General features: G+C 41.3%; 3 protein-coding genes and 1 long non-coding RNA gene across 12 annotated transcripts; 1 reads left to right on the forward strand and 3 right to left on the reverse strand.

Moving 5' to 3' along the window:
* Positions 1–37,477: 37,477 nt before the first annotated feature.
* Positions 37,478–68,637, reverse strand: UCHL5 (ubiquitin C-terminal hydrolase L5). 5 transcript variants are annotated; one of them, XM_037907366.2, is made up of 12 exons: positions 68,500–68,630; positions 64,845–64,908; positions 63,209–63,314; positions 50,083–50,208; positions 49,926–49,987; positions 49,708–49,838; positions 47,029–47,092; positions 46,344–46,446; positions 45,793–45,906; positions 41,674–41,772; positions 39,564–39,590; positions 37,478–38,167 (listed from the first exon to the last, which is right to left on the reverse strand). In XM_037907366.2, the coding sequence occupies exons 1-11, from the start codon at positions 68,579–68,581 to the stop codon at positions 39,579–39,581; spliced, it is 963 nt and encodes a 320-aa protein (XP_037763294.1). In that variant the 5' UTR covers positions 68,582–68,630; the 3' UTR covers positions 37,478–38,167; positions 39,564–39,578. The 5 variants fall into 5 exon arrangements, with proteins under 5 accessions (XP_037763294.1, XP_037763295.1, XP_007063046.2 ...); XM_037907367.2 differs by lacking the exons at positions 39,564–39,590; positions 64,845–64,908 and adding an exon at positions 56,778–56,861 and having other exon boundaries at positions 68,500–68,637; XM_007062984.4 differs by lacking the exon at positions 39,564–39,590.
* A 471-nt stretch (positions 68,638–69,108) lies between these two features.
* RO60 (Ro60, Y RNA binding protein) lies at positions 69,109–103,808 on the forward strand. 3 transcript variants are annotated; one of them, XM_027825424.3, is made up of 9 exons: positions 69,109–69,246; positions 78,774–79,374; positions 80,269–80,489; positions 80,799–80,945; positions 84,966–85,103; positions 87,747–87,863; positions 88,934–89,047; positions 90,987–91,133; positions 92,576–103,808. In XM_027825424.3, exons 2-9 carry the CDS (start codon positions 78,795–78,797, stop codon positions 92,726–92,728), a joined length of 1,617 nt encoding a protein of 538 aa, XP_027681225.2. In that variant the 5' UTR covers positions 69,109–69,246; positions 78,774–78,794; the 3' UTR covers positions 92,729–103,808. The 3 variants fall into 3 exon arrangements, with proteins under 3 accessions (XP_027681225.2, XP_007063047.2, XP_043377511.1); XM_007062985.4 differs by lacking the exon at positions 69,109–69,246 and adding an exon at positions 69,359–69,500; XM_043521576.1 differs by lacking the exons at positions 69,109–69,246; positions 92,576–103,808 and adding an exon at positions 69,359–69,500 and having other exon boundaries at positions 88,934–89,040; positions 90,987–91,031.
* Positions 100,127–106,042, reverse strand: LOC119566952. Its single transcript, XR_005226549.2, has 2 exons — positions 104,210–106,042; positions 100,127–100,263 (listed from the first exon to the last, which is right to left on the reverse strand). It is a non-coding gene; the product is annotated as an uncharacterized LOC119566952 (long non-coding RNA).
* Positions 106,043–110,299: 4,257 nt separating this feature from the next.
* Positions 110,300–115,283, reverse strand: GLRX2 (glutaredoxin 2). 3 transcript variants are annotated; one of them, XM_007062986.4, is made up of 4 exons: positions 115,248–115,283; positions 113,823–113,886; positions 111,935–112,111; positions 110,300–111,236 (listed from the first exon to the last, which is right to left on the reverse strand). In XM_007062986.4, exons 2-4 carry the CDS (start codon positions 113,883–113,885, stop codon positions 111,090–111,092), a joined length of 387 nt encoding a protein of 128 aa, XP_007063048.2. In that variant the 5' UTR covers position 113,886; positions 115,248–115,283; the 3' UTR covers positions 110,300–111,089. The 3 variants fall into 3 exon arrangements, with proteins under 3 accessions (XP_007063048.2, XP_037763349.1, XP_037763350.1); XM_037907421.2 differs by lacking the exon at positions 115,248–115,283 and adding an exon at positions 114,909–115,036; XM_037907422.2 differs by lacking the exon at positions 115,248–115,283 and adding an exon at positions 114,327–114,463.
* Between the last annotated feature and the right edge of the window lie 6,613 nt (positions 115,284–121,896).

The raw sequence follows: 121,896 nt of genomic DNA on the forward strand, positions 1-121,896 counted from the left end.
ATGGTGGTTGAAGCATGAAGGGACATATGAATCTTTAGTGTGTCTGGCACATAAATATCTTGTGATGCCAGCTAAAACAGTGCTATGCAAACTCCTGTTCTCACTTTCAGGTGACATTGTAAACAAGAAGCGGGCAACATTATCTCCTGCAAATTGTAACCAAACTTGTTTGTCTGAACGATTGGCTGAAGTAGGACTGAGTGGACTTGTAGGTTCTAAAGTTTTACATTGTTTTATTTCTGAATGGATTTTTTTTTGTACATAAGTCTACATTTGTAAGTTCAACTTTCATGATAAAGAGATTGCACTACAGTACTTAGATTAGATTAATTGATATATTTCTTTTGTTTTTTACTGTGAAAATATTTGTAATAAAAAATAAATATAAAGTGAGCACTGTACACTTTGTATTCTGTGTTGTAATTGAAATCAATATATTTGAAAATGTAGAAAACATCCAAAAATATTTAAATAAATGGTATTCTATTATTATTTAAGAGCATGATTAATCACACCCCAACCCTCTACTCCATCCTGGAGCCCCCTCCTGCACCCCAACCCCCTACCCCAGGCTCAACCCAGAGCCCCCTCCCACACTTCAAACCCCTTGTCCCCACCCCCTCAGCCCAGACCCCTTGCCCCAGCCCAGTGAAAGTGAGCAAGGGTGGGGGAGAGAGAGCGATGGATGGAGTGAATAGTGCGGGGCCTCTGAGAAGGCGCGGGGCAGGGTGGGGCCTCAGGGAAGGGGCAGGGCAAGGGTGTTTGTGTCTGTGCGATTAGACAGTTGGCAACCCTACTTTTAGGGCCTGATCCAACTCTTATCAAAAAGTCAATTCCCATCAACTTCAATGGGAGTTGAATTGGGGTCTTATTTGCCACCTCCATTAGTGATGTCAGCTCTAGCCAGAGTGTTAAATTTGTTAGTTAAATTGTAAGCTAGCCAGGAGAGGGCTATATCCTTCCCTTCCCATGTAATGTGTTGAGACCCATGACAGCTGGACTCTAGCAAAACTTGACTGCACTTCTAAGAGAGGGGAAACAGCATGTCTAAATGTAGAGGGAAAATGATCAGAGGAGAAAGGGTGTTTGATGAGAAACAGGAAAAGAATGAAACAGATAGCAAAGGAGGTCAGGAGGCATGAGAGGAGCGGGTTGGTCTGATAAGATGTGGATACCTTGGAATTGGACACAGAGCTAAAGGAAAACAAAATGAAGAAGTGAGGGGGAGTAGGACAGCTTCTGTCAGATGCCAACAATTTTACTTTGTAAAATTTAGCATGATCTTGGCCAGATAGAGAGAGAAGAGAGGATAGAAATGGATGAGGAAGGGGGTTTAAACAGAGTGGAAGGCAGCAAAAACTGTTTAGGATTAGAGGCTAGAGAGTGGCTAAGAGAAGTGACAGAGCAGAGCTGAAGGAGAGGACAAGCTAGTATACGCTTGGTAACTCCATGCTTATATACCACAGTGATGAGCACAATAAGAACCTAAATAGAATACAATGCCCAACAGCAGATTTGGCCCTGTTATTGAGACTTGATGATCTGAACACCAGAACTGAATGCAGCTCACCATCCGACAGGCATTGGTTCTGCAGGGTGATGGGAATAAGCAGCAGTAAAATCTTGTGTGACTACAGCAAGCAGCCATTACTCTTGGTCTAGATGCCCACACTGGGGAATAAGAACCCCTTTATACTCCTGCATTGGCTACCTGGACCTTGGGCTCAGCATGCAGGAGTGCACTCTGAATCAAGTGGGCTGGGACTTGGGAGTGGATCCCGAGTCCCAGCCCACTTGATTCCCCCCTCATCCAACCCCCAGCCAGACACGCTGTTCAGCCAGTGCAGATGCACCAGTACAGAGAACATCTATTTTCTGCCAGTATAGGCCAGCTGCAAATTATTCCCACTCATCAGCGCAAGGAGGAAAAAGTACAATGCTCCCCATGGAAAGTAGATCTGTTGCTTAAAAAAGGTGCCGTTAATTTGACAGTGATTGTTAATTTCATTTTTAATTCTGTTGGGGACATAACATTTACTACAGCAGCAACACCTGTGCATATCAGTGTAATTAATAATGTTGCTTGTGTAAGCAGAAACAATTTTAGTTTTATGAGCTCTTTTGCAGTTAGTGAGGTCTCCCCTGCCTCCCACACATAGCAGATGCTCTAATATTTAAAGATACAAGTGCCTGCTGAATACCAGGTTTCCTCTCCCCTTTCAAACAAGAGAAGTGTTGTTAAATTTCGTATGCCTGTGCCTGCATTCAGATTGCCGATATGGGGAACATGATCAATAAAACAGAGTTGCTAAAATATACACTGAAACATGACATAAGGTGCATCAGTACTTGTCCTGCTACAGCTTACATGCAATTCGGAAGGACATTTGGACTTCTGTTGTCATTAAAGTACTGTTTTAATAACTATGATACATGATATGCCTGAAATTGCAAGCCAGCCCTGGATTCAAGTACAGAATGTCCAATCACTAGCTCATGCAAGGCAAAAAAAAGTGTCACAATTTCTTTTCTCTCTTCCAAGATTACATGCCAAATTGTACTCGGAAAGTTGTCATCTGGCCTCTGTTCCTGTGAGATAAAAGTTTATTGCATCATTCAGCTTCATCTCACATTAGTCCAATCTTAAAGAGCCACTGTTCGTTTAGGTCAGCCTGGTAAAAGATTTCTCAGTGGTTTCCTTTCCTGGCTACTGAGGAAGTATTCCACTAGGATATAGTAAAAGGCTTTAATATCAATTAGGTTTCACAACACATCAGATGGTAGATATGTCAGCTGCTTCTGTTACCTATATTTGATTCTAAAATTAGCTTAGTTGTTTATTGCTACAAGTGAGATGATTGGAGTGAAGCTACACATACATTGGAGTACATTGGAGTTGTGCAAGAACATATACGGAAAAGATTAACTAGATTGTCCTTTCCAGGCACAAGAAACGGAGATGCAGCTGACATCTCATGGCATCTTCTGGAGTGGTGGAAACCCCTGCTCTACAACAGTGTACCTGGGACCTTGTGGAACCCCTGAAGCAGTGAACTGGCTCTTTGGCACAATGGAGTGGAGCCAGGAAGAGTGGAGTCAGGAACAAGCTGCTCTTATCAGCATTGTCCTTTGTAGGCCTACTTGAATCCATGTTGTTATTGCTTAAAACATGACTAATTCCCACCTGGTTCCCTGTATAGCCGCAGCTAACCAGCCAAAGGACAGCCTCAGTCAACAAAAACTGTACTTGGTGGGAGTTATGCATCCAGGTAGGACATCACAGCCATCTAAAAGGTTAGGGTAGCTGCACATGCTGAATGGCTTCTGCCTCCCTGGATCCAGTGGTGCCCATCCTCTGTGTCCAGGGCCATCCTTAGGCATACGCAGAATATGCAGCTGCATAGGGCACCATGAAATTCGGGGCACCAAATTGCCCCAAATTTCATGGTGCCCTATGCAGCTGAGTGCTTCATATGCAGCAGCGCCAGTGGCCAGCCCCATCCCGCAGCTGGCCCCCCGTGTGCGTTTCTAGGGAGGTGCGGGGGCCGGGACAACTCCCTCCGCCTCTGTCCCACCTCCACTTTCCACCCCTTCTCATAAGCCCCCTCCCCCTGAATGGACGCGGCCCAGGGGATTGGCGGGCGGGGGGGAGACGGGGCCTGGCAATGGCAGCAGGGGTCAGGCCTACCCCCGCACTCACTGGCTGTGGCAGGAAGCAGAGCAACCCAGCCCCAGCCCACTCCAGTCCGCTGGCTCCCCACTGTATCACTCCACTTCCCGCCACCGGTGCATGGTGGGGCCGGACCCCTTCCCCCTAGTCCCCTCTCCTGAGCGACAAGGCTGGGGCGAGGAGAGCAGAACAGCTGGGACCGGGTCATTCCGCTTTCTGCTGCCGGCACCAGGCCCCACCCCCCGCTAATCTCCCGGGCTGCTCTGGGCCTGTGGGGCCCCCCAAGCGGCCCCCCACAGCGGCCCCTGCCTCCGTGGCCCCACAGGCCTTGAGCGCAGCCCAGACCCTCCGTGCGGGGAGTGGCAGGGGTGGGCCATGGAGTGCGTTGGGCACCATAATTGGTAGAGACAGCCCTGCCTGCATCTCTGAAAGTTGGAAGTCTTGTCCCATTTACTCTGTAGCTCCCTAAAATCCCTACTACTAATAGTGAAAGGCCAAATTGCTTAAATTCTGCAAAGTGAACTTTAGAGAGAGTGACAAAGTTAAGGGCCCTTCCCCTCTAAAGGCCCCCAATATCATGCTGTGCCTGTGGACACATTTCTGCAGGCTCTTAGAGAGGAACAGAAATGTGCTATGGAGTCCCTGCACCCCCTGTCCTATTTCTCCTGGGTTTTGTTCCCTCCCCATCCCACACAAAGGGAGGAGAGGATTGTTAATTATTTGGTTTTTAGAGAGATGCATTTCCCCCTTTGCACTAACTTGTTTTCTCCCCCAGGCCAGCTCATACTACAAAATGCATTTGCTCCAGATCCTAGCACAGTGAGTCACACGCAAGGCATTGCACACGACATTTCCTTTTGCAAATGAAGTGATAAAATCATATCCTGGTGCGGAAGGCTTTGAAAGAGCAACAAACAATGGACTATATACACAAGTCAGATATAGCTCGTTTTGTAACAGGAAGTTTCTTGCTAAGAAGGCAATGATAGAACAATGTGACTGCTTCCCGTTCTGTTCGAAAGAGTGCATAAACAAGCCAGTTTGTTGTAGTGTATAGGAATTGGGTAGTATCTCTTTAAATAATTGCCCTCACTCTGTTCCAGAAGCCATTAGAAGAACCATGCCAGAGTAACCACAGGTACATGTAGCTAGGTCTTGCATTTTACAGGTAGGGTGACCAGATAGCAACTGTGAAAAAATGTAACAGGGGGTAGGGGATAACAGGCGCCTATATAAGAAAAAGTCCCGAAAAACAGGACTGTCCCTTTAAAAATGGGACATCTGGTCACCCTAGTTATAGGTATTTAGTCAACATGGTCACTTGGACCCCACTTTGCCCATGTGGTTTCTTCAAATTATGCATGTTGTGTAAAGAGCAAAAACACAGCTGTTGTATGAACTGAGGAACTGAAACCAGTTGCTTGGCAGTTTGTTCTATATGCCTGGCCTTGAGAATCCTTTCAAAGTAGGAGAACATGGCAATGCCTCTACCTAGAAGAGAGGTGGACAAACTACGGCCCGTGGGCCACATCTGACCCCCGGGACCCTCCTGCCAGGCTCCTGAGCTCCTGCCCCGGGAGGCTAGCCCTGGCCCCTCCCCTGCTGTTCCCCCTTCCCCGCAGCCTCAGCTCACTGCGCTGCCGGCACAATGCTCTGGGCAGCGGCCTGACCCGGTGCTCTGTGCTGCGCGGTGGCGTGGCGGACTCCAGCCGGCCGACACGGCTGTCTGTCCTGGTGCTCTGGGCGGTGCGACTGTAGCGCCGCCAGCCAATGGTGCTCCAGGCAGCACGTTAAGGGGGCAGGAAGTAGGGGGGGGGTTGGACAGAGGGCAGAGGAGTTTGGGGTGGTGGTCAGGGGGCAGGGGTGTGGATAGGGGTCGGGGTGGTCAGAGGAACGGGGGGTTAAATGGGGGCAGGGGTTCTGGGGGGTCAGTCAGGAAAGAGAGGGGAGTTGGATGGGGTAGTGGGGGGCAGTCAGGGGTGGGGGGTCCAGGGGCGGTCAGGGAGAGGGGGTGGTTGAATGGGGCAGGGGTCCCGGGGGGGCCGTCAGGGGACAAGAAGGGGGGGATTGGATGGGGCAGGAGTCCTGGGGAGGGCAGTCAGGGGGCGAGAAGTGGGCGGGGGGCGGATAGGGGGTGGGGCAACGCCTGGCTGTTTGGGGAGGCACAGCCGCCCCTAACCAGCCCTCCATACAATTTCAGAAACCAGTGTGGCCCTCAGGCCAAAAAGTTTGCCCACGGTTGACCTAGAATATGTCCTGGGCTTTCAGACAAGCAATGGAATGAGAGGAGTGGGGGTGATGTCTGTTTGACTCTCCTCAGGAGGTGGGAATGTTTGTGTAAATCACACGGGACAGTGATTGGGGCAGAAGGTAGATAAGACTGTCAAAAGTGCATGAAAAATACAATTTATGACATGGCCTATCATGACTGTGTGTGCACATAGATAGGAACGAGATGCAAGAACTGCTTCTCCTAGTCACCAGTTTGAACCAGTTCATCCAGTGAAGTAGTGATGAGATAAAACTGATAAGTTTACTGGTACATTTTGTACGCTATTATTTTCTGCTCATGAACTTGCTCACTGCAGAAAATCCTGACAATGACATAAAAAAGGGTCAGATCCTCAGGAGGAGTAAAATGATGTCGCGTCATTATGGCAATGGTGCTAAGACAGCTTACAGCAGTTGAGGGCTCTGTATTAGCCCTTGTGCAATTTTTTCCCTTCTCTTCCATGAACTCAAAAGTGACATTACTAAGATTCCAAGGATTCCTTCTGAATGTATCTATTTAGATTAAAAATAAAAACTCAAAACTTATCCAAACATGGGTTAGTGGTACTTTCAATTGAAATATTGAACATGGGTTCATTATTAAGACAAAATTAGTCCACCACAGTGTTTCCCTCCTGAAATGAAATAAATCTGAAAGTCAGAAGGGCCCACAATAAGCACAGTGTAAAGAGAACTGAAAACTCATAAATACCATTAAAATGTTGACATGTGTGATAGATCTCTCTATTTTCAGTACAAGTCAACTAAACAATGAATTTTCTGTATATGCAGAAAGTTATTCTGTGTAACTATTCATTTCAAAAAAGTAAATGTCATGGGATAGAATTTCCCAAAATAGAACAGAAGCTTTTAAGTACAATAGCTTGTTGTTTTTAAAAGCAGAGTTGAATAAATTAGCATGGATTTTTCTCTTTTAAAACTAACTTAGTAATTGCCACTCATTTTCTGACTTGTATCTCACTATAGAACTGGCGAAGAAGCCAATTTTAATATTAAAAGGGTCTTAAGCATCAATTAGGATAGACAGGTTTGTGTGTGTGCAACCTTGCACAAACTCAAGTCGAAGATGTATCTCCCAAGCAGTGGTGAAATTTTACAAATCAATTCCCACTAGTTCAAACACCAGTTTAGAACCCACCGAAGATTTAGGAGGCTCTACATCAGGTGTGAGAAGCTAGGCACAATTCCAATAACCCCATGGGCTAGGAGGCAGCAGGCCATGCCAGATATTGGGTTCTGAGATTACATAAAATAAATACATCTTCAATATCTCTGGTGTGTGGGGGAAAGGGTTCCTCGCTATTTCCAGTTGAGCTAATATCAGTTAAAGAAACAGAGGGCGCTTCAAATTTATTCTGAATTTGCATGCCTAGTGCATGGTGAGTGTTGCCATCTTGGATGCCGCGACTGAAAAAATCCTGATCTGGATGTTTACTGGGGAGATGGGTACCTAGAGATCTTAGCGTGGCAGCAATATCCACTCAGGCTTTTGCAAAGGAAAAATAAAATAAAAAAAAAAAAGATGCCCGGGAACTCAGGACAGATCAAACAGCAGAATTTGCAATTTGGGATTTTGAGCTATATTGCTACTGAAGACCTTTTAAGTATATGCAGGGTTTTTTTAATTTACATCATTTACAGTATATCTTGGTTGCTGGCATCATTTTAGACAAACTTCTTTCTAGGCTACATCTATGTAAGTATGGCAACATAATTACTAAAGAACATAAAATGTTAAATGACTACTCACATGCCAAATATATAATCCATTAAACACAGAATATACACTGTACAATTGTGGAATGCTTCTAGAAGTGACGAGTTGCATACAGTCTTGAGGCAAATGGTAGATTTTGATAGCTATTTCAGTCCTTCCTGTCAACAATTCAGTCCCTTTTAAAACTACAAAGTTAACTGACCTTTAATAATTAGTTACAACCTAGGACTTACTGAAAGAGAGGGAAGATGCAAATAAAATAGATAATTCAGAATGTAAAAGAATTGACTTGAGCACACACTTACGTGGGTAGGCCACTACAAAAATGAAGTGCATTCAAGATTTCACTCTAATTGATTCAATTTCAGTTTTTAGAAACTTGTGATTAATTTGCTATCCACTGAAATTTGCGGAAGGTGCTTCTTTCAGTGTGTTTAAGGTCTATCTACACGACAAATACGACTTTGCTGGGGACTCATTTACAATGGCTTTGCTCCCAATGTGTTATAAAAAGGTTTTTTGCCTGCATAGATAGAACCCTGAAAAAAAAAATCACGACTGTAGCATGGCCCCTTTAACACGATTATAATCACAGTTTGGTCATATCTACTTGATATCCCCCACCACACTGGGTGTAGTCAGGTCTGCCGACAGTAATTCCGGGCCCAGGGCAGAATAATCAATGGGCCCACGCACAAGCCGCACCCACGCGGACGTGGTCCACCTGACATTTGGACGGTGCTGCGCCTGCGTTGGCTAGTGCCTAGCGAGCTGCCGGCTGCGCTGCTGGACACGCTTTTCTGGCACGGCTAGGGCTTCCACATACCTGACAGGTAGGGTTGCCAACAGTCTAATCATGCAAACCCAAAGACCCTTGCCCCATCCCTTCCCTGAGACCATGTCCCGTCCCACCCCTCCTCTGAGGCCCCGCTCCCTGCTCACTCCATCCTCCCCCACCCTCACTCACTTTCACCAGGCTGGGGCAGGGGGTTGGGGTGCAGGGTGCAGGCTCTGGGAGGCAGTTTGGGTGCAGAAGGGGGTGCAGGCTCTGGGAAGCAGTTTGGGTGCAGGGTGCGGGCACTAGGCTGGGCAGGATGTTGGGATGCAGGAAGGGGTCAGGGGGTTGGCGCTTACCTCGGGCTGCTCCCAAAAGCAACCAGCACACCCTTCTGGCAGCAGCTCCTAGGTGGAGGCCCAGGGTGTCTCCGGATGTGCCACTGCCCACAGGCACCGCCCCCGCAGCTCCCATTGGCCGCAGTTCCCAGCACCACGCAGAGACCCCCTCCCCAAGGGCCACAGGGATGTGCAGTGTGCCGGTCACTTCCAGAAGCGGCCAATGGTATGCAGGAAGCGTGCCTTAGCTCTGCTGTGCTGCCAGCGGCGGCAGCCAGGGGCTCCCAGGCCCTTTTAAATAGCCTGGGCCCCTGGGCAATTGCCCCCCACCACCACTGGCAGGCTTGGGTGTAGTGTAGAGAAGTTCCAAAGCATTACAGGGGTGCTTTATATATGTATCTATAAATAGTTAATAGATAAAGTGCCAATAGATGGCAATCAAGAACATAGCTTAGTTCCTGGATTTTGTAGGACCAAACCAATGCATTGTACAATGCAAACGGCTTCCACTGGCTGCTGTTAACACAAAGGATAAGCTCAGCCAGTAGTATAGTGGATTGAAAATAACCTTTTGAATGCGTGGCATCCCAACTTTTTAATACGTGGCAGTGGTTCATGGATTCTAGGGTGGCATTTTCACAAAAGCACCTAAAATTATTTAGGAGCACAAAAGTCTCATTGTCTGCTAATGGCACGAAGGGCAGCCTAGAGTTATGTTAAATGGTTTACAGATGAAGTTTCAAAAGTGTCCAAGTGTCTTAGAAAATCCCACCAACAAGCTATTTATCATAAAACTAGGCTTCCCCCACTGTTGTTTCATGCCTAATTGAGCTAGCTGCACGGGCAGCGAGTATCGTAGGCAGGGGGAGGCTGTGCCTCCCCAAACAGCCTGGCATGGCTCCCCCCCCAGCCCCCCTCCTGCAGTTCCTGGCACTCTGCCTTGGCCAGGCTGGCTGGGGCTGGAGGTGGCTGGCCTGCCTGTCTCCCACAGAAACTCAGGGCAGCTGGTGCTGAGGCCTCACTAGCTGCCCGGTGCGTGGACCGTGCTACCCGCCCAGTGCTCCAGGGCTGGGGACGCTGCAGCCATGCCGCCTGGCCACTCGGCGCTCTGGGGCTGGCTGCCTGGCAAACCAGGGCTGGGGGCAGCCACCCAGCGTACCAGGACTGGGGGTGCTGCAGCCATGCCACCCAGCACACCAGGGCTGGGAGCACTGTGGCCGCATCTCCCAGCCACCCGGTGCACTGGGGCTGGGGGCACTCCGGCCATGTTGGCCCGGCCCGCCCGGTGCACTGGGGGCCCTGGCGGGGGTGCTCTGGGCTCCTGCAGGGGAGTGGGGCAGAAAGGGAGGGTCGGAGGGGGTAGCCTTCCCCAACGGCTGAGTCACCGGCCCCCCATGGCTAGCTGGAGCAATTATTCTAAATGCACTGCTTTTCTAGTTAGTGGTGAAAGCATATTTACAGGCCAGTGCAAAAAATGTGCCAAGTGTGCAGCTTCAGAAGGGCCCTTATTATGAGCTCTGGGTTCCAGGAATTTAGGACTGGCTGGTCTGAAGACACAATCTCTGGAAGTGAGTGGAGGTAGAGGAATGAGCCTGGTCTCCCCCATTTGGCTAGCTCAGAGGAGAGTCCCATTCCCATTACAAGCTCCCCTCTCCAGATGCCTGCCAGTATATCACTGATGCTTGGAAAGCCAACAAATACATGACCAGCTGCTTCATCTATAAATATCACTACATTTTCCATTTTTCTCCATGTTTCTCTTATTGTGAATCATTGAAACATACACATCACATAACTACACTTTGAAAAGAAAATCAGACAAGCAGACAAAACAAGGGAGGGAAGGTAAGATTAGGTAAAAATGAAGAACGGGAACATTACATTCAGGACTTTTTTATTTTAAGAGCTCAGCATGTGGTTTAGGAAAAAGAAGTGGTAATGTTAAGCACTGAACTCCTTACCAGGTTTGTAAATATGTAAAAGCACAGTGATTAACAATGGAGAAAGAACACTATGGACTAAGGCCCAGTCTAAACTAAAACACTGCATTTTTAATTCAAAACTCCCCTAGAAACCTTCTAAATTTGGGTTTATGTACCCAATTTGGGTTTACATAATACCAGACTTTATTATTACTCCTTAGCTGCAATTACTCATCAGGGACTCATAACTGCAGAGAAGCTAGAAGTGCAGCAACTAATTGCTCATGGGTACCCCTTGCCCAAATATTTGATTTATATCTATAGCCCCCATTCCTACACACACTTGCACACACGAGTAACTTTACTCACCGGAGGATTCACATTGATTTCAGTAGGATTCCTCATGTGGGGAACTCAGGGTATGGCTACACTGCAACTGGGAGCATGCCTCCCAGCCCAGGTAGAAAGGCACCAGCTAGCTCGAGTAGAGCTAGCATGCTAAAAATAGCAGTGTGGACACTGTGGCACAGTCTGAACAGCTGAGTTTGGACTCAGGTGTCAGGCAGGCTTGTAGTCAGGTGGCTAGCCCATGCCACAACACCCATATCGCTATTCTTAGCACACAAGCTCAAGCAGAGCTAGCACATGCCTGTCTACCCGAGCTGGGAGACAATGCTCCAAGCTGCAGTGTAGATGTACCTTCAGTGATTTCAAAGGGAATCCCCATGTGAGTAAAGCCACATTCATAAGCGTTTGCAGGATCAGGCACCTACCAAGCAGTGGGAAAGAAAACAATTTTAACATCACTACAAGAACTAGTTCTGAGAGTGCTGCAACAACACTGACCAAAATCGTGATGTGACACCATTAACGGGCATTTCCATTAACAAGAAAAGGATAAGCAGCAACAGGCAAAATACCAAAAGTATCTATCTGGTATTCACTTCAGCTCCCACAATAGCTGTTTGAGATTCAAGTCTCTCAACTAGCCCTTTGGAACATAGTAAACCCATAACTGTTCAATGTCCCTGTTCTTTAAAATCTGTGAGCCCACATCTGCCCCGTTTGACATTTGTGGAATTGCTGGTGGATCTGGCCTGCTGTCCTATTCTCCTACCATTTATATTTGTTTGGCTCAGACTTCACAGATTAGACTTTGCCCCCATTTGAAAGTGCAAGAATATGGAGGGTTTTGAATTGGTAAAACACGGTCTTTATGTCAGAATAAGAACAAGGACTTTGGTTTGGTCGTGGTGAAAGAGTAGTTTTATATCACTGTTTTCACTGTGTGGTTTGAGAAAAATATTTGCCAAGTCTGGAAAACTGTAAACTTGGACTATCTAAAATAGACACTGAAGCATATCATGATCCCCGCTCCCTTTTGCAATAGCATAGTCATTAACATTTTACAGCACTTCTGACTTATAAAGCTTAGCTCCTACTTTATTTGCTGTATATTATATCTGTGTACACAATAGACCATATGGTGAGTAAAAAGTTATTACATTAGTCCTGGTTATGAAACTGCATGTTTACACTGAAACATAATTTGCCATGACTTTGCATACTCTTCTGTACCTTCAGGCACATGCTGTAGATGTGAATGGACAGGTAGAAGAGGAAATTAAATACCCAGATGTTTAGTGGACAACAGAAGTTAATATTCTGGCTCAATCCAAAAGTTTTTGATATCAGACACAAAACGTTTTGTTCGTGTTTCATTGAGCAAATGAATTGCATTCGTTTTTTATTTTGTCCTGACACATTCATATTCTAGAGGATCAGAACCATATTATCATTCATATCTTTGTTGAAAACCATATGTCTCCATAAAAAATATGTATAATTGAGTCATTAATGTTAATTGAAATTGCACCTGAGCCTTAAGGGCCAGAAGTGATTGTTCCCATTTACTGTTGGGGTCGCCAATTCTGGCTGGATGAATTTCTGGGGGGTTTCATCACGACATAATCTTTAATTAAAGATTAATCTTTAATTCCCGAGACTCCAGGACAATCCTTGAGGATTGGCAACCATATTTACTGCCCACACCACTGAGAAACAGGATTCATTGCTTTATTTGCTCTCCTGATACCCTGTTGTAGCAGAAGAATGAGTAGTCATTCAATGGTTTCAATGGTTGATCATTAGTAGGGGTGAGAGTACCCTACAAGTTTGGATTCACAACTAAGCTTCCTCAAAGATCCAGAAAAACGCATTTCTGATTTTCAATTTTCAAGTACTGTACTGAGAATAAGGTATTTAAATTGTACACAGTTAGAATATTGAAAATCTTAATTGCTATAATTGAAATATTCTTACCAGAGACCTGGACTTATTGTTAGGACACAGGCCTGAGAGTCAGAATAAGTAGGTTCTATTCTTGATTGTGACACAGACTTCCAGTGTGACCTTGAGCAAGTCACATAACCTGCCTTTGCCTCAGCTTCTCCATTTGCAAGGTGGGGATAATACTCCACTTTGTGCCTTCCTTTTCCTCACCTTCTTTTTCTGTTTTGTCTATTTCGTTTGTAAGCTCTTCAACTCACGACTGTCTCTCACTGTGTCTATATACAAAATCTAACAAAATGGGGCTGATATGAACTGGGGCCTCTAAGAACTAATAACAATAAATCAACACCCCTAATTCATGAAGCTCTTTGGGTGTTGGGTGATCATATCCAACTTTACCAGCTGGCCCAGCAAAGGTAGGAGGCTTGCCATTTACTAAGAACTAAAGGCCTCAAGTAATAGAGGGTTGCACTGGAGATTCTGGGTTTGATCCCCATTGACAAACACAATTTCTATCTATCTATCTATCTTCAGCTATAGCTCACTATAGAAGGTGTTATAGGAGTGGAACATATTATTAATACTGTACATGTCTCCTTTTTTCTTCCCCCTTCCTTTTATCTGCCCTCTTTGCAACTATACCAGAATACCTGCATCAGATTATCAAACAAAACAAACCCCTGTAGCCAGCTCAGATCTTCCTTAGACTATGAGCTCCTCAAGGCAGGAACTGCCCCTTCTTGAACATCTGAAAACACCTAGTACAGTGTGGATTCTGCCATCAGACAAGATACCAAACCAACAGCTTCCAGTGATTCATTAAGGAAAGAACAGAATGAAATTGATGGAGCTACCATTCACACACCTAGACCCCACTCTTGGAAACACATAAAGGCTTAACTTTTCTCCCATGACCAGTCCCATTAAGTCTTAAGAAGAGTTTAAAGATAAGCATGTATGTGAATGTGTGTGAGAGTACTAACTCTCATAATTCTCACAATATTTGGTGTTTTTCTTAAATTATGTACTGGAGTCGCATGATTATGTGAAAATTTCAGCTTTTGTTAAAAAAATTCTAGCCCTCATGTTTACTAAGAGCAGCTTGAACACATGAATTGCATGCAACCTAAAGGCTCAAAAATCAGAAGGCAAGCAAAAAAACTCCATTATATTATTTAGCTTACAAATCTCATTATTTTTAAGGGTCTGACTCGGGATTTTTGAATATGAGTGGTTAGCAATACTGCATCAAATGGGGGAGGCATTGCTTTTCTCTTTTTATACAAGTTACATGCTTATGCACACAAAAAGATTCTCTACTATTATACTGCTGTGTATAAGAAAGATGACCATTTGTGTCACTTGCTACCACTGTTATACAATTGCACAAATCTTGTACTGCTAGAAACCTGCTATAAGGACTTTGCAATCATTTGTATGTATAAAATCTATTAACCATACATACAAATGTATACGAGAATCTATCTCACCAGAATTCACAAAATAGAGTCCAGGCAGCCAGATAATCTGAAAATGTTTCTTCAATAAACAGTGTCAGTTTGCTAACTCTGTTACGTGTCTGATTATATTCAGCCTCATTTGGGGAGGAACAATATGGTGAACTTTTTTATAGCTAGTATAATACAGTTATTGTATGAGTCCTGGTTGGACTAGACCAGAACAATCAATTTTTATCACCAAAAAAAATAGCAGTAAACTAGAATAGCCATTTTTTCTTTACTTGCCAATTTTCTCATTAAGTCCTGTCCACTGTGCAAGAGCTGCAGAGCAGAGTTGTCTAGGTGATTACACTGTCCAGTTTAGAGTACTGCTTGTTTTGGCAATCTGAGTGCTCTTTGCTGGCCTTAAGCTGACTGTTGAAACAGTTTTTTTTCACAGTTTTCCATAAACTATTAATGTAGTTGCACTTTCATAGACATCTGGAAAACAAGCATTGCTTAACCCTCCAAGACACATGACACCATCCATCTTCTGCTGTTCATGAAGACAGCACAAGAGTACCTGGCTCTGTTTTGGGTGGTTAGAGATATTACCATTTTTGGTGTCTTGAGCCTATGTAAATTTGTAAGCCTAGTTTGTCAGAAGCTGTTAAATAACCCAAACAGTAACATGAATAGCTTTCTGTGGTTTCCAACTATTAACAGAAGGCAGAGAAATAGCTTACAGTGATTCATGAAACACAGTAATAATGTCCTGGAAGTCTCTCCTCCCACTTCAAGGACAGACATAACAGTTCCAGCCACTCAGCATTTCTGATCTTGCAGCATCTTTTCTGGAAGAAATGCTTTTAAGTGTCAAAGAGTGACGTCGAAGAGGCTGCACTGCTGAGCATCTTTTGGAAGGGAAAACAGTTGCTGCTCCTTAGACTTAGCCCAGGCTTTCCCCCTGACTGCTTCTTTGGTCTCCTTCTCCCACACTCTATTGCAGGCCTTCTCCCATGCCTCTCCTGCGTCGGATAAACTCCAAGTTAACTGTTGCCAAATATCCTCCCTCAGTTTCCTTCTTCAGAAAGATTTCTCAGAGTCCGTCCACTCCACAAAGCTTAACAACTAGCCAGTTTGCTCTGTGTAATAGTGTACTCATACATACTATTAGGTTATGGTGCAGTATGATGAAGTGGGAATTTTTCATAATATTTTGGATGAATATTGTGTGCCTCAGTTTCCTCTATGTACTGCATGATTAACTGGGTGGTGGGAAAAGGTTGTTTATTCTTTGTAGAGATCCAGTTGTGATCGTCGCTTGGCTGTCTGGAGTCTGGACCCCATGCCCATGCAGAATCTCAGAAGGCAATGACAACTCTGATTGCATGGACATCTGGTACCTATGGACATCATGGTAACATGACCGGGGACTGCTGGCCCCTTCTGCAGGAAGCCAGCCAGTTTTGACCACTGGAGAACAAAGAACGAAGGTGGATAGCCAGGTGCTGAGAGATTAGCTGAGAAAGAAGAACAAAGGACTGGAAAGGGGCAGAGGGGATTGTATAGTGTGGGCTGCTGGATGCAGGACACACTTCTGCAGCGGGACTCTTCTGGGCTGGGGAAAGAAAGAGAGTTTGGGGCTCAGGACTGACCCCCAGATGGACTATGCTGTAACTCTCTATGTCAACCAAGGACTTTTACCCTGTGTTTTGAACATCTAATAAACCCTTCTGTTTCTTACAACCCGGTCTGAGAGTCACTCCAGATTAAGGAAGCTAAGGGTGCATTGCTCCCTTGGGTGTGCAAGTCTTCCCCACGTGCCCAATTTGAGTGGACTCACTGAGGGGAGCACTTGGAGTGAAGAAGGAGTGCTGAAGGTTCAGAGGGTCTGTCCCAGGAGGTGGTGAAGCCAAGGGGCTTACCCAGTGAAAGAGAGTAACCCCAAGGAGAGGGGGTAACACACTGAAGGGGTCCTCTTAGGGACTGTTCCAGAGCTGTGCGAGAGAGCACCGGACCCGTGGATCCGTGATATGCTGCACAAACCACTTAAACATATGACCAGTCCCTTTGGCTTCAGCAGGATAATTCACATGCTTCAAGTTAAGCATGTGCTTAAGAGATTTCCTTGATTGAGTCCTGAGACTGTGAACTCTTGAATAGGGGAGAGATTCTGGGCCAGGACCTCAGCTGATGTAAGTCAGCATAACTTCATTTACTTTCATGGAGCTACACCAATTTACATCAGCTGAGGATCTGGATCTCTGCTGTTAATTGTTATGCACTCTTATGGCTCTATATATTCAAAAGAAAGACACCTACACTGATTCCAAACTTCTTCAGCATTTCTCCAAAGTCATACCAGAATTTGCTACTTAAGCACCATGTAGCTACTTAAAGTTAGTGATCTGTAGCTTTACACACACAATATAAATCTAAACCTCCAAGGATTGAGTATAGCAAGGATTTAATTAAATTAGTCATTTTAGAGGATTCCCTTAAAATATATACAGATATCCACACATACAATAACTGTTGAAAGAAATTAGATGCACATGGAACATTAGGCTTGTTTTATACAGGCAGAAAACTTACAGTTCGGGTTGAAGAAATACACTCCCCTCTCACTTTTCATTCCCTGGGACCAGTCCTGCACACTGCCATTCAAACATAAAAGCGTTAACGGAAAAAGGTAGTTTTTGCATTAAAACTATATTAATTCAATTTCCAGCATTTCTAATTAAATACTTTTCTTCTAATTTCCCTTGTTTGTTTATTTTGGTATTTCCTATTGCTTTAAATGCAGTCTTCATGACTGATCAGATTTATTGATATTCTCTAGTATTTTAGTTGATGTATTTCATGCTCATTATGAAACAGAAATTCATAACAACGCTGGAGATGGTTTTCAGGAGGGTTTAATATCTCTACTTGATTAAGGGAATAACTATTCCCTTACTGTTCCCTCTACTATTCACTGTATAGAACCTGTTATTTTCATTTGAACTCTGTGTGCTATTTGTGATGAGAGAAAACACTTCATATCTAATTAGTAGTTTGCAATGAGTCGAGATGTGAATCAAGTTCAATGATAAATTAATCACAATTTATAGCACAGCAACATCCATTGCCGCTTTCTCAACATAATCTTGCTGTTTTATGGAAATCACTAATGCTTCCATTATCCTTCTAACTCTCTTAGGTCATAAGCATCCTAAGACATTTAGTCCTTTTATTATCCAACATCTTAAACTTAATGGAAGCGTAAAAAACATCGAGAGAATTAACACTATTGAAAACAAACTATAAATCTCAGAATCATATGACAGTACCCTCCAGAAAAGGAGCTCTGTTACATAAGACTGTTTAAAGAATGAAATTTTAAGTGTCAAAATAAAAGGCCCTGTCTAATAAATACTGTTGGAATAAAACTGATGTTCTAAGATGTTCTGTGGTTCAGAACAAATGCATCAAATTCTACTAAGTGGTGTATTTTGAGGAATTATTGAAACAAAATGTCATACAAAGCAAGAGTATGGTTCCAGTTCTGCCCAAGATGCATATACAGGAGTCCCATTTTCCACAGGAGAGATGACTGAATCCCGGGGAAAGCAGCATTTGCAAATATCCTTTTAAATAAAAGAACTACAGATTCATGGTGCAGCTACTTTATTCACTTTCTGCAAAAACGTGTCCAATTTTTGTTTGAAAAAAAAATTGCAAAAAGTTAAAGTAGCACAAAACTTCAGGCAAATGTAAATTCAGAAACAAAAAGACTCTGCAGTTATCTAGAAATCTCTGTGGATTTATCTGGAAGGTCATCCTGCCAAGGGGAAAAAAGAAAAAAAAACCCTATACTGTGATTAGCTTGCTATCCACAGCACAAATACCAAATACTCAGTGACCATATCTTGTTTACTGAGGAAAGTAGGTACCTTTTTCCTCAGTCCCAATTCTGCCTGTTCACCCAATCTTCTGCCCCTCCTAGAAATCATCCATCACTTTCTCCCTGTCCCCTACTCAAGTCTTTCTGACTTCCCTTACTTCCCCCACCATCATACCTATATTGTCTTCGCCACCTCATCACAAGTCAGCTGTCTCTTTCACCAGAGCCAAGAAATGTCACATCTTGGTAACATTAATGCATTTTGTCTTTATCACACTTGCCCACATATAAAGTACAATATGGGGCAAGGAAAGAGAGAGAGACTGCCAAAAACACATGTGCTTCCATATAGTATCTGGCCTGAGGTAGAATACTCTAGGCTGTAAGCCAGAAAACCATGAGACCTAAGATCACTTCTTTCACACACTGCTGTTAACATACCAGCAGTTCACAGTTTTCATTACTGAGCAAGGTCTTGTACTCGTACCTGGAAACAGAACCCAAGTGTCTATTGTCAGAGACCCCAGTCTCATCCACTCAACTATACTACTTCTAAAGCGCAGAGCCGGCTCCAGGCACCAGCGTTCCAAGCAGGCGCTTGGGGCAGCAGTTAGAAAGGGGTGGAAGTTCCTTCGGCCGCGGTGGCAATTCGGCCGCAGCTTCTCCCCTTTGCCGGCCTTGGCGGCAGCTTCTTCCTTTCGGCAGTTTTTTCACTGCTTGCGGCAGCAAAAACTGTAGAGCCGGCCCTGCTCAAGTGCTTGGCTATGTTGTCTGTTATAACTAGACTAAACTCCGCTCTCAGACCCAGGAATCTTGATACCCAGCTTGCCACTGCTGTATCACAAAAAGTTCACTAGTAACCCACTAGAAGTGTCAAGTCCCACTTAAGTGGCTGGACCATACCAGTTACCTATTAGCTTTAGTGGAGGTGAGCTATACTGTGGATTTGAAGGGCCTGGGTTCAAACTATGCTGCCAACCCACTCAAGGCAAAATAAAATAGGATAATGTCATTAAAGTCTGAATCATAATGCATATACACAGAGGGACTGAATTAAAGCTGCTCAAGTAACCTTAATTCTAACTTTTGAGTGCTTGACTTTGCAAGCAAAAGCTTTCTTTTAAGACGAATGCAGGCTATATCTAGGGATTTTTATTTAAGATTTATTGGGCAACTGGATGCTTCAGGGCATTCCTATACAACCTTACTTCTGTAAGTCACTAGATGGAATCCCACTGAGCTCAGTAGGGATTCAAAGCTGCTCCTAGTTAATGGATGTGTGGCAGTCCTGCTATGACATTGGTTTGGAGAGGGAATCAGTTCCATTTTTTACATCAAAAACCTACCACCACACTTCAGACTACTTGACGAGCTCAGAGGAGAAACCCGAAAAAGCCTGGATAATAGATAGTGAACGACGCCTGGTACCACGAAAGCAGAGTTTCCCAGCCTTTTCAAGCCACCCATTGTTCAAAGTAAAGAAAAAAATGTTCATGGTCCTCCTACATTTATTATAAAACTGTAAAAAAAAATGTTATCAGTGATAAGCCAACATAATTTGTGTGTTTTTAGAGATTGTCGGAGAACACATGGGGTGGAGAGACAGCAAGGGTTTCTTTGCTTTGGATTGTAATAAAATTTTCAGTGCCCAGTGGGTGAGAAACACTGCCCTAGAGAAAACCCACTACCCCACTGAAATAGCTGGCAAGGCCATGTGTGGGAAGCTTACCCTGCTGCAGCTCTGGGCATATACAAATGACTCCATTTACCACAGCTGTCAAGCCAGCACCTTCCACCAACAATAACTCTACGCAGTTATTTTAAAATAAAGTTCATGGTTTTATACAAGTTACCTCATTAAGTAGGTTGCATGAAATGTCACAGAACTTGGCACAGAGCTTGGCAGGTGTAGTCTTCCCTAGTCACCTTTTAGGGGAACAAGCAGGGATTCTTCTTTCCCTGGCCTGTGGAAAGAAGGAGCCAGGAGCAGCAGGGATGGTTTCTGCCGGATTCCTCTGATGGGCCATTGGTGTCTGGCTCACTCCCATAGACTGAGATTAAGGCACTTCTACTGCTTCTCCTCTACGCTGCCCAGACAGAACAACCTATGCAGTCAGTCCAGCAGGTAAAACCACAAACCTGAGATGATGAAACTCTTCTTTCTGACTCCTTCAATCTATCTATTTGTTCTTCACCACTGGGTTAACATCTGTGAGGTATGAGAACAGCTGTAGGAGGATAGAAGAGAGGTGGGAAAGTCAGAGAAAAGGGGAAGTGCATGCCTCCTACTCCAGATGGCTACATTGCTTACTCCTGGTTGCAGTACTTTTTTTTGAATGTGAGTTAAGTTTAAGAGGATGTCAGAGTGTTCCTTGCTAAGCACTGGCCCATAACACCACCGCTTTCCTTACTACAATGTCAGTTAGAGGTGAACTATCCAGGACCCCTGTCTCTCCAGTACCAGAGCCTTGCTACCACTAAAAAAAATGTATAATGACACATTTGGATTGTCTAGTTAGAACTTTTTGATGTCACCCATGTACTGATTCTTAGTAGTGTACATCTGATAGCTTATTGCCTTTGAGAACATCTTATATTAAATGGGTGGGTGGGTGGAGTTAATAGGGAAGATGAAATTTAATAGAGGCAGGAGGAAAAGAAAGAGGCTGAAGGAGAAGTTACATGTTTAAACTTTTCCAAAGGACAAGCTGCTTTCTCAGAAAAAAATTGGGGATCTCCAGTCACTTTTAATCACTTTCCAATGTTAAAAACTAAAACAAGAATTGTTCAGTATTGCAAATTTAGTTTTTACAGTAGAAAGTGAGTTTAAGATTACTGTTGAATCCCAGACTTTTGCTGAAAGGATATTTAGGCTTCTGGGGGATTAGAGAAGTAGCCAAAATAATCCAGGGGAGCCATTAAAAAAAAAAGGTGTTTGGGGAAAGGTGGGGAGTTAGAAAACAAAGTCATATTTTTCTTATCCTTCAGTAACCCTTCTGGTAGGTGTCGTTGGCAGCAAAAAGGACCAGGTTCTGTTTTCTAGGGATTCCTTCTGATGACTTAAACAATGCCATCTCAAGCCTTCCCCCAGAAACCCGGGAAACTATATTTATCACCCTAAGTGCCCTTGATAGGCAATACTTGCCCATGCACGAACACGAACACAGAGAGAGCTTTACTGGGGGAGAGGGAAAAGGGGAGTAGGATAATAGACATTGTTAATCTATTAATTTCTGACTTTCCCAAGTTTATTCTGTTGTACCCCTTTTCCCTCTCACCCAGTAAAGCTCTCTTTTGCTTTTGATAGCATTCACAGGACCAGCCTATGGCGCATTCTGCAGGCATATGGAATCCCTCTCCATACAATCAACACAATCAACAGCTGGTGTAGTTTCTGGTCCTTTAATTTCCCAACAGGCTCTATAGCATTTTATTGGTCCCCAACACAAAAAAATTAACTGTATTTTAGCGAAAACGCCCAAAACTGTTGGAGAACTGAAATGCAGATAAGAACTAGCCCATTCACTCACTTCCCCTTGCTCACCAACAGATGCGAGTAAAGAGCTCCTTCCCCTATGGAGCCTCTGCCCCCCTCTGGAGTTCTCAGGCCAGTCTGGACTGCTCTTCTCCCCGTTCACCAACACATGTCAATAATAAGCTCCTTACTCTATAGGTAGGCTTGAAAGGATAATATAATAATAAACATTGGTAAATGTCGATTTTGCCATACACACACAAACCAATGAACAAATATTTCCATCAATAATAATCTAAATGTACAGATAGGTAAAGTAAATAAAAATTCTGCTTGAGAACTTGAGTTTGATTTAAGGCTAAAATGTTGACATGATGTTGACAGTTTGTGTTTTAACTGTTATAAAGCGTTAACTTTTTGAATCTCCAAGTCTGCGGTTATTAAATAATTCTGACCTGCCCCCTCATCTTCTGAGCCCCCCATAATTTCCTGCAACTGTGAAAATTTAAATAGATAAACATTGGGAAAAAATGCTTAAAACCCATAATTTTGTGCAACTGAAAGTTTAAATTGATTAAAATGCTTAAAGATAATCATTGATATTATCCATCAAAATTACACAAAATAAACCACCCTAAAAATCAAATTCTGCCTAGCCTATCTATAGGACTTCAGGGCACAGGGCTTGCACTTCTATTGGACACTGTTTTTTCTGGTGGAAAGGTATGTTCCATAAGCCATAACAGTGATTTATTTTATTAAAATGGAATTTAAAATTAGTGAGACACATTCTAACAGAAACATGTCAAGCCAGCATGTGCATTGGTAGACTACAAGGGCACTTTGAATACCACTATACTAACACCACACACACCTATATGCTTCTTACTATCTTTATTCACCTTTTGGCATCAATAGCAGCAATCGATAGTGTATAGTGAGATAGTTTAATAAACCCTATAGAGAATATTAAATCTGTTCTATTTTATAGCTGGTTTGGTCTTGTTTTCATTCATTTAGCTAGTTAAACATTACCCATTAAGGTAAAATCCTTATAGAGGGTAGGGGAATCTGACTGGTTGGGGAAACAATATCCTTTGGTCCTCACTGGGTATCTAGTGTGAGAAACAAGCCAAATGTATGTGTGTATGTAGAAAGTGTCATTATTCCCTTCAAATAAAAAGCACTCCCTGCAGTTAAAAGCACAGGTAATTATTTGTATTCAGGTAATGGTTTGCAGGTGTTTCATATCCACTCGTTTAAACATTAGCAGAAATTAAGAAAATATTTGCTTAAGATGACTTTATTTTTCATTTACTGAACTGTAAATATCTGGTGCTGATAAAGTTTCAGAAGGTGCTCTGTTACTGTCTGAGATGTCACCCAAGCAGTTAGTAATGTGTGTTAAAAATCAATCAGAACATTAACATTGCCTTCAACTAGTGTAATTAAAGGCCCCCAAAACTACAAATTGGGGAAAACACTTGCTTATCATGGCAAGATAACTGTATTTTCATCAGTAGACATGGAAAATACCTTCAGTAGAATAAGCTCCACTGGATGTTATTAATAAAGGGAAGAGTCTCTCCATGGTTGAATTGCTTTTTGCAGTAGTTTTGGATATTGCACATAACAGAGAACACCACTTCAGTGTCAGAGTCTATTGAAAGGACACAAGCCAGTCATTGTAATTCTGCATATATGCCTTTCACAGTGTTATCACTACTTTTGTAAATAATCTATTTCTTGACATCAAAAGATAAAATAAATGCCAGACAGCATATTCAGATCTCCTTACATTGCTCCATTCCCGCTGAAGTGGATTAAAGATCACATTATCTACCAGCAACTGCAATTTAAAAGCCCCTGCAAATGTATATAAAAGTAGTATACACTAATAGAAGAACTTCACCATTTTCTTTACAGCTGATTTTATTAATATTTGGCAATTATGTGATACATTATAAGAAGCCCCAGCCAAGATAGGGCTCTCATTGTGCTAAGCACCACACAAACACATAGTAAGAGCCATACCTTACTCCAAAGAGCTTACAACCTAAACAGAGAAGGTAAAGAAAGTTTTATCACCCCTATGTTACAGATGGGGAACTGAGGCACAAAGAGATTAACTAACCTGCCCAAGATCACACAGGAAGAGCCAGGAAATGAACCCAAGTCTCCTAAGTTCACTTCCTCAGCATGGTTTTAATATTACCCTTCTTTGCTCCACCACTATAAAAATTGTATTGTTCATTGGTTGTTTTTATTTACCCTTAATAAAACTATTTTTTTTTGGTTAAGTAACATGAATTATTCCAGTTTCTTATGGAGCCTGTATCAATGGCTTCTGTAAAAGGTTGCATCTAGTGCAACAAGGCACCTTTAATGCCTTTGAACTCAAATATAGAGAGCAGCTGCAGATATTTACAAAAAGCTCACAAGGTATTTCAACTCACTGTAAATTTGACACCACTTCTGGGATTCTTTTTCACATTGACATTGTTAAGACTGCATGGGAACAAGGCAATTTTAACAATAATAATCATAGCTGTTAATCTAGGGTCCAATAACTAACAAAGGCATTTGCACTGTACTCAATGAGTAACTAGGTTCTTAGTGTTGTTGACGGCTAGCTATTTACACAGAGTCTCACTGATTGCAAAGGGACGACTCCTGTGCAAAGTTCTGTAGTCTGAAGCAATACATGCATATGTATTATTTTTTTCAGAGTAGCAGCCGTGTTTTTTAATTCTTCTGGAACAGAAGACTCTTGATTCATACATGAATATTGATTGCAATGGGAGCTAAAGTTGCTTAGCCCTTCAAGATCCATCCCAGAGCATAAAACATTTTAGTGTCCATTTTAGTGTCCAGATTGACAAAGGCTGTTGGAGGCATTGGAAAGTATTGTCCATTCTCCATAAGCATCTGTTACTGTAATGTTTCCCTGACAATTAGAAGTTGTTTATCTTTACATTAAATTGTTTTTCCATTGCATAAACCGAGAAATTACAAACACCTAAGTTTTACAAACTGGAACAGTATAATATTATTGGGAATCACCAGATGGCACTAAAACAAAACTGGTAAAACTCTCTGTAGAAGTGAATGTAGAGGTCATTAGATCTTGGAAGAAATGTTATATTTTCAGTTGCAGGGCAGAGCTTTTAAGAAGCCGAGTACATCACTTGTAAAGTTTGTTCACCACCTGAGTCTCTCTGACAAGTATTTAAGTGCAGAGCTGTGCCTCTAGCATATACCCAAACAAAAAAAGTTTGGGGTGTCAAAAAACATTACAAAACATCAAGGATGGAAGATCAAACCCCGTGAGGGTTTGAGGTAAATATGTCCTATGTTTTTTCCCTGCACTCACTCTATGGTGATATTGCTTTTTTATATTTAATGATATTGTAATGAAATGCCTAAAGATCATGCCTTTTAAATATATATGTATTATCTCCATAACTAGGAGTAATGGTGTGATAAGTGACGGAGGGTTGGGTAGCTCCCTTTTATGGGCACCCAGCCAACCAGTTAGCTATAAAATCCCTGTTAGTAGCTGTTCTCTACTTGTTTTACCCGTAAAGGGTTAAAAAAAAGCCCATAGGCAAAAGGAAAGGAGTGGACACCTGACCAAAAGAGCCAATGGGAAGGCTAGAACTTTTTAAAATTGGGAAAAAACTCCCCTTTTGTCTCTCTGTTGTTGTTCTCCAGAGAGAGGGGACAGAGCAGAGACAGGGATGGAGCTATGCTGTAAAAAGCTGTGGAATCAGCCTTGACAAATGGGGAGAAATTAAACAAAGGAATATTATATTATATTATTATTATTATTATTAACAACACGGTGGTACTTAAAGTTTTTAACCTAACAGAAAAATGCTTAAAAGAGCTTGCAGTCTAAGAGCCTGACCCTGCAAATAGATCCACATGCACTGCTCTTTACTCCCATGCATAATCTCATGGACTTCAGTAGAACTCTTCAGAAGAATTAAGGGTTCCCAAATGCAGATATGTTTGCAGGATTAGGCCCTGAAGGTGTTTGTTTTATTCCCCCCAAAAAAGGACAAATAACCAAACAAGACGTGGAATTTATCTAGCTCCCTTTTCAATCCCATTATAGTATTGGGCCTCACAACACCATCTAGCAAGGAGTTCCAGAGGTTGACAGTGCGTTGCGTGAAAAAATACTTTCTTGTGTTTGTTTTAAACCCGATACCTATTAATTTCATTTGGTGGCCCCTTGTTCTTGTATTATGAGAAGGAGTAAATAACACTTCCTTATTTACTTTCTCTATACCACTCATGATTTTATAGACCTCTATCCTATCCCCCTTAGTCGCCTCTTTTCCAAACTGAAAAGTCCCGGTCTTATTAATCTCTCCTCATATGGAAGCCATTCTATACCCCTAATAATTTTTGTTGCCCTTTTCTGAACCTTTTCCAATATATCTTTTTTGAGATAAGGCGACCACATCTGCATGCAGTATTCAAGGTGTAGGCGTACCATGGATTTATATAGAAGCCATATGATATTTTCTGTCTTATCTATTCCTTTCTTGAGGATTCCCAACATTCTGTTCGTTTTTTTGACTGCCACTGCAGATTGAGTGGATGATTTCAGAAAACTAACCACAATGACTCCAAGATCTCTTTCTTGAGTGGTAACAGCTAATTTAGACCTCATCATTGTATACGTATAGTTAGAATTATGTTTTCCATTTACATTCATTATAAAGGTCAATGCACTTCTTAGCAGTAAGGAAGTAAACAAACACTTGGGGAAGAAAAGATACCATCATTTTATAATATGGTATTAATAGATTTGTTCTGGGATAGCCTTCATGCTGACCTCAAGCCTCCTGTGAAATATTGTAAGGTTTCTGGGGATGCATCATGCACCCATCTAGTCTCACTGAAGTTTTAGGGTAATTATTTTCACATTTAGTTAAGTTCATGTATTTCTGTAAATAACATTTTAAATTATGTCTAAATTACTCAGACTAATTTGAGCATAAGCTTTCATGAGCTACAGCTCACTTCTCACGAAAGCTTATACTCAAATAAATTGGTTAGTCTCTAAGGTTCCACAAGTACTCCTGTTCTTTTTGCGGATACAGACTAACACGGCTGCTACTCTGAAATCAGACTAATTTGACGTAATATACAAAAATCTTCTCTTTTAAGTGTGGTGACAGTCACTAACACATTAACTGGCATAACTCACTTGAACATTACAATGAAAGAGAGAAACAGGATTAAGAATGACCCAAACCTGAGCCAAATGTCAGGAAACCTTGACATTAACAGAGACAAGGAAGCATTCTGTGTTATTATTACACTTGACACGGGCAGCAAGAGCACAATGCAGTGTGATCAAGGAGAGCTTACTACAACCACCTCTCCGCAAGTAGCTGAATTTTTGAACATACGCCTGCTCTCTTTGATGGAGACAGGAAAAACCAAGAGCAGGCAGAATTCTTCACAGAAACTAAACATATGAGGCTTATATTAAGTATAGACAACATACATCAGGTTGTGGAAGCCCTTCTACAACAATTTTTCATTTGTTTACGCCAGCAGAAACCACAACCAGAATAGTAATGCCATCACCTCCCTAGATACAGAAGGAAGGAAAAACACACCTTTAAATTAAAGAAGGAAAAATCTAATTTGCCACATTTGCTTTATCAGCTTATAATACAGCTTTTAAAGTTTCAATTTTTTCCCTCAACACAAAAACCACAGGTCATCAAATGAAATTAATAGGCAGAGGTTTAATACAAAAAAGAAGGGTTTTTGTGTTTTTTAAACACACAATGCACAATTAACCTGTGGAATTCATTGCCATGGGATGCTGCGAAGGACATACTAGGTACAGAAAAGAACTAGATAAGTTCATGAAGGATAGGTCCATTATTGACTATTAGGCAAGATAGTCCGGGATGTAACTCCATGCTTCAGGTGACCCTAAACCTCTGACTAGCAGGAGGGAAAGACTGGGGTGGATCTCTCCAAATTGTCCTGTTGTGTACACTCTCCCAGGAGCTCTGGTTCTGGACACTATCAGAGACAGGATACGTGGCTAGATGAACCATTGGTCTGACGCAGTATGGCTGTTGTGTTCTTGCTCTCTGGAAAAGTGATTCACTTCCACGGCCATTTGGCTTAAAGCAGGCAGCTTATTTGTACTGCAATTAAAACTAAGGTCCACACTGAGGAAAAGTACTTTATTGATTGGCCCCAATAACCTTTGAAAAAAGTCAGAACAGGCTTTTATTCAGGAGCAAAGGTGTATATAGCACTACATAAAAGGGCAATGGGCTTAAGCTTAAAAAAATGCTCAACTTCTTCATTAATTGGTTTTCCCCATACAAAAGTTAGGTTAGTGTTGACACAGTTCCTGGTTATTTGATCATGGAGTGATACAGTAAGGCTGCGACTGAGTCTGTTACAAGCTTGATCTTGACACCCTCTCTCCCTTCTGCAAATCTACAAGAGAGAGTTGGATTGGGATAGACTTTTGGTAGAGTAGGAAAAATTAAAAGTGATTTGGACACAAAGGTGCTGGTTTACAACACCCACTAATGTTTTTCCAGTTTCAAGAGTAACTTTTGCCACTCCTTAGTCAATCCCTCCCCCACCAATCCTCAATAAAGCCTTCCCAACCCCCTTCCCCTCAATCCAAAAAAAGAGAAGGGGGGCATAAAAAAGGTTTACTAGACTCTCCCAGCTGAGATCTTGTGTGTAGTGCCAAAATATAGCTATAAAAGTGAAATATCATGAAGTTTTGTATGGATGGTCTGGTACAGTATGAGTCCTAGGTTGCCATTTAAAAAAAAAAAAAACAACAACAACAAAAAAACAAACAAACCCTATTTCCATTTTTTTTAAAGACTTTGGCCCCTGCAGAAATAGAGCTCCAAACACAACCTGATCCCAGAGAGGCTTGTCACTGTGAAAAGAATTTTCTTCCCCATCCCAAGCAATGGACATGCTAATGAGTCAGTGAAGCCAGGAGGACTCTCGACATCTCATTTGTTCTCACTGGTTGCTTACTTGATCTGTACATTGAACACACATTAAATTGGCTCCCATGTCCCAGAGAGACACCAGCTCTCATCCTCCCGCATTTCAGTTGGGTTTCCTCACTGCTAGGAGAGAAAAAAATGCTATTATACTTCAACAGAACATTCACTTTTAAGTGGAATGAAATGGTATAAATCTTCAGTATCATGTATAAGGGAAGCAGGCAGCAGCAGAATCTTCCCGTCATCAGATGGAGCGAAGCAATTAGTGAAATCCATACACAGATTTCCCTTCTCCCCCACCACCATGGGTTAAGGTAGCAGAAATACCACATCAACAGCTACAGGGAGTACAGTGTTAACCGCTGCCCCTGCTAATAAGAATACCTTTGGATCCAAAAAAGGGATGGAAATAAAGGAACCACCAAGATGGAAAAAAATATCATGGAACCCATGGACTCGTGTGCATTGTTGACATTGCTTGTACAGGGAGTTGTGAGGCACGGAGACCAGTAGCATTGCAGTAGCAGTTAAGGCATGATTTCCTATATTTCCTTAAAGAATCTCCCTGAATAAAGGGCAGACCCGGCCCTGCAAAGCATATACAATCAGAGGAACTTACAGCCCAAGGAGGTATGCCTGCAGGCAGGTTATTTTTTTTAACAGTTTTAAATGTTGCCTTTCTTTTCTAAGTCAAGTGTCTTTTCTCTGAATTGATTTTACTGTATTTCTTAAATAGGACTTCTGGGTGGGGACAAAAAGTGAACCGAACATAATATTAGCATGTATTACCCCTTTGAATCGTATTTAATACTTTCATTATATAACTGCCTTTTTAAAGACAGTAGGACATTTTATTCATTGTAAGAGGAGGTTACTCACCCTGTGCAGTAACTTACGTTCTTCGAGATGAGCGTCCCTGTGGGTGCTCAACTTCAGGTCAAGGTGCGTCCCAGCACCTTCAATCGGAGATTTCTACAGCAGTACCCCTAAGGGCTGCGCACACGCTGTGCCTGCCTCTCGAGCTGTCAGTGTTTGACTAGCGCGTGCACAGCCCGGGCTCCTTCCGAAGTAGAGGGGAGGAGGGCGGGTAGTGGAGCACCTACGGGGGCACTCATCTCGAAGAACATCAGTTACTGCACAGGGTGAGTAACCTCCTCCTTTTCTTCGAGAGATGTCCCTGTGGGTGCTCCACTTCAGGTGGCTGAAAAGCAGTATCCCTTAGGATGGCTGGGACTTCGGATGAGGCAAGAAGGCGGTCATAAAAATAAAGGGAAGAGTAAACACCTTTCTGTATACAGTGCTATAAAATCCCTCCTGGCCAGAGGCAAAACCCTTTCACCTGTAAAGGGTTAAGAAGCTAAGATGACCTCGCTATCATCTGACCAAAATGACCAATGAGGAGACAAGATACTTTCAAATCAGGAGCAGGGGGAAAACAAAGGGTCTGTTTGTCTGTGTGATGCTTTTGCCGGGAACAGATCAGGAATGCAGTCTCAGAACTTCTGTCAGTAAGTAATCTAGCTAGAAATGCGTTAGATTTCCTTTTGTTTAGTAGCTGGTAAAATAAGCTGTGCTGAATGGAATGTATATTCCTGTTTTTATGTCTTTTTGTAACTTAAGGTTTTGCCTAGAGGGATTCTCTATGTTTTGAATCTGATTACCCTGTAAGGTATTTACCATCCTGATTTTTATAGAGGCGATTCTTTTACCTTTCCTTTAATTAAAATTCTTCTTTTAAGAACCTGATTGCTTTTTCATTGTTCTTAAGATCCAAGGGTTTGGGTCTGTGTTCACCTGTACAAATTGGTGAGGATTTTTAATCAAGCCTTCCCCAGGAAAGGGGGTGCAGGGTTTGGGGGAATATTTTGGGGGAAGAAGTCTCCAAGTGAGCTCTTTCCCTGTTCTTTGTTTAACACGCTTGGTGGTGGCAGCATAGGGTTCAAGGACAAGGCAAGGTACCTTGGGGAAGTTTTTAACCTAAAGCTGGTACGAATAAGCTTAGGGGGTCTTTCATGCAGGTCCCCACATCTGTACCCTAGAGTTCAGAGTGGGGAAGGAACCTTGACAAAAGCTGTTGACAAGACAGCTCTACCCAATCTGGTGTCAGATGCTGCAGTGTGGATGAAAGCGTAGTGACTGGCGAAGGTAAGGTTCGATACTCAGATAGATGCCTTGCATATGTCAGGCCGTGGAACATTACGGAGAAAGGCTGTGGAGGTGGAGACAGCTCTGGTAGAGTGTGTTCTAATTGATGTAGGAGGCTGTATTTGCCTGAGTGGGTAACCAAGGCATATGCAGTCAGCAATCCGTTTGGAAAGTTTGTGTGTAGAGATAGCATTTCCTTGTGAGCACTGAGTAGTAAACACAAAGAGTCTGGGGGTTTTCCTAAACAGTTTTGTTTTATCAAGGTAAAAGGATAATGCTCTGCAAACATCAAGAGTGTGCACTGTTGATTCAAAGGCATTAGTGTGAGGTTTGGGAAAAATGTTGGGAGGTGTATAGGTTCACTGAGGTGAAAGGAAGAGTAACTTAGGGAAGAACCTTGGAGGCGTGCGGAGCGTGACCTTATTGCGGAAGAACGTGGTATACGGAGGGTCCGCCATAAGCACCCCCATTTCTCCTACTCATCTGGCAGTCATGATTGCTATGAGGAAGGCAGTCTTCATGGATAGGTGGAGAAGGGAGCAGGTAGCCATCAGTTCAAAAGGGTGTATTCATCAGGGCTTTGAGGACTAGGTGTAAATCCCAAGGTGTAGCAGGCGGTTTCACGTCTGGGTAGAACATCTGGATACCCTTCAGGAACCTTTTGGTGACTGGATGGGCAAAGACCGTTACGTTGTCAATCTTATGGTGGAAGGCGGCGACTGCCGTGAGGTGGACCTTGAGTGAGCTCGTAGAGAGGCCGATGTTTTAAGGTGTAACAGGTAATCCACTATCAGTGGGAGTGAAGCAGAAACTGGAGAGGTCTGCTTGTCAGCGCACCAAGATGTGAACCGTTTCCATTTATGCAGGCAGGTAGTGCGCGTGTTGTGTGTTCTGCTGCATAGCAAGACAGTACGTACTTGGTCCGAACATGTTAACTCCGCATTAGAGAACGATTGATCAGCCAGGTCCTCAGGTGAAGACGGCGTATGCTGGGGTGAAATAGTTGTCCCCTGCATTATGATAGGAGGTTGCTGATTGGGGGAAGGGGAATGGGTGGCTTGACTGACGTGCAGAATGAAGGGGCACCATGGTTGTCTGGGCCACACTGGGGCTATGAGAATGATGTTGGCTCTGTCTGTTCGTATCTTCTGAATTACTCTGTGCAATAGAGGCATTGGTGAGAACGCATGAGCGTTTTGGTCCAAGGGAGCACAAAGGCATCTCCCCGTGAGTGTTTCTTCAGGCCTGCTCTGGAGCAGAATGTCAGGCATTTCTTGTTTGTTGCTGTGGCAAACAGATCCAGTTGGGGATAGTCCCAGGTCTGGAAAATGTTGGAAAGAATGGTGTTGTTGAGTTCCCACTCATGCTGTATGGGAAACAATCAGCTGAGCTCGTCTGCGATGGTATTCTGAGAACCTAGCAGGTATGAGGTGGAGATATGGATATTGTGTTGAAGGCATCAGTCCCAAAGTTTTACCGCCTCTGTGCAAAGGTTTCAGAGTAACAGCCGTGTTAGTCTGTATTCGCAAAAAGGAGTACTTGTGGCACCTTAGAGACTAACCAATTTATTTGAGCAATTTATTTAAGACTAACCAATTTATTTAAGTGATCACTTTAGATAAGCTATTACCAGCAGGAGAGTGGGGTGGGTGGAGGTATTTTTTCATGCTTGTGTGTATAAAAAAATCTTCTACACTTTCCACAGTATGCATCCGATGAAGTGAGCTGTAGCTCATGAAAGCTTATGCTCAAATAAATTGGATAGTCTCTAAGGTGCCACAAGTACTCCTTTTCTTTCTGTGCAAAGGGAGTGTGACCGGGCTCCCCTCTCCCCGTCTGTTGACGTAAAACAAGTACGCGATGTTGTCGGTCATGATTCGAATTCGGCTGTTTTGGATGATGGGAAGGAAATGGAGGCAGGCATTGCGTATGGCCCGGAGCTCTAGCAAATTTATGCGAAGCTTGGTTTCTGAAGTGGCCTAGAGAACCTGAGTGGTGAGGTGGCCGATGTGTGCTCCCCATCCTGTGAGGGATGCATCTGTGGTGATGGTAATTGAAGGGGGATCTTGTCGGAAGGGAATCCCGGTGCAGAGGTTGATGGGAGAGGTGCACCAGAGAAGTGAGTCCTTGACTTTCTGGAGCACAGTTAGTAACCTGTTTACCCTGTGCTTGTTTGGTTCGTATACTGTGGCTAGCCAACCCTGAAGGCATCGCATGTACAGGTGAGCGCGTGTGACCACAAACGTGCAAGCAGCCATATGTCTTAAGAGCTGTAGGGAGACTCGGACTGTAGTCTGTGCTGGCACGTATCTGGGTAATAAGGATGCCCATTGTGTGGAATCTGTCGTGGAATTGAGGTGGGTGCCAATGAAGTTGATTTGTCGGGTAGGTTGTAAGGTAGATTTGTTTTTGTTTATTTGCAGGCCCAAGGTGCGGAAGCAGTGAAGGGTTGCAAGAGTTGCGTGGTTCTCTTCTGAGTAGAAGACTTGAAGAGACAATCATTCAGGAAAGGAAATATGAGGATTCCTTTTTTCCTGAGATGTGCTATTATACCTGCTCGCAGATTGAGAAGATACATGGTGCAACGGAGGGGATAAATGGGAGGACTCTGTATTGGTAGTGTTGAGCTCCCACAGCAAACCTGAGGAAACGTCGATGGGCAGGGTGGATAGAGACATGGAAATATGCATCTTGGAGGTCGAGAGTTGAAAAACAATCTCTTTGCTCCAGCATCCGAATCATTGGGAGAGTAAACATCCGGAATTTCTGTTCCTTGATGAACTTGTTCAAACGAAGAAGACTGGGGATAGGGCGCCAACCGCCGTTTTTCTTTTCTGTCATGAAGTAGTGGGAGTAAAACCCTTTCCCTCTGTGTTGAGGGGGTACCTCCTCTATTGCTCTGAGATGTATGAGATGTTGTACCTCCTGACAGAGCAATTGTTTGTGAGAGGGGTCCCTGAAGAGGGATGGGGCTGGAGGGTGGGTGGGAGGTCAGGAGAGGAAGGGGATGGCATAACCCAATCTGATAATTTCCAGGACCCATCTGTCCGTGGTGATGGTTTTCCAGTTGGCCAGAAACGGACGCAAACGGTGTCCAAAAAAAACGGTTGGTTGGAGTTGGCACTGGAGAGGGTGCGAGGTTTTCTATACCCTCAACCAAGACTTCAAATTTGTTTATTTGGGTTAGGAGGATGGGTCGCCGTTGTTTGCAGAGGGCGACGTTGTTGGTTCCTGGGCCTGTGGTGGTGATGGTGTTGCGTATCATAGTGTCTGAAAGGTGGATGCTGCACAAAGGTATGGTAACGCAGCCGTTGGTATGGCTGATATCTACATTGTCTCTTCTTTGAAGCAGGTGTTCAGATGCCTAAGGATCGGAGTGTGGCTTGGGAATCCTTCATGGAGTGAAGGACCTCATTGGTTGTAGAGGTGAAGAGCTTGTCTCCATCGAAAGGGAGATCTTCGACCGTATTCTGTATCTCCTTTGGAAAGGAGGAAGAAGTAAGTCATGAGGCCCGCCGCGTGACGACGGCTGTGGATCTGGCCGCTACGTCTGCAGCATCAAGGGCGGCTTGAAGAGCTGTGCGGGAGATCAATTGGCCCTCGGACACCACTGCTTTAAATTGTTGTCGTTTATCCTCCGACACATCATCAATAAATTGCATTACATTAGCATAATTTTTGTGGTCATATTTTGCTAAGAGCGCCGCATAGTTCACTACTCTAAATTGCAAAGTGGAAGAAGAATACACTTTGCGGCCAAAGGAGTCCAGTCTGTTGTTATCTTTGTCTGAAGGAGAGGAGCGGAAGTGTTGGTATTTGTTTTTCTGATTGGCCATGTCGATCATTAGCAAATTAGGTGAGGAGTTCGTAAATAGAAACTCAGAACCCTTAGGTGGGACAAAATATTTGTGGTCCAATCTCTTGCTAGTGGGTGTTATCGTAGCTGGGGTCTGCCAAATAGTTTTTAAGCAGGTTCCATAATGGCCCTATTAATTGGTGGGGCTATTTTGGAGGAGGTCGTAGCTTGCAGGAGATCAGTAAGCTCGTGGTGTGTTTCAGGTACCTCCTCCAGGGTAATCTTGAGCTCTTCTGCTACTCTCTGAAACAACTCTTGAAAGTGAGCAAGCTCATCAGTAGCGGGAGGTGGTGGGGGAAAATGGCATCTTGTGGTGTTATCACTATAGAAGAGCTGTGTGGGGCAGTGTCCGCTGTAGGGGTGGCGACCATTTGAGGTCTTATCTGGGTTTCAGTGTAAGCAGGCAGTGGGGAGGGTCTGACAGCTTTCCTCTGGGCAGTCTGCAGAAGACCTGAGTGTGGTGTGATGTAGGTCCATGGCCATTGCCCTGGTGGGGCACAGGTGGTCCCATCCAGGGACTGCCATACTAGTGTGGATAGCCTTGAGGATATGGATATCGTGCTGTAATGCGTCTCCCAGTTGTAGGTAACTGAATCTGGGGAAAGTATTGAGAGGAAAACATCTGGTCATCATATTCCTCTTCCTCCCACACTTCATTGGAGGGGCTTGAAGTGGTAGGGGAGTACTGAAGATAGGGTGCTAAAGGGTGCTCAGTGATAGACTGGTGCCAAGAAGAGGAGAGTCAGGAGCATGGGACACCCTTAATTGCTCTGGCTGTAAAAACTGAGGTAGAGCTGACTGACCAGGAGTCGACCCCGGTGTAGCTGGTGGAGACAGAGTCTGCTGGGGCATTTGCTGGTGCACTGAAGGGTGTCCCGGGGTCACAAGCTGGCTCCGTGGAGTAGGAGCCCCTGAGGTAGGCACTGCAAGGGAGGCTGGAGACCTCAGGAGGCTCAGTGCTGAGAGCGGCGGTTACAAAAGCAGCGCCGTAAGATCAAAGGACGGTGCCGCAGCTGCCGCTTGTACTGTCAGCACTGTTGCAGCTCTCGGCACTGTAATGACAGAGGTGGCCAAAGGAGAGCTGAAAGAGGCGGGCAACTGAAAGCCCTGAGCCTCGGCACTGTGTAGTGGGGGCAGCCAACTCATGGTCGGTCTGAGGTGCCTGCTGCTTGGAAGGTGCTGAGCCGCGGAGCCAGAGTTAGCGGAGACAGGAAAGCCGGTTTTAACTTTTTCCCCAGGAATGGCTCCTGAGGGGAGAGGAAGCTGGCCGCTTTTTTTGCTTTTGTTTTGCCTCTGGAGGGTGTCACAGGGGTTTGCTGGCCAGGGCAGACGCAGGTCTGAGGGAGTTTTCCAGGAGCAGCATTTTAAGTCTGAGCTCTCTGTCCTTGCGGGTCCGCGCTTTCAATTTGTTGCCGTGGATGCATTTTGGGGGTACATGAGACTCCCCCAAACAGCGTATGCACTGTGAATGCCTGTCCGAGATGGGGATGGCATCCTTACAGGAGGTGCATCTCTTGAATTCCAGGGAGCCAGGCATGTCCGAAACCGTGGAGGTGTTTTTTTTTTCCCCCCTCGCAAAGAAATAAATGTAACAGTTAATGTAACTTATGTAAGTAGTAACTCTAATGACTGAAACTATCTAACTAAACTGAGAAACAAACTAATTAGCTAATGTCAAACAGCACTGCTAAACTCAGTCTCTAGCCGGGGATGGTAGAGAAGAAACTGAGGAGCCCAGGCTGTGCATGCGCTGTTCAAACACTGACAGCTCGAGAGGGGTACTGCCGTAGAAATCTCTGATCGAAGGTGATGGGACGCAACCTTGACCTGAAGAGGAGCACACACAGGGACATCTCTCGAAGAAGAATCAATGTGCTTTGAACACAGTTTTCCTCCAAAAAATGAGGAAGGTTTCAAAATAAGCACAATCTATTAATAAAGAAAAGAATTTCATGAAACACACACACACTTTAGATTGAAGGGGAAAAGAAATGGGGGTGGGGGGGGAAGAAATTCTCCCTAGCTTAGTGGCAGAATCATGTCTGACTTATTCAAAACCAGACTGAGCAAAATCAGTTCAGATTATACTATCAGGAACCATCCTGTATAGGTAATCAAATAGAGTAGAAGACCTGTAAATATGTTGTGCAATATCAAACCACTTTAACAATGCATCGCCATATGTTAGAATACAAACACCTTCCTCTCTCACTTTGAGATTTAAAACAGTGTTATCATTTCACTAGCAGAGCTAGTGAAATCAATAAGAGTAATTGCAATGCTAGTTTTCCCATGGTCTGGACTGAGGTCATGGCTGAAATTTTGTTTTTAAAACTCTGGTATTTTAAGTTTTCCCATGCATTTAGTTCTCTTATATGGTTAAGTCACCTCCCAAATCTCTCTCTCCTACTGGTCAAGAAACACCCCCACAAACCTTCCGAAGTGTACGTTTAAAGGTTTACAACTAAAACTGTGGAATAAAACACATCTCCAGAAATATTATCTCCTGAAATCAAATGGTGAACTTCCTTGTTGCAAGTTTGATGTATATGGTCAAGACGCCAAGATTTCAAGTACTATCCTACCCAAAACAGTCACATTACCAAATGATAGGGCTACAAAATACCACCTGAAGAAAGTTTGCCAAAATAAAAATGGGATTATTTATTATCTTTTCTACTAAAGCAATGCAGATCTTTTGAGATTACACATTGGTCTTTGCAAGTGGTTTACAGCTAAATTCATACTTTTCAACTCTGTAAAAAATTAGTCAAAGTTCATAAAAACAAAGACATGGGGGAAGTTGGTGAAGAGTCAGAGACTATAACAACTGTTAATGGTGATGAACAGAGAAAGCCCAACTGTTATTTTAAAATTCTGACATTCTCTGCACCATTAGAAATCCAAGTCCATTAACATGGGATAAGGTGTAAATATTTTCATTAGGAAGAGATTAAAATATATGGGTACATTATTTGCACATTTTCAGATCTATAACAATGGCGGTTCTACTTCCCAATGAGCTATGAGGAATTGATCAGATACAACCGTTAAATAATGGAAATTTGATCAAGAGACTCTAAACATTACTTAGTAGGTACTACATGCACATGATGCAAGGGGAGGAGATTTATAGACCCGTACATACGATACAAGACAAACTGTTACAATTGCCAAACGTGCGCTGGACAAATTTAAAGTTTATGGAAAAGTCTTGTAGGCTTGTTTCATGAAAACAAGGTCAGAAGCACATTATTGTATATATTTTTCATCCAAAATTGTCTTCACTTGGCCTCCTGAGCTTTCTTGGCATTCTGTTTTTCTTTTGCCTAAAAGGTAAAAATAGAGAGCATGTTATACTACGATGAGAATACTGCCTACTTTTGTCTGCAACTCAAAATATACATGACTGTCCATTACCTCCTGGAATGGACAGTAAAATATCAATTGTGGTCTAACAAAAGCCACTTTTAAACATAATTTGGATGCTTGTCGAATGCCGCACATGCAGCTACTAAACCTTAGTATTATCTCTGGGTATACACTTATATAATGCAAAACAGGTTAAAGACCTCTTGAGTCCTTGTGGAAAAATCTGAAAAATCAACACTACTTAAGAACAGTTTAGTCTTAAGTTTCTAAGGAGAGATATCCAACAATAAGAATTTTATTACTCTGGAGATCATCTGCTCATGCTGTTTATTCTTAACCCGTCAGTTGACGAGCTCCGAAGCAACAAACATATTTTTACCGATATTTTGCTTCATCATCAAGAAGCACAGAAGGAAGAAAAACACAGAAACTAAGGGTGAGGTTATTTACAAATAAAATTTCTTGCTCGGTTTTCCACGTGTTAAATGTCTACGTTCCACACAAATGGACGTAACCGTTTTGCAACAAACTTGCAGCCTGGTACATCATTTTCATAACACCATGTTATAAAATACTACTAATATGCAAATTTTGTTTTTAGCAATAGAAAATGTTGTGTTGAATAGTTATGTGAGAAGATCAGACAGGCAATCATTTCCCTTCGGATGCAAAAAAATCTGTCGTTAGAAAATGAAGAGGGATTTCTATTTTATCTTGTTATTCATCATATCATTTGCTGTGGTAGCTGCACACTAAACTAAGATCAGCAACAGAATTCTGAGGGGTGACTTTCCTCTTGATGTGTATATATGGAGCTCTAAATCAAGCTAAAACCTTCTTTAGACACAGATCACACTAATATGCCAAAAAGATACAATCAAGAAATTCTCACTTATCTCAATCATTCAAGTTTGAAGTAGTCTTCACATTAAATCTTACAAGCACCCGGTAACATTTAACTTGATGTCACATTACTTGACCTCTTCCCTTTATATACAGATTTTAAAGACTAAAATGATATTGAGAAAGACTATTCACACCTGTCCATATAGTAACTGTGGTTCTTTGTATAAAGGTGTGCATGCACCTAGTTCTGACTGCTGCTTGCTACTGAACTGGTTTGGCTCTAACTAAAGGACCTGAAGTAAAATTCTGTGTGTCCTGTTATGAATCCTCTAAGTCACCAAGTCTCCCCGGAAGTTCAGTAGTGAGACAAAAACTCATAATATGTAATTTAATACAAAAACCATACAATACTGTTGGTAACACAAGTCTATTAAATATATAGTTTAATTCAAACCAAGAAAATTCAAAGCTGGCTTAATTTCTCTGGGTCACATTTAAACTACTAACCGTAAGGAAGTTCCTTCACGTTTGCACCTGTACAGAGAGAGAAGTGAGGGCAACTACTTAAAGAGCCTTAAAAGTTTTTCTGTCTACATTTCACATGGTAAAAACATTAGACAAAACACTAGGAAGTGGCAGAGACCAAAATGCCTTCACCTCAAAACAGCTGTCCTAACATCAACTGGTAAAACAGTGATCTGCCCAAGCAACTGGGCTTCTAAACTCCATCCCCCCCCGGGTCCCTCCCCAGCCACAAAATGTTCAGTTAAATGGAGATGCTTGTTAAGCTAAATAAATAGCGATTTATTTAATGTAAGGATCTAACATCAGGGATACATGTTATATTTACTGCACATGAGACAGATATGCAAGCCAGTAACATGATAAAAACCCCAATTAAGTCAGCTGTTTGAATAACCTAGCAGTTTAGTGATCTTACAGGGAGACAACTGAAACATTACAGACTTTATTTAAAGCTTAAATCAAAGCATGTTTAACAGTAAATCAAAACTATCAGTGGAAGAAGCATAGAAAGGAAACAGCAAAAGTTAGGAAATCAATAAAGTCAGGAAACAAAAGAAGCAGACGTGTACAACATGATGGCCCTATGCAGCAATACAGCCACACATGGGTTGCCATCTAGTGTTCACAGATAGATAAAATCAGTTTTACACAGTACAGTAACTCTTCTGTTCCTGAAAAATGTGACTTTAAGTGAAACAATGTTAAGCAAATCCAATTTCCCCATAAGAATTAATAGTAAATAGTGGGGGGGTTAGGTTCCAGGGAAATTTTTTTTTGCCAGACAAAAGGCATTATACACATTTTAAACAAGCAATTTAATATAGGTATTAAACAGGCTGGCAGCTCCCTTATCAGCTCCCCTACAACCTCCCCCCAGCGCCTCCCACCCGCCGGCAGACCCCACAGACCAGCGCTTTTCTCCTGCTCCCTCCACCTCCTGCCCGCGGCAGTCTTGCGGCATTCAGGAGGCTGGGGGGAGCAGCAAGGCCGTGGCACGCAGCTTCCCCACTCCCTCCCCTGCCTCCGGAAATCAGCTGGTTTGCGGTGTTCAGGAGGCATGCCATGTCCTGCGTGCCATGTCCTCGCTCCTCTCCCCTCCCTCCTGACCACCACAAACCAGGTGATTGCTGCGGGCAGGAGGCGGGGAGAGCAGGGGGATGTGCGGGGTCTGCCAGCGAGCGGGAGATGCTGGGGGTGGGGGGTTGCCAAGCATGGACAAAGCAGGCGGCCAAATGACATTACACTGGAGCACTGCACAACTTTAAATGAGCATGTACTGTAATGGAGCAGGGATGTAACATCGAAACAACGTTAAGCGAGCAGACGTTAATGGGGAGTTTACTGTATAGACTGGGTCCTATAATCTGATAAGACAAAAGATGCACAGGCCTTGTGTGTGGATAAGTTTTAGATTTCCCTGCTCCCCTTGGGGAGATAAGTTTTAGGGTTTCTCTACACCAGAGTATATTGTATGTCTCTCAGAGGTGTGAATAAGCCACCCACTAAGCAACGCAAGTTACACCGACCTAAGTGCCAGTGTGGACAGCACTAGGCCATTGCTGCTGATACAGCTACTGCCCTCGGGGAGATGGTTTTATTATGCCAGTGGGAGAGCTTTCTTCCATCAGCTGTGTCTTCACCAGATGCGCTACAGTGGCGCACCTGCACGCATTTCTAGTGTAGACTAGCCCTTAGTAAGATTTCCTCATGCAACTTCAGCCAGCAGTCTGTGATTCTTTTTGCCCTCTACTTCACTAATATAGTCGTTATTGAAAGGTCCCCTGCTTTTACAGCATTAGGGGACTTTGGGTTATCAGGGAAGATACTCTCTGGAGCTTTTGCTCAGCAGAGTGTGCACCCCCAACTTGGTAAGCACGCTGCATCTTAAAAACACAGGGCTGGAGGTGGGGGAGAATCCCCATATATACTTTCCATTTAGCTGCACACAGCAAGATTAACTAAATAAACCTCTTCCACTTAAGAATTCCAGTTTTAGAAGTGCAGCTACATTTCTGTTCACGTAGAAAACATACAAAATACATGAATTAATATATCTTGCTTCTTTAAAAAAAGTCCTACAAGAAATGCTCACCTTCTCTACCAGTGGTATTAACTGTTGGTGTTCTGCTAAAGTTTTTAACAATTCCATGATGAAAGGCAGGTAGTTATGTTTTCTTCTAATATTTTCAATCTGAAAATTAATTGCAGACATTAATGGAACTGCTATGTGTCAGAGAAAAGGGATCCCTCCCCCCCATTATAAGAGTTCCCTTAAGGTTCCATTCTCTTTTTGAGCCAGTTACCGAGTTCAGATAGCGAGGTGCAGAGCACTTCGGACGAGTCAATGCATTACACAAAGCATGTATGGCATAAATATAAACCCTCCTTAAGACTCATCTGCCATGCCACCTACCAAAAAAACCACACTCAACCTGACAATGATTAGACAGCTAGCATATTGTAGCTCCTCCTTATCATGCTGACAAATACTGTTTAACTGTGCTCCCCATCTCTCATTTTATACTTCAACTATAAGCTCTTTAGAGCAGGAAATGTCTTTTTGTTATGTATTTGTACACTCCCAAGCGCAATAGGGCTCTGCTCCAGGACTGGTTCACTTAGACAAAATTGCAATACAAAAAGTAATTAATAGTATTTATCAGTTTTTGACATCACAGAGGAAAGATGCTTTACAGACATAAATCCTCCTAATACATCTCATAGTGCTATGTAATATAGCAAAGGCCTATATCTGCAGAACAAAAACAGAATTTAAGTTCTTAAAGGTGGCAAAGGTTTCAATAAAAAATATTCTCTCTTCAGGGAGCTAGTAAAATAAGTTTCTCCAAAAGAAATTAGTGTATCCCGTATACTGTAAATTTTACACTTTTTACTAAAGTGTTAGGAGTCTCTCCCTTGAGGGTGACCTGCATATTTAAAATAATTTATTTTCTATCCTACCCTGCAAGGAGCAGAGAGATATTCATAGATATTAAAGATGGGAAAAATCCTATATGGTTACCTAACTAACTCATTCTCTTTTTTCTCTAAACATACCACAGAATATATTCTGTAGGTATAAAAAACAAACAATGGAGCTAGCTGGCCATCACTTTGGAGAAACTAAAGCAAATAATTTTGAAGTTGCCTATTGGTTGTTTCTTTTATATCCCCTGAAATCATTGGTGACCAGCTCCAAATGTTGATCAAAAAAGGTAGATCTACACTGCAACTTTTTCAAAAAGCATGTGGCTGGCCTGTGCCAGCTGACTCAGGTTCAAGGAACTGTTTTAGTTGCTGGTGCAGATTTTCAGGCCTGGGCCTAGGCTCTGGTGCCCTCTCACCTTACAAAATACTAGAGACCAGACTGCAGCCCAATCCCAAATGTCTGCATCACCAACTAAAACTGTCTGATCTTAAATCTGCTGTGGGTGTCTAACTGCACTGCAGACATATCTCAAATCTTCCCCATTTTTCATTTCTATGAATACAGTTAACTGCATTCAGATTAATTCCTTATTTAAGATAATGAGTCAGAACCTCAGTTAAACATGCCAATTTCTTCTGCACTTCATTCCATTTATCAAAAACTAGGAGCTGGATTTCAAAAAGCGAAGAATAAAAATATGCTCTGCTACTTTCTAAACAGTGTACAATCTCACATCTGTACCGAATGTAAAGACCAAAAAAACGAAAGCTGCTTCAATGCCATATTCAGGGATCACAGATATGTTCTGTTACAGAACAGCAAACAGCTAAGTACTTTCATTTTTCTGTCGTTCATTGCCAGTCCAGTACACACATCTGATCAGTTGGGTATCAAATGTTCATTAATTTAAAAGCATACCCTTATAACAAAGAAAGGTGGAAAAGTTCATTAGAAATATCAATCTTATAAAAGGAGTTCAGAGGGATGACCAAAAATAAAATAAAATTAAATTAAAAAAATCACTATAGCAAAAAGAACAAATTCTGAGAAGTAAAAGAATGCCAGAACAGAGCAGAATTATTGGTGACCATAGTTATAAGTTCTTGAGACACATGCAACTGTCTCTTTCCAAGAGTTCTACACTTCACTATTTACAAGAGCTTTTTGATGAACTTATATATATACACATACTTGAACGGGAGGAGATGGCAGAATAGGGGAGGCTTTAGAGAATATGCATAAGAAAATGTGATTGTTATTATGAATGAGGGAGGCAACCTCACTGAATGAGGGAGGCAACCTAGTGACAGAGGATGTGGAAAAAGCTAATGTACTCAATGCTTTTTTTGCCTCTGTCTTCACAAACAAGGTCAGCTCCCAGACTGCTGCGCTGGGCAACACAGCATGGGGAGTAGGTGGCCAGCCCTCTGTGGAGAAAGAAGTGGTTAGGGACTATTTAGAAAAGCTGGACGTGCACAAGTCCATGGGGCCGGATGCGTTGCATCCAAGAGTGCTAAAGGAGTTGGCGGCTGTGATTGCAGAGCCATTGGCCATTATCTTTGAAAACTCATGGCGATCGGGAGAAGTCCCGGACGACTGGAAAAAGGCTAATGTAGTGCCCATCTTTAAAAAAGGGAAGAAAGAGGATCCTGGGAACTACAGGCCAGTCAGCCTCACCTCAGTCCCTGGAAAAATCATGGAGCAGGTCCTCAAGGAATCAATCCTGAAGCACTTACATGAGAGGAAAGTGATCAGGAACAGTCAGCATGGATTCACCAAGGGCAAGTCATGCCTGACTAATCTAATTGCCTTCTATGACGAGATAACTGGCTCTGTGGATGAAGCGAAAGCAGTGGACGTGTTGTTCCTTGACTTTAGCAAAGCTTTTGACACGGTCTCCCAAAGTATTCTTGTCAGCAAGTTAAAGAAGTATGAGCTGGATGAATGCACTATAAGGTGGGTAGAAAGTTGGCTAGATTGTCGGGCTCAACGGGTAGAGATCAATGGCTCCATGTCTAGATGGCAGCCGGTATCAAGTGGAGTGCCCCAAGGGTCGGTCCTGGGGCCAGTTTTGTTCAGTATCTTCATAAATGATCTGGAGGATGGTGTGGATTGCACTCTCAGCAAATTTGCGGATGATACTAAACTAGGAGGAGTGGTAGATACGGTGGCAGGTAGGAATAGGATACAGAGGGACCTAGACAAATTGGAGGATTGGGCCAAAAGAAATCTGATTAGGTTCAACAAGGATAAGTGCAGGGTCCTGCACTTAGGACGGAAGAATCCAATGCACCGCTACAGACTAGGGACCGAATGGCTAGGCAGCAGTTCTGCAGAAAAGGACCTAGGGGTGACAGTGGACGAGAAGCTGGATATGAGTCAACAGTGTGCCCTTGTTGCCAAGAAGGCCATTGGCATTTTGGGATGTATAACTAGGGGCATAGCCAGCAGATCGAGGGACGTGATCGTTCCACTCTATTCGACATTGGTGAGGCCTCATCTGGAGTACTGTGTCCAGTTTTGGGCCCCACACTATAAGAAGTATGTGGAAAAATTGGAGAGAGTCCAGCGAAGGGCAACAAAAATGATTAGGGGTCTGGAACACATGACTTATGAGGAGAGGCTGAGGGAACTGGGATTGTTTAGTCTGCAGAAGAGAAGAATGAGGGGGGATTTGATAGCTGCTTTCAACTACCTGAGACGTGGTTCCAAAGAGGATGGTTCTAGACTATTCTCAGTGGTAGAAGACGACAGGACAAGGAGTAATGGTCTCAAGTTGCAGTGGGGGAGGTTTAGGTTGGATATTAGGAAAAACTTTTTCACTAGGAGGGTGGTGAAACACTGGAATGCGTTACCTAGGGAGGTGGTGGAATCTCCTTCCTTAGAAGTTTTTAAGGTCAGGCTTGACAAAGCCCTGGCTGGGATGATTTAATTGGGGATTGATCCTGCTTTGAGCAGGGGGTTGGACTAGATGACCTCCTGAGGTCCCTTCCAACCCTGATATTCTATGATTCTATGATCCAAATAAAAAGAGTAGATAAAAATATCAGTTTCCCAGGTATCTAGAAAGAAAGATGGTGAGTGAACAAACCAATAACTGAGGAGTAAGTTGACGCATGTGAATAATGTAGTGCAGTGCCTTGCTAATACCCTTTTAATTCCTCCAGCCCTGATGTGAAGAAGCATGAGATTGGCCTCATTTCCAGGCCTCACATCAAGCTGGCTCTTCATTACGATCTTCCTGACAGTTTTACTATGAAAAGAAAAAAGAAAAACATGTACCTTGTATCTTTTTAGTTTTTGGTTCTCTTCTTCAATTAACATCTGATATTTTGCAACTTCTGACTGAAGAGAACTTAACATATTACCACTCTGGTCTGTATCCATTGGCTCTTCCTTAAAGAAAGTAAAATGAATGCCACAAAGTTAGAATTTTATAAAAAGTCTGGTCTGTACAGTGTTTATACTGCTATCACCTAAATTAAGATTCAAAGTTTTTTAAGAACTATAGTAGAAATATGCTACACCTATTTGCTAGAATTAGGTGTAGCATATTTCTATCTTAGTATATTAATACTATCTGCGCATCTTCCATTTAAAAATCAACAACATGAAGTCCATAGCAGACTTCATAGTCTCTGGCACGTCTCCCTTTGTGGAGTAAAAACACTGCCAGCATTTTTCTTTTCTCCCCCCTCCTTCCCCTTTATGGGGCAGGAATGGAATGGTTAGTTGCAAAATAAATACTAACTAAAAGTTATTTTTTATAACCCTTCTAAGCAAAAAGTGACAGTGGCATGGAACAATTGCATTATTTAAATATCATATCCTACCTCTGAAAGTTGCTGCTGTAGTTCTGCTATCTTTTGCTCATATATCATTTTTCTGTCAGACACAATGGCCATAAGATTAAATCTTATCTCCCCTTCACTGTATCTAAAAGAAGAGAACATAGTTTTCAAAATTACCATCATTTGCACAGCATCTCCAAATAAACAAACAAAAATCCTCTATGGTTTCCTTAATTGTAAGTAAATATATATATTTATATTTCACATTAAAGTTGTGGATATTGTTCCACTCTTATTGTGTAACAAAATCACATCATAGATGACTGCACTGAACTACAAACACTAAATATGGCAATTAGTCCAATAGTACCTTTTAAAGCACCTGCGCCAGAGTTTATTTCCCCACCTGAGCTTAAATGTTAATCTTTCTGCTTATATAATTTGACAATTAGTTAACTGCTTTTCAAAATATAAAACTTTAGTAACTGTCCTCCACAACTGAGATCACAAAACAAGTTGTGTTTCTAGCCCAGGTTGTTTTGGAGTTGTGATTTGGGGAGGAGGGTTAAGTAGTTAGAAAAAACTGATGGCTATAGTTTATTTTTAGAAAGCTAACAAGAAAAAAGAATACTACTTTTAACCAAAGAAAGTTAGGAATTGGTTCTTTTGCAGTAAAAAGGTATACATGTATGTTCTTCACAAAAAAAAAAAAGCACCTGACATTTACTTTTGTATTCGTTTCTCTATGACAGGCCTGACAGCACTGATCCAATCATCTTGATTACAGGCACCTAGACAGGATACATAAAAAAGGTTTTAAAAAAAAAAAAAAAAGCCAGCTTTTCTGCAAATTCAAGCTCTGGATACTCATTTGCAAAGGCTACTTAGTGGATCTCTTCTCTGGAGAATGACAATACTAAATTGTTCAAAATGGTCTTTTTGAAATACAAAGTTAATCACTGGTTCTTGTTAACACCTTTCAGTACTCTATTGAATAATATTTAGACAATATTTAGAAAAGCAACGAAGCTGGAGTAGATTTTAAAAGGGGAGGGGGTTCCTAACCTTTACTCTATTATTGGCAGGGGAAAAAGAAGACAAGTCTTTTGGTGAGAGTGTAAAGGTAGAAATTTGGTTTTCCAAATTGGGTGGGTGGGTGAGGGAGGGAGCAAGTATATGAAAATCCTGATTTTTTTTCCTCATCCAGTAATTTCTGCCGGAAATTTAGACTTTGGAAACCTTTAAATCGTTAGCATCACCTATTCTTCCATTTTGTTCTCCAAATTTTGGAGGGTTCCTCCCCATGTTTTAAAACAATACTTAGCACTTGCAAGGCATTTGAAGATGTAACAGTAAGGGCTTCTCTAAATGAACATTTAATGTGCATTAACAGTTCCTTGTAGCACTTTGATCTACAGTAACTCCTCGCTTAACGTTGTAGTTATGTTCCTGAAAAATGTGACTTCAAGCTAAACGATGTTAAGCAAATCTAATTTCCCCATAAGAATTAATGTAAAGGGGGAGGGGGTTATAGCGCGTGTGCGGACTCACACACACACAGTAAGTTTTAAACGAACAATTTAATACTGGTACACAGCGATGATGATTGTGAAGCTTGGTTGAGGTGGCGAAGTCAGAGGGTGGGATACTTCCCAGGGAATGCCTGACTGCTAAATGATGAACTACCAATCAGCTGAACCCTCAAGGGTTAAACCTTTGTTGTTAATGTGGCCTCACACTCTACAAGGCAGCACGAATGGAGGGAGGGGAGATAGCATGGCAGAGAGAGAGAGAGAGAGAGAGAGAGAGAGAGAGAGAGAGAGAGAGAGAGAGACGCGCATTGCCCATTTAAGTACGCTGACCCCACTCTAAGTAGACTGCCTTTTTAAGTAGATCACCAAGTTGAGACAGAAGCTGCTGCCAGGAAGCTCCCTTCGTCTTAAGCCCTGTAGTGTCCCGTCCCCCCCACTGCTCTATGGAAATGGGGTAAGCGGGGTGCAGGAGCGGGGGGAGGGGGAAACCCTGAAATTAGCTCCCCTCTTCCCCCGCCCCCATCCCCCGCACAGCAAGCAGGAGGCTCCAAGGAGCAGCTCCAAGGCAGATGGCAGGAGCAGCACATGGCAGTGGGAGGAGGGACAGCTGAACTGCTGGCAATTGATAGCCTGCTGGGTGGTTGCCGCACAGGGAACGGGGAGCTGATAAGGGGGCTGCTGGTCCACCCTGGTTCCAAGCCCCCACCAGCTAGCTCCAACGGGCTGCTCTTCCTGCAAGCAGTGGACAAAGCAAGGAGCATCGCACAACTTTAAATGAGCACGTTCTCTACTTGATCAGCAACCTAACAACGAAATGACGTTAACCGGGACAACTTTGTGAGGAGTTCCTGTACTCTCCTTTCAAAGAGGACTAGAACAAAGAGACCTACAATTCCCCCTGTAGTTTTATCTGTATTCTTCACTTCCAGTCCTTAACTGTTACACAGCATGCTTTTAAATTCTGTATTTTGCTATAGTAGTGAGTTGAACAGTTACTATATGCATATTCCCCATCCTGCAAATGGATTTCATGCCAACAGACCCCTATGTCCACAGAAAGCCTATATACTTCAATGATATGACATGCAGGTCTGACTACATCAGGGCCATTGTCTCGTAGGAAGTTTTTTTGTTTTGTTTTCTTTTTTTTAAAAGGGATCAGAATCTTTCAAAATGAAAGATGCACTATACTGAAACTAAATATTTGACATTTGTCTTAATATTTGAGAAACTGACAGAAATCCACCTTTCGATTATGTGTTTACTTTACTAGTTTTTACTTTACCATAATAAATACTACAAGGGATAAATAAAGCATCAATTTAATGCCAAGTAGTGACATTTCTACTCTCATAACATTAGGATTACAAAGATGATTAACATGTTCCCTGGAATATGAAAAAGGAGGTGGAAGGCAACATGAAGAAAGATATGGTAACAAGAATTGTACCAGGTGAAACTGAGTTAATTTAATACCAAATAATAAGACTTTGCAAATCTTAAAAATTAGAAGAGACATCTAATAGATGATTACATTTTAAGTGGAATGAAAAGATTAGATTTAACTTCTTGACCTAGCATTAACAGGCTCTACTTCTCTGTCCAGTTGATTTTGCCTTAGAACTAAAATATTAAGGGAATGAATAAAAAAAAGGGAAAAAAAGGGGGGGACGGACTAATCCAGTTGATCACCCTTTTCAATACACCGTCTAAATAAGTCTCTCAATGAAAGATCAAAAGTATTAACAAGAACCAGCTGTTATCTCAAAAGAACAATTTGTTTTGGTCACATATGGCCACCAAAAACTGTTAAAAATGCAACAAGGTACAATGTTTAAATTCGTCACTTAAATGTTTAAGTGAACTAAACTTACCTAAATCAATTGGTCCTTCCCTTAGTCCATCTAGTTCATATAGCCTTCCATTAACAGGAACATAGCTTACGAAGTGAAATGCATCTTCTTCTTTTGCTGATGACTTTGCATCAAACTCAAACATTTGCTGTCTAAAAGATAAATAGATACAATGCTGAATGGAAAGAGAAAAGGTTACTGGATTTTGTATGATTCGTAACATGCACAACTTTTGTTACCTGGCAAAACTGTTGTGAACCTGCCGAATCACTTCAGAGTTGCTTAGTGCCAAACCTTTCATCTAAAAATATATATAAAAAATAAAATAAGATAAATAGAACATAAGCCAATTGTTCAAATCAGTGTACATCAAGTACAAAAGTTAGTTGCACTTACCGCAGCATCAAAACTTTGTGAAAATTCTTTAAATTCTGCTAGTGTCTCTCCTAGATGGATATCTTGATGGATACAGTTTAACAGCACACTTACTATGGCTTGAGTAGCACAAGCATTGTTTATTACCTAGAAAGAGGTATGGAAAGTGAGGACCAGTTCGTTACAGATGATCACATAAAAAGAATTAAAGTTGGGCCAATTCTTCCTTTATAAACCCTTATTTTCCATAGATTACATGGCTCTGATTTAGGTTACAAAAATGCAGTCCGGAAGCAGTACCTATTTTTTGGTAAACATTTACTCCACCTAGGTAGTAAATCTAGCCTGGACAGCCATAAAAGCTCTGCTGTACAAGACAAACCAAGTGATGCTGGTTGTATGGGTGCAATTGGCAAAACAGACAAAAAGTGCAATTATTCTAAGTAAATATATTAGAAACACCCTGTAATTTGCCCTCTCACTTCCTCTAAAAGAAGAGTTAAAAACAGAGTAAAGAACGCAACAACCTGACAAAGAAAGACGTAGTGATGTCATCAATTGCTAAAGCACAGCAAAGAATCTTTTGCTTACTTTTAAGACGCATGTGTTACTTTTAGTGTATAACCTAATTCTACTAGTGATTCAGGGCTTCATCCTTACTCAGGCAGACTAGCACCTTGCTTGATTTCAATGGTACCATAGGCAGAGTAAGGTATTACTCAACACAAAAAAACTGTCTGAACCTGACTGTACATATCTCTAGAAAAGCTGTTTCTATTTCCCCCTTAAAAATATAATGATACCATTCAATGAACACTACAATTAGACTAACAGGGAAAAAGATTTAAAAATTTATATTTTGGCAAAGAAGGTATCGCATACGACCTAGAGTTAAGATGGTCCTGTTAAAAAAAAATAAACTTAGCAAATACATTAAGAGTTATTCTCAAATTCAGATCTGTTCCGTATTTAAAAAGTTTTATAAATTTCACTCAAAAGTTTTTGCTGTTCACCTCATTTTATAGAACACGTATCTTCCTTCAATCCAAGTTTATTTTTAAAAGCTGAGACTACTCCACAAACTAGTACAACAAAAAATTTCAAGCCAGTTAATAATAAGAGAGTATCAGCCTTAATTCACCTTGCTGAATAATTTTTTTGGTAAAATATTCTACCTTTTGAAAAAGTAAATCAAAACCTTAATGTTAGTCAGAGCTTTTGTACATTAAGAGAGATACATAGCCTAAAACGTGTTTTAAGTCTGTCAAGTGATTAAAAAAAATTAATCGCGATTAATCGCGCTGTTAAACAATAGAATACCATTTATTTAAATATTTTTGGATGTTTTCTACATTTTCAAATATATTGATTTCAATTACAACACTGAATACAAAGTGTATAGTTCTCACTTTATATTACAAATATTTGCACTGTAAAAAACAAAAGAAATAGTATTTTTCAATTCTAATACAAGTACTGTAGTGCAACATCTTTATCATGAAAACTGAACTTACAAATATAGAATTATGTACAAAAAAATAACTACATACAAAAATAAAACAAATGTAAAACTTTAGAGCCTACAAGTCCACTCAGTCCTACTTCTTGTTTGCCAGTCGCTCAGACAAACAAGTTTGGTTACAATCTGCAGGAGATAATGTTGCTCGCTTCTTGTTTACAATGTCACCTGAAAGGGAGAACAGGAGTTTGCATGGCAATGTTGTAGTCGGTATCGCAAGATATTTACATGCCAGATGCACTAAAGATGCATATATGTTCCTTCATGCTTCAACCAACATTCCAGAGGTCATGTGTCCATGCTGATGACAGTTTCTGCTCAATAATGATCCAAAGCAGAGCGGACCGAAGACACATGTTCGTTTTCATTATCTGAGTCAGATGCCACCAGAAGGAAGTTGATTTCTGTTTTTGGTGGTTGGGGTTCTATAGTTTCCGCATCAGAGCGTAGCTCTTTTAAGACTTCTGAAAGCATGCTCCACACCTCATCCGTCTCAGATTTTGGACAGCACTTCAGATTCTTAAACCTTGGGTCGAGTGCTGTAGCTATTTTTGGAAATCTCACACTGTATTTTCTTTGCGTTTTGTCAAATGAACATGTGCTGGGTCATCATCCGAGACTGCTATAACATGAAATATATGGCAGAATGCAGGTAAAACAGAACAGGAGACCTACAGTTCTCCCCCAAGGACTTCAGTCACAAATTTAATTCATGCATTTTTTTTTTATTTTTAAAAGAGCACCATCAGCATGGAAGCATGTCCTCTGGAATGGTGGCTGCAGCACGAAGGGGCATATGGCATGTAAATACCTGGCAACACTGGCAAGGAAAGTGCCATGCGAACACCTGTTCTCACTTTCAGGTGACATTGTAAATAAGAAGTAGGCAGCATCTCCCGTAAATGTAAACAAACTTGTTTGTCTTAGCGATTCGCTGAACAAGAAGTAGGACTGAGTGGACCAGTAGGCTCTAAAGTTTTACATTGTTTTGTTTTGGAGTGCAGTTATGTAATAAAAAAATAAAAATCTACATTTATAAGTTACACTTTCACGATAAAGAGACTGCCCTATGAGGTGAACTGAAAAATACTATTTCTTTTGTTTATCATTTTTACAGTGAAAATATTTGTAATAAAAAATATAAAGTGAGCACTGTACACTTTGTATTCTGTGTTGCAATCAAAATCAATATGGTAGAAAAACACCCCAAAATATTAAATTTCAATTGATATTCTATTGTTTAACAGTGCAATTAATCGTAATTTTTTTAAAAAAAATTTGAGTTAATCGCATGAGTTAACTGCAAATTATTCGACAGACCTAAATTTTTTTTTTTTTTTTTAAAAGGGAAGTGAAATATAGGGTCTATATATGTTGAAGGATGGAGAGTGAATACTACCTTTCAAAAGTGGTCATAAAAGATATGAGGCCATATTCTGCCCTTAGTTACCTTTATGTGACTCCACTGAAGTCAATGGAGTTGACAAGGGTGTAATTAAAGGGCAGATTTTGGACAAGAAATTACTTTGTATTGGTTTGGGTCTATGTGCAGCATGAAGGATGATTATTAGCCATTTCACTCAGCAAATTTGAAGGCTTGGGGGCGGGGAGGGGAGGGCAGAGAGAGAGGACGGGGGAGAAGACTTTCCAGTCTGTGTGAGTAACATCCAGCATAAAGGTTTACATACATTTTAAAAGAAGACAGTGTAAGAGCTTAATTATATATCAAGCATTTGAAATATATTTCAGGGCTGTAAACATGAAACCACTTCCAACAAAAAAAAGTGAACAGAGAACATCCGTATTCTAGTCAAAGCAGGTCAGAACACACTGACACCTTTTCTTTGGCAAGATCAGGGAAAACAAAACAAAATCCACAAGATACCACGGTGCTAGAAAGTGCTCTATTTGTACTTTATGTACTGAACAGTATATTGCTCCATGATATGAATTTACATTCAATTGTCCAAAACTAAGTGTGTCACTAGAAAACTGGACTGCATCTATACTATTGAATTAGAATACATATTTAGCCTTTTTCCCCTTCAAGCGCATGCATAGCTTTGCATGTAGGAAATACATGTTATACATATAGGAAATACATGTAGGAAATACAGTTAACCTAGATCTGCTATTTAATGGAAAATATGGAATTATGCTCTTGGAGATTGTACGGCTCTTCTACCAAACGTGCAGTGTTACAACATGCCTCAAAATGTATATAGGAGGAGGGGGAAGACAAAAGTTATTTTGAGTAATTCACAAGTTACACATTAAATACAGCCATCTTGGTATGAAGGACAAAGCCAAGATGGACAGTTATTTCTTAGCTTATTGAATTCACAGATTTGACCCTCTACCCTCTCCTCATTTTCCTTGCCCCCCTCACCTCTTAGAAAGAACCTCAAACATCACCCCTTTTTTCAGAAGACTCAGCTGTTCTAATGTTGTACACCATGCCAGATAAAATTAATTGACTGGTAATGCCCAAAAGCCACCTGTTAAGATTGGAGTCCCAATGTTCTAAGCACTGAACAAATAATCAGTAAGACAGACTTTGCTTCATAGAAAGTAGTCATTTTTGAAATAAGATGCAATAAGTGGGTGTAAGACAATGGGAAGCAATAGTAGAATTAGGACACAATGGCAGTAACACATGTTTACACAGAGCATCTACATGCACAATTATACAGTCAAGCCAAGGGATAGAGCACATGGGAACACCATCATGTCCTCAACTAAGGAAGTGAGAAAGGGGAGTAGAAGCATCAAGACATACTGAAGATTGGCAGAAAGTGAAAAACAGCACACAGCTGTGAAAGATAAGGATGGACAAGATTTTAAAAACTGCATGATATGTGTAGAAGGTACTCAGTGCTGAGGATGATGAGATTGGAAATAGAAGCTCTGACAAATGACCAGGAAGGGTACTTCTAGATGCTGGTGAGAGCAGTTGCAGTAGAGTGCAAAGGCCACAAGCCAGAATGAAGGGGAGAAGTTGAGGTAAGAGTTGAAGATGGAATATATATGAACTTTAGGTGACAGAGAGAAGGGAGATGGGATTAGCTGGAGAGACAGATGAAGTCTAGAGTAGGACCTTAGAATGAGGGGAGACCACAGCAGATTTATTATAAGATGAAAAACTGAAGGGAAGACCAAGAGATTAAGGAGAAAAACAAAAGTGGGGGGATAGGGAATCATAAAACAGGAGATGATGGGGTAATGGGGGCAACTGAAAAGTGGGTGATAAACTTCAGTGACTATGGAGAGAAGTAGGGAAAAGGGAACATCTCTTTCTAAAAAGTTGGCAAGATAGTGGGAGAACAATGAGAGAGTTTTACGACAGAGCCAAATAGTGGCATATAGATGGGATTGCAGGCCTAGGATAATTGAGAGTAGAGAAGTAGCTCTTCTTAATAGAGGAACTGCAAGAGAAAAAGAAGTTTGTAGTGAAGTAACGTGCTGAGCAAGTGGAGGATGTGGATGTTAGGAGTGAGCTATGAGTGGTGGGATGGGCTTTGCAGCAAGAATGAGGGGCAAAGGAGTCCATCACTGAGTTGATAAATCAGAGGAGGGGACATAAGGCATAAACATAAGTTACAGAAGGACAGGAAGACATGAAAAGGGTGAAAAGGAGCAGTGAAGACAAGATTCAGCAAATGGCTGTTTTGGTAACTAGGAAAACTGATCCAAGACTGAAAGTCAAACAAGGAAGGGAAGACATGGAGGTGGCAGGCTAAGGGGTTGGATGGGAAATCAACATGGTAACTGAAGATGAAGATGGGCACTTCAGATAACAGCCAGACATACAAGAGCAAAAACAGAAAGGAAGATTAGGTTACTTAACCCCACTCCCACCTTGTCTTTTCTACTGGTTCTACTGGTGTCTCCCCAAGTATTTGCCCTTCTACTTAAGCATCTGTGTTGATGCCATACTGCAGCAGTATGGCATAAGGCTATCTTAAATAAGCTAGTACAAAGCTTTTGGCTTTACTGGTTTAAACCCAACATCATAAGTCCACTCAGAAACCAATATGCAGTTAATGCATATCCCAGAGCACACGTCACATGCTCCCGGTGATATTCACATTAATAAGTGGGCATCAGCCTTGTGCATCAGCTTGAGTTTCTGGGTTGATTTCACGTGTAGCACCACATATATTACAATGCAATATGCCAATCCACTTTCTTGTGGACAGGGGAGAAGTACCTTGGTCTTGTAGGTCAGCTAATCTCTTTTTCAAAGAGTTCTGGAGAACCAAAGAGGATAAGGGCTGAGGATCTTGCATTATAATATATGGGTTTGTATCACTGTGAATCTTGTAGATTCATCTTCTAAACTTCTGCATGCCACAAAATAGATGATTTTACTAGATCTGCAGCCAAATGCAACCATGTTACTATAGGGTAGATTTGGGTTCTAAGACTTGTTATTTTCAACAGATGCACAATTTTACCTTTCAGAACCAAGGTAAGTTCTCTATATTAGTTATGCTCCATTATAGACAATCCCTCCATGACTGTATTATATGTGCCATGAGCTGCAAATGTTCAAATAATTAATTCATTTGTCTATTAACTTGGTTAATGCTCAAATTGGGCCAATCTCAATGCTCAAATTTAGCATTACTAAACCTGCAAAGATAAAGGGCTTGATCCTCAACCAATTTAAGTCAATGGGAGCGTTACATGAACAAAACAGATCTCCCCAGATTACTGGGATGCAGTTATGCCTAAAATCCATTCTTTGGATGTGACCCTTCCTCCTCCCCTAGGTACAACGTGCTTAGTTCCTAGTTAGTGTTCTATCATGCTGCTGAAAAACTGTGAATGAATACTCAGTAAAAATGCATGTGTCATCCTGATACTTGGCTAGTAAAATATTGGAGAGACCCCCCCCCCCCCCCAAAAAAAAAAAAAAATTAGCATAAATGTATCAACCCACAGTGGCAACTTGTGCAAATGTTCTTGGAGAGATGGGTCTACTTCTGCCAAGACCTTTGTGCTAAGCCATGAGCAATTGTTCCTTGACAAACAAACAGTGGTTTGCAACGACATTAATGATTATTGAATACCTTAGTGGCAGCATTAACACATGTAACCACTGTGTGTGGAAAATAAAATTAAGGGTCTGGTTTAACAACACACAGACGTTAAGACATTCAGAGTTAAGGCTGAAATCGTATCCTTAACTCACCTCATTGTGCCTAGGTATCCTAGCTCAAATGGCATGTAAGATCATCCAGAGTTCTGAGCCCCCAAATAGAGGACCATATCATACCTAGGCATAACAGGGAGGCCAAATTTAACATGAGTACATATAAAACTGACCAAGATAATAAAAAGTTAATAAGCATGCATATTAAACATACTATCAATCAATTTATTTTTCAAAATACTCAAGCTCTAACCTGAAATACACAGTAGCTGTTAGATTTCAGTTACTAACTCACAACTACGGTACATATTCATGTGCTGCAAAAGTGCTCAGATGCAGCCAAATCTTGTTTTTAGATTGTTCCATTGTCATGCAAGGTATTGAAATTTTATAATAAAACACTGTTTCAGAGTTATGATCTTTTCATGTGAAGTTTACATTCAGAAATCTTTTTTTGAAAGTTTCAAGACGTAGAAACTTAGGTACAAATTGAATTGTAGCACTGAGAATACCTTAATTTAGTTCCCATATTATAGCACTATCATACAAGGACATACACTTAGTCTTATCAATATAAAGATTAAAAAAAACTTCTCAACACAGAAGTTAAGAACACAGAGCACAAGGTCTCTATCTAGACTGTAATTTTTTTAGAGAAAGAACATATGGAAGGAGGATGGCTAAAAATCTGGGTTTTGAGAACGAAAGAGTTGGGATCCTCAAGATGTTTGGAACTCTCACTGTATTATTATTTTTTTTATTTTTATTTTTTATTTTTTTTAAAGAGACTATGCAAACTGACAGGCCACCAATCCCTAATGTTTACTACTCCATTGGCTTACTGCAGTTTTACACAATTGCCAGGAAAGTTTGCTTGCCCAGACAGAAGATCTGCTCACCCTCCCCATACACTATGGTAGATTACATACAAAAAAAAAGGTATTTTATTCATCTGTTCTTTTTAAAAAAAAAAAAAAAGGCGGCAATGGAAATACTTTATAAAATAGCAATCTGTTCTGAAGATGACCTGCAAAGGAAAAGAAAAAACAAAACTAGGCTTATGCCCCTTTTTGTTTCTTTATTATGTATAAAGAAAGTTTTACTGCCCCCACTCCCCCCCTCCCCCGTTTCTTACATCTTAGAAATGTAAGAAACAGCCCTGGTCTTCCCTTGTTTTGCTGGAGGACTTGTTGAGTAGCTCTCAGACCACAACTAATGTGGCTGATTCTTTAACGCAGGTTTACTTTCCCCTAAATTTTAATCACTAAAAGTTTAAAACTTCAAACACCTATTTAGCAGTCTCTTTAAAAAAAAGAAAACAAAACACAACACTCTTCCCCTCTTAATGATCAGCTTTCACTCTCCTGTAAGCCATAATTTTACTAGATCTCTAGTCACACTAAATCTTTCAGTCCAGACAAATGTGAATTTCTAATGTATGAAACAAGCAAAACTCTTTCAGGCATCCTTATATCATCAAGTGCTTTGATTTAGTTAAGCTGCTGCACTTGTCTAATATGGACAAGGTGAAAGAAGCAAAAAGGTACCAGCCCATTCCCTCATAGGTCATTTTTCAAATATTTGGTGCCATCATGTGGCAAAATCATGCACTACTATTTTAAGAGCAGTCACCAGTGCATATTAGCTACTTTTCACCATTTAAAAGAAATATATTTATTGTATTTGTACAGTTATGCCAGACACTCCAAAGCAGTCATTACTCTCTGTAAGAGGGTATCCCAAAAAGCCTACGGACTTCCCTTTCTCCCATTACAAAGATGAGCTATACTTTCAGGGTTCAGAGAATACCAAGAACCCTGGAAATTAAACACTCTTTCACCATTTGCTTTGAGGTTTCCTAGCTTTTTCCATTCAGAATTGTAATGTTATTTGAGCTTAAGTCTCTGTATTTGCATTCTAGAGTTCAATTCTAATAAGGCTCCTTTAAACATAATCAAATAAAACAAGTTGTTAAACACTAAGTGCACTGCTTCAGAAACAAGCCTAATGGAGGAAGAGAAAAGACATGAGCAAGCGTAAAGCGGGGGAACACACAAGTGGTCTGGAATATTTAAGAAGCAACAGCATGTTTGATTATGATAGAAAGCAGAACCCAGAATAGCGAATATGCAACCAACCATTCATCCAGACACTAGACAGAAACTGTCGGCTACCTCGTGGTGTTACAAGACCACAGCTGGATCTTAGACTTCTTGTTTGAGAAGATTTGCAGAGAAAGTGAAGAAAGTGGGATTAGGAAAGGCCAAGGAACGAGGGCCTCTACAGCAGGGCAAAAGAGGAATGAAAAAGGAAGACAACGGGGTAAGAACAAAGCATAGATGAATTTTCATCAGCATATGACAGAAGCACAGATATAGAGAAGCTATGACAGTTAGAGAGGTTAAGTATGCTTTTATCTCCCACATTTCTACTTGTGCATAGATATATGTGGATACCTCTCAACTTCCAAAAATGCAAATGTCAGCTAATGGTCTCAATTTAGAACAGAGACACAAAACAAGGAACAAAAATAGCAGTGTTCTACTTATGATACATTTCTATAAGCTCTGTTTCAAGATTTGCGAGATTTCAGATCTTTACAAGGACAAATAGGAACACAATATAAATTTTGTGGGAAGGATGAATATTGGGTTTAAACTGAATGCTATACCTCTATGTTTGAGAGGCAAGATATGATGGGTGGGGCTCACCTCTTATGAGCATCCTAGTAGCTCGGTGCAGTACCATAGTCCTCTTCCTGCTCCTGGCGTAACCTGTAGGTTGTCAGCCTTGCTTGGTGGGTCTTCAGTGGCACAGTCTCTTCCAGGGTAACACAAGTCCAACCAAAACTATGTCTGTCCTCATCTGGATCTTCAGTCCCAGCTATGGGCACTTTATATTTAGTTCTTTGCTCAGGCCTCCAAACATGCTTCTTAATCCATGCATGCATGCTTCATGCTCCAAACATGCTTCTTTCCTTCTTAAGGTTCACATCACTTGGACACTGGGGAACCTGGTCTCACCCACTACTCCAAGTTCCAACCTAGGAACCCTATAAACTGCAGCCATATACTGCTCACTTCAATTCATTGCTGTCTCTACCCTGGACGACCTCCTACCTGACCCTTTATCTTCATTGCTTACCTTAGGGGTGCAGTTCTCAGGTCCTCTCCCCCAACTGGAGCAACTGCAGCAGAACCAAGCTCTAGTTGTCCCTTGAGCTCCTTGGGCCAAAAAGAGGAGCACCTCTCTTTGAGCCTCTAGCCCCAGCCAAGAACTGACCTGCTAAGGCCCTACAATTATTTTTATCTGAGCCTGCTGGGCTCCAATTGGCTGCTTCTGTGCAGCCTCTCTAGGCAAGCCTGGAAGACCCACCTTTGTCACTCCTTTCCTACAGCAGGGTGTAGAACTGTTGGACCTCCTGTATGGAGCCATGAATGCCAGGTATACCCCATCACATACCTCCCCCCACAGAAAGGATTTGGGGTGGTGGTCCTGCCTGAAGACAATGTTCTCTCCTATGCAGTCTTTGCCCTGCTTTCTCGGGGTATTCTCTCCCAGGCCCTTCTCTATGGAGAGCTTTTATTAGTCCGTGCCCTGGTTGGTAGAGTCTTCTGTCTCAGGCTTCTGTATGGAGAGTTTTTGTAGTCCTTGTCTTGATTAGTCAAGTGCCCTGCCATGGTCAGGGTCTTCTCTCAGCAACTCTGCCTGAAGAGCTTCTGCAATTCAGGCTTATTTTCCTCCAGAGCCTTCCATCTAGCTTCTTTCATAGCATCAAGTTCCCTACTATACTTCTTTGGCAAGGAGAGAGGGTTTCTTACATTCTCTGCTCTCAAGGCTGAGCCCTTTTCAGAAGCCTTGGTCTTATCTCCTCCGAAAGACATCCAACAGCTCATGTTTTCTTAGGACTGCCAGTAGAGCCTGCCTCATGTCACCAGGTTCCCCTTGTGGGCTCTTTGCTGTCACCTCCTGGCCCCCCTGGGGCATGTCTGTGTACACCGACACCTCAACAAGATTTGTGTCAGTGATCGTAGTTGTTTCATTCCACACTCCTCCATACTCCACTGGATAGGTTTGCCAACCAGTTGTATATGCTGTTTCCAAGTCCAGCTCTGAGGCACTGAACACAGCGGCGTTTGTGCCATCAGACTCCTTTTTCTTACCTTACCTATTCTTCGGGCTCCTGCATCTCTTCCTGCAGCAAGTCCATCTTCAAAAGGGCAAAACCTTTTTTATGTGGCCCATCTCTTCAAACCAAAGACAATTATCCTTGTCCACCTCCCTGCCACTAGTGGAGTTTGTGGTTCTTCCCACAGCTCACCCCAGCAACTCAGTCTTTCCCCACCCCAGTTCACTCAAGAGCAAGCAGTGTCCACAACCATTAACAACTCTTCAGTCAGTTTCAGTCCCACTGGATCATTCTTGTCTACCCAGTGCTTGAAGTCATTGCTGCTTCTTTCCTGCAGAATCCATAACAGGTGCTGCTGCTCCTCTAGCCTGTCTAGCTGTTGTGGCAGTTCAAATCACACCTTCCACTACTCTCTGTGAGCCTCACTGAACTGCTGATACACTTAACACATTTCCCATCGGCCTTAAAACATGGTTTGGGGCCACGAAGAGTTATCAGTCTATTTAGCAGCCATCAGAGCCTCTGGCATCTGAGGGAAGGCATCCTTTGGGACCTTGACCTCTCCCAGCATCTCAGTAATCTGTACCTGCCAACAATCAGTCTTGTCTCTGTTACTCCAGGGGCAAACTGAACTTGCATTCTCTTCAAGCGCACAGTAGATGTATCTACGGAGCAGGCCATCTGCCTCCTTTCCCTTTGGCACTAGAGACACCCAGGCTTATTTGGATGATGTCATGGCTTCCGGGCTCGCTGTCAAGCTTCAGATGGGATATCAGACCTCATGCACTAGAGACAGGAGTAAGCATCACTCACGTGAGTCTCGTAACCCCAGCTGTGATACCAAGTTGTGATAGAGGGGAAAGCTCACCTCTTGAGTGCCTCCTAGCAGCTGGGTATGCTACCACAGTCCTTTCCCACTCCTGGCATCCCCTGTAGGTTGTCAACTTTGCTTGGTGGATCTTCAGTGGCTCAGCCCTCTGGCTGGGTCATACAATCAAAACGAACTCCTTCCAGGGTAACAGAAGTCCAACCAAAACTGTCTATCTGGCCTCACCAAGATCTTCAGTCTCAGTCCTGGGCCCTTTAATTCAGCCCTTCGCTTGGGCCTCCAAACAAGCCTTACCCCGTTCTTGGGGTTTGCACCACTTTGCCAGTGGTCCGTGGAGGAACCCTGGCTCCCCCACACCTGGTTTCAACTCAGGAACACTGTAAATAGCTGCCATGTACTGCTCACTTAGATTTGTTGCTGCTACTTCCCCAGGCCTCCCTCTATCTGGCCCCTTTATCTTTGCCCCTTACTTAGGGTTAAGTTTTCAGGTCCTCTCTCCCTGAGCTTGAGCAAATGCAGCCAGAACCCAGCTCTACTTGTCCTTTGAGCTCCTTTGGCCAGAGAGAGGGGAGCACCCTTCTTTGCCCCTCTGGTCCCAGCCAACAACTAATCTGCTAAGGCAATACAACTCCCTTTTTTCTGAGCCTCCTGGTCTGATTGGCTGCTTCTGTGCAGCCTCTTTAGGCAGGCCTGGAGGACCCACCTTTGCTGCTCCTTTCCTGGGGCAGGCTGCAGGCGGACACAGGGCCTTCTGTAAGAAGCCACAAAGGCCAGCTCTAGCCAGTCATACACACCTATATGCATTTAAAAAAAACAAAACAAAACAAAACAACCCCCTACTACTGAACTAACTTCTCTTGGTTAGAAAATTTACATTTGATCTGGTTACTCTTCCTTGCTTTTCTAAGTCACTAATGATATACATTGATCTGCCTGCCAAAGCAAAAAATACAAGAATTCTGTATTAGTGCATTATATCTTTAATGATATAAGATGGATTTCATTAGCATAAACAATATTTTCAATCATTTGTTTCAAACCTTATGTATTTCAGATATAAATAATTAAAGGAATACTTTCAGATCAAGTTTGTACAGGGAACAGGTAAATATGGCTCTAGAATGTAAGCATTTCCTATAACAAAAAGCATTTGAGAAATATAGTGATAGCAGTTCTACTTTGATGGACTGAAATAAAATTTTCCCCCATAATCTTTTGTTGAAAGTGGTTTCAAAATATCATTGACTCATGAAGATTTAAAGGAAAAAAAAAACCTTCAAAATAATCCTTTATGACACTGAAAGGAAGTTTTAAAAGCATCATTTTCATTTACTCTTCAGCTCCTTCTCCCAACAGGATTTTACTTTTCCTTGTTTGGCAAGATTTTGTCTGACTAAACATACCTCGTACACAGTTGTTCACCTTTGTGCACCCTTCAGTTATCTTCTGTTTTTCTGCACTAAAAAACCCTGTTTCATGGGGCACTTAAGGAAGTCACTGAAATTACTGTACCTGTTTAGCAAAAAATATTGTGTCTAGTCTGGAATCCTGAACAACAGAGCCTGCTGGCTCTTCTCCCGGCTGCCACTTGAAGAGGAAGATCAGCCCATGAACGGGTCTATAAAATAAAAGGTCAAAGCAGAAAAAGTGTGTTGATAAAGAACTGTGCAAACTATTTTTAATCTCAGTATATCCATCTGATAAGGCAACTCAGTTAACTCTTCCTTTCTAAACATTGTCAGTTCGGCTCAGACTCCTAGATGTGACCTCTAACTTTGAATGATTAAAAATTTTCAGAGATGCCACCCACAATTCCAGGTGGAGTTAGTGCTCAAATAGCACTGTTGAAAAGTCAAATTTTGGCTCATTGATCACTTGGTAAACTGGGCTTTAAGTGCCAGTTTGCTTCTGTTCTAATACACATTCAGAGGTTAAAGTGAGGTTAAAGAAATCCAGTACATATTAACCTTAGACCCTGTTCCTCCCCACACCACCACCACCCCCCACACAGGAAATATACTGGATGATAAAAAAAACCCTGCATGATACATCTAGCGATTTCATCAATAACAATATTCATAACACTTTCTTTGGAAACAAATATCAGATTCATTATCCAAGCATTGATAAGCACTGAAACTATAAATTTGGTAATCCTGCTAAGCGCAAAAGGAAAAATCCATAAAGCTAAGATCCCCCGTGAAGATTTCATACAAGTTCTCAATCTGTAAAATGAGGGTAATTCTCTCTCTCTCCCCATCATTTGTTTTTCTTGTCGTCTTTTTAGTTTTATGTCTTTCACAAGATGGACTGTCTCTTACTAGGTTTGTAAATTATCCAGCACAATGGGACACTGATCTCAGGTATTACCATAACATTGATAAATAACATTTGTAGAGGGAAAAAGTCCTTCTAAAAATGTTTTATGAAATATTTTTAAAATGCATCAGCACAGATTTTTCCCCCATCATAGTAATCTGAATTTAGGGTCAGCTCTAAAACAAAGGCCACAACGACAACTATAGAGTCAACAGTATGCCCCTGTTGCCAAGAAGGCTAACAGCATATTGGGATGCATTAGTAGGACCACTGCCAGCAGATGGAGGAAAGTGATTATTCCCCTCTATTTGGCACTGGTGAGGCCACATCTGGAGTATTGCGTCCAGTTGTTGGCCCTACCGAAAGGATGTGGACAAATTGGAGAGTCCAGAGGAGGGCAACGAAAATGGGGCACATGACTTATGAGGAGAGGCTGAGGGAACTGAGCTTATTTAGTCTGCAGAAGAGAAGAGTAAGGGGGGATTTGACAGCAGCCTTCAACTACCTGAAGGGGGGTTCCAAAGGGAATGGAGCTAGGCTGTTCTTAGTGGTGGCAGATGACAGAACAAGGAGCAATGATCTCAAGATACAGTGGGGGAGGTCTAGGTTGGATATTAGGAAAATCTCTTTCACTAGGAGGGTGGTGAAGCACTGGAATGGGTTACATAGGTGGTGAAATCTCCATTGTTGGAGGTTTTTAAGGCCCGGCTTGACAAAGCCCTGGCTGGGATGGTTTAGTTGGGGTTGGTCCTACTTTGAGCAGGGGATTGGACTAGATGACCTCCTGAGGTCTCTTCCAACCCTAATATTCTATGATCCAATAGCTTACTTTAATTTTTCAAAGTTCTCTGGCTCCAGACTCCATATTTCTTCAACTTGTGCTCCCCTGCAACCTGAAAGAGCAAAGCTATAGTTTTAACTATCCTAAATTGGAGAGGAAAAAGCCATATATATGTACACACAACGAAACTTACTTATAACTAAGCCCAGACTTAAGAAAAAAAAGCCTATGACTGATATAGATGAGAGATTAGAGAAAAGGTTTAGTCCAGTTTGCATAATTTTATAGAGTGAGCACTGTCAAATGAACAGAGTGTCGCTGTGTCATTAGATTCCACTGTTTGTGTTGATTTTTCAGTCTTTATTTAAGAAATAACGGGACTGTAAAACCACAAAAGTCAGCAGGAGATAGTTTTGGGTCAAGTATAATACAAAGTTTGCAGCATTCTTTTAAAAACATTAATTTCTTTCATGTATAGATATATAAATTCAATTAGTGTTTGTATTACTTAAACTATATATTAGTAGTGATACTAATAACCCTTCCACCATAGCAGCACCTTCCATCAGAGGAGGTAACCGTCCTTTGCAAACATTACTATAGCATCATATATCCAAAGCAGAATAATTAGCCTCATTTTTTAAAGGAGCAAACTTGTGTCCAAAAAAATTTAGTAACTTGTTCATCACAAAGGAAGTGTATGACTAAGCCAAGAAGATAACCCCAGGAACTTCCAGACCTATGCCTTTAGCCACAAAATCTTCCATTTCTAAATTAAGCAGAAGCATGAAAGCAAGTCATTGTGGGGGGAGGGGAATCACTGTTTACTGAATAAGAAACAGTCAATTAAATATTTTAATGGAGAACCACAAGTATCTCATAAGGCCACTAATTTTCACTTTGTGACAGAGAGACAGCAATAAGATACTGTAGGTAAAAGCATGTAAAACACTACATAAACATATTAATTTGAATTAATATTCATTCAGATTTAACTACTACAAAAATAGTTTTTTTAAAAAAAATCAGGTCAGTACTTGTGAAAGGAGCAAACTAGGCAATCCTGGAGACTAAAGTTCTCAATTTGCCCATAAACCGAGTATCAACACAAGCTTCCTGCACAGCTTGTCAATTTGCCTCAGCTTTGACGTGGTAGGACCATCTCTAGGAATAAGGATGGTTTAGTCTGCATAGTTCATTTTCAGTCTTTCACTTCACTGATAGTACTGCCAATTGCCAAAAAGGCCAATTAAGAGCTGGACTTTTAACCAGGAGACAGAGAACCAATCTTTTTGCATAACATAGTACAACATTCAAACAATCAACAGTCCTCAGATGTGTCTCAAAGTCTTTTGTTTCAATACTCAGGCTTCAAATGAGGATTTGGGTTTCATACTCATAAAAAAAAAAAATCCTCCAAGAACTAAAAATGTTTATTGATGGATGTCTGTAGCATCTGAGGATCTAAACCTATTTCAGTGGGAGACTGGAAGAGTGAATAATGAACAGGTTCCATAGAAGACAAATTGTTAAATTATCCCTCGGGGAGGAGGTTGCATATACACAGTTTGATAATGCTCTTGCTCCACATATCAGACACACGGCCAGTACAATTCACGAAACACAGGCAACTGAATGGCTTTCAAATTTGATCATTTAAATTGATCAAATTTGACACTGACACAAATGTAAAAACAAAACATGCTTTATCCCATTACAAGTCTTTTGCATCATCCAGTTGTCAAATTATATTAATTCCTTCCTCATTATCTACAGAAGAAATTAAATTAGCCATCACAAGAGTTTACAGAATCAGACTATGTAAAATAGAGTTTGAGAAGTTTTCCAGAGATGTACAAGCTGGAAAACCAGATTTACTAGCCAGATGAAGATACAAAGGATGGGGTAGGACAGGCTTTACTGGTGAGGTCCAAGGGCAAACCCTTGCTGAGAAATTCAGCTCTTCCTGCAATCAACACATGCTGGGAAGTATGCTGAAATTTCTTCCAAGGTGTCTGAGTATCTTGGTATGAGGAAACGTCATAACAGCTTCTGGCTAGTTCATGTGATAAACCTTAGCTCCACGTCCCTCTAGAATTCTTCCTCTTTCCAGAAGATACAGCACTCTTGAGGGGCACCTCCTTACAGCTGCCTAAAGGCTAGGATCGTATCTCCACTATTTTACCCCTTGTAGGCTTTCTGGACTGCAGGAAAGTCTCTGCTATTCTACCACTCTCCCCCCTTACCTCCCCCCAAAAAATTATGAATAATTACAGTGCCTGACCCTTAGCTTTCACAAACAGCAGCAGCATGAAATTAATATGATCTGACAAATTCAGGGCTGCCAAAATGATTCTCAGCAGTAACAGTTTTACTGCCCAGAAATGTATTAACCTCATTTGGGTTGTGCTGCTTCACAAAGCTGCAAGCAAAAGAAGACACACTGGATCTGTGTCTGAAGACTCCAGCATAGGAACACTACAACGGTTTATAATTCACATTTCATCATCTTCACAGCCATGAAGGATGGAAACTTTTTATTTAAAAAAAAGAAAAAAGTTCATGGCTTGCAAAAATGGATGGCTTAAGTGCCCAAACTTGTGTCACTACTAAGGTATTTTTGCAAGCCCCGGTGTAAAAAGTCAGACTTATTCATGGGTCAGGTAAGTGAGGAAGAAAAGGCAGAGCAGGTAAGAAACATGCTTGGAACTATACGTCAAGATAGTCTAGTAAAGGACTTTAATCTACTATGTGGACCTGGATACACAATTTAGCTTCTTTGGACCAAATTCTACATTGATTAACAATCCATACAATCCCAGTAGTGCCAATTGTATTGTATGTGGTGTAAATCAAGGCAGCACTTGGTCCTCTATAACTCAGTGTCCAAAGTTGTAAAATTAAGATATTATTTACCTACCTCACACAAGTTTTCTGAGTACTAGTTACCATTTATGAAATACTTGGAAGACGCAAGTGTGCTATGTAAGTACTACATCTTAAATGCAACATACTGAGCTAAAAGAAACCTCTCACATCAGAAGGCACATGCTCATGCAAACCTGTATACAGGTTTGTTCATTCAGGATTTTTCTTTTTGAGTTACTCTCAAAATGCTAATGTGTACACCCTGGCCAGGGCTCACTGCAGCTATTGAGCTGTGTGAGCGCCTCAAAGGTCTTCCTCAAAGAAACAGCATTAGTTCAGTGCTTGAGGGCCGCAGCTGCCCCATAACAACCACGCAGTACCATTTTCAAGCACAAATGGGTCCCCACTGGGTTTCGGGGGAGCTGAACCGTGCTGCAGGCTGGGATGTGTCGAAGCAGGCTGAAGCGTAGAAGGAGCGGAGCGGGCCGTGGCTTCCCCTGCGGAGAGCTAGCCCTGCAAAGGCTGAGCAGGTGCTGGGCACTGTACCCTCCCAGCGGAGGGGGACGGCTGGGGGATTTGGGCATCTCTCCTTCCGATCCCACCAGAGCAAAAGCGCCGCCTCAGCCCATCTGCACCTGCTAGAGGTAGGGGTGTCGCACCCCAGCAACGCCGCTGAAGAGGCTCGGGGCGAAGTTCAGGCAGGTCCCGAACGACGCGCCACCCCCGTCCCGCAAGAGGCGGAGGGGCAGCTGCAGGCCTCAAGAGTGCCCGCCCGCCCGCCACCTGCCCAGACACCGGTCCCAGCCCCCTGCCCGGGCCCCGCTCGACCCCTCACCAAAGCCCTTGATGAGCTCAGTGAAGACGCCCGGGTCGCTCTCCATCAGACACCACTCCCCGGCGCTGCCTCCTCCCGACATGGTGGCGGGTCCCAGGCTCTCACGGAGCAGCCGCTGCCACCAGCCGCCGGCTGAGGCTCTCTGCACGCCCCCACGCACGCCGCCGCTTCCTTCCCGGCAGGCTCCGCGGCCCACGCTGTCATCTCTATGGTGAAGTGAGGGCGAGCTCGGCCCGGACGGAAAGCGAGCAGCTGGACTACATCCGGGATACTACTTCCAGTCACGGAAGCGGCCTCAGCCTACCCGCTGAGGGGAATCCGGGTCCTCCGCCGCTGTGCCTGATGGGAGCGGGCCATCCGGGTCTTTGGAGAGGGAACTAATGGGAGGCGCGACGGAGAACTATATCCGGGTCCCAATGTTCCGCCTTTCCCTGCCCTGCCCGCCGCTGTTCAGGATGCTGAAACGGGGAACTACATCCGCAGTCGCTAGTCCCTGGGGGACGGGGGGAGGATAGGCGGAGCGGTTCCATCCGGGGCCTCGGAGCTTGGTCACTGTAGGAAGGGAAGGAAGAGCGGCTCCATCCGGGTCTTAGCGATGCTGTCCTGACAGGAATCCGACCAGGGAGGGGCTGACTTCGAGGGAAGCCTGCTGCGCGAGGAGAACCGGAGCCGGCCGCGGGCAGATTGCGGAAGCCTTGGCGGAGCCGCCACCTCCTGCTGCGCCCGGTCCCCGGCTCACGGGCGCAGGTAGGGCCTGGCTCCGCTTGAGCAACAACAGCCGCCGTCTCCGCCGAGCGTCCCGTGCAACGCCACTGGTCCGAGCTGCAGGCAGGGCCTCCCTTGGGCGGCGGCCTAGCCACACACCTTTCACGCCCTCTTAAGGATCGCCCCTCCCGACGGCCTTGCCCCTGCCGGAGGCACCGAGAGCCGTCCGTCTTCTTAAGGCTGGGTGTGGAGCCCTTCTGCGAGCGGAGGCCTCTCCTGCTTTCGCCACCCCCTCGGTGAGGAGAGGCCCGGGAGCGGCTGGGGGAAGCAGGGGAAGGCGCTGGGGTGGAGCGTTACGCTCGCTGCTGCTATTCCCAATGGGGGGAGGACGTGCGAACGACCAGTGTTAGTGGGTTGGCAGAGCAGCTCTCTGCGGGAAGGGGCGCCTAGTAAACCCCCCAGGACAGGTGCTCGAGATCTCTTGTATAAGGGAAGGGTAGAAAAAACTACAGAGGGGTGAGGCGCACACACAGCGCGCAGGGCACTAGTGTTCGTTCTCCAGGTGTTTTGGGATACTGGTATTTGTTTCCTACAGTCTTTTTTGTTAAGATATCTCAAAAAGTCATACATGGGGTTGAAAGCAAGATGTGGTCGTACAGCCCTTTGAAGAATGGTTTCTTGGTAAAAATAAAATCATATTTGAAGAATAAAATTTTAGGTTGCTCTAAAAAGTGAATGTGCAGATCTTATAGAAAAGGATGCTTGCCAGACAATTTTTTTCCCCTTGTCCCTAGCTTGGATACTCTTTTCACAGACTTTCTTTCCATATATTGTGGACCACATGTCATCTTTATAACTCCCTATAAATCAGACTAAAGAGTGACAGAGGGAGGGAGAGGCAGTGTAGACTACTGTGAAGAGCAATGGACTGGGACTCAGGAAATTCGAGATTCAGATTCCAAGCTCTGCTGCTGGGTGACCTTGGGCAGTCACTTCATCTCCCACTGCCTTCATTTCCCCATCTTTAAAATAGAAATGGGAGTCTGCAAGTGAAAAATGCTATATCTAAACTAGAAATTAATATTATCAAACCCCATTTCCTTGTCAAAGGTTCTGTGCCAGTCTTCCTTTAAGAGAGAGGTCATATTATTTTTCATAGGAACATAGGAGTTCTTTATTTAATCAAACCAGTGGTCTAGGTAGGCCATTGTTCTCCATGTGACAGCAGTTGTTAGCAGATGCGCAAGAACTGTGAAGCAGGCAACTATGAAACAAACTGTTAATGGGAAGTTTCTTATTAATCCACTCAGAAGAAAGCTTATGTCCTGAAGCATTAATGGTCTATATTGCTCTAAAGCTGTGGGTTTTTTGAGTACTTTTTTAAAAAAAATCCCATCTAATTTGACAGTGAATATTCTCAGTATTTATATAAATATCTAATCCTTTTTTGAATTTTGAATCCTTCTAAGCTGTTGGCCTCTATATTAGTATTAACATTTTTAAAAGACTGCAAATGAATACAGTTCTTTACAGAACAGAAAAAGATATAGCCTCAAAGGACTTACAAATATAAATATACAAATTATAGTAGATTTCCAGTACAGTGTTTTTTATAATTTAGCCAACATAAAACCAAAGTTTAATTTCAAATTAACTTGTAAGTGCTGTATTTCATTTGCAATTCAAATACCTGTTAAATGTAGCAATTTGTTAAAATTAGGTTGGAACCTGTAGTTTTATTACAGCTTTTCTTTAAATGTGTTTTTTATGTAAACCTTTAAAATTTGGATTAATTATGTGAGACTTTGCTTTTTAAACCACTTTTGTGTACTTGTATAGCACAAATGAATAACAAATTCAGTGTAGTTGCAACTGATACAGCTGTAGTTATTCTGAGACAGTTATTCGCTGTGGTCTTGTGGGAAATGGTGATTCAGAATGTTATGCTTATAAGAAGCATACGGAATTTTTTTTTAAAGGGAATAAGGCAATATGCCTTTAAGCGTTAACATCAGTATATGCTTTTATTTACACACACACACACAGTTTTGCAGCTGGATTGTATAGTTACCAGTTTTTAGTGTTGCTTTGTCAGTTCCAGTGGCCAGCTGAAATTGCACAGGAGGGAGGGGAGCCAGGCCTTTGAACGCGTTGGAAGCTTTGATGTTGTTGCAGAATGAACCCAAAGTCCCATGGCAATACACTTTTTTTTTTTTTTTTTTTTAAATAAGTAGTAGTTTTTTTTACAAGTCTTTGGACCTTGCTGTGTTACACTGGAGCTGTTAATTACGAGGTAGTTAAGGTTGCTTTTAATTAGCATTATTTGGGTTGTTACTGGGACTATTTGCAGCTGATTTTTTTTTTTTTGGCTTTATTTTTTATTTTGTTTTTGGGGTGTATGCCTTTGCTTTGAGGTCATCAATTTGCCATCTAGGTGATTCTGATAATCAAGCTGGTGCCTCTCTACTCCTTCACTCCCTTCTTGACTGTTTGGCCCAGCTGTCTTTTTTTAATTAATTATCACACTTTTTTTTACTTACATACCAAACAGTAAATAAGGCAATAATTACAGCCATAAAACTTTTAAGAACAATTATTAATTAGGAAAGAATAAACTTAGAACAATTTCTTCTTACTAATTTAAGGAGTACATTTTATTTTTTTTATTTTTACTAATTTGAAGCTAGCAAAATGGAGTATAGAGCAAAATAGAGTACAATTTACTTAACAGTTTTTCCCTATTAGGATTTTGGCCTACAAGAATGTTGCACTCTGTATTCCTGAGGGAATTCTGCGCCTAAAAATTATGCACACAATATTTTAAAATTCTGCAAATTGTATTTGTCAGTAAATAAATGTGGCTCCAGCATGGCAGTGGGGAGCACAGGGCACTGGCTGCATTGAGATGGGAGATCACCCTGAAGCCCCCACCTCCCCCAGTATAGAGACTCGGCAGTGAGGCTGCGGCTGACCCTGACACAGTGCAAGGACTGGCCCTCCCCCAGAAACACCCCCGAGGCCCTGCCTCTCTGTGCTAGGTGCACCAGGTGTGCATGGGCAGGCTCAGCCCAGCAGTATCCAAATGTGGGGTGAAAGGTTCCTGTGTGGGGCAATCTGGGTGCGGGCAGCTCAGTGGAAGATCTGAATGCACACAGGCTCATTTGGGGGGGGTTCCAGGGGCAGGAGCAATGGGAATCTGCAGGGGATGCAGTTGAAGGTGGTTGGGGCTGCTAGGGGAGGGGTGGCACTGGGTGTGGGGAGATAGGGCTCAGCATGGGGGTCTGGGTGTGGGAGGCTTGGGGTGGATCTGGGTGCTGGGGGAGTGGCACTTGATGGGGTGGGGGTCCAGGTGCAGCTGGTTGGGGCTCAGTGGGGTGGGGGTCTGGGTGTGGGGGGTTTGTCGGAGGGGTTCAGGTGTAGTGGGGTGTGGCTTGTCAGGGTGAGGGTTCGATGGACCTCCTTAACAGGGGAGCCCCAGCTACCGCTGAGGGGATGCCGCATGCCAGGCTCCCACTTCTCCCTGCAATTCCGCTATCCCCTTTTCTTCTCCATCTCCCTCTGCTCACTCCCACATTCCCCTCCCCCTGCCCTATTCCACCCCCCCCCCCCCTTCCTTCCCCATTGCCTCTTCCACCCAGCCCCCCTGCAGGCACTCGTTGCACAGAATAGAAAACAGGAAGGCTCCCAGCACACAGAAGGGGAGCACAACTGTCACTAGGACCCAGGAGGCGGCGTTGAGCTGCAGAGTCAGTGGAGCAGAGACACAGCCTCCTTCAGCTGGGCAGCTCTGCACTTGCAGAATGAGGGGGGGCAGAGGCATGTAACCCCCGTGCAGCCCCATGCCCCATCTCTGTTTGGAAGGGGGGGCAATCCTCTAATGGTTGCCCTCTTCCCCCTTCTCGCCCCAGCACAGCTTCGTTTGCTTCCCTGCCGTTTTCCATAGGGAAACACAGGAGATCTGCGGGAGGGGTGGGTATTTTTGGCCGGTACACAGTCCCACAGAATTCCCCCAGGAGTAATTCTGAGTCAATGCTGAACTCCTCTATGGCATTAGGGAGCACAGTTCTCTGTTGGAAGGGGACTGTATTTTTAATGAGGCTTACAGCTGATAATTTGGTTCTTCAAAAATCACATGGTAGTTTTTGTAGAAATATTAACTTGTATGGGTGATGTGCAGGACATACATTCCACTTTTTTAATTGCAGAATGTAAAAATAACCAAACATACAGCTCTAAGGATTTGACTACACAGGATATTACTGCAGGGCAAGACAGGGTGTGACTACAATGCAATAGCTTGCTGCACAGCCATGGCCCACCTATAGGCGTTAAAGTAGTATAGTGCACTAAAAATTCTTTAGTGTGCTTTTACGTAAGATGATGATAGGTGTCTGTGCAATGATCAGGAATAGAACGTATATTAGAGTTTTAAGTTTTGTAATGCTTGTATTCTGTAATTGAAATTATATACTAATAAACAAAAATTTAAGAGAATAAATGTTTCTTTCCTAAATTTCAGTAGGATTGGATATTGTTCTTCACTTTGTGTCCTAAGCTGCGATGTAGTGTCTCCATGCACTGTTTAATAGCTACTGGGTTCCATCCCAGATAGAGCCATAGGAGGATGAAATTGTATATAGTTTGAAAATGAGATTTATAAATTCCTTTAGGAACTGTCTGTATAAAAGGTACTATATATTCCTGTAAGTCTTCACAGTGGATAAAATTATGCTCTGTAAATAAGGAAGGTTCATGTACATGTTTTAAAAAAATACAAAAGACTAAAAATAACAATATGTACCAATAACATTGCAAAAATCATTAAAATTTAATGTGATCAGTGTAAATCATGATTTTAAAATATATTTAAATTTAGTTTTTAAAAATTTGAATCAATATTTTAATTGAAATTAAGTTTTAACTTCATGTTTTCAGTTTGCATCATCAGCATCTATTCCTAATCTTTCTGCTGTTGGCAGGAATCGTACATTCTTGAGCCTACAAGTCCTGCTAATAATCACTTGGTAGCCAAGATGAGTACCTGTGAGTATTATCTGGCTCACTAAGTGTGGTTTTTCTTGTTACAAAGTAGCTATCCCAACGTAGTAGGACTTGCATTGATGTTGGTGTCAGAGTAACTAAGGTGGTAGAATTCTTGACTTGAGCCAGAATGTCATTGCTTTGAGTCTTGCACCAAGACTTGGATTCAAATGCAGTCCTAGTAGTAAAGAGAGAAGTAAAGTCCTTTAAAATGAAATATTAAATGGACACTTGCCAGTATCTTTGGCTGTCCAACAGGAAATTCGTGATTATGATACTTAACTTTTATTTTTTAAATTAAAAATAATGGATAATCTGTTTGTATTGATATTTGGATGGCCAGAGCTATGTGCAAGTGGCTGCTGAGCATATATTATTAAATTTGACCAAAGAGTCACTGCACTACTAGCATCTAATTGTTTTGGAATAGATAAATTGAGTGGGAAAGGTGCTATTTATATTTCTGGGGGAATTCTGTGCCAAAAATTTAAAAATTCTCCACACAGTATTTTAAAATTCTGCATATTTCATTTGTCAAATAACACAATATAACAATGCCTGTTTCAATTATTTTGACAATTTATTTCAAAATACCTGTCAGCAAGTATGTCTGTAACAATGCAGACAACAAAAAAGATTCAGGAAATGTTTTTTGACAAATAGATTCCTATTAGTCATTTAATACAGAACTTTGAGTAATCATTATTTAAACTACAGTACAAAAACATATTTCCTGCAACCTTCAGAAGCAGTGCAAAGGCTTGGAGAAGTCAGGGTAATGGAGGAGCTGCGGGAGAGAGAAGTAATTGCTGGGAAGGAGCTTGGTTATGAATTTGAAGGGTTGTTGGGTATGGTTGGGAAAAGTATGGAACAGTTTTTTTGGGGGCAGGGAGGGATTCTTAGGGAGCATCCCTCATGCAGACCCTGGCTGACCCCTAGCTTCTCCCATTCAGTCAGGCACATCTGCCCCTCTCCCTATGTGTCCTTGCACCCCCCTGTCTACATTTGTCCCTTCTTCCCCACTCAGGCACCCTCCTCGCCCCATCCACATGTGTCCCTGCGCTCCCTCTCAGCCACCCCACTTCCCCTGTCCCTATGTGGCCCTGCACCCTGACTTCCATTCAGCCCCTGGCTCAATGTTGTCACCCCACTAGCTCTTGTGCCCCCACCCCAGTCTGTCCCCCACTAGCCCTTCTGAACCCCAGTCTGCTACTCCCCCAGCAGCCGCATATGCCCTGCTCCATCTGTCCCTTATGTCCTGTGTCTCTTCACCTGGCCCTGCAGCAGGGCACTGTGAGATGGTAAACATTGCCCCTCCCTCTCCACAGCTGCTCTGGCACAGAGGCGGCTGCCCTCTCTTCTGGTGCCACAGCAGCCCCTGGTGGGCAAAAAGGTGACCAAATAAATTTGTTAGTCTCTAAGGTGCCACAAGGATTGCTGATACAGACTAACACTGCTACCCCTCTGAAACCTGCCCAAGAGGAAAATCTGCAAAAGCCACCTGAAGGGAAGGGAAGGCGGGGAGCGGGTGGAGTCCAGACTGAGACAGTGGTTCAGTCTGAAAAGGAATATAACTGGAACTCTGAACCACAGAAACTTTGCAAACTGCCTGCAACAATATCTAGGGTGAGAAATACTATTTGTAACCAATTTTTTTAGTGAAACTAGCTTAGTTTGTGTGTTTGATTTCATTTGCTGAGTAATCTGCTTTGTTCTGTTTTACCACTTAAAATCTGCCTTTTATAGTTAATAAAATTTGTTTTGTTTATTATTAAACCCAGTTTCCGTAATTTCTAATTGTGGGGGCAAGAAGTGTGCACACCTCTTTCCACGCTCGGGGGAGGGGGCAAATTTGATTATATATCTTTAGATCTGCATTCCAAGGGAGGTAGACATCTGAGTGCTGGAGCAAGTCCCTTAAACTAAATCTTCCCAGAGCTGATCTGCAGCTGGGTGTGGCCCTGCCTTTGTGTGCATTAGAGGAGGCTTTAATAACCGGGCTCAGCAAGACAGGTTAAAGGGGGTCTATGCTGCAGAACAGGTAGATTCAGTGGTGTCTCCGCCCATCAGGTGGCTTCCCAAGGGGTCCAACCCATCACAATACAGAATTACAGAAAAGTGCAGGTACTTACAACACAGGGTAAAATCACCCCATAGATTTCACACACAGGATTCTGATTACTGAGAGTCACAATCTCTTGAACATCCCACTTGTATTATTACTGAGATGTTCAGGTTAGTGTTCTATACCAAAATCTTTCTACATTTGGAAGAAAATCTTTGTAGTTAGTTAATTGACTCTATTAATCTCTTGTGTAACACTTGACTTCAAAGATTAATGTAGCCCAGTATTTTGAAAGTATGATGTAACTATAGCTGCCGTATGGCAAAGCATACTACTTCATACATGTTGGAATATCATGTGTTTCAGATATCAAAACGCTTTTTGTTGCAAAACAATTAGATGCACCCAATTTAGCTAACACTTGTTATTTTCAGGGTATCTGGCGTGTCTCAGAAGTCAGTGTGTGTTTTAAAATTAGAGTTTGGCTGCAAGCAGTTTTTGAATGGAGAGCTGTTGACCTTTAAAAGAAAGTTGCACATATTTGCTTTGAAAACTCACAGTGAGAAATACTTCTTGGAAATTTTATATGAAAATAAAAGATGAATAAAATTATCATTCCTAATCCAGTTGCTGGCACCTCACTGCTTCAGAAAAAACTCTAGCAGAGTAGGGATACAATGAGACTGCTACTCTTTAACTCTTTCCCTTGAAATTCCTGGATAGTGTGTGTATATCTCATCAGATGTAGGGGGTAGAATACTGGCTCTCTTCAGTCTGTGAGATGTCTATCCAAAGTAGGAATAGAATTAATAAATGTTGATTATGTTTTTAACTAAAATGCTTTTGAACACTAATAGAGTTTAACACCTGTAAAAATGTGTGAGCTAGTCATAATTAGTTACCACAGGATGTGACAGTGCCTCATCTTTTTTTACTCCCAAAAGAATAGGTCTGTGATCTTCTGTACTTAAAATTGATGCAGCAAAGTACTTTGCAGAGAAGCTAATATATTTGTTCTTTTCTGTTGCTCCTTTTACTCTCTAGTAATAGAGAAGATACTCTGACACTCAAAGGATTGTTCTTTCTGATACTTAGTAGCCCAAGACATAACATGCAAGGTCTATATCTTCAAATTTCCTCTTAGGTCTTCTAATTTCCACCTTATGTTTCATTTGTTATGATATATGATTCTTTTGGCTATACTACAACTGGATTTTTACTTCTCAAAAAATAACTTTTTACCTTAAGTTTAACCATATACATTTTATGGCGTTGCATCTTATTTTGGTTAGGAATAAGAATATGGTATGCCTACAGATGATATTATGTTAGTTCTCTGTGTAGCAGTGTGTAAACAAGACCTGAAAGGTTTGGGATGTATTTTGTTTCTCTTTCTCTCTTTGCTTGTGAGCTTTCTCAGTTTGCATTTGAAAGGACAAGAGTGTTTGAATCTTTATTAAAGATGGAATTTGTCTTCATTATTTGTCAGGTGTTTCATTTAAATAGATGATAACCAAAACAAACAAACAAAATACACAGTTTTTTTGTTTTGTTTTTAAGTCTAGGACTCTCTAGCATTCTGAGTTGCTCAGGTTTCCTACCTTTATCAAATGCAGTGTCTTCATTCAGCCTTCCAGCAAATAATGGGGGGGACAAGATATGATAAATTTTAATAAAAAAAAATCTTTTATAACCGAAAGAGCACAAACACCATCCTTCCCTTGGCAGGTCACCTTTAACTAGCCTGTATGCTGATTCTGAGGAATTTAAATTTTCATCTTTGGGATTGTTTCTTTCTAATTAGCTTGAATTTAAAAAATCCCCCTTCATAAAGTTTAGTATCATTTTGCTAGTTTTAGGTACAATCTGTCCCACAGAAATTCATGACCTAGCTGCCCTGGAAGACTTTCCTGCCTGGAGAACTAGTAAAATGCTGACATCACTCAGAAAAGGGTTTTTAGTCAGACTGCTTATGGCTTTTTTTTTTTTTTTTTTAAATCAACACTTACTTAACTTCAGTGACTAACATTTTGGATAAAGAATGTATTTGAATATTGAGTACTTCTGCCCCTTCAGTTAAGCTGTTAGAGCTCACAATAAAAATGCTTTGAGACCACCAGCAAACTCGGGGGAAATTAAAACCAAACTTGATATCCCTGTTTAAAGCAAACCCTTTTCACAACTTGTTTATATGTTACATCAAAGCCAAAGAGGGCATAAACCCAATTTTTAAATATGTTCCTTGAAGATGCCCTTTAGTAACTTAAGCGCTTACTGGACTATGTTATTGCTGTTCTGAACTATGATTTAATGTAAATCTAGAAGGGGCAAGGGGAGAAGGCATTACAGATATGATGTACTCATTTGGCTACAGATGTAAGAGGAGGAAATGTTACGAGCCAAAAAATCCAATATAGTTCAACATTTATTTGTAGTAAAATTGTACTCTTTCTTTTTTTAACAGGCTTCCTGAAACTCTTAAGCAATGGATGAAGACGCAAATCAAATGCAGCCCTTGAATGACAAGCAGGTGCTGAACTCGGAAGGTGGATATGTATGGCAGGTCACAGATATGAATCGACTCCACCGTTTCTTATGTTTTGGTTCAGAAGGTGGCACTTACTACATCAAGGAGCAGAAACTGGGCTTTGAAAATGCTGAAGTTTTAATAAGACTGATTGAAGATGGCAAAGGTTGTGATGTGGTACAGGAAATAAAGACGTTCAGCCAAGAAGGCAGGGCAGCAAAACAGGAGCCCATGCTTTTTGCTCTTGCAATTTGTTCACAGTGCTCTGATGCAAAAACAAAACAAGCAGCATTTAAGGCTGTTTCTGAAGTCTGCCGCATACCAACTCATCTGTTTACTTTCATCCAGTTTAAAAAGGATCTGAAGGTGGGCATGAAGTGTGGCATGTGGGGCCGTGCCCTGAGAAAAGCTGTTGCAGACTGGTACAATGGAAAGAATGGCCTGGCTGTTGCTTTAGCAGTTACAAAATATAAACAAAGAAATGGTTGGTCTCATAAAGATCTGCTGAGGTTGTCCCACCTAAAACCTGCCAGTGAAGGTAACAGTAATGTTTTATTGGCCTTGAGACTGGACTAGTTAAGAAAATATGGTATATCAGATACTATATTAAACCTTTCATTTCTAGCATACGTCTGTCCTGGAAGTTTAAAGGTCTTGATGGAGTAGTGGTCTCTCAGCATCCATGTATCCTGCAGGTTAAACTTTAGAAATAATACAGAAGCTGATAGCTTGAAAATATGGTCTGTTTATCTTGACTCTTTAAGAATAAATGTGGTCTTTCGTTATTTTTTGTGACTCCTGTCAAGAGATGGCTGAATAATTCTTTCAAATCATTTAGTTGATTTTTTTTTTTTTCCCCCAGCAGTTGGCAAATATATTTATTTTTTTCATTATTCAACCAGATCTGTTGTTTCCTCATTATTTTTGACCTTTGGTCACAGTTTTATGTTTCTCCTCAAATATAATCTATTTTTATATCTTAAAAAATGCAGATTACTTCAAAATGTTTTAATGCTTTGCAGTATGTTGGGGTAACTGAAATATTTATACATTTACACATTGACAGTCATCTTTTCATTAAATGTTCTGACTAGTTTTATCCCCTTATTTTTCACAACACTGTTCTTGCTGTGGCACAGGGTAGGGGAAAAAAACATTGTAAAGAAAACTACCTGTATTAAGTTTCAGCCTTCCAAAGGGGAGATGATACAGTGAATAAAATAAATCTTGGAAAGTATTCTGAATTGTGCAGCTTAATGTATATGACTGTAGTGTTCTAACTTAGACCCACTCTATTGGTAGCTGGCTAGCAGTTCTGGGAATGAAACCATAGTTAAAAGCATCCTTCTAATCAACTCTCCTGCCAGACTTACTGAACTCTCTGATACCAGGGTCATAATCCTGAATGGGAAATATTTTTGTCTTTTCATAGGACTTGCTGTAGTTACTAAGTATATCACCAAGGGGTGGAAGGAAGTCCAGGAGGCATATAAAGACAAGGAATTTTCTTCTGAGACTGAAAAATTGTTAAAATATCTGGAGGCTGTGGAGAAAGTGAAACACACGAAAGATGAATTGGAAGTTATTCATTTGATAGAAGAGTATAGGTTAGTTAGGGAGCATCTCCAGACAAACCATTTGAAATCTAAAGAGGTGGGTATGTGTATGTAAATATTAACATCTTGCATCAAATAACTAGTGTCATTTTAAAATTTGTCTTGTATATCTTGATGAGTTTGGATTGCTGAAAATGTATTTTTATCCAAATGGAACTCTTAAAGCGAGTTTTAAAACATTAATAAGTAGTTAATCAACATGATGAAGTTCTCTGTATAATTCTGACATTTTAAAATACATTGTTTGCATATTTTGCTTGATGTTTTGTGTATACACCAGACAGAGAGTCTCTCATCAAATTAAAATATTATCTTTTTCCCCCCTTTCCATATATTACTGTAACAGGTGTGGAAGGCATTGCTGCAGGAGATGCCCATTATAGCAATGTTGAGGAATCTAGGAAAGATGACTGCAAATTCAGTACTTGAACCAGCAAGCCCAGAAGTAGCAATGGTGTGTGAAAGACTGAGAAATGAGAAATTGTTAAAAAAGGTAAGAACTGTTTTCACTACTCAGTGCTTTTACTTCTGATATGATTCTCTTCCTAAATTGCATTTCTTAAAAACTTCAGAAGTGTATGTATCAATGAAAAATGTTTAGGTGTGCTTTGACATAGTTAAATCCAATTACATACAATAATTGCTAATCAAAGATAACCTTTTTATGTGAAAGTTCTTTCTTACTATTCTGCAGTTGACTCCGCTTTGCTTATGAACCCGGATTCAGGAAAGCACTTGAGCATGTAGTTAACTTTAAGTATTTGACTAAGTGTTTTCCTGAGTTGGAGCCATGGAGAATTTCATTTGCTGGTCTCATGCATTAATGTTATAACTTAAGCATTCTCATGCACTGCTTTATTAATCAATTGAACATGATTTTCTGAAGCTACTCCAATAGTGGGGTAAAAGTGCAGCAGTTGCTGTTTCAGAGTTTGGTTGGCTGCTGCTATATAACTAGAAATACTTTATAATTTATGAATTTCTGAAATTTTAATATTATTGTTAATGGAAAAGTATAGGTATAGCAGAAGCCTGGGAATGGAGTGGAAGAGCAGCCTGGTGTACTTTCAGTTTTCAGGGCCCTGAGAAAGGAGAAGGAGCAGAAATGAGATTGTGAGGGTATCGCCTCACTAAGAATCCCTGAGGAAACTAGGAAAGCATGTGGAGGAGACGTGCATAGAGCCAAGACAGGAAGGGAAGACAAAGCATAAGTGGGAAAGAGACACTCTTCCCTCCACACCCTGTTACTGTCTGAGCCTTTTGAGGCACTTGGTGAGAAAATGAAGGAAGAAAGTGGGTTGGTCCTTGCCACAATGATGGATGAGTCACTTGGACTTCAGCAGGAGGCAGAGAAGGCATATGGCTCCTTCCCTGGGCATTCCATGGACTGGGGATGATGCAGAGAAGACTGCAATCAGGGAATCTTCATTTTCCAGGATCCTCTCCAAGAGGCCCACAGAAGAGCAGAAGCCTGTCAGAAGAAAGGGTCTCCTCTTTCCCAGATCCCTCCAAAAAGCTTACAGCATCAGAACTGGCAAGGAAAGGAGTGACCAAAAGAGGGGAGGAGCTATTATGAAAGAGGGGAGAAGGTGTGTACATGTTTAGATTTGTTGGACCTGCACAGTTCCTTGCTGCCACAAGCAAGCTACGTAAACACCAGTTAGGGAGAACAAAATGAGGGAAAAATAAATTAGTAAAGCAAAATAAAAAACAGTGGCTAAACTACGTAACAGACAATAGACTGGTGGTCCCCAAACTGTGGGGTGCAACCCCTATGGGGGAACATTCAGGGGGGCACATCGGGGCCCAGGCCAGCCCCCACAGGGGGCAGGGAGGGAGCACCACACAGCCCTGCTTTGGCCCCAGCTCTGCTCCAACCCTGCTTCCAGCCACCCTCAGCCTTGGCCCTCAACCACGGCTCCACACCCAGCCGCAGCCCCAGCTGCTAGCCTCCGCCGCAGCTCTGCTCCCAGCCCCACCCCCCAGCTGCGGTCCCAGCCTCGGCTCCCTTACCCCTGTCCGCATAGCCTGAATGCTGCTTCAGGAGGCATGGGTATGGACACGAACAAGGAGGAGAATGACCCTGAAAAGTTCGGGAACCACTCCAATAGGCTAACACAATACTTTTCCAAAAAAGTAAGTTTCAAATAACTGAATTTGGCAGCGTACTTTCATATTTAATACATAAAAATGACAACTTTCCAATTTTGAAAAAGGATTTCTTTTTTCCACTTAGCTCTGAGATGAAACCCTATTTAAGTGCTATAGTAGGTCAACTTAAAAGAAATCTCTTTCAGTTATTAAGACGGAGAATTCTTAACAGGATTGTATTCTGTCCCTCAAATCTTCCAAGTTAGAAGATTCCCAGGCAAAGGTCTCCCCCCCCCCCCCCCCACCCTTTTGTTATTACTTTGAATTGTTGATGTTTTCATCTTATACTAGATTGGTCTAAAAGTATCTGTGTTGATTTTTTTTTTTTTTTTTTTTTTTTTTTGGATCTGTCGTACAGTTGACCATGAGATTTTTGTTGGCTTGTTTGCGAACAAGTTTGGATGGGTGGAGCTGCTGCTGTTTGATTCTGTTCTTTTAAAAAAAATTCTAAAGATGTTTATGGGCAACTTCAGCTCTGACCCAAGCACTCATGTAGGGTGCTGCAGGGATTGATATTGTCACTTAGATGAATGTGTATATGATTGCTGGGAGGGTTAATGAAGAGACATAGGCTGCAATGCAGTCAGTAGGTTTATGACACCCCACTCTACATCTCCATTGCATCTGATCCAGCTGGAGAAGTGGAACAACTTACCTAATGCCTTGATTAACTTAGGGCATGGGTGAGAGCTAGCTGGCTGCAAATCAAACCAGAGAAAATTGAGTTTATGTTGGTGGGCACCCTCATACCCGTGCCCCTCAGAGGGAGTACCACTGCAATTTGTAAAACAGGTGACAATATGATGCTATTGTTAGATCCTGGGATGCGCCTGGGTGCTTTAGTGGAGATTTTCCATCTGTGCCTGATCAAAAGAGTGCAATTTTGTGTATGTTTTGTGAGAGAGAGAGAGAGGACCTTGGTGTCACAATTATCCATGCTTTTGTTAACTCTCAAGATTAGACTGCTTTAATGCACTGTGCACAGGGTACACATTAGGACTATTTGGAAGCTGAAGGTAGTGTGAATGCTGCAGTCTGCTTATTAAGTGGAGTTGCATGTTGGGAGCGCTTCAGACCAGTGCTGTGTGATCTGCACTGATTCCAGTAAGCTTCTGGGTGGAATTCAAAGTGTTGATTATAACTATAAAGCCTTAAATGTATGGGTACCTGATTAGCTGAGTGATTCATGCCATGGTATACTGCCACAGTTGAGATTAGCAGAGGCAGTGGATCTGGAGTTCTCTCCTAGAGAGAGCTACTGGGAAAAAAAATTCTGTGGTTAAGTCCTTGAATTTTTTTTTAAGTTGCTTCACCCTACCTCCCTGATTTGCCAGAGCCCAGACTTGTTAACCTTTGGGGCATACTGTAAAGTTCATTGTGAAGTTTCTGGGGGTTCCCTGTAATAATTTTGTATTCTGTATTGGCCTGGTTGTTGGGTTATTGTTTGCTGTATGACTACATTGGTTTAACTCAATTGGGCTGTCTGCAATGTAGGTTGGAAGGAGAAGAATCACTCAATATAGCCATTTATCAGCAAACACTTAAGAGTTTGTAAGGGACGATGCCAAAACTATTGGACTTAATTATTTTGTCTCTGGCCTATGGCCAGCCTGTGAAACTGGTTTCAACAGGAATGGCTCAGACCTTCCAGGCACAGGAGAACAAAGAACTCTAGAACGTTTTAAAAAGGAGACCTAAGCAAGGAACCAGACTGAAACTAGCCTTAGACACAGGAATCTGTTGTGGTGTCTGGAGAAGCTAGGCTTACGTAGGTCGCCATCATGAAATGGTGGGAATTTAGTTAAGATAGACATGCGTGTAGACTGTTTGTTTTAAAATAATTTTTCTCTAAAGCTTTGTTCCTACTGCTAAATAAAAAATACTTTTGTTTTTAAGAAGGTTGTTGGTCACTGCATATCACTGGTTTTTGAAGGGTAATTGTATCCAGGTCAAGGTCTAAGAGTGGGAGAATTGCTAAGTTCCACCCTGAGTCAAATAAAGGTATGAGGCCGAACAGCTGAGGAGGGTGCACTCAGACCAGAAAGGGGACGGAGGTGCAAGCAGCTCCATAACCTTCTTTTCTCTCTTTAAATATGTTGTTGTTAAGGGATGTGGGGACTAAAGTGGATATATTTGTGCGTAGCCATTTGTTTTTATTTTCTTGTGATTTTTAATTTATGAAATAAGTGGACAGAGCACTAGATAAGTGCCTATAATTGTATTTTAAAAATGTGAAGAAACAATAAAATAAGGCAGATAATTGCAGCTGCAGAGAGAGAATGTAATTTGTAGTTAATATTTGCTGCAATAATTGAACTTCTTTGTACTTTAAATGTATTTTTAAAGCATGTTTTGTTTATAGGCTCGAATACATCCATTCCATGTTTTGGTTGCATTAGAAACCTACAAAACAGGACATGGAAACCGGGGAAAACTTCGGTGGCTTCCTGATAAAGACATTTTAGAAGCTCTTGATGCCTCTTTTTACAAAACATTCAAGGTAATGGTCTGTTTAACTATCATGTTGTAGATCTCTGCTAGAGAAGTCATAAGCCTGGCTTTCCAAATATCTGGAGTGGTTTAAAGCAGAGTAAGCAATAAGACAGATGAGTATTCTTACTTACTGAGGTTGGTCCTAAAATTCTGTCCAAGTATGATGGGGTGGACTAGGCCCAAAGGCCCCCTGCTGGAGGCCTCAGGATTCTGCCATACCCATTCCCAGAAAGGAGCAGTGAAGTGGTCCTCCAAGAGGCCTAGAGTGGTTGCAAGGAAGCATCCAATCGGGGCCAGGAGGGCCATAAAAAAGGAGGTGAAGAACAAAGCAATAGTTAGCTGGTGCTTGGAGCTGGAGAAGAAAAGACTGCATGTCTGGCTGGAAGAGCAGCAGGACCACGGACAGTCTGCTGGCAGGGACCAGGGGAAGGAGAGGCTTCTGGCTGGCTGCTAGGACTGAGCCAAAGACAGTTTGCTAGCAGGGCCCCGGGGAGCAATGAAGGAGCTCTTGGCTGGCTGCTACTGAGTAGGGAGTGAGCCTGGGGAGGGCCGCAGGAAGATAGTGTTTCCAGGGAGGAAGCCCTGGGGATACGGTCCCATAACCGGATCGGGATTACTTAAAGACTGAGCCCGGAGAGGGCTAGAGAAACACCACCAATGGGGTACTGAGATAGACCCTGGTGGACTGTATACCCCAGAAGGGTTTGTTCTTGTTCATATGCAGATAGTGTGAGAGACTCGGTAAGAGGGCTGAGTCACTGGAAAAACTGTCTAAGAACCACTGAAAGGGGTCACCAAAACTGAAAGGATGCAGACACATCCAACCAGAAGGGGCACTTGCAAGAGGTGGGAGCTGACCCTGTTACATCAAGACTGTTAAAGGACTTTTTGCCTACTGCCTTAATTCTTATAGTGCAAGTGGGTCTGTTTCCAACTACCCAGTGCATTGCTGGTGGGTTTTTTAAACCTAGATGGCCCAAAATGGGTGGTGGTTCTGTTTTTTTGTTTAAGCGTAGCCTAATGTTGGGAGTAGGGTGACCAGATGTCCTGATTTTATAGGGACAGTCCTGATTTTGGGAGCTTTTTCTTATAGAGGCACCTATTACCACCCACCTCCGGTCCTGATTTTTTTTTTTTTTTTTTACTTGCTATCTGGTCACCCGAGTTGGGGGTGGGGAGGTTGTTTATTTTAAATTTAGGGACAGACTTTATGCTGTCCATTTTGTTAGCCATGTCTAATCATGAGATGTAGTCAGCTTTAAAGAACTTTATGATCTGTGATATAAATGTGCCTTTCTGATAAGCATGATTAATAGCTGAAGTGTTTAGGGGAGAAGTATTCTCCCCATAATTGAATTTTCCCCACGTTTATTTAGGCACCTTAAACTATAGTGTCCTTTTAACTTTTGTAGCTATCCATGTTTGTTAAAAAGCATTGGCACAAAATAAAAATATATTACTAAATCATGTTATGAAATTATTACGTAATAAAGTTGTCTTTCATCAGCTGTTAGCGTTCCACTTTGTAAAACACAGTATGATGATGTTTTCAGATAACCAGCAGTTTCAGCTGCGGAATATATGAACAATGAAGCTAAGCAATAAAGTGATGATTTTGATGAGTTAACCAAAACACTCGGTTAGCTAGTTAGTTTTTGGTTTTGGTTGGTTGGACTGTTTGTTTTTTCCCTTGGGTGTTAGGGCCTTTCCTGAATATAGAATATTATGAAGTCAAGACTGCCTTTTATTGCCACATTTTTGTGTCCATTTACTTTCAGATATTTATGCACCAGTTAATTAGTTCTATAATAACACTAGTTACTAATCTACTGTTCCAGGAAAAAAATCCTGGTAAATGTTGAAGTAAGCTGTGTGTAATTCTTAAAAGGTTACACTGTGTTGTAAGGTCTGTCACTAATATTTTGAAGTCATAGTACTTTTGCATTTAAACAATACCAAAATAATTGTTTGGCTAAATTGAATTCAGCTGCTGGTAGTATGGTTAGTTTCATTTTTCCCATGAAAGAACTTTATGTGGATTTGGTGATTTAGAGGGAGGTACTTTTCTGACAATTTTTGTAATGAATCAATACCCCAGCATGATTCCATGGGCAATTGTTTTAAGAGATGCAGTTTTTCAGATAAAATGAAAAATGGGGGTCCTGACCACTTGTTTTGAAATCTTAATTGATGACATTTTTTACCTGAGCCAGGGTTATTATTTAATCTCCTTTTTGGCAAGATTTAAACATGGGTAACTTCTTCCTGTCAAGCTAAATTCCCATTTACTTTGACAGCTCAAGTTGCTGTTTTCCTCCTAAAACTTATTGTGTAGTTTTTACTTGTATAGGATTGGCTTTGTATTTCAGAGCTTGGTAAAGTTATCCATTTTTATAAAAGGCTCTGCAAATCATTTTAGAAATCTTTTGCATGAGAGGCATTATGTAAATGTAATGTTTAACATAGTATTGAATTTTTGTAGCAAAGGTTTAGTAATTGTTTAAAAATTTAATATTGTGTCAAAAGAGAGGGGGAATTCACTCGATTTATTTAACTGCTTTTAAATATACTCTCCTGGGAGAGGGAATTGAAGATAAATCAGTATTTTGAGATTTTTATATATATGGGTTTTTTTCTCTCATTTGTTTAGACAGTGGAACCAACAGGAAAGCGTTTCTTGCTTGCAGTTGATGTCAGTGCTTCCATGACACAAAAAGTTTTGGGCAGCGTGCTCAATGCTAGTACAGTTGCTGCAGCAATGTGTATGGTAAGAAATGGATCTTTTCTTGTAGCGATCCAGAATTCTTTAGGCTTGATTATTTAGAACACTAAGTCAGTATTGTACTGTTCTTCTGGCACAAAGATGCCTTCAAGATGCCACTAGAGGATTCCTTAAGCCTGGTGAAACCTGTGAGTGGCATAGGGCCACCAAAAGTAGCTTCTGTGCCAACCCCCTCCTGGCTTCTGGCATAGAAGATATGGCCAGGACACCCTTATGCATGGTTGCTAGAAAGGCACCTGGAGACTGTTGGTAACCAGAATCAATAAGAGCAGCCTGAATACTAGGCTGGTACCCAACATATATTAGAAGAGTCTTCAGGCTGCTTTTATTTGCTCTATCGGAAAATACTTAAAATCACTTTCCTTGAAGCACAATGCAGACTGAATTGAAAGAGATTTGGGAAAATATTAATACATGAATCCATCTCATCAAGCCATGCTTTGAGGAATGTATTCACTCATGTGGAATTTTAATTTAGAAAGGATGATAATGTTTTAAATTGTGAGGAAAATACATACTTTTTTTCCTTTCTTAGGTTTTAAAATTACTTTGCAGGGGATTAGTAATTTAGGAAAATACTTCAGTGCACTTTTCAAATAGCAGTCAATTTTGTTTTTAAAACTTAAACTTTAAAATGAAATTACTTGTGCTGCTTAAATTTCAGGAATATAGAAAAATAGAAATGTACCATGTTCAAAATGTAGTCAGTTTCCTATAACAAGAAAGGAAGGAAAGAGAGAGAGAACAGAAAAAAATCAAACTTTGTATCTGGAAACTAAAAATTAAGGTTTTTTTATTATAGTGATTAGGTCCATTAGTTCATCTTGGATTGCTGCAATATTTAGGCACTCTAGGATAACACTGCAAATTAAGGGTAGAGTTGAAACATTAACTTCACTTTTTGGGGGTCAGTCATATCTGTATTACTTTAATTTGATGCTTTGTGTTTTCAGTAGAAAATATGTCGAATTATCACAAAACAAACTGCAGATAATTTCAAAGTGACATAATTAAAATACTTGACCTAATTCCCCGAAACCTTATTTTTCTCCCAGGTTGTTGCACGCACAGAGAAAGATTCCAATATTGTTGCCTTTTCACATGAAATGGTCCCCTGTCCAGTGACGAAAGACATGACATTACCTCAAGTATTAGTGAAAATGTATGAAGTATGTGAACACTTTTAGTTTTGTTGTACTGTAGCTACTGTATAATTCTGATAAATCTATTGCCAAAAATTAAGACATAATTTGGATAATTTAGTATTTGCATTCTAATTTTTGCTTTCTAATATTTGCTTTCTAATTAATCCTCATTGCGAATTTATTATACGTTTTAGTAAAATCTTCTTCTTGTTTTTCCTTTCTTAATATATCTGATTTCTACTGAAAAGCTATGTCGAGCAAATCATATTACTTTACTATCTGAATAGTTCTACACTTCATTTTAGGGAAGTGGTATTGGCACATAGTCTCATAAACTTAAAAAAATGGATGAGCATACAATAAATTCTGTAAGGCAATATGGTGTAATTTTTTTTTGTAATATAGTACTTAAAGTACTTTACATTTTCAAAGCAACTGTATAAAGAATCATCTTTATATCTTCAATTCTGCATAGCCACTGCAATGTTCTAATTCATACTTTTCATTGCTGTTAACTTGTGCTTTACAACAGTATGTGCCATAAAATTTATCAGTTTCTTGGAAATAAACTCCTCTGGTGACTTATCCAAAGCCCATTGCAGTTGGATAAGACTCCAGTTGCCATCAATGGTTAGGTTAGCCTCTGATTACAGTACTGAATAAAAAAGGCCAAAATCCAAGGCCCAGTCCTACAATTTGATGAGCACGGGTAGACTTGTGCACCCATGTAGAACTCCATGGACTTCAGTGGACATGCATGTTGCATTGCAGGATGGGGCCTGCTGAGTTTGTCGTCATAACTAAGTTGTAAGGGAAAAACTTCACTGTCTGTCTATCAGAAAGACTTTTCTTAATTACTAAACTTATTAATTTTCCCTTTATGTTGCTACTCCTTATTTTTCTGTATGTTTTCAATTTTGTTGGCACTGGCCAATTTTGTTGAAGGGTAAAGACTGCAATTCATATTCTTGAGGTATCATATTTCCTCTACATCTATCTCAAACCAACTCAAGTTAAACATAGTTTTTTAAGGCTAAATTCAATGTATTGAGTTGCTTGTAAGCTATACTTGAGTCCCTTAGGGTTCTCCCCCCCCCCCCCCCCAAAAAAAAAAAAAAGAACCATCCTCAGAGAAATTTACATTCAGTTTATCCATAATTGCTCACAAATTCTTTTTGACTACTTTCTAAATATCTAGAGTTGGCTGAAACTTGGAATTTCCAGTTTGTGGGAACTTTCAATCGTTTGACATTTGAAATTTTTATATAGCAATTTCAGTATTTTGAAATTTGGTTTCATTTCCGGTAGCAATGAAACCCAATTTTTAGAAATTTCTCACAAACTGAAAATTCTCGGGGGAGGGGGGTGAAATTTTGTTTTGGAGACAACACATTGTGATTCCAAGAGGAAATATGCTCTTTGGGACCCAGTAGCTACTGACTAAACTTGACATGATTCTTGTTTAGTTTCACTGTTGGAATCCTACCTGTAGTTCATCAAAGGTTCCTCAAACCCAATATTTTTCAACAAAACACTTCAGGTTTGATAAATCTGCATTTTCTGACAAAAACCCTGTATCACTGGAATATTTTCAACCAGCTCTATACATAAACATCATTGTTTTTAAATACCTTGAATTTATAGAAGCTATCAAATGGCAGTGTTTTACCTATTTTTTATTTATAAAATATATTTTGATACATTTATGTTCAATGTTTCTAATGCAATTAATGTCAAAGAAAGAGTAACCTATTGAATGCTTCATGGTAGATACAAGTAGGAAAACTGTTAACTCTCATGTCCTTCTTTGTACTATTCAATTTCAGGGCCACGTTGCTGTTGGATAGTTAATCATAGCTGTTAATATGAAGGGATAATATTTATAAGATATCACTGTAATACTTCCAGATTTTATGGTGAAGTGCCCTATACAGTTCTCAATAGTATTCTTCTGTATTTTTAGATTCCAATGGGTGCTACTGATTGTTCTCTTCCAATGATATGGGCTCAAAAAACACACACAGCTGCTGATGTCTTTATTGTGTTCACTGATAATGAGACCTTTGCTGGAAATATTCATCCTGCAGTTGCTCTAAAGGAGTACAGAGAGGTAAATAACCTTCTGATAATACAGTATCATTGTCCTCTCATACAATTGTGGAAAAAATATTAAATTGTTAAGAAATTTGTTTTGGAGACGTAAGCATTTGTGGTTTAATGCAATAAACATATGCTTTTGTATTACAGAAAGAAAGATTCATTCTTGGAATCTTTGTACACTCAGGGAGAAATGAATGGCATTTCTCGGGGGAAAAAAACAGGAATTTTCAGATAAATTTGTCATTAATTATTGGCCTAATATTTACATCCTGTGTTTAAGTTTCGTGACAAAATTTGATATACTTAGTGGTTGGTGAATATTTGAACTTTTCTATTGGATATATGATTGATAAATCAGTGAAATTCTACTTATCCAAAAAAGTGAAGTTCTTATATTCCTCAGTGCTTTGTGATAGAGTTGTTTTCAGCAATGTAGTAAAAACTTGTATAGAAATAGCTGCCAGTGTGAGGTTATGGGAGCCTGCAAAGAAGGCAGATCAACAGGAGTGAAAAGCCCCTGGAAGCAGAGCTTATGTTGCTTATTATCTTTTCAGGAGGGAAGCTACTGAAGTTATTAGCTCTGCAGGCTACTAGCTTCCAGCAGCTTTTCTTGTGCTGATCTTGTAAGCTCTGTAGGCTTTCTCCCTATGAGTCGATTTGAAATGAAACTTCACTTATAATGAAGTCAAACTGCAGAAAAATGACTTCACTATAAACATGTTCCACTGTAATAAAATGTTGTTCAAATTGTGAATAAAATAGATCTTTGACATCCTCAGTAGGAGAGAGATTTAATTTATATTCATATTATACCTTTTACTTTATATAATTCATGTGAGGACCTCAAAGTTCTTCACAAACACTAAAGACTTAGTTAATCACCACATCACCCTTGTGAGGTAGGTAAGTGTTACCTCTGTTCTGCAGTTGGGTAAAATTGAGGCAGAGATGTTGAATGGCTAGGCCAAGGGTCACCAAGAAGTCTGTGGCAGAGCTGAGACCTGATCTGACTGCAAGAGCTATGCTTTATCCATAAATGCAGCTGTCGCTCCTATTAGATGATTGGATGGCCATTACTTACAACAGTCATCATATGAAATGTAGTCAATAGAAAATTTAAATGTTTCCATTTGAAATAGCCTGTGCTGAAAAGTGGGTTAACTCTGTATTCCTGTCCATAGGCTTTGGTGGTGTGTAAAACCAACTGATTGCATTTATTTCATCTTCACATAAATCAAACTGAGACTTCAATTTTGGTTTAAAAAAATATTAACAGCTAGATTTTTGGAATCCTTACTCATGAAATCTCCTGTTGCCGTCATCACTGAATCAGTGCACTGTGAAGTACCTGAGTAAGGACTTCAGGATTTAGGCCCCAGATGATTTATAAATTGTCGTGTGTATATTCTGGTGTACTGAAAATGCTTTGTTTGCTTTCCTTCCTATTTCTAGAAAATGGGTATTCCATCTAAACTGATCGTTTGTGGAATGACATCAAATGGCTTTACCATAGCAGACCCAGATGATAGAGGCATGTTGGATATATGTGGCTTTGACACAGGAGCTCTCGATGTCATTCGCAACTTCACTTTGGATTTGATTTAATCTCTTAGCACTTGTTATTCACAGTGGGTCCGTTGCTGGCAAGAGACTCTGCCCTGAGAACTCCCAGCCAAATGTACTGTACTAAAATATGGCACATGATGCACATATCAAAATGATACCTTTTTGTAAAGGGAAAGGCAGATGAGAAATTACTTTTTTTTTTTTTTCTGTTGCATGTAGTTTAAAAATAACAATGGGAAAGCCTGCTAAACGTAGCTACACAGTTTGATTTAATTTCATTCATAATAGTTGAACAATACTAAGGTTTTCTGTCACTGTACAATGCCTTTGTCTTCAATAATAAATTGATGAGTTACTTCTGGTATTGGGAGTCTGGGCAGGAAAGGGAAATGGTGTTATTGTTTTTAAATAGTGTCAATTTAACAGCAATTTACTCACGGTTTTTGGTTTGTTTTTTTTAATATTTGTATTTGCGAAGAATAAGATTCAACCTTTTCCATTGTTCAGTTTCAAATCTATAAAAGAGAAATTATTTTCTGGAGTGCACTAGACCGTGTAACTGTGATGGAGTGTAAAAGTTACTTGTCAAATTTTATACTGACAAAGTAAAAGTGGAAATATGTGATTAAATTGTGATAATCAGACTTTTTCTGAACAGATTACTATCTGGATCTTCTAAAATAAAATATGTAACTTTTGGTAAATTGAAAGGCAGTTTTTGTAAATTGCAATTTCTGCAGACTATTGTAGAATTTGTATGCTTTGTAAGAAATCTCTACAAACTTTTTGGCAAAAGAAAGGATCCCTGAAGTCATAAAATGAAGTCCCATCCTCCAAAGTAATAGCTTGCTGAGGTTTCAAGTGCTTTTTCGATGAGGAAGATTAACAGATACATCTGAATTAGTGTGACTCTTAAGTTTTGGTCATCATAACCAGAAAAAAAATTAGCTGTTAATTTCTGTATTATCTGCTCATTCTTTTGAAGAAATCTTACCATCCAAAAAAGCAGAGCACTTCTTAGCATTTGTTTTAAAAAGAAATTCAATCAGTAATCTGTTTTCAAAACTACTTCTACTTTGTAGTGACATTCTTACAGTGATCTTTCTGCATTATACAGCTGCCCCCTTCACACTCAAAATCTTACTTGTTTAGCAGTGTTTTGGAAATGAGTGTTTTAATCTTCTGTATGACAATAAAGAAAGAAGAGGACAAAAGGCATAGGGGAGAAAGTTGTGTCTACAGATAACTTCTTGACTCTGTTTTCGAGCAGGAATTAATAGTAACGTGTTTTTTCTGTCTATCCATCAAAAGGTCTCTTCAGAATGTCACAGATTAAGAATACAAGTTTTATCTTTAAGGTTTTTAAGTAATACTTTACATCTTTCCCTAAATTGTATGCATGTGGCTGTCACTGTCCTGCTAGCTGTGGTTATTTTAAAAGATTAATTTGGTATTTGTTTGAAAAAGATTGTAGTTATAAAATAAGCTAATTATAGTAAATAATACATCACACTTCTGTTGCTATGCTGAAAATACCGTTTGAGATGTAAAGCAGGTGTTCACATTTGAACAATGTATAAACTCTTGATATCTCCTTATTCAATATGTTTAAAGTATAAAGAAAATAAGTTCAAAGTTAGTGTTAGGAGGATGGAGATTTTAGACTCTGACAATATTTAAAATATAGATGGGTGACTGCATGCCCCAGGCTTACTGCCTCAATTTGTCAGACTAATGTTCAAGGTGTCATACTACCCATTTATGCCATACTTCAAGGATTAATTAGAACAGTGAAGAGTCCCACTCTGTCATGAATTTTACACGGACAGCATTTGAGCTGTTTTTAAAATTGTCTTTTGAAGAACTGGTGGTAATGGAGTAGTGGCTTTCAGTCAAAGTGAATGGAACTTCTTTCAGTTAATAGTTGGTAAGTGACAGTGCAGTAGTAGAATAAAGTTTTCAAAATGCGGGGCTACTAACAGTTTTTTCAGGTGACAACATCCAGAAGCAACTCCATTGCTTTCTTTGTAAAAGGAATTTCAAGAGGCAGGTCCCCCATATTATTTTTCTCCTTGTAATCTATCCTTTTGGAGTGAGAGATTCCCTGACATTTTCAAGCCTCCTGCAAAAGAGGTACAGAGAACGTGGGGAATGCACTCACTTGAGCAAGACATGTTGTTAGTTATTTCAAATAAAGGCACTGGTGGGTTTTGTTTTTTTCTTTTTAAATATAGTAATATTTTCTAAATCACACAATAGTTGAATATTTAATAAAAATGTTTACTCCTGAGCCAGAGAAGTTAATGAAAACTGGGTAGGTGTTGTAAGTAGTTTATTATTGGGAAGTAATAAGAGTCTAGCGTTTTAGTATAAATATTACATGGATTGGAAAATTAGGAAGCTGTGTACTTAGAAAATATGAAATGACCTTATGCAATTCTTGCACAAACCTATGATAATTAAAAGGATTTGATAGGACTAATGACCGTACTAACAGATTAATAGTGGAAAATTACACTAATACTGAATCATTGAAATAAGCCCAGCTGAAAACCTAAATCCTTGAACTAGATAAACAGAATAAAGGTAAACATTCAGTACAGTCTACAGGACATTAAGTACATCTGTTAGAGTTGTGTACCACTTCTAGTCATATCCTCTCCATTATTGAAAAGATGGAGTACAGAATATGCTCCTAAGTACTTACCTTACTCTCTACTGAAAGACACTAATAGGGTACAGTTTTACATTCTGACTGGTTTTGTTTGTACTGATAGGACTATATTGTACCCTGTGTGGGCTGTCCCCCGAAATGTTCCCATTAGTGGATGAATAGGGTTTGTGCCTTCCTTCCATGGAAGTGGTAGAGAGAGGAGTCCTTTTCCCCAATAGCAGATTGCTTGAGATCCGCAAAGGCCTTACTTCTGGCAGAAGTCGGGAGGCAAAACAGAGGGGCTGCTGTCACCTAAGCCTCCCCTTGAAGGTTTCTAGAGTACAGAGAGGGAGAGCTGGAAGTTTAACACTGACAAGGTCAGTATTAGCGTACATGCTAAAGTCCCACAAGTCTGGAAGACGTATTTCCACTCACGTTCTCTTTTTGCATATGGTTCTGAACCCTAAGGTTGGGAGCATAAAGCATAACATATGCATAGAGCATAACCTGATTGCTATGGTTGTTTCCTTCTTTAGTCTTAAATCCAGTAACCAAACAGTTTCTAGTCTGCAGAATGAATAGGTCAAGATAATTTGCAAATTGCAGTGTTGATGTGTGTGTGTTTGGGGGGGGAGGGTGAGAACTAGTCTAATAGTTACAGTAACATTAAAAAAAATACCATTAAAATGTGTGAATCAAAGGCATAATTGCTAAACTTTATTCAGAATTAAATTATTTATGGTAAATATACTGTATTACCTTTTCACCAAAGAGGAGAGATGACCTTATCATGTTAATGTTATTGTTTGCATTGGTGGAACACTTTGTATTTTATCTAGAGCCAAATGGAAACAATAAAGTATAATTGTGCACTCAGATTTATTACAGAAAGGAGAAATTTAAGAGCTAGTTTGAAATGAAGTTCAGTTTTTCAAAGCGAGTATTTCCAAATGTCTGCAGTGGGCAAAAGTCCAGTTAGGGGTGTGGTTTGATTTCCTGATACCTACCTGAATAAAGAGGCTTTCAAATCAATTTCCATTTCACTAGGAACCCACATGCTAGATTTTCATTAGAGTTATTGATAGCTACAGAATACGTATGTGGGTTGTTTAAAGAATGAAAAACACTTAGTAATAGCCGGGTTTGTAATATATAGTGTTGCTGTGCAAGAGGCTAATGGAGTTTGGAAGCATTTCAAAGGGGGGGGCGGTTTGAGAACTGGAAGCATAATATGTAAGTAAAACTCAGAAAGGGTGATCAAGTGCTCATTGATTTTATATGCCAAGAGCTTGCCTCAAAGAAGTGAGAGGATACTTTTTTGATCAGAGCAGTGACAACGGAGCCCAAACTATAAACCCATTGCTAGAAGAATATGTATGTGGATTTAGGACTTCAAAAAAACAACTACCTGATTTAAGATCCCAATTTGGGTAGCTCTTTAAAAAGACAATTGGGGGCAGGGGGAAACTGTTTCCTGAAAACACTTAGGCCATGTCCACACTTACCCGTAGATTGGCTCTGCTGCAATCGATGCAGCAGTGTCGATTTAGCGGACTGTTGAAGACCCACTAAATCGATCGCAGAGTATTCCCCAGTTGATTCTGGTAGTCCAGCTCCCCAGTTGCCGGGAGAGAGAGGGAAGTTGCCGGGAGAGCTTCTCCTGTCGATCCAGCACAGTGTAGATGCCGGGGTAAGTTGACTTAAGCTACGTCGACATCAGTTCAGTTATTCACATAACTGAACTAGCGTAACTTGGGTAGACTTGCCGCAGTAGTCTAGACCAGCCCTTAAATTCCCTCTCCCTTTTTACCTCATTTATTTACATTTTAGTGTATTTATATATATGTTATATATATATCAAACAATTTAAAATAACGAAATATAAAATATAGAAAAGTTAATTAAAATGGAACTTAACAGGTTGTCAAGAATTGGGTTTTACACTGAGAAATTTGGACTTAGAATAAAGAAGGAGAATTTGAGATCCATTTGTATTTTTTAAATACAGGAAAGAGTGTCATTTACCCACAATCCTAAAAATGGAAACGATAATCTAAAAATAAGTCTACTCAGCTTCCAAATGTCATGGGGCCAGTTTGATAAAACAGCAGTAAAGTAACTGGCCATAAAACCACTCTGTGCTTAAAAGACGTATTATGTCTGTCTACAAGCTAACTGACTTAATTATATAATTATGACATAATCAGTAATAAGAAGCAACATTTTTATACTCCTTTAAGCCCCTAAAAGTGTGTCCTTAAAAGGCTATACAGCACAAACCTTATATTATTCTTGGTTTAAAATGTATATAAATTAATCTAGACTTTTTCTTTTTAACCTATGTTTGATCTACAAAGGCACCTTCTTCAGCTAATCATTGTTATCCATTGCAAAAACACTGCACTTCTTAATCATGTAGCTAGTTGGCTGCCTGCCCCAAGCTGGGGCATTAGTTGTGCCAGTTCTATCTATTGTCCTTGCCCCGTTTTGTTCTCCCACTGATACTGGGGTGTTTTTTTCTCTTCCCCATCTCTGTTCTGGTCTTTAATCTTTACTTCTATTTAACTTCACAATTTGCCATGTGCTTCTGATCTCATTCGGCACTATAGTAAGATTGTTGTTGGTTTGTAAAGTTGATGAGCATGCTGTATTTCCTCATTAATAACAACTAACACCAGAGCATTCTTTTTATTTACAATTTTTTGCCTTAAATATTTTAAAACTTAAATAATTTTCATTTCTTTAGCATACAAATTGTAGGAAAAGTTATTTGTAACTAACTAGATCAGATTTTTCATAAATTATAAAGCCAGAAGAGGCACCATTGGGATCGTCTAGTCTGATTTGTAAAATACAGGAAATATATCATTGCACATAAAATCTGCTTCTTCGAGTGCTTGCTAATGTCCATTCCAATGTAGGTGGGCGCGCGTCGCATACACTGTCGCTGGAAAGGTTTTTCCTCAGAGGAATCCGTTGTGTTGGCTCTGGTGCCCCCTAGAGTTGTGCCCTCGTGGCAGGGTATATAGGACACCTACCAACCCACTGCCCCTTCAGTTCCTTCTTACCGCCTGTGACAGTCTCTGGAACATCTCTGGTCTCTTGCAAGTGCTTCGTCTCAGTGGACTTTTTCTATAAAATAGTTGTAAATAGCTACTGTTAGTGGTTAATTAGGACGTGTAAGCAGTATAGTTATTAAATGTTTCCCGCTTAGTGGAGTTAGGCCACCTGGGCCCAAGTGGGCTGCCTCAGTCCCAGGGGTTCAATCAGTGAGCGGCGCGCCACAAACCAATGCCAGTTAGTGACCCACACAGTAGTTGTCTGAGGTGTCTGGGGAATGCAGGAGCAATGCAGAATCTTCAGGAGCTTCAAGCCCAGGACAAAAAAGGACAGGGACAACAGACTTAAGTTCCTCCTCATGGGGGCAGTGCTTTGTCCCCCCTCAGTGCCAATTCAGGTGGAATTGGCACCAAGTACTTGGATGTTGGTAAGGAGTGCCCTCGCCCCTCTGAGGGAGGCGGGGTGCCGTTCCCTTTTCCCGGCACCAAGAAGGGACTCCGCACCGGTGACCCAGGACTCCCAGCACCACCATGTGTCCCTGATGGAAATCAAGTCAACGCTGGCAACAGACTCCTGGCACCACTCACTGTCACTGGTGCCAAAGAAGAAACAAAAGAAGGTGGACCGGGGGTGCTCTCCAACCCCAAGTTCCACGAGTAATAGGGATGCTGTGAGGGTGCGACCTGTGCCAGGCCACTCTGAGGCACCAATGGCGCATGCGACACCGTCGACTCCGGCCCTGTAAAGTTTGTTGTTGAGTCCAGTGCCAGTGGACTCCCTTCCCAGGGAAAGCTACTGCAGCACAACAGCCCTGGCTCTACCATCTATGCCAGAATTTTTTGAGGCAGCAAGAGTCCTTTCTCTCCTGATGCCGCCTTCCCCAGCCTTCCAGGAACTGTTGGTGGCAGCTCCAGCACCGAGGACCCAAGGCAGGCGTCAGCGAAGGGCAAGCTGGCAAAGATGGCATGGCACCGGTCCCCTCCATCGCAGCACCGCTTTCTAGTGCTGGTCGGCACCACCTTGGTCTCCAAGAAGCAAATCTTCCGACTCTGATTTGGAAGCAGAGTCCAATGCTTTGTGCAGGAGCAGACATCGCTCAGCTCGGCGACACCCGGAGGCAGACATGGGCCAGGGCATGATGCTGGCTGCATGGCCACGAACACAATGGCAGCTTGCCACTGCTTCCAGACTTGATCTCCCAAGATCGCGGTCTCCTACGTCACCCAAACCTCAAATCCCGCTACCTCATGGCTTGGAAGCTCCAGTTTGCAAGGTGTTCTTGAGGCGTAGGAAGCCTTCTACTAGGGCCACATACCTGGAAAAGTGGAAGCGGTTATCGGTCTGGTCGACGCAGAAAAGTGTTTTGCCTACGGAATTATCACTGTTCTTCATCCTGGACCACCTGCTCCACTTAAAGCAGGAATGTCTGATGGTGTCATCTATAAGGGTTCATCTGCCCACGAATTTTGTGTTTCACCCCGAGTGAATGGCCAATCGGTCTTCTCCAAAGCAATCTGTGGCTATTTCTTTAAAGGTCTGGAACGACTGTATCCACACATACGACAGCCCCTGCCTCCTTGGGACATCAATTTGGTGCTGTCGAGGCTGATCAGACCTACATTTGAGCTGCTGGCGATGTTCTCCCTGCTTTACCTGTCTTAGAAGGTGGCCTTCCTAGTCGCCATTACTTCTGCCAGAAGGGTCTCTGAGATCTGAATGCTTACCTCAGAATCACCATATATGGTCTCCTTCAAGGACAAGGTACTGCTGTGGCCACACCCATCTTTCCTGCCAAAGGTGGTCTTGCAATTTCATAGTAATCAGGATATCATTCTGCCAGTCTTCTATCTGAAGACACACGCTAATAGGGAAAAACAGAGACTACACTTGCTGGATATGAAGCGTGCACCAGGTTTTTACAGAGAGGACCAAACCCTTTAGAAAGTCCACCCAGCTGTTAATAGCTATCACGGACAAAATGAAAAGCTGACCAATCTCTGCCCAAAGAATCTTATCATGGATCACCTGTATCCACACATATGACCTAGCAAAGGTCCCAGTTGCTAGGTTGACAGCCCACTCTACAAGAGCTCAAGCATCATGGATAGCGTTTGTGTGGCACAAGTGTCAATCCAGGATATCTGTAGAGTGGCAACATGGTTGTCGATCCACATGTTCATGACAAAAAGAAAAGGAGTACTTTTGGCACCTTAGAGACTAACCAATTTATCTGAGCATAAGCTTTTGTGAGCTACAGCTCAATGCATCCGATGAAGTGAGCTGTAGCTCACGAAAGCTTATGCTCAAATAAATTGGTTAGTCTCTAAGGTGCTACAAGTACTCCTTTTCTTTTTGCGAATACAGACTAACACGGCTGCTACTCTGAAACATGTTCATGACACACTATCCTATCACTTAACAAGCTAGAGATGACTCAGACTTCAGCTGAGCAGCGCTACAATCAGCGTGCCAATGAACTCCAAACCTTCCACCTGCACAACTGTTTCAGAGTCACCTACATCGGAATGGACATGAGCAAGCACTTGAAGAAGAAAAAATGGTTACTAACTGTCCGTAACTGTTGTTGTTTGAGATATGTTGCTAATGTCCATTCCAAAATCTGCCCGCCTTACCCCTCTATCGGAGTTAGCTGACAAAAAGGAAATTAGGGGTCGGCGGGATGCTATATACTGCACCATCAGGGTGCGACTCCAGTGGGCACCAGAGCCTACCCGACCGATACCACTGAGGGAAAAGCTTTCCGATGATGGTGCATGCAGCATGTGCACACCTACATTGGAATGGACATGAGCAACACATTTCTAAGAACAATTATGGAAGGTTAGTAACAGGTTTTTATTTCTTTTCTTATTTTTTCTTTTTGGAAAATAATTCTCAAAGATAATCCAACACCTACCCGTATGATGATTTAATAGGCTTTATTTTTAGAAAATTATTTTAAATTAGCTTGTACAATTTTAAAGTCTCTATATAGTTTGTATAGTGATCATGCTCTCTATTCTTTTTAAAATATATTGAGTTTATATTATTTCCATAATAAAGGGACCTATTAAATTAATATTCTGGATAGATAGGCAGCTTTGCAACATTACTGCAATTTTCTTGTGTCTAGAATTTAAGCAGAAATTTGAGAAAGGAGATTGATTCTTTATCATGTATAGGCTTTAAATTAATTTGACAATATTTCAGCATTTTTACAGGTTTATGCTAGCTATTTTCAAAGGTTTTATAGAGACATATATGTACAGTCAATACATGGTTTGAACAGACTTATTCTTGTAATAGGCAGAAGTTTTTACATGTTTTTACCGTACAATAAGATTGCATAGCATACAGCATTACTGAAAATATTGTCTGAGTGAGGAATATGGGGAAAAAGGTAAGTCAGTAAGATGGTATATGTGCTGCTTGTCATACCTAAAATTGCAGTTAAGTTTAACAAATCTCAGCAGGAGGTATGATGCCTGTAAGTGTGTGTGTGTGTGTATTACATGTGGCTTTATAGTTTCTAATATTGTGATATTTTTCCTTCAGATATTTCTGCATTTTGAATTTAAGTTTAAATAAACATATGGTAACACTTAAAGGTAAGAACATGTAAAAATGATTATTTGACAAATAATGAATAGAAATAATAATAAATGGTACAACTAATAAATGTTACCAGCTTCTTAATAGTTGAGCTCAACAGGTAACAAATAAAATGACTATTCTACTACGCTTTCATTTTAAAGTACGGTACTGAAATAATTGTTTTAAAAGTCACTTTCTTATGCAGTAGTTTTGCACATGGGGGTGTATTCAAATGTCTATAGGCATACTTAACTGATTTACAGTAAATTCCCTCCCCCAATTTATTACACATTTTAGCAATGCAGAGTTTGGTCTGGGTGAGAAACCTTGATTCTGTTCGATTCAAACATCATGATCAACATAACTGAGTTCCTATTGCAGAATCTTTTTTATTGGTGATGTATGTGTTTAACTCTCAGCTCCCAGATTGAATTTGCAGGCTAGCAATTAGAAAAACAATGTGTAATTGTAAGCTATACAGTTTTGATCTGAAGTCATCGATAAACAATAAACGTGGAACACTCTCCCTCCCCATAATGCAGATTTTAGAGTCCTGTTTTAGAGTAGAAACCTCACTTTAAAATATATGTATATAAATATATATATATATGGCTTTGTGCTACTTTCTATAGAATAAAACTAAATTCATTTGAGAAAAGATCTTTGGAAGGAAGAGCCTTAATTTGGTAAATAATGACAACATTAACCATTTGAGTACCTTAACACATTCATCTTTATTTAGTAAATGGGCACTCATTAGTATCTATAGGCACTCAGTGTGTTTCCTGAACTATTAGTGGAATTTTGCCTTAAACAATTCCCTCAGATTACTAGAGCATAGAACTCAAAGGGTTAGTATTTTAGAAAGATTTTTAAAAATTTACAGGTAACAAAATGAAAAGTAAGGTCTTGAGAAAATTCCTTTGCATGCTATTATTTTTTTACACTCTGGGAAGATTTACTAGTCTTCATCTGAGGTCTTGTTTTTAATTAACAGACCTAAGTAATCTACATAGAGGGAAAAAAAGAAGAACAATCTTTGTTACCAGTATTTGTACAAAATAGTTTTTATTTAGTACAAAATTAGTGAGAGAGGTATACATTTGTGTGTTTAATTTGATGGATATGTCCTTGTAAATCAAAACTTACCAGGACAGTGAAGAATTTAGTAAAATGTAGTAAACTTTGCAATAATAAGAATAAAATATATATCCAGGATCAGTGTGTTTATTAACTCTTTATATACGTTAAAGATGCACTATGCCTTTCAGAAACTGTGGAGAGGGCGTATTATTTAAACTGAAAAATTAATTGCAACCTAAAAAGTTCAGGCCGATAAAGTGTATTGTGAGAATAAGTATGCAGGTCTTAAATTACATCGGGTCTCTTTCTAATCATTCTCTGCTCTCAAGAGATATTTGATGCTACATCTCTTTGGGAAGGAAGTGTCTCCTACTGTGAATTTGTACAGTACAGTCTGGGGCCACAATCCTAAGTGAGACCTCTGGGCACCACTTTAATACAAATAATGACTAATAATAATCAGCCGTAAGCCTTTTTTATTGTGAATAGTGCACCTTTAACAGTGCAATGGTCCATTTTGAGGAAGAAAAGGATATGCTTTCCTGTTTGCATATTAACAACATTTCTCAAATACTGCAGGGTCTTGCTGTTACCAATATCCTGGCCTTAGATGTACATTATATTGAAATTATTATTTTTAGACATTTACTTGCAAGTGAAATAATGCTAATAAACTGCATTATGACTGTAGAATTTGATACGAGTACTAAATAAACTCTATGAATAGCAGCCTATATTTTGTTTGGTTATTTATTTTCATATGGTGGTGAAGTCATATTAAACAAATCCATGGCTGTGCATTTTGGTGTGAGCAAAAATCTGCCTAGATCCTGAAACCATAATCTTGATTTTATATTTGGAAAATGGTGTGTCGTTGTTTGCTCAGCCAGGGCTGGAAAAACAGATCCTTTATAGTACAGACTGGAGAGACAGAGAGGTATCAATAACTTGCCCAGCACACATGCCCTCTAATTTCATAAAAATGTATATTCCATCTTCTCAAGGCCTTGGATTTACATCTTGTGGCCCAGATAATGGAGGAGGAGGATACAGAAAAATGAGGCAGGAAGGCAAAACCCAAATCTCCTTTAACTCAGAAGTAGCAACTAAGTTAGCAGCCTCATACTCACCTATCTCCTGTAAACAGAGGACTTAAACAGCCCTTTCCTAGTCTTGTAAGGTTTTTTGAGACTGGTAGCAATTCATTGGAACTTCTTTCCTGGAAGACAATTACAGATATAAGCACCCTATTAGGGGAAGTTGGTTGCAGATGGAAGACCTTTGTGGAGAGGCCTCCATAAATTTGAATAAGCAACCACATTTCTTGAGGGTTATATGAGCCCCCAAACCTTTAGAAGATAATCATATTAAAACAACCTGAAATTGAACAGAATGTGCACACAACCCTCTTAACAGGCCCCAGATTGGCTTCTCTGAAGAATGGTCTCTAGGAAAACATTTAAAATCTTGACCACTATGATGTATCAAGTTTGACACATCCAGTCAACATGAACAAAATCCAATGTGAACAACTGCTCACTTCTTCTGAGACACAGATTTTAAGGGGAAGTTCATATCAGTGATTTAGGGTAACATTTCTGACCAGAATGTTGTCATTTTTAAAATTTATTTTAACACATTTACAAACCAGGAACTTCACTACTAACGTTAAACTTTAAAGAAATCAGAGCATTTGGAAATATGAAAATTCAGTTAAGGCACACAGAACACATTAATTCAATACCCATAAAAACACCTGCCTCCCATCTTTTTGGTTGACGTGTGAAATGTGCAATACAGAATATTAGTTATAGAACTTGCTTAATAATTACATGCTTCCAGCATGAAGTGCAATGCTTTGTCCCCCACTTAAGTTTTCTAAAACAGAATTAGTAACTTGACTGCCATATAGGGATATTGTGAGGCTATATCACTAGCGTTTATACACCAATTTGAAATCCTTCATTGGAAGTCACTGCCAAGCTTCCATTGACAGTAGTCTCCCCATACTTAAGCAAGTAATTCACTTTTGATCTCAACTTCAGTCATAGCATATCTATCCCAAATTTCTGAAGCAGAGTTTATGGATGGAAATTTCAAGTTAATCAGTCATGACCTTTGAGATGGGATTTAAAGATTTCAATTTTTTTGAAATTGCCCCAGATAAACCACAACAAGTTAGCCTACCAACTCCAAATTTGTTTCACTAGTTCTGAGTGAAATTATTTAGGGCTTGTCTATATGGGGAATTTGCCTGGGATAGCTATTCTGCAACAGCCATTCTGGAATAGTTTCTCATGTGGACACTTCTGGAATAAAGGCTAGTCAACATGGGCAGTTATTCCAAAATAGCTATTCCTGATCAACTCTACACGTGAACACCCTTGTTCCACATTAGCTTGAAGCATTGGATTAGTTCTGTTGGAACTGTTTCATAAATTTCTTACCCTTTCTATTCCCAAGCCCAAGGGAGGTAGAGGTACCAGTTAATGATACCTACCTCCCACAGGACAAGTAAGGGTCTATCCAGGTCTGAGGAGAAGGAAGGAGAGCCACAAGGGGCAGGACCACCAGGGTTGTGTGCTAGCCCCTCTACATAAGAATACAAGAATAGCCATTAAGAGTCAGACCAATGGTCCATCTATCCCAGTATCCCGATAGTGGCCAATGCCAGATGCCTCAAAGGGAATGAACAGGGAATCATTGGGTGATCCATCTCATGATCCAGTCCCAGCATGTGGCAGTCAGAAACTTAGGGACGCCAAGAGCATAGAGTTGCATCACTCACCATCTTGGCTAATAGCCATTGCTTGACCTATCCTTCATGAACCTATCTAAGTCTGTTTTGAATCCAGGTGTAGTTTTCATCTTCACAACATCCCCTGGCAACAAGTTCCACAGGTTCACTATGTGTTGCATGAAGAAGTACTTCCCTTTGTTTGTTTTAAACCTCTTGCCTATTAATTTCATTGTGTGACACCTAGTTCTTGTGTTATGTGAAGGGATAAAAAACACTTTCACTTTCTCCACACCATTCATGATTTTATAGACCTCCATCATATCCCCCCTCCATCGTCTCTTTTCCAAGCTGAATAGTCCTAGTCCTTTTAATCTTTCCTCATGTGGAAGCTGTTCCATACCCTTAATAATTTTTGTTGCCCTTCTCTGTACTTTGTCCATTTCCAATATACCTTTTTAGAGATGGGGCAACCAAAATGGCAAAGTATTCAAGGTTTGGGGGTACCATGGATTTATAGAGTGGCATTATGATATTTATTGTCTTATTATCTGTCCCTTTCCTGATATTCTATTAGCTCTTTTAACTGCAGCTGCCTATGGAGCAGATGTTTTCTGAGAGCTATCCACGACTCCAAGATCTTTCTTGAGGGATAACAGCTAATTTAGACTCCCATCATTTTGAATGTATAGTAGGGATTATGTTTTTTAATATGCATTACTTTGCATTTATCAATACAAAATTTCATCTCCTATTTTGTTCCCCAGTCAGCCAGTGTTATGAAACCCTTGTAACTCTTTGCAGTCTACTTTGGACTTAACGTTCTTGAGTAATTTTGTATCATCTGCAAACTTTGCCACCTCCTTGTTTACCCCTTTTTCCAGATCATTTATGAACATGTTCAACAGCACTGGTTCCAGTATAGATCCCTGGGGCGGGGGGATAGTTATTTATCTCTTTCCATTCTGAAAACTGATCATTTATTCCTACCCTTTGTTTTCTGTCTTTTAACCAGTTACTGATCCATGAGGATCTTCCCTCTTATCCCATGACTGCTTAAGAGCCTTTGGTGAGGGACATTGTTAAAGGCTTTCTAAAAAACTAAGTACACTATATCCACTGGATTCCCCCTTATCCACATGTTTGTTGACCCCACCCCTTCAAAGAATTCTAATAGATTGTTGAGGCATGATTTCCTTTTACAAAAGCCATGCTGACTCTTCCCCAAAAATCATGTTCATCTACGTGTCTGGTAATTTTGTTCTTTACTAATACTATAGATTCAATGAATTTGCCTGGTACTGAAACTGGCTTACTGGCCTGTAATTGCCAAGATCGCCTCTGGAGCCCTTTTTATAAATTGGCATAATATTTGCTATCTTCCGGTCATCTGGTACAGAAGCTGATTTAAGTGATTGCAGAACTACTAATTGTGGTATGTAAGCTATTTTGTATTTGAGTTCCTTCAGAACTCTTGGGTGAATATCATCTGGTCTTGGTGACTTATTTCTGTTTATCAATTTGTTCCAAAACCTCATCCATTGACACCTCAATATAGGACAGTTCCTCAGATTTGTCACTTTAAAAGAATGACTCAGGTGTGGGAAGTCTCCCTCCCATCTTGGGCAGTGAAGACCAATGCAAAAAATTCATTTAGCTTCTCCACAATGGCCTTTTCTTTCTTGAGTGCTGCTTTAGCACCTTGATTGTCCAGTGGCCCCACTCATTGTTTGACAGGCTTCCTGCTTCTGATGCCCTTAAAAAAGATGGTGTTAGTTTTTGAGTCTTTTGCCAGTTGCTCTTCAAATTCAGAGAGAACATAAGACTGACCAGGAGTGATGTTCCTGCTCAGACAGCTGCAAGAACCTCACCACATGCTACAGGCAGTTGGAGATCTCAGGAGAAGCCTTAGCAGCACCAGAAGCTCTGTGGAGGACTGGAGAATTGATGCAAATGAAATAATGCTGGCTTTGTGAGGTACATCTTAGGTACAGGGTTTAGTAAGTTGTATGTGGCCTCCTTTTGATTTGCAGAGCTTAACTAAACATCTAGGTAAGGTGGATACGTATCAACAAACTGGAAGAGAGGGAAAACTTAAAAATAGAATTTTTGATTTAAAACACTGAAAAGTTGGGGGGGTTTAAAAATAGAAATGCATTTAACATACATACTTTTCCCTCTTCCCATAGACAACCTTAATCATGTAAAGAATAATAAAGAATAATAAATTGGTCTTGGGTTCTTTTTATGATGTATAAAGGCAGGATTTTGTCATCAAATTTTTGCTTGACTTAGTTTAGCTTTAGTCATTCAGGGTGGGTCCATCCTCATAGAATGTGTGGTGATTTGAAGAACACATGAAACATGAGATTGAGACTGGAAGTGAAGCATTTAAGAGGGGAAGGGATTTTGTGTCTGTTCAGAACTTTTGTTAAACGCTATTTAATTCCAATGCTTAATTGACAGAAAAAAGATCTTGGTTAAAAAATCTGACATAGCCTTCAATTAAAGGCCTCCTGAAGTGCTAGGGAAAGCTTGTGGGGGGTCAGAGCATCAATACTGTTTTACAACAAAGCCAAAGAAAACTAAACTTGATACACCTAATTTTTTTTAAACTTTTTAAAAGGCATCCTTTATGTTTAACAGCTCCTCCGTCCCATGCCAATTTAGCACCAAGCTTTAAGATAGCTAGCAGCTATAAGACTGATATCTATGTAACAAGGCAGATATGCATGATAGTAGTAACCAAGGGAGCTTTTTTTTAAAAAAATGCTCTTTTCTGCAACAGCTGTGCAATTTTATACTAAGATGAAGCTTTAAGAGTATCTCATGCTGTGTCTACTACGCTGCTGCAATGTAACTGCTGGTGTATAAGATGCAGGATGAGTCTGTCACACTACAGCAGGGAAATGTTCAGAACCATACAGTTGAGGGGGAAGTGGGCTGACAAATGGAGAACTGAAAGGGAAAGGAATGAAGCATGGCAGATTTACTCTAATTAGCTGCTACACAGTGCTTGTTACCCAGAGATCTCAAAGCACCTTACAGAGGAAAGTAAATATAACTGTCCCCGTTTTACAGATGAGTTGAGAGGTGAAGTGATTTGCCCCATGTCACATACTTAAGTGGCCCAGCCAAAAATAAAGCAAGGGTGAGTCCCAGTTCACTGTCTTATCCCCGTGACTACATTATGACCAACTGTTCAACTCAGAAAATTCCTTTGACCACCTATCTGCCCTGTTTTAATTAATTGTGTTAACAGTATAACATCTTATACTGTTCTAGCTATTAGTACAGAATTTGCAATGTTTGACCTATAATATTGTGCATAGGGACTACATAGCTTCCCAGGCTGTTTTTATTATTCATATGTCTGAAAGCCTCTCCTCTGCAAGTAACTTCTGTGCCATAACAAAACTTAGGTGAGCCATGCATTTACCTGATTAGTGTGCACCGTTAAACTGCAGGAGCTCTGACAACCCAATGGTGGTGCCTTTACCACGCGTTAGTAGTATTAACACTAGTTAAATTACTGTATTTGTATTACTCCAACAGTTCCCTGCCAAAACTTAACTCATGACTTAAAATCTACTTGCAACTGATAAGTGAGGCTTTTCCTGGCACTTGAAGAGGCCTAAACCATCTGTTTTCAGATTTTTTTTTTTTTAAGTTTCTAGCCCATATGATTGTGCGGTGAATTTGAATAAACTGAAGCAATGTTGTCTTCCTGCTAAAGACAGATTGTTTCAGTCCCCCGGGACTGCTCAAAGCTCTTCCAAGCAGCAAACAAAGTATTAGCTCTCTCCACAGAATGTGATGCGGGAGTGGAGGAAATGACAAAAAAGTGAATTTCACACTACTGCTGGAAAAGCTCGGGGTAGCACATGTGGCACCTGAGCTGTTATCTCAGAACCAGAGGTAGACCTCCCCAATCTTGCATGCTGACTTCTAAGTAGTAAGTAAATAGCTGTGAGATATGTCAGGGCCTGAAAAAGTTAGGTGGAAAGCACAGCCGGGGGGAAAAAAAACCGCTTATTTCAAAGTTACACAAAGGAACTGTGAGTCAGTATGTAACTTATATTTTTAAAAGTACATATGTATTGCATACAGACAATTGAACACAAATGGACATATAACATCATATTTCTATATAAAATCTACTTACTCTAGTTATATGTAACATTACAGTGCCTGAACGATTAGACAAAGCTTTGTTTACCTTATATATTTGTATATAGTCAGATTCGCTTTTACCATGTATGTTGGACCTTCACCACATTTAAAAAAAACAGGGAATAATTGTAAAACTACTAAAATTGGCAGGGGAGTTCGCAGCAGATGTAGTAACTACATTAATGAAACAGAACAGACTGGTTGTTAAGTGTCTCAAAGTGATTAGAACTTAACATTATGCTTAAAATAAGTTTCCAACTGTTACTTGAGAGTATATACAGAACTGTAAGAAAAACTCAACTACTGTAGCTTACCATGATACTGTCTTTAATAACAGAGCATTTACATTTGCAGAAATGTAATTAAAATCTCAGTAACTGCAGACTTCATATAAACAAACATTAACTGGTTCTTTTTAGTGTCTTCCGTGTACGTAATTGGACAAAGAAGAATCAATCTTTAGCACTGACTTGATTTTACAGGAAACACTAAATTGCACTGTCATCTTTTGTTCCAACACAATTACAGTAAAATTAGCTAGAAAGTTTAGCAAACCAACTCACGTTACAATCAATAGGATACTACAATGTCTTGAAGGTGATAAGCAGTGCAAGTTTTCACTAGTTGTGTTTGTCACCTATTTCACAGAACCTCGTGTAGCACTTTTTAACATATTTAAAACATGTCCTTTATCTCTCCAAAGCACCGTAACAAAAATATTAGCTAATCCACACAAAAGCTCTGTGAGGTAGGTAATTGTTTTTACTTCCATTTTATGAACGGTGAAGCTGAGGCAGGGAGGGTTTAAGTATTGCCCAAGGCCGTAATGTCTGTGTTAGATAAATGATTTCAAATTGACAATTTACGCGCTCCAAACCCTAGTTAGGTTAGTAGACCATGCTGCACACATAGGCCTACATTTTCAAGTTTGGGTGCTTAACAAGTGGCACCTAAATTCAGAGTTAGGCCCCCAAATAAATGGCCTAATTTTAGACCTTGTGGGTTCTCAGCACCTCTGAAAGTCAGGCCATTTATTTGGAAGCCTAAAGATGGATTTTAGGTATCCAACATCTAGATTAGGGGCACTTTCGTAACTAAGGCTATGGTAGGCCACACGGCAGATCAGAATTTTTCGCTCTTCTCATTTGACATTGATGAACTAATGGAAGCAGCTTGCCTTGCTGGTGAAGCCTTTGAGTATCCGTAGCACCTCCGATAAAAGCCCCATTAATAAACACTCTTGGAACCTGTTAAGTATATGAAAATTACATTCGTTATTTTGTTGGAGGGAGGATAAAAACCAAGTGTGGTCATGCATGCTACCGCAGTGCCACATAAACTTAGCAAGTATGTAAAAGCTTAGCATTCCTATTTGATGCACCATATTAGTGGACAGTCTTACATTTCCATAATAACTTTCTATAAAAGAGGTCCCGAGATGCTTTACACTAAACAGAGGCATCACTGCACCTTCTCTTTAAAAGTAAGATATATCATTTGCACATGGGTTTAGAACATGCAGTGAAAAAACACTTGATTCAAATGAAGTTACAGGGACTTGTTACAAAGACAGAATGTAATTCCCAAAGTTGCTAGGATACTGGGGCTAACACTTTTACCCAAGCAAAAAGTGTTCCTGATGAATTTCAGTTTTGTGTCTTTGATGTGACCTTTGTTTAAAATCTCATCTGAAAGACAGCAGGATGAGCAGTACAGTAACTATCATAACTTTGGAGTGGTATGTCAGTACCATGAGGAATGTGAGATACCTTACAGAATCTTTACTACAGCTTCCTGAAGCACCTTGTGTGTTACTTAGTAGCTCATATATAAGGTTCAATGCAGCGAGCACACAAGATCTGATGAGGTCACAGTTGGTGCGCTATTGCTTCAGTGAATTAGCCCCCATCTATTTTAGTTATTACAGCTGAAAAGATGTACTCACTGTCCTGCCGCCAGTCATTTGATGAAGAATGTCTTGAAACTGGCTTCCATTTTCATACATGTCTAGTTCTACTGCTGTATAATTTACATTCATATCCTGGAACAGTTTCTTTGCCATTTTGCAGTAGGTGCATGTTGTTTTAGAGAAAATCACTACACAGTTGTCCGAAATGGTTTCCTGTATTTTTTTTTTTTAAAAAAAGGTTGAGTCAATGTATTCTGCACATGGGTACTAATTAACTTAATTTATCACATTCTTACAGATAAAGACTTTGACAAAAGCAATATGTTTTGTCTTTTCATTATGGTAACAACTACCAAAAGTTATAAGTAGGTGTTTCCAGTGGGGTCCCACAAGGATTAGTTCTTGACCCTATGTTATTTAACATTTTTTATCAATGAGCTGGAAGAAAACAAAATATCATTACTGATTAAGCTTGCAAGAGCCACAAAGATTGGGGAAGTGGTAAATAATGAAGAGGATAGATCACTGTTAAAGAGCTATCATGATCACTCTGTAAGCTGGGCATAAGCAAACAATGTGTGTTTTGAAATGGCCAAATGTGAAGTTCATATCTAGAAACAAAGAATGTAGGCTGTACTTACAGTACGGGGGACTCTATCCTGGGAAGAGGAGAGTCTGAAAAGGATTGGGGGTGGTGGATAATCCGCTCAACTCAGGCTCCTAGTGAGACACTGGAGCCAAAAGGGCTAATACAATTCTTGGATGTATAATCAGAGGAATAGTGAATATGAGTAGAGGTGTTATTTTACCTCTGTGAGGCATACATTTTTAACAGCGAGGGTAATTAACCACTGGAACAATTTACCAAGGGCTGTGGTAGTTTCTCCATCACTGGATACCCTTCTAAAAGTTCAAACAAGAATTTAATTCAGGGATATTTTATGGCCTGTGTTATGTAGGAGATCGTTCTAACTGTTCACAATGGCTCCTTCTGGCCTTATAACCCATGAAGCAGGGCAAGAAGACTAGCACAAAGAGCTGGAGGGGAAACTAGGACTGGTGGGACAAGGAGAGTAGAACTTGGATGAGAAGCCTGAGGAGTGGAGACTGGGTAGGTGAGGAGAAAGGGCGAGGGATGAGAAGCCAGGAGCGTGGAAGAGAGAGGACTGGCACAGGGACAAATTGTAGAAGATGGGTGAGAAATGGCCCCTACTTGAGGGGGGTAATGGGCAGAAGAATCTGGGACCACTAAAGTGCATTCTCCTCCAAAAGACACTCAACAGTTAGAGGGGCAGGCTACCTTAATTCTGATGTTTCCTGACTTGAGTTCTTGATTTTGCAACCTTAAAAATGTATTTTTAACATAATGTGCATGTGTAATTTTATATTGTTTGAGTGATAAAATGCAAGGGTGGTCCAAGGAAGACACCTCCAAAGAGATTTTAAGACAGACCATACACAAGGTATGACAAACCCCCAGGAACAGAACACTGTAGGGGTCTGGCATGACAGCATGGACCCTTCCAAGTATCCCCAAAAATATAACAGAGCTCTGGGTAAGATGGCTGTGATAAGTCACCTAAAGGTAAAAATGATGCAGGTCTGATAGGCTGTGTAGTCAAAAGATGAATGTGGAAAAAAGGATAAAGTTCTTTCCAGAAATGTAAGACTATTACTTTACTGGAGCTAAACCCGAGATATTTTCTAGCTCTCATTGCTTAATTAATTGGTTTAACGGGGTTTAGCCCTCCCCTGACATCATCATTCAATAATGAAGTTTACAGATCAGATTCTATAGACTTATGTCATAAAAAAACAATCCTTGTACTGATTAGAAAAAAAAAGTTAGTAAATTACCATCCATTTTTCAAATGCTAGAAATAATAATTCTTTCTGAATAATAAATAAAAATCCCTTTATTTACCTGGATCTTGTTCACAGTAGCAGCATTAGACAATCCCATTGAAGTAGATGGATTATTTCCCATTCTAAAAACAAAAATGTTAGAGTATAAAACCTCTTTTTGAAAAACTCTCATTTTTATGGTTCTCAGGTTATTTTAAATATGATACTAAGGATTTCTGTCAAAACAACTTCACTACCCTCAACCCATTATATGTTGGTTTCTTTAAACTCTAATTACTAAGGTCTAGTTCAAGACAAAGTTCTTGGAGGCAAAAACTGTCCATTTTTACATATCGGCAAAGTGCCCAGAACAGAGACAGCTTGACTCAGTCTATCATACATCAGAAACCCACTGGTTTCCCAAGATCTTGTCTCTGCAGGGTTTGGCATTGCACAGCAGCCATTAGTTTGAAGTGAATTACAGAAACATTCCTTTTTAACATGCCACCTAACGAAGGAATTATCTACATTAGAATGTTTTGCTTATTTAATTATGCTGGTGTAATTAAAGCGGCAAACCCACCCTAGCCAGGATGCAGTTGCAGTGGTCCAAAGGTACCTGCACTGGTAGAGCTTATTCTGGTTTGCGTGCTAGGGATTAGAGCGGTGTAACTTTATCCTTAACACACCAACACCACTCAATCTCCCTCCCCCAGTTTACTATACCAGTGTAACTCTCCTAGTCCTAGAGGAGACCAGACCGGTACTGGTATGCCCGGCGGGGGGGCTGTCCCCCATTTGCCTTGGGCTCGGCTGTTTCATCTGCCCAGATGTGGCAGAGCTGCCGAGAGCCGTGGGGCAGGCAGACCCCATGGGGGGGTCGGCAGGCGGCGGACCAGCTGCTGGCAGGCTCAGCCGGCCTGGCTCGCTCCCTGCCGGGCTAGGAGTGCCCAGCACCAGGGGAGCGGATCCTGAGCGCGGCTCGGCACCAGCGCACGGCCTGCCCTGCTCCGATGGGCGGCGAGGCTGGGCGCGGGCCGCACCCCCTGCTCGGCGGCGACCCCACGGGTCGGTGACAGTGGGGCAGTCCGCAGCGGGCACGGTGCAAGCGGGCGACCGCACGGGGAGTCAGGTGGGTGCGAGGCCCTGACCCCGCCGCACGGACCTGAGCCGGCTGCCGGCGGCGCGCAGGGCTCCCCACAAAGCCATGAGCTCGCCGGGCCGGGGGAGGAGCCCGGCCGCCTCCCGCGCGAGCTGGGCTGCCCGCCGCGCTGCCTGCCCGCGTCTCGCGCGACCCCCAGTCCCCGCGGCAGGCGCAGCGTCCCTCGCGGCTGCCGCCCTCCCCGGAGCCCAGGGACCGCCCCGCCCGCTGCAGCCCCGATCCCACAGCGCTGGCCCGGGAGAGCAGTCCCTGCGCCGCTCCTGGCAGCCCTTTGTTGGGCTCCCCCAACCTCCTTCATCCACAACCCGCCCCCCAACATGTCCCTCTCCCTGGCCATGGTACCTCAGCCGCCTTCTGCTACTGCATTAAGCGACGGGCGGCACATCTGTCAGCCCGTGGTTGCGCGCTCCTGTACCCTGGGGGAGAGGTGGGCACAGTGCAGTGGCTTGTTTTGGGAGGGGTTAGTTAGGTGTTAACCCACATTCTTATGTATTGGTGTCAGAGAAGGCAAGGTCAGAGAAACGCCTTGGCCCAGGGAGCAGAAGGTGGCGAGGTTTGTGATGGTTCTTGGGGGAGTTAATTCCACTGTCTTAGGGTTGGTTTCACTACACAGCGAGGTCCACATAAGGCAGCTTACCTCGACCTAGTTATGTCTACATGACAGCCTTGCTCCCGCTGATGTAAGTGCCTACTACACCAACATCATAAATCCACCGCCACCAGAGGCATTAGGCTTATGTCTGTGTAGTTAGGTGTATCACTGCAGACACTGCATCCCTTTCATTGGCTGTTGGCTGTCTTGTCAAGTTCAGGGAAGGAGCCCTGAAACTAACAAGAAAGCCAAACAACTAGAGCTCAGCTGCCCCCTGCTCCCCTGGAAACCTGGAGAGAATGGAGCCAGGGTAAGAAGCCCACACAGCTTCCCCCCACCCTTCCCCACTCCCAGCTAGGACCAAGCACGAGAAGCCAGGCATGGGGGGCCCACTCCCCGAATGCAAGAAGCCCCAGGTGGCTTTCCCTGGCTCCCAGTGGGGAATGGGGAGGGGAGAAGCCCTGGATGGCTTCCCCCAGCTCCTGGCAGGGAATGGGGAAGGGAGAAGCCCCAGCTGCGCAGCTCCTGGCCAGGAACAGGGAGCAGAGGTAGGAGGCAGCCTGCCCGGAACCCAGGATCCTGCCCGGAAACCAGGGAGCTGCCAGCAGAGCCAAGAGATCTCTCAGCACCCTGCACTGCCTCTCTTGGGTTGGTGGCAGCGTTCCCTGTGAGAGCGCACACCACCAAACCAAGGAGGGTAGTGTGGACATACACCACCACAGTAATTAATGTGGTGACTGTAAACTGACCTAATATAGGTCAACTTAAGTTTCTAGTGTAGACATACCCGGAGACTGGTAAAGTTCTGTTTCTTGCATGAAGTTTTACCCCTGTTATTTATAGAGCCACAAGAGCAAGTTGTCAGCACTCTTCTCCCTGGTGCTGAAGGGGTCTTTTAGATATTCTGGGCTCAGGCCATGTCATGCTTTGAAGATCAGGCCTTGAACTTTATTTGGTATTCTATGGGAAGCCAATTTAGAGAGGAGAGGTATGAGATGCTTGCAGCAGCCTATCTTGCTGAGAAGACATGGTGCAGTGGTATACTAGTTGGAGTTTCCTGAGTGCTGAAGACTTCATGTCCAGGTATATCACATTCTGTAGTTCAGCTGATGAAGGAATGAATAACTGAGGCCAGGTCATCATTGACCAACATGGGACATCATCTTCTAGCAATTGGAGATGATAGAATGAGTCACTCTCAGATACTTCTGTGTGAGAGCTTAACATCAGCAAGAAATCCAAGATTACTTCTTAACTACAGACTGAATTGAGCAATTTTGGGTGTGTACCTTCAGCCAAAGGAGACTGCATTGTGTTTGCAGACTTTTCAAAGGGCTTTCCTCTGGCCACCAGCATCCTCTCTCTCTCTTGCTCAGGTTCAGCTAAACTTCTCCCGGCTGTTCATCCATGAGCTGATCTCATTCAAGACTGGGCCAGCTTGATGGCAGTGGTGTGGTCATATATGGTAAAGGATAGGTAGGTGTGTCATCTGCCTATTGGTGGCACTTGAGTCCATGTTGTCTGACCAGTACATCTTTGTTTTAAAAAAAGAAAAGGAGTACTAGTGGCACCTTAGAGACTAACCAATTTATTTGAGCATAAGCTTTCGTGAGCTACAGCTCACTTCATTGGATGCATTCAGTGGAAAATACAGTGAGGAGATTTATATACACACAGAACATGAAAAATTGGGTGTTATCATACACACTGTAAGGAGAGTGATCACTTAAGATGAGCTATTACCAGCAGGAGAGCGGCGGGGGAGAAAATCTTTTGTAGTGATAATCAAAGTGGGCCATTTCCAGCAGTTAACAGGAACGTCAGAGGAGCAGTGGGGGGTGGGGGAAATAAACATGGGGAAATAGTTTTACTTTGTGTAATGACACATCTACTCCCAGTCTCTATTCAAGCCTAAATTAATTGTATCCAGTTTGCAAATTAATTCCAATTCAGCAGTCTCTCGTACTAACACCAGAATTATTTTAATGTATTCTAACAAAAAAACCTGTTATCCTTATAATAATAACTGAACAAATATATATTCATCTTCAAAATTACAATCAATGTTTTAAATATCCATTTACTGATTTTAAAGTCTCATATTGGTCTAAGGTACTTATTTAAAAATCTTAAAATCCTTCAAAGTCCGAATCAGTCTCCGATTCACCAAACAGTTAATTAAACTCGGCTTCAGTGACAGCTGCACCGGCATTTTCATCATATATGTCGGCAGTGTCATCTTCAGCCTCAGATTCCTTCTCATCATCAGCCTCTATTGTGTCGTCATCAAATATGGCATCGTCTTCTGACCTGTCGAGCGCATTGCTGATACAGCATTTCCTAAATGATTTTTCTATCATTTCCGAGGAAATGGACTCCCACGCATCCTTGACCCATTGGGCCACTAGATTGATTTCGGGCTTCATAGGATTCCCGCCTTTTGTCAACTTCGCCATGCCTAACCACATCCATCCACATTTTGTGTAGCCTGACTTTAAAGGGTTTGTTCAGGCACACATCAAGCGGTTGTAGAACAGAAGTTAAGCCTCCAGGTATTACAGCCAAAGTAGTTTTCATTTTTTTGGCCACATTTTTCACCTCATCTGTCTTGTGTGCTCTGAACATGTCCCAAATGAGCATAGCAGGTTTCTTGAAAAGTGTTCCTGGTCTCTTATTCCACACTTTTCCAGCCATTCAGTCATCCCACTTTCATCCATCCATCCATTTTTGTGTGCACATACGAAGACACCAGCAGGAAATTCCATGTTTTTAGGCAAGGTTTTTCTTTTAAAAATAACAACAGGATGGAGCTTTGATCCATTTACCAAACACAATAAAACCACCATAAAATTGATTTTTTCATGGCCAGTGGTTTTAATTAAAACTTGTTTTTTCACCAACACCAGTTACTGTTCTGTTGCTCAGGAGATAGAATGTTATCGGTGATTCATCCATATTTCCTATTTGTGACAGCTCAAATGCATATTCCTTTCAATGTTTTATAATAAGCCTTTGGAAAGATTCGATTTTTTTCTTCCAGATCTCTCAGCAGCTTTTGCACTATCTTTGTTTGCTGACAAAGACAGAGACCATGACGGTTCATGAAGCGAGTACATCAACCCGCTGATGTGACAAATATTGACAGCTTTACTGACTTGTATTTGTTGTCTTTCAACATTTGCAGAGCACACAGACGAATTCCAGTTCTAGTGACGACGTACCCATTTTGTCGACATTCAGCAACCCAATCATTGAGATCTTTCTCCATCTCAGGAAATGAAGCGCACCTCGTTGGACATTTTTTCTTGCTTCTTGGCATGTCTTTTAGTGTTGTTTTATTTTTTTTGCCATTCTCTTACTTGCTTCTCATTGATACAGAATTCACGAGCAGCAGCACAATTATTGTTTGCTTGTGCATATTCAACAACAAGTTTGAAAGCTGCATTATAAGCAGACCATTTTCTTTTGATTTCATCGTTCATTTTAAATACTAGTATGAAAATCTTAGAAAATAATAATTTAGTTATAGATTTTGTAGGACTTTATATAGGAATGTCACCTGCTTTATCACTGTCAAATTATTATTGTTCTTTGTTTATTTCAAAGCAGCCCTGTAGATTGGCACGTCTGTGGCGATAACAGGCTATTTAAATTTTATTATAGATTCCATCGCTTCTGCACATTATATTTTCAGATTGGCTCGAGACTTACGAGTACCATTGGTAGAAATACATGAAGAGATCAAATTACAGAGTAATGGACTGACACCAGTGCCATAGTACTATCATTCATTGTGTTTTTTTGATTGACTTGTAAGGTGAAGCATTTTGTGAAATGCCTGGGTCAAGTGTCATGCAGATCTGTAGCACTGCTCTTTTAGCATTCATTTCAAGCCAATCTAGTCCACTAAACAAAGCCTTTGCAACTTTAAATAGCTGCAATATTGACATCAATAAATTATTTGACGATCAATATAAGTACGCGCTATAAAAATAATTATAATATAGTCCTGTAGTAGAACAATACTAAGAAAAGTAAACAGCTAGTACTAGGAAAATTGAACTTTAGGGAAGCACATGTTTTAAGTTCTTTATTTACATGGACATGAACTGAGAAAAATTATATAATCGATATCCAATGTTTTATTTATATTAATACTTCTTTTATCTCAATTATAACATAACAAATATACAATTTAAGTAAAAATAAAATTTTAGAACATTTGTAAAGAAGCAAATCCAGAATTGACATTCCATCCTCAGTGGTCTACAACAGGGGTCAGCAAACTTTGGCTCCCGGCCTGTCAGGGTAAGCCGCTGGGTAAACCATGATCATCCATCATCTGCAGGGTAAGCCATGATCATCCATCTTTTGTGTGTGCTTTGATCAGCAGTGAAAGAGCAATATTGACATTAAATTACCATTAAGTTTCTTATAAGGTTTTGACACCATCCAGTTTTGCTTGCTTGTGTGGATTTTGTAATACTTGCCTACAAAAATCTAAGGATTTATTGGAACGCTGCCATCGTCTAAGCAGCAATACTTGTACTTATTACACATGGTGATTCCAGTCAGATAGACTACGTCAGAAAGAACCAACTTTATTGGTAATGGCCAAATTTTAAAAAGTGACTAATGATTTTAAGAAAATCAGTTTTTGAGTGCCCAGCTTGAAACACCTTAAAGGGGCCTGACTTTTTTAGGTTTCAGAGTAGCAGCCGTGTTAGTCTGTATTCGCAAAAAGAAAAGGAGTACTAATGGCACCTTAGAGACTAACCAATTTATTTGAGCATAAGCTTTCATGAGCTACAGCTCACTTCATCGGATGCTCAAATAAATTGGTTAGTCTCTAAGGTGCCACTAGTACTCCTTTTCTTTTGACTTTTTTAGAATTTTGTCAGGCCCCATGCTCTGAAAATTGGGCCTCTTTCTGGAGTGTCTCCATTGATATACCCAAAATTATTGGTCACTTTTGAAAATCTTGTCTTACATGAACAGCTCCCAATAAAAAGAACTACACCATAGTTAACAATCAGCATTTCTTCAGAATATAATACAGTCCTTAGTAGTTTAACAGAATTTGTAAAACTATTGTAATGATGCCATCTGGTGATGCACAGTAATATTACACAGTCATTATGCATGGGGCAGTTCACATCTCTCAGGGCTTGTCTACACTTACCGGGGGACTGACGTGTGGCAATCGATGCATCGGGAGTCAATTTAGCGGGTCTAGTGAAGACCCGCTAAATCGACTGCAGATCACTCTCCCCTCAACTCCTGTATTCCACCAGATTGAGAAGAGTAGTTGGAGTCGACGGGAGAGCGTCTCCCGCTGACATCACGTAGTGTGGACCCTGCGGTAAGTAGATCTAAGCTAGGCCGATTTGAGTTATGCTATTAACATAATTCAAATTGCATAGCTTAGATTGAATTTCCCCTGTAGTGTAGACAAGGCCTCAGAGGTTGTTTGTTGCTCTCTGTAGCACTAAAGACTCACTTAGACATTGGTTCACATTTTGAAGGATGTCTTCTCAACTCTAAAGTCTAGATAATTTTGGCTTATTTCAGAAGTGATGAGCACCCATAGCTTCCATAAACTTAAATGGGAGACACTGGTGCTTTGACAATCAGGCCACTAATTTATTTAAAATGAAAGCTTATTTTCTGAAGTTGGATAATGGTTTGCACAATCGACTATGAGATGGTAGGTTGTAGAAAACGTACCAGATTGTCAACCCAGTGAGACATGACCCAATCCAAATTTATGTAACCATATTTGTGAACTATGTGATACTTTCTATATAGTGGCTTGAGCATGTGCACTACTGCCCTCTACAGGACAGAATGTCAATTCCTCACAGTGATTGACCAGTAATTTGCTAGCTGAGCCCTGGTCTACACTATGAGTTTAGGTCGAATTTAGCAGCGTTAGATAGATTTAACCCTGCACCCGTCCACACGACAAAGCCATTAAAGGGCTCTCAAAATCAATTTCTATACTCCTCCCCGACGAGGGGATTAGCGCTGAAATCAACATCACTGGGTCGAATTTGGGGTAGTGTGGACGCAATTCGACATTACTGGCTTCCGGGAGCTATCCCAGAGTGCTCCATTGTGACCGCTCTGGACAGCACTTTCAACTCAGATGCACTAGCCAGGTACGCAGGAAAAGCCCTGGGAACTTTTGAATTTCATTTCCTGTTTGGCCAGTGTGGCGATCTCATCAGCACAGGCAACCATGCAGTCCCAGAATCGCAAAAGAGCTCCAGCATAGACCAAACAGGAGGTACTGGATCTGATCGCTGTATGGGGACATGAATCCATGCTATCAGAACTCCGTTCCAAAAGACGAAATGCCAAAATATTTGCAAAAATCACCAAGGGCATGATGGACAG

This window comes from Chelonia mydas, chromosome 8 (genome assembly GCF_015237465.2).
Source record: "Chelonia mydas isolate rCheMyd1 chromosome 8, rCheMyd1.pri.v2, whole genome shotgun sequence".
NCBI lineage: Eukaryota > Metazoa > Chordata > Testudines > Cheloniidae > Chelonia > Chelonia mydas.

Coding starts and splice junctions, on each gene's coding strand:
- UCHL5 (XM_007062984.4), bottom strand. CDS start 68,581: ATGTCGGGAGGAGGCAGCGCCGGGGAGTGGTGTCTGATGGAGAGCGAC. Junction 50,209..63,208: donor CAATATTTTTTGCTAAACAG/GTACAGTAATTT, acceptor ACCTCTTTCTAG/GTAATAAACAATGCTTGTGC. Junction 41,773..45,792: donor AAAAACTAAAAAGATACAAG/GTACATGTTTTT, acceptor ATTAATTTTCAG/ATTGAAAATATTAGAAGAAA.
- GLRX2 (XM_037907421.2), bottom strand. CDS start 114,952: ATGGCTTTGTGGGGAGCCCTGCGCGCCGCCGGCAGCCGGCTCAG. Junction 113,887..114,908: donor GCCGCCGGCAGCCGGCTCAG/GTCCGTGCGGCG, acceptor TTTTGTTTTTAG/AATGGGAAATAATCCATCTA. Junction 111,237..111,934: donor AAATGACTGGCGGCAGGACA/GTGAGTACATCT, acceptor TATACTTAACAG/GTTCCAAGAGTGTTTATTAA.
- RO60 (XM_027825424.3), top strand. CDS start 78,795: ATGGATGAAGACGCAAATCAAATGCAGCCCTTGAATGACAAGCAGGTG. Junction 89,048..90,986: donor TATTAGTGAAAATGTATGAA/GTATGTGAACAC, acceptor CTGTATTTTTAG/ATTCCAATGGGTGCTACTGA. Junction 91,134..92,575: donor CTCTAAAGGAGTACAGAGAG/GTAAATAACCTT, acceptor TCCTATTTCTAG/AAAATGGGTATTCCATCTAA.